The following is a 144,179-nucleotide window of genomic DNA, read 5'->3' as shown; positions in this document are numbered from 1 at the left end:
AAATAAACAACGCATTAAATAAGAGAAATTAAGTAAGAATTTATATTTGATGTGTTTCAACCATCTACTATTTCATACACGCTTCAACCATCCAATATTTGATATGTGTTAGAATTTCAACCATCCAATATTTGATATGTGTTAGAATTTCAACCATCTATTATTTGATATGCTTAGAGGCATGAAAATAAATATAGAGTTGAAGCTAGGTGCTGAAACAAATGTGATACATACATATATTAGACATAAATGAATAGCAGCACCAGGGACCAAGTTTTTAAGAGAGAAAGTAGTGACTTATAGGTGTCCCAAACAATTGTAGTACATAAAAATATCAAGAATCCATTAAGTGTTTCGAGCACCTAATGTTTGTATAAACATCTCTAGAATTAGCTATAAATGATTTTTAAATCAAAATATGCAATGTCAAAAATTAATATGGACAACCCATTGAAGGTGTTTCAAGCATTCAATATAAAACTTTTTGGTATAAATGTTAAAAGGCATTGATAAAAAGCAATTAATTACAAAGGAAAAAATGCAATAACAAGGAGATAAATGAAAACCCAAGACAAGTAAAAAGGTGCTTTGAGAACACCTGTTGACAAAATATTAAAGATAAACAAAAATGTATTGCAATAGAGAAATGTTTAAATCAGCCCTAAGAGGATCAAATTGAATTTTAGTTTATGTACATACATCATTTCATTGTTTTTGAATGAAATGTGTTGAATTTCACTGAAACACACACACATGTGCCAATGCCGCGGTGTGCATCTAAAGGTTAAAGTTGTGAAATTGCATTCTAAGTTACAAATTACATTTAGGCTAATTTTAAATTTACATTTGTAATTGAACTAAATTGTATACTTACACTACTGTCAATACTCCTCAGCTTGCTGTGCACATTGATCGTTTCATGTTCTTGTCTAGATAGATCTCAGACTCTAGAGATCTATAGATGAGATCTAGTACAATTTCTTGTGTCTGTCAGTGTAGTGTTCCAACTCCGACACAAGGGAAGATCTTAGCGAGTTTCATGGACCTTGAAATTGACTTGTGACAAATGATCCTATGCGTATCATGATTACTAGAATACGAACCTAAAGAATGTAAAGAAATGTTTTTTATCTTATGCTGCATTATCTGTAGCATTTTACGTCTCGAGAGACAATCTTTTCCCTTTGCAACTTCTTGTGTGACTAAAGAGGCCAATCCTTGATACACAGCTGCGATCGCAGGTTGAGCATATATAATCACCAGGCGCCATTGCATTTTCACCCTTCTTTCTGCTTCTGTTGTGTATGACATCTGCAATCTGTGACCCTTCCTTTATGCTCTCTCTCCATGTGGATCTGTCCAGTGCCACCTCTTCCCAGTTGCCAGTGTCAATTTTGAAGAGCTTCATATCGCGTTTGCATACATCCGTATAACGTAGAAGTGGGCGACCAGCGGCTCTCCTGCCTTCTATTAGATCTCCATACTGGCATTCTACGAACGTGGCCAAGCCAGCCAAGGCGTCTGCTGCTGATAACAGAGCGGATGTCCTGGCACCCTGCTCTTTGTAGCACTTCTTCTTTGGTTATCTTATCTTGCCACCTTATTTTAAAGATCCGCCTTAGACATCGGAGGTGGAAGACATTCAGCTTTTTTTCTTGCCATGAGTAGGTTGACCATGTTTCACTTCCGTACAGCAAGGTACTCAACACACAGGTCCGGTAGACTAGGGCTTTAGTACTGCTAGTCAGTAATATGTTGTCCCAGACTCTATTCTGCAGTCGTGACATGGTGGCCATTGCCTTGGCTATCCTGTTGTTTATGTCTTTATCCAGTAGAGTGTTGTTGGATATGATGGAGCCAAGGTAACAAAAGTGATCAACAATTTCTAGTGGTTGGCCATTAATGCTTACTTGAGGTGCAGTGTTTGTGTTTTGGACAAGTACCTTAGTCTTGCTTTATATTATCTTATCTTATATAATACAGACGTTACTTCAAAAAAGAAGATGATTACGTCCTACGCGTCATGCATTTAGTCATGCATATTAACCAATGACTTAAATTCTGCCAAGTCACTGGTTTTCCTGGCTAGCTCAGGCAACCCATTCCATGCTCTAATAGCACTAGGGAAGAAGGAGTATGTGTACAAATTTGTCCTAGCATATGGGACGAGGAATGTGCCTTTATCTTTGTGTCTTTCAGAGTATTTTATTAAATTTTGTTTTTGTATTTGAAGATTATGGTTCAGTGTTTTATGTATGATTGCTACTTTACTTTTGAGCCTTCTGTCCTGAAGGCTTTCTAAATTTAGTGATTTTACTAAAGGTGTTACTCTAGTCAAATGTGAATATTCGTTTGTTATGAATCGCACTGCTCTATTTTGTGTCTGTTCTAGTTTCTTAATGTTTTCTTGAGTTAAGGGGTCCCAGACGGAGGATGCATATTCTATTATTGGCCTAACCAAAGTTAAATAACATTTTAGTTTTATGTTCTTATTTGATTTATAGAAATTTCTTTTAATAAATCCTGATGCTTTGTTTGATTTTTTTGTAGTTTCATCAATATGTGGATTCCATGACAGTTTTTCATTTATTATAACACCTAGGTATTTTGCGTTTTTAGTCTGTGTTACTGGTTTGCCATGAATAAGATAAGTGGAATTAATTTGTTTTAGTTTTTTTGTTACTCTTAACAACTGACATTTTTCTGGGTGGAAAGACATGCTCCAATTCGATTCCCATTTCTGTAATTCATCTAATTCTCTTTGTAAAATATCTGTGTCTTGTGTTGTTTTTATTGTTCTATATATTATGCAATCGTCTGCAAATAATCTGACTTTTGTTCCTGAACTAATGCAATTTGGTAAATCATTTATGTAAATTAAAAATAGTAGTGGACCCAAGACTGTTCCTTGAGGTACACCTGAGTTTACTGTTATCGGTGTTGATTTAGAGCCATTTATTATTACAGTTTGTTCTCTCCCTATCAGAAAGTCCTTAATCCACTGATGCAGTGGACCATTAATGCCGAAATATTTTAATTTTTTAAGCAAACTATGGTGGTGAACTTTGTCAAAAGCCTTAGAAAAATCTAGTAAGATAGCATCTATTTGTTCACTATTATCTAAACCTTTTGAAAAATCATCAATTAGTCCTATTAGTTGTGTTTCACATGATCTATATTTCCTAAAGCCATGTTGGTATGGTGTGAGGACATTTTGTTTGTCTAAGTGGTTTATGATGTTGCTACATATTATGTGTTCTAGGATTTTACATGTGATGCTGGTAAGTGATACTGGTCTGTAGTTTCCTGGGTCAGATTTTTCTCCTTTTTTAAATAGGGGGGTGACATTAGCTTCTTTCCAGTCCTTTGGTACTCTGCCCTGGTTAAGTGAAGCCTGAAAGAGTATTTTGAACACTGGGGCTAACTCATTACTTAGTTCTTTGAGTAATCTAGCTGGAATACCATCAGGTCCAGAAGCTTTATTTGGTTTGGTGTTGGCTAATAGTTTTTGAATTCCATTTTCTTGTACTACTATATCTTCTATGTTGTCTACTTGGTTCAAATTCAGTAATATGTCTTTGTCTCCTGGGGCTGAGAATGCTGATGCAAAGTATTTGTTTAGGATGTTTGCTTTAGTTTCATTATCATTATGTATTATGTTATGTTCATCTTTTAATGGCGCTACGCCTGTTGTTTCCATTTTCTTAGACTTAATGTATGACCATAGGTTTTTGTTGTTATCTTTAGATATTACATTGTTTATGTATTCACTCTGCAGCTGTCTGCTTACTTTTTGGGTTAAGTGTTTAATTTTTATATACTTTTTGTAAACTCTTTCTGCATTAGTTTCTTTAAATTTTCTATATAGGTTTTCCTTCTGTTTACAAAGCTTCTTTAGTTTATTATTAAACCAGCATTTATTTATTTTGTTTGATGTGTATTTAGTTGGTATATGATTTTCTATAATGCTTTTAAGATGGTTTTTAATGAAATTCCAGAGGTCATCAACTGGTTGGTTAATGTCTTTTTCTAATAAGAATGTTTGTTGAAAGTTTAATGCAGCTTGGTGTAGTTGTGTTAGGTTACATTTATTCCAGAGTAAGATTTTTCTTTTGGGTTTTGTATTGGCTACTGCTTTTATCTGACTGTGTATTTTTATGATCTCATGGTCTGATAGACCAGGGATAATATCATAATCAACTACTAATCCAGGTCTGTTGGTTAAGAAGAGATCTAATGTGTTGTTTAATCTAGTTGGCTTTTTAATGATTTGATCTAAACTTAGGTTGTGTAAAGTTTCTATGAAAAGCTCATTTATGTCCTTAAGGTTTTGGTGTTTATCTATGGTTAGTGTTTTCCAATTTATATCAGGTAGGTTGAAATCACCCATAATCCAAAAAACTGCATTTTTATTTGTCTCTTTAAGTGTAGTAATCTGATTACATAGTTCCTGCATGTATTCTAAACTAGAATTTGGAGGTCTGTAAATGCTGCCTATTATTAGGGATGTTGAGGTGGTATTAATTTTACAAAATGTTGATTCTATATTTTTTGAGTTAGGTAAGGTAATTTCTTCTGCTATAAGAGTGTTTTTTATTGCTAAAAGAACTCCTCCATGATTATCAGCCCTATCTTTTCTAAAAATTTCATAATTACTATTGAAAATTTCTGCATTATAAATTTCAGGATGTAGCCAAGTTTCTGTGCCTGCAATTATGTCTGGTTTCTCACATTCTAATAAAATTTCTAAGTCTGCTGTTTTGTTCCTAATGCTTTGAAAATTTATTACTAAGGTTTTAAGGTATTTTGGTGTTACTTCTTTAGTAGGTTTGTTTAGTGAGGCTGTTGTATTAATTTTAGTAGATTTAGGTTTAACAGGAGTGGATCTAGCTAGTGGTTGGTGAGTTTGGTTTGGGATGGTGTTTAGGATGTTGTATGGGTTAGAAGTGTCTGCATCAAAGGAATCAAACAGTCCTGATGTAAACTGAGGTAACCCACACGGTACACAGTGCCATGATGCATCTTTGTTGCCTAAGGCATAATACACAGGTGTATTCATATTGTTACGTATTTCTGAATCTTCTGGCTAGATGTATTAGTTGGCACATAAATAAAAACACAGCAAAGAACTTGACGACTTAACTTTCAGTTTCATATAACTTTAATGACTATTAACTCTAACAATTCGTTACTTGAACATGAAGCGTAGAAGACTGTACAATATCTGTCAGTTTACAGTTAGCTATACTTCGTTGCAATACATCTCTTCACTTCGTTGCAATTCATCTCTTCTCAACTTTTCTCGAGCCGTATTCCACAGAACAGACCAACGACACACTTCCCAGTGTCGCTCCAGGTCTCCTAAAGCTGAACCAAGTCGTACTCAAGTCTACCGAATCAGAGCCGCACACGTCTTACATCGACTGTATCGACTGTAACGGCTCAAGTCCACTGTAGTTCGCTGTATAGATTTTAACGACAGTAGTCCACTCCAGTTAACTCTACCCTAGTTAACTTGCATCGAGTCGTACACATTTCTCTTCCACAGAGCCGCACACGTCTTACATAGTCTGTATCGACTGTAACGGCTCACTCACGACTCCATACGACTGACTTTCACATTAACTCTCTGGCTTATATAGAGTCCCTAATCGCTTGTCCAAAGTTGCACAAACACGGCTAGTATCCTCTGAAATAACACGTGAGGAAACGTCACATCCTGTCTTTATTTATACACGTAGATTCCAGAAAACACTCGATGCAGTGTCATCAAGTCGGGGTCACACGTAGTGACCTTTATCTGTCACTGTTCATTAGTAACTGTCCCCCTACTTAGATCTGTTCGTCCCCTGGAACAACACGTGTGGACACGTCACATCCTGTCTTTGTTTGTACATGTAGATTCCAGGGAACACTAGCTGCTGTGTCATCTCGCCGGGGTCATACGTTGACCTCTACCTATCACTGTTCATTTGTAACAATATGGAGACATGATGCATGGTACCATTCATCGCAGGTGTCACATTGAATGGCTCTCTGTTTCATGGTGCATACTTTTTTGCAGATGTTGCATCTATCTTTAGATCTAGGCCCTGGATTTGACTCTACATCTCCTGCTATTAATATTAACAGTGATAGGTATTTATTTCTGCTGTGTCTGATTGAGAACTTCCATTTGTGATGGGTAATCTTTTTTAGTGTTATGGATGTGTATGTTAGGTTATTTTTTAGGTTGCTTTGATCTAAAGTGTGATGATTGATTATGACTGTTGTTTCCTTTTTAAGTTTAGTGTTGACTAAGGTAGATCTGGTTCTGTGTTCAGCTAGTGTGTATTTAGTAATTATTAGGATAAATAGCCAGAGCAATTTCATGATGACTGTTGTTGATTTTAGTTTTTAAAGGGGTCTAGTCTAAATCTAGTTTAAGGTTTACAATGCCTAATTTATGTCTAAATCTAAGTTGAAAGCTAATTTACAATGACAATTAAATCAAATGAAATGGTTTATTAAATTCAAAATATGGACCTAGACGACTCTATGATGAACTCTATGCCCTATGCTGCATTATCATCATGATCATGATCATCCATGCCATGAATCATGATTAAAATTAATGTAAAAAAATATACTAGACTAGAAACCTGTTTCTGCATATCTAGTCAGGTAAACTAATTCCAAAGTTTATAACTAGACTAGATCTGCATTTTCTATTTGTGTACAAAAATGAAATAATAGATCTAGATTCTAGTAGATCTAGATCTAGAGACATAGACGGTAGACCTCGACTACTTTCAAAATTCGCTTTGCACGGACTTTTCAGTGATTTCGACAAGAGTTATGGAACTTTCATTTCGTTCTTACGTTATTTTTTTACTTCTCAAATTTACTTTCATATCAGAAGGGCATATAGACCTAGATCTTATCTTATATAATACAGACGTTACTTGAAAAAAAAGATGATTACGACTACGTCCTACGCGTCATGCATTCAGTTAGGGAGATTTATTCAATTAATCAGTTATGAATGAATAATAATAAATAAGTAGGCTAGTTAGGCCTACCTCATTGATACCGATAATGTCTACCTTCTTAATAAGCATAGGGTTTACTTAACGTCTATCGGAAATTTTTTCTTTATCTTGACTTCTAATATTTTACGACACAATTTTCTTGTTAATTTTTTTTTTAAATGCCTCGATGCAGAGAGCTGTAGCGCTCTGGGACCGTGAAAATGCAATAAGTTTGAGCTGCACGAGCATTTCGAGATCACGTGACCTGTTGTAAGATCTGCTCAGGTTGGCTATTTATATAGACATTATAACCAAAAAGATGTCTAGTAGTGTCAGTGTATCAGTACACATCAACATAGGCCTACACACTTACACACATTGGCGTATTTAATAAAAGAAAGCAATTTAAAAACTTCATGTAGATTGGATCGCCAGAAGGCTCTCTTGGACTTGCCCATCCTACTGGTTGGATGACCAATGACAGTTTTTTTTTCAAGTTATGCACCATTTTTTAAAATACTATACATACTTTACCCGCGGGTCTTTATTTGCGTATTACTGTCGATGTAGTCACTGAGAGTGACACATTTCAGCTCAACATTACCAAACACTGACACTCCTTTTGCTTCTGAAGCATCTCCACAAGGGGACACGTCAATTAATTTGTTAGTACTGACTAAAACGCCTGACAGTATCTTAAATTGCGACACAGTTTCAAAAGGGGACATATCAATTAATGTGTTAGTCCATACAGTATCTTCAGATGCAGCTTCACCTGAAATATATTTGCAGGCTATCCTAAATTAAGCTGATCCTCGCAAGCAAACCAACAGAGGGGAAAAAAAAGTGGACAATGTGTGATCGAGATATCATCACCAATGATGGAGGAAATAAAATCAAAGCATTGCGTTAAATCTAGGGAGAAATCTAATTTAAAAAAATAAACTATTTGACACTGACATGACTGATGATAGACAACAGTAGTGATGAAGGTATTGATGTCAGAATGGATGCTGTCAAAAGTGCGAATGTTAACGAGTAGGCCCCTATGTTATTTCTCCCCACTGGTGGTCCAGTTCTCCTCTTATTGGGATTGTAATTTTTATATATTTTTTTCTTTTTTTTAATTAGTCTTATGGTTTTAGAACCCATGGGCATTCTCTTTCCTTTTCTTTTTAAACTTCTGGATCGTCACCTTTGGCCGTTGGAGTTTTTTTTTTTTTATGAAGGGGGCGGCATTCAGGAGATTATAGACATTTAAAATTTCAGCCTCTACTGGGGAGGAGGGAATAAAGAAGAGGCCTATATTATATATGCCTATAGATGGTTATGCTTGCCCTGAATGTGGCAAAATATGTAGGTCAAAGCTGGGGCTGCGCATCCACGGGAAATACCTCATTCCTCACTAATCTTCGGACTCGAAGACAAGCCTTATTATTATTATATAGATCCATTGTGTGGACAACTCGATTGTCTGCATTAGATGTGTTAAAGCATGCAGATCGAAACTGGGTCAGCGTGGTCTAGTGAAGAACTGTACTCAGTCCTGAACTAATTGACATTCTCTGGCACTGACGGGACTCACGTCTGTCAGTTTGCTTGTTACAGTTGTTTAGCAGAGAAGATAGAAAAATCACGTATAGACCATATATATATATATATATATATATATATATATATATATATATATATATATATATATATATATATATATATATATATATATATATATATATATATATATATATATATATAGTGTACGGGTTTTTCCGATTTAATTACACATGTAATATAGGCTACTATAGACTGAAGGGCTATTGTAGGGCCAGATCTAGAGCTGCGTCTACACTGTATATAGAGACATATGATATAGGTCTATAAGTATATAGATTCTATATAGGCCTTTCAGGCCTATGTTCGTCTTTCTTACTGGGTTTTATCCGAAATTCATCTGGGCTCCTATCTGAGCCAAGGCTGACCTCTAAGGGCACCCTTTTGGGCCAACATTAATCCCTAAATGAGTCCCATAATATATGTGTTAGGCCCTTTAGACCCTTCAATGTTCGCCCCTCTTACTGGCCCCGCGTGGGTTTTATCTGGAATTCATCTGGGCCTACTATCTGAGCCCAGATTCTCTCTTAAGGACACCTGATGTTTGGGCCAATTTTCATTCCCCAAATAGAGCCCATGAGTTACAGCTCTTTCAGGTTTCTCTATCAAGGTCAGGCCCCCTATCTGAGCCCAAGCTCACCCCTAAGGGCACCTGTTTGGGTCAATGTTGGTTTCCCAGATGGGGCCCATGTGTTAAGCCCTTTCAGACGCCTCAATGATCACCTCTCTTGCTGGCCCCACATGGGTTTCATTAGGGGCCCTTAATTGAGCAAATGCTAACCCTTAAAAACCGAACGGGGCACATGTGTTTAGCCATGTCAGACAAAGCCAGCTTTGCCCCATACATACAGTAATGGATCTAGATGAAGACAAAAAGTAAAGATCTATCATCTAGTACCGGTATTTGATATAGACTTGGTTTAGATTTGTGTGTTTGTGACAGAAAAAAAAAACTGAATATAAATAGACCTTCATCTATATAGACTAAAGATTACATTTTAAATAGATCTAATTAGTAATTTTTTTATTACGATTTAAATGAAATAAAGTTGAGATCTAAAATGGCCTACTATAAGTCTTGTGAATGTGTATGCGTTTCGTGTGTGAATGTTCAAATGTTTCATCTATACTGTTATTGTACAGTAGGTACGCTGATGTTGTCTATTGTAGTCAAACTGAATTTATATTTGATTGGATCAATAAAATTATCTTATCTTATATCTGAACCTATAGATTGTTGTGCCAGTAACTGTTAGAGAAAAACAATTAACACAATAAGACAGAGCCATAACATTTTATTAAGACATATTAATTCTTAAGAGTAAAGACAACAAAAAAAATCATTACAAAAAATGTTAGATATAGAATTAAAATAATCTACATTTGCTCTATAATTAGCACTAGAGCTAGTAAATGTATGGATTGTTGAAATAAAATAGATCTACATTTTCAAACGCAATCGAACTTTTTCAGAACTATATTTTATAGTTGGCAACAAAAGAAAACTCATTTTCATTTTATTTTTTTTTTGGTTTGAGTGGTATATCTAATTTATCGGTAACCAACCAAGCCAATCTGGCAGCAGTTGCAGTTTGTAAATATTGACGCGCAATGCGGAAATCGCCCTTTTTTATCTCTAAGGAAAAAAAAAACAACAACAAACAAATTTATGATGAGCTTTTGCAAAAAAATAAACATTCATTATGCTTATGGTACCAGAAGTGACTGTTTTTTTATTTAGCAATTTAAAGCATGTTTTAAGCTCATATCTTATAGTTTTGTGCAGCAATTGTGCAAAAAAAATCTTTAATTTTGCTTTTAAAAAAGTAATTGTTCAAAATAGAACACTAATTTATTCTTATTTTAATTTTTTTTTCTGCCATATTTTAATCTGTATTTGAGGTTGGGCAATTTCAGCATAAACAAAAAATTCATAAAACCTAATTTAATCTGATTTACTAAAAAGAAAATATAAAACAAGTTTAAATATATGTATCTAAGTATGATTATTATAATCATTGTATTTTTTAATACATAATTATTTATATATATATAAATATAAACCAAATCAGCACTGGTAGTCAATTGACTAAACTTTTGTTACCAAAGTTTATCATCAAATACAAACACCATTAAAAAAAATTTGGTTTGACAGTAGAGTAATCATTAATGTCTATATCTTTATTGTTGCAATTGTGAATTAGTAAAAATTAAAAGCAATAAAACTTAAAAGGATAGTAACAATCTGTTTCAATGTTTACACCAGGAACACAAAATTCACCAAGTTACCAAATATACTCCAAAGGAAAATGAAAATAACAATTTCACACTTTTTTTAAATAAAAAAGAAAAGTATCTTATGCATATCAATTTTGTTTGTATTAGATATTTCTCAAAAAGATTGATTTTTATAGATTTGCCAATATGTATACACAATCTGAAGTATAGTGTACTAACTAATCAGGATAGTTTCTTCTTCTTTATAAAGTTTCCCTTTCAGACCTTGTGGTCTATAGGGCAGATGATGTAAAGGTCATCTGTGTCTGAGGCCTACGGATAATGAGGGTGTCATGTGGCCAGCACAAGGACCAACCGCCTTTACTTTTCCCCAACTAATGTTATGTAAGCATGAAATCTAGGTGGACTCACATGCACCTGAAGATCCTGAAATTAAAAATCCCAGTCTTCACCAGGATTTGAACCCCGGTTCAGAATGTCAAACACTTTACCACTCAGCCACCACGCCTCCTTTTCTTCTTTATGCAAGCGCTACCAAGACACTCTTAAGAGCTCCTTCAAGGAATGCGATATCCACATTCACAGCTGGGAAGCACTAGCTCTCAATCGCTCCTCATGGCGTGAAGCTGTGAGTCTCAAGATATGAAGGAAGAAGAGTGGCCAGGGTGAAAGAGCGCGAACCAACAAAAGCTGAGAGAAGAAGCAGGCCTATCTGCAACTGACCAAACCTACCCATGCCACGTATGCGGCCGGCTTTTTAAAGTGAGGACTGGACTTAACAGTCATCTTCGAGTCCATAGGAAATGACAAATGCGCTCATGTTCGACTACGAAGGAGGAGCTATATATACTTGAAAAAAGAAGATTGCACATAACTACCTTGATAAATGAAGTACTTGTATGTACAAAATGGACATCTAAAAAAGATAAGTTTGAGTAAAACAAATGTAGCACAATAAAACAAAGTTAGACTCATTTGATAGAATCCATTTTAAGCCAAATTAAATAGCATAAAGACATGTTGCACAATAAAACAGAAAAAGTTAAGGCTCATTAGATCTTTTTAAGCCAAATTAAATTGTATTCCTTTAACATCTTTGTCGTCTGCGTCTCCAAATGTCAGCACAACAGTTTCTCCATCCTCACTTTCTACTTCAAGTTTTAACTTTGTAGCATCCAACACCGTAACCTGACAAATGGGGCAACGCTCTAATGTTTTAATGCAGTCTCTGCAGGCACCCAAGTGACCGCAGGGTAGAATGATGTAGCTGGCCTCTACAGAGTAACATGAACAACAAATTGTCTTTTCTTTCAAATATGCATTCTCTCTCTTCAATAAGCTGTATACCACAGTTTTATCCAATTCATCCTTTCCTGCTGTTTATGATTAAAAAAATATATGTTCTATTAATTAACTAACCTAATAATGTAAAAGCTAACTAATAAAGAATTTAGATATCTATACATATTTCATCAACTTACAAAACAGGATTTCAGAGCATATATAATAGTGATTTAAAATCAGTGAACATTGATACTGACAATTGGGAAGACATAACCCTTGACTGCACTAGCTGGCGAGAGACGGTGACCAAGAAAGCTATGGACAGCTAGAAAACATGGGCCTCAGCTCTTGAAGAAAAGCATGCCATACGGAAAATGGTCAGCTTCTCTACAACCAGAGCGAAAGCCAACCTGACCTGCAATATATGTGGACGAGAGTGTCTCTCCAAATTAGGTCTCCACAGCCATAAGACAAAGTGTTCGAGATGAACCATAGTTGTTCTACGACTGAAGGAGGACAATATATATAATAGTGAATGTAGATAAATTAACTACTACATACCATTTTGCTCTTTATTCTTGGAGAGATGGTCTGCCTCTACTGGAGACAAGGTTATTTCATTTTTCAGATGAAGTTTTTCAACAACTGCCTCTACTTCACTGACAATATCATCAGCTTGATGGTCAATTAGGTAAAGATTTAATGAAAGGATATTTTGTAAACAAAATACTAGAAATATTCAAATACTAGAAATCAATATTAATACAAACAATAAGAATTATTTATAACCATTTTAGTAAGTTTGCATTAATGGATAGGAGGTATATTAAACACAGAGGTAGTATAGTTGTCGTTATTCCTCTTACAGATACGCTAATAAAATATTAGTAAACAGTAAGGGATAAAAATTCTAGGACCTTCTAATAGGTATACAATGAATATGTGAACTTTGCCTTGACTAGGCAAATGCACGATTAGTCAAAAGTAAATAATAATAATAATAATTTTATTTATAAAGCGCTGTTAACAAACAAAATGTAGGCTCAAGGCGCTGTAACAACATTACAAACATAAACACAATTGCTAGAATAACAGTTAATCTAAAAAAGTTTTAAACAAGTAGGTCTTAATGTTCTTCTTAAAAGTGGTATAGCATGTTGTCTGTCTGAGATCAATGGGGAGTGAGTTCCAAACCTTTGGTCCGTGAACTGAAAAAGCACGCAGACCGTAGCTTTTGAGGTAGAAACGTGGCACTACTAAAAGCGTTGAGTCCATTGAGCGCAGGGTTCTCTGGGGGACATATGGAGTAATCAGTTCGCTAAGGTACAAGGGCATCTCATTGTTATATATACACTGATGACAAAGTGTGGCGACCTTGTAATCGATTCTCGCTTTCACGGGAAGCCAATGGAGCGTGCGCAAGAGCGTAGTAGCAGAATCTTGTCTAGTTTTTTTAAGGACTATTCGAGCGGCGTTGTTCTGTATACGTTGCAGCTTGGCTATTTTGTCATCAGGTATACCTGCTAGCACGGCGTTGCAGTAGTCAAGGCGGGAGAGTATGAATGCCACAGCTAGCGTTTTTGTTGACTCCGTTGTTAAATATGGTCGGATCTGGCCTAATCTGCGCAGCTGCAGATAAAGACCTTTGCAGAGCTGATTTATGTGTGGGTCGAAAGATAGTGTTGAGTCGAAGAAAACTCCAAGATTCCGCACTACATGGACAAAAGGAACATGGCAGTTCGTGATAAAGAGAGAATCTGTGCTTTCAACTTTTGAGACATTGTTCCTAGTGCCAATCTTAATTATTTCTGTCTTGTCTTCGTTCATCTTGAGTTTATTTTCAACCATCCAATCGCTCACCCTTGCAACGGTACTACTGATTTTCTCTGCCAGATGCGACACCTCTGAGGGTACTGATGAATCGTATAACTGTGAGTCATCGGCAAAGAAATGGTATAAGATGCCGGTTGGCCGTATGACACCGCTGAGTGGATATGTGTACATAGTGAACAGTACTGGGCCTAGAACTGATCCTTGGGGTACTCCGTACTTCAAAAGTAAGCTTGTTGATTCCGTCCCGCTAACAACGACACTTTGGGTGCGTTCCGTCAGGTAGGATCCAAGCCACTTTAGGACGACTCCTGCTAAACCAAAAGTTGCAGAGAATCTGGCCATCATAATTTCATGGTCTAGCGTATCAAAGGCTGCGGACAAGTCCAGCATAGAAAGAATTGATATGTGGCCTTTGTCGGAATTGTGAAGTAAGTCGTTTAGTACCCTGACCACTGCTGTCTCTGTGCTACGGCACTTCCTATATGCAGATTGAAATTCTTCCAAGAGACAGTACTGTTCAAGATGAGAAAGAATTTGCACTAACACGATGCGCTCCAGAAGCTTTGACAGGAAGGGAAGATTTGAAACCGGGCGATAGTTTTTTAGACATTCCGGGTCAAGACTGGATTTCTTTAATAAGGGCCTGACAAGTGCATGCTTAAATTGCTGTGGTACAATGCCTGAAGTCAGTGAAGAGTTCACAATGTTGGTAATTGTAGGTACAAGCTCATCTAAACATTCAAGGAGCAAGGAGGTTGGAATGGGATCAAGGTCACATGACTTATTTGGCATCTTCAAAATAGTACTTTTGACATAATCTTCAGATACACGCTGAAACTCGCAAAAAGGAGTATTTTGAAAAATTGGAGAGTGGTCAAGCTGTGATGAGAGGGATGGCATGTCATTTCTAATCTGCTCAATCTTCCCAATGAAGAATCTATTGAAGGAATCAGGAAGTTCAGATAATGGGATAGATGACGGCAAACGTTCGTTATTTGCTCCCCCTAACATTTCAGCGGTGATCCTGAATAGCTCCTTTGAAGAATCAGAATTTTCGATTTTTTGTCGAATATGACTAGCTTTTGCGTCTCTAATCATACGGTTAACCTTGTTTTTTTCTCGTATGTATATTTGTCGATGTATCGTCAGACCTGTCTTTTGAAATGTACGTTCGGCACGTCGGCGAATAAGTTTGGCAGTCTTTATGTCTTCCGTCAACCAGGGTGCAGATGGCCTAACTGAGACTGTACGAGTGACAAGAGGTGCATGGCTGTCCAGCAACTTTTTCAAGCAAGAATTGTAATTGCTGAGAACGTCTGTGTTGCTCTGTTGCAACAGCAAAGAGGTCACGTCCATTTTGAAGGAGGCAATATCTATGGCTTTAAGTTTACGGGAAGTCACGTTTTTCTTTGGCCTTTTTGCTTTTGATAGGCGCATTTCAAAGTTTACGAGAAAATGATCTGACAAGCCGCGGTCTGAGACATTGAGTTTGGCTATAAGCTCACTTGCATTTGTAACAATCCAGTCAAGAGTATGGCCTTTGACGTGTGTCGGAACATTTATCAGTTGGTCTAAGTTGCGATCCTTTAGCGCATTTTTCAGCGACATCGCGTATGTCTCATTTTCACTGTCAAAATGCAAGTTCACATCGCCTATGACAAATAGATCTTTTGTTGATATGTGACTGTCAAGGAGGTCTTGAAATTCTTCGATGAAAACTTTTGTTGTCAATTTATTTCTCTTGCTTGGTGGTGGGCGGTACAGGAAAATAAAAGTCAGTGTTCTACTGTGGTGGGAAAGGCGAAACTCGCACATCTCAAAGGTGGTGTACGTTGAGCTTTCAGGTCTTATTGTTACATACTTGGCTAGACTATCTCTGTACAGTATTGCTAAGCCCCCTCCGCTGCCTGTTTTTCGAGGTAGACTCTTTAAAAGAAAGCCTGGTGGCGTTAGCTCAATGGTTCTTGGCTCATCACCAACTTCTTTAAACCATGTCTCACTAAGGAAAACGATGTCGTAGCTATCATCAGTGATGGTGTCTGCAAGCTCAAGAGCTTTGTTACTGCATGACTGGGCGTTGAGGTGCATTATTTTAAGCAGACTGGAGGATATAGTCACCAGAGGCGTAGCACATTTTGAAGACACCGGAGGAGTAATATCACGAATTATAGGTTTTTGATGGGGACATCTGACCTCTGTTGTGTGAGGAGCAATAGGGGTGGGGTGGTTAATAAAACAGTTTAGTAGGGAACTGCTGAACTCTGTCGTAGAAGAAATGACAGGGGTAGGGGTGGGGTTAACAACACAGTTAAGAGTCCTGGAAACTGTGTGACATGTATCTGTTGAGTTGGATTGCGGTAGGTTATACCATAGGCGTGTAAGACGCCCAGCCCTAGACCCACGAACTGTCGGCAGTTTACGCCCAATGCCAAGTCGACGAATATTTCGGAAAACCTCGCTATCTAGTCGTGATTTGAGTAACACACATGTGCGTTCTATGCGACGTAATAGATTAGCGTCCATGACTCCAGTACGGTGATTTGACACACTAGGACTGATGACACACAGGTTTGCGCTGCGACTGCTATGTAGTGGCCACGGTACACGATTTTACCAAGCACATCAATCCCTCGGGCTATGAGTATCACTCTGTTACTGTTTATATAGATGCTTGTTAAACTAAAGGATAGTAAATGAATACAAAAACTAATTAAATTTAATTAACTTGACTTAAATCTATCGAACTAAATACACCAATCTATAGACGAAATCAACACAAATCTAATGGTATAAGAAAGATCACTTAGCTCTAGAAAATAGCAACACAAAAATCTTCCAAAACAAGAGACGAAAAAACACGACTGCTGCCTGCTGGCGCAACAATATAATCAAAATAATCAGAATATAAAATTCTTGAAATTAGCTATGAGAATTTGAAATGATTACTTATGTGTTTTATCTGGTAATATGATTAATGTGCACAAGATTTGTTGGGAAAGAGAAAAACAGAAAAGGTAAGTTGTTTGATCTGCAGAAATTTCTCTTCCTTTAGTTTACATTGAAAAGAAGAACATAATTTAAATTGTCAAGAAACATTTCAGGTTATTACTATAGCTCTTCCTTATATAAATAAAATATAATCATTAGCTCAGAGAAGACCTGAGCTTTTCATTAAGATTTGACATTTTTATAAAAACAAAAAACTAATTTCATAACAAATATCACAAATGTTGTTTTAGTGCAAGTACTTCAATGAAGTCTATAGCAGCACTCTTATCAAAACAAAACAGTCGTTGACACAGAAGTCACACACACATAAATGAGGTGCTATCTCTTATTTGGTCTTCACCATGTTGGTGTCAGAACTCCACATTGATCTCCTCCTTGCCAATTGTATGAGACATAAAATAAATATATTATTTCTTCTTGCTGTTTACCAGTTCAGCTACTATTATGTACAGCCATTACATTTGTATGTTGGTTCTGTGTTACTGCCCTTGTTAGAGGTTAGAAACATTCCAAGTAGCACAAGTTATTGCTCTGTACAAGGGGGAGAACTGCAGAAAAACAACTATTTGCCCATACAATAGAGACTGACAGGGTGGAGCAGCATCAGGGAAGACGTCAAGGGGAGGTCATGCTAAGTGTACCTAGGGTCAGGTGTAGTTAGAATTAAAGCAGGAATTCCCAAGTCAGTCCCTGTTTTAGGTCCCATTAGAGCAAGCAGGGCCAGGGGTGTGATGTTCAAAATTATGTTTGAGTGATTTTCTTTAAGAAAAAACTTTTATATCTTTAGTCAAACTTATATGTTTTGGGTGCAATCTAGGTCCTCAAGTATGTTAAAATAAAATCCACAAGTGACAAGTCAGGTTTCTCACTAGTCAAACAGTATACATAGATTGATAGAAGAGTCAATCTTAACATTCTGAAATGTTAACATAGAATGGTGCAGAGTTTTATTTAACCTACCTGGTTGAAATGGGGCACAGATATGACTGTATTTTCTATGTTCCCTGAATGTCGATGCATTTAGTTCCCTGTAAGGCACATGAAGGCCACATCGGTAACAAAATAATTCTCCTCCTGCAGTATTGAAAAATTAAAAGAAGCAAAACAAACGATTCAATGTTTCACTATTTTCCATAAAATATTCTTAAGCTAGCCCATAGGTTTTCATACTTCCACTCCCTTCACAGCATGTATTATATACAAATGTAAATTACAATACTTATATCTTTTGTATTAGTAAATTCTAAATGAATAATGACTTTAAGAAAATATTTTTTCTTGAGAAATCTGGCCTACATGAAAATGTTCTTGAAAATAGGAAAACTAGATGTGCCTGATGTGGTGATAATTTTTTTTTTTTTTAAATTACTTTTGTACAGCACAACTTTTATGCTTAAAAGTGCTTTGGTGCAATCTCTGCTGTGGACCAGTGTAGAGAAGGAGGTATCTGGTAAAAGGTTTGCATGCTGTTTCAAGTTCTCAACAAACACAAATGTACTTGATTATTACATCCTATCTGGATTTTTTCATGGTGGTGATGGTATTCAGGTATTCATCAATACCTGCCAGAGCAAAATTCTTATGATCCGCTGGGCAGACAAGATCTTGAATGAGGAACTGTGGCAAAGAACAAAACAGCAGCCCACTGAAGTAGATATCCTACAGAGACGCTGGAGGTGGATAGGTCACACCCTTCGCAAGCCTGCATCCAACATAACAAGGCAAGCCCTAACCTGGAACCCCCAAGGAAAGAGGAAGAGGGGACAGCCCAGGAATACATGGCGCCGCGATCTCAAAGCAGATGGGCAAGACGTGGGGACAGTTGGAGAGACTCGCCCAGAACCGAGATGCCTAGAGGGAGCTGGTTGGTGACCTATGGGCAAGACGTGGGGACAGTTGGAGAGATTCGCCCAGAACCGAGATGCCTGGAGGGAGCTGGTTGGTGGCCTATGGGCAAGACGTGGGGACAGTTGGAAAGACTTGCCCAGAACTGAGATGCCTGGAGGGAGCTGGTTGGTGGCTTATGCCCCAGAAGGGACCACAGACAGAGATGAGATGATGAGATGATTATGTCCTATGCATATCCATGTGATAATCTAGTCAATAATTGGAGACTTAAACTCTGCTAAGTCATTGGTTTTCGGGGCTGATTTAAGCAACCTTTCCAAGCTCTAATATATATGTTATAAGGAAAGAAGGAGCACCTGCATGAATTTGTCCTAGCATATGGAATAAAAAAAAATTGCTGGTTAATTAGAACTATCTGTAAATCAAGGGGCTGTAATCAGGGGCTGCCATGAAGTGTTGAAACATATGAGGTAATTTGAGCTTGGATGATTTAACAAAATTTAACACAAGGCAGGTTTTAGAAGAGTAATGCTAAAATATAAAAAACTATGATGACAATTTAACTAGTGGCATCTCTTATATTTGCTAAGATAATTTCAATAACATCTGACAAAAACAAAGCATGCAAATAAAAAACTGTTTATAGGTTTTCGCACTATAAATAATTTGTTATTAAAAAAAAATTATTCTTCAATTGAATATTCTCCAGCAATATTATCAAATAATCTATAGTGTAAAATTTCAGACCCTAAAAAAAATCACCTTTATTATAAAATCCTGCAGTTGCAATGAGTGTGTGTGAAAATAAAGGATGGGCTTTCAAAGATGACAAGCTGTCAAGTCTCTGGTGTGGCTTTCTGAAAGTAGTGCTTGTAAGAAGACTATTTCTACTAGTTATCAATTCAGACATGTCTTCAAGTTTTCACTTTTCTTCTAAAAAAAAAAATTAAAAGAATACAAAAGAATAATTCAGAATGATTTATAAAATATAAGTTTATTAGACCCTATATGTATTTCAAAAATGTTAAAAATTCTGTTTTTCTTGAATCTAAATTTGACTTTCCGTTTTCATTGGATCTACAGTAAATATTTGTTTAATTATTTCTATTGAGATAATTTTAAATGTTATTTTTTGTTTAGAAGTATATTTATTCTGTGTATATTTACCTTCTCTGAAACATCAGTGAAATAAATGTAAAAAAAAATAAATAAATATATAAAATATAGCTATAAGTCAGAATTTTTTGTTGATCAATATAAAGATGTTCAATTTTATATTTAATAAACTTTTAAAAGCAGAAATAAATATACGATCAATAAAAAAAAAGTGTTTTGTAATAAATTTCAAAGTAAAAGGAAAGTCTATTAATATATTCCTTTTCAATAAAGTCCTGTTCGAAAAAAAAAAAAGAAAGAAAGAAAATGGAGCTGATATGATAGATGTAATAAGCATGTAGAGCATTTTTCATTCCATTTTTATTTTCACTTGTCCTCCGTTCTTGTTTTATGTGCTTGCTTAAACTTCACTACCTAATAAATGCATCCATTGATAAGTGTCTCAATAGCTTCCTTTGAAACCGTAAACCATATCCTCTTTGAATGCCCCTCCCTAATCCACCTTAGGCAGACCCTACTTCCACTACAGCCCAACATAACCAACACCCTGTATGGCAGTGCTGAACAACTGAAGAAAACAGCACACTTTTTTTCCTTGGCAGAGGCTGCATAAGAGCTCACAGCTCAGCAGCAATAAAGCTGGCTAGAAGAAGAAGAAGAAGAATCTCAATAGCTTCAAACAATCAGTCCAGCTCCTGGCCTTCATGTGTGCCTCAGATATTGGGTCTGTAGGAACTGTTATCACTGACAGGAAAAGGGGAAAAGGGAGTAACTGTCACCTAAACCAGTGGCAGGAGGGGCTTACTAACTTTAGGTTGGTGAGCCATCTAGGAAAAGGAAAACTCAGACCTCTGTTGCTTTGCAACTATACCTAAACATGAGGAAGGAGTCCATGTTGAAAAAAAATCAGGAGCCCTTATGTAGCTTGCAGCATAGTGCAAGCCGAGCTGCGACTTAGCTGATTCCAAACTGTATTAAATTGATATTCTTTTGGACACATCCACTGTATGGAGAGCTTCTTATCTTATAAAATACAGACCTTACTTCAAAAAAAGAAGATGATTACAGGTCCTACTAAAGTTCCTACGTCAATCTAGGTATGCATGTCTGCGATGGGGAACTGATGTGTGGTCATCATTCTGGCCAAAGTTAATGCCCAACATCAATGGGACACATGCATTCATCTCATTTCTTTGAAACAGAAGGCTAAAGTAAGGAGGCAGTTATGGCTTATATATATATTTATATTATAGATCTAGATCTATATTAGTAGGCCTATATTAATAGTGTATATATATATCATAAAGGTATCATTTTTGAATCAAGAATGATATAAAAATCTAGATCTATAGATCCGATCTACAAATAGTCTAGATTCTACTTATATTATATAATGACTAAATACTATTTTATAGACTACTACAATTAAGTTATTTATAATTATAGTTATAGTATATATTATAGCCTATATTGGCTATATAGTTTGAATAGTTAGACTATACTGACTATAGTACTATAGTCTATAGTCTATAGATCTAGTTATAGACTAGTGACTAGACTGTCACTAGACATACTCTAAACTTACTAAACTCGAAGACATTAAGGATTTAAGCCTATTATTAATTAAACTTTTACTTAAAGTATTATTATTATTAATTAATAATTTAGGCTTAGACTAGTTAGACTATATAGACTATATATAGTACTATACTTAATACTAGTTTAGCTGTTATACTAAGACTAAGTCGTCTAAGTTATAACTCATACTATTATTAGTATTATTTATTATTAATTATTATAGATCTAGATCTAGAGACTAGATCTAGATATACTTTTACTTATCTAGACTGTCACTCAGATGACTCTGTCTAGTCTCTAGTCTAGATCTAGTAAAATCTAGTATAAAATTAGAGCTACAGACCAGATCAAATCAATTCAAATCTAGCTAGATCTATTCTGCTCTAGATCTAGCCTATATAGACTCAGTCTATATTCTATATTATAGAGTCTAGAATACATTATATATTTATAAAATAGGACTATATCTATAACATACTTAGATCTAACATATTAGACTACTAGTCCCTACTACTCTTCTCTAGGCAGTCTAGGGCAGTGGTCGGCAACCTTTTAAGTCGAAAGAGCCAAAAATGACAATTTACAAAATTTCAACCTTTTAAAAGAGCCACAATTTTTTTCTTCCAAACAATAAATAGTACTCGCATAAGTAAAGTTTTTTGATTAAAAAAAAAACGAATCTATTCATTCATTAGAAATAAAAAATATATTTATCTAATTATAAATAGTGTTTTTGACAACAAATTATTATATATACATATATTTATTTATATGGTATTATTATTTAAGTAGAAAATTTAAACAATTCAACATTTACATACAACACTAACTTTTACTTCAATAACAAACAATTGTGCAATCTAATTCAACGGGAGTGATGGCTTTGCATGGTTTTAGAATGTTTGGATACATGTGGCTCATAACTTGTTTTTAGTTCCAATCACGACTCTAAATTTTCAATAGTTAGTTGGCTTCTTACTTTACTTTTAATTATATTCATGCAAGAGAACGCTTGCTTGCACGAATATGCCAATCCGACGATCGTCAGCCTTCCAAATGCCAACTTTTTCACCTGACTGTAGCAATATAAATGACTCATCTAAGGGCATTTCTTTTAAAGCTGTTCACTTTTGTTGCGTTACATACATTTCTGGACCATAAACTTTTCCAACTTGATATTTTACTTTGTACACTACATCTACATAAAGCTTTACTTTTTAAATTGTTTAATTGCATGTCTTGAGATCCAGTATCAATTCCAATGGCTCAATATGGGTTTTCTTTATATTTGTGTTGAGAGGATTTTTAAAAAATAAATGCTACAATCGTTTTGTTTGTTTTGAATTGCTCAAATCTGTCAACAAATTCATCTTTAATTATTTTTCTAATAGTGTTGAAGTAACTCATGTCAACAGTTTTACTGGTTTTATCGCAATATTGCTTTACAAATTGAAAATGAATTGACCGCTCTGAATATCTTCTGCAAAAAGAATTAATTTTTCTTCAAAAACAAACGAATTCTTCGACCAAAACATAGGCTGGGTATCCCTTTCCTTGCAGTTTTAGATTTAGCTCATTTAATTTCATTGTTATATCCACCATAAAGTAAATGCTTGCAACCATTTGTCGTTCTCTAATTCAGGGTGATTAATGCCTTTTTTTATATTTAGAAATGTATTTATCTCATTCAAGCACAAAGCTTAACTTTCAACATCTCATCTTTGGAAAGCTATCGTATTTTATTGTAAAGAAGGAGGTCGGAATCTCCATTTCGTTAATAATTCTTTAAACTGACGTCGGTAGAGTGCTTTTAACAAGATGCTTTTAAAAATCTTCATTACCAGATTCATGACTTCAACTATTTGGACACAAAGCTCTTGTCTGTGTGTTATGCAGTGAAACGTAAGAATTTCGTGGTTTATTTTGCGCCAAAGAATCGTAGTTGCCTCTTTATTTTTTCATGTCATACTTCTGACCCCATCAGTTGCCATTGATTTTATTTACATTGATTACATTGTCTTCAAGGTATTTTTACATGGCATTAGCTCTATCCTCTCCTCTAGTTTGTCACGAAAGTGGTAGCAATCCTAGTTCTTTTGGATCTTGATAAGACATATATGTGACAAAAAGGTTAACTTGTGCCGTGTCTTTTATGTCACAAAACTCATTTATATCAAGAGATAAGGCAGAAGAAAGTTAGAGATCTTCCAACTGCAAGTAGGTTATATTTCAGGTCAGAGGGGAGGGGTGCGCCGAAAAACGAGTACAAATGAGAGAATCGAATCCGAACGATTTTAAGTTGTTTTTTTTTCGATAAAATATTAAATATTTGCGTGGAACTTAAGAGCCGCAGCTTAACCTCCAAAGAGCCGCATGTGGCTCGCGAGCCGCAGGTTGCCGACCCCTGGTCTAGGGCGCAGTCTATCTCAGGTAATCTTTCATATGCTCATCAATCGGAAATTCCTGTTATTTTAGTTTAGCTTAAAATAACTTTATTCATTTCAGATGAAGGATTTGACTTGATTTGACCTAGATCTAGATCTATAAATAGAATTAATAAAGAAAACAGAAAGGCATAGGCCTACAATCATAACAATAATAATAAACAGATTTCTATTCTGAAGCGTAGCGGCCTCATGCAGGAACGAGCTAACAAGAGGGGTAGAAGGTAGGCCTAGATGTTGTAGATCTATATTTATTTTAAATGAATATTTGGCGCGCAAAAAAAAGCACTACACTGACGTAGTACCGTTTATGCACTAATAATCTATATTATATCTCTGTATAAATTTCTATCTATCTATCTCTATACTTATCAGAGGCGTAGCTAGAAATTTGCCATTATTTAGGGGCTGGAGGGAGGCTTGAGTTCTTTGGGGGCCCCTGCATTTGCGTTATAATTAATATTTTAAAACTCATTTAAGGGCCCCTCAAGAGGAGGCCCGGTGGGGTTTTCAAATTCCCCCCTCCTCCCCCACCCTAGACTGCATATTTTCCACCACTGATATCTATCTATCTATCTATCTATCTATCTATCTATCTATCTATCTATCTATCTATCTATCTATCTATCTATCTATCTATCTATCTATCTATCTATCTATCTATCTATCTATCTATCTATCTATCTATCTATCTATCTATCTATCTATCTATCTATCTATCTCTATCTATATCTATATACATTAGGTTATATCCTACAGCCAAACAAACAATGGTGTCTCTAAGAAATGCCGTTCACCAGAAAGGTTGACATTCTCAACTGGTGGACATCTAAAACAAAGTTAGCTGACTTCCCAACACTTGATCAAGTTGAGACGGGATTGGGAACAATCAAAAGACAAAGAGCGCCTGGCTGAGGAAAGTCTAACAGGCCTCAGACTTATTCTGAGACGCCACCATCACATCTCTGTTCAAAAATATCAACCATCTTGACTGTTCTAAGAACCATGGCATGACTTTAGATAATTAGAGGCCCTAGGCCCTAGGCGAAGTGAATTTGGTGGACCCTTATGAAAAAAAAAAATATAAAAAAAAACAGCAAAAGAATAAAATTACGCAATTGATTTAAAATCTGGCGTACTCCAAAAAAACAAAACCAACGAGCATTAGTTTCGCTATTTCTTCCCTAAAAGACTAGTTTGCCAATGTCTAAGGCCGGCCTGTCTTCCTATCGGCTCTTATTTATTACCGCCAGTACTTTAATTAGTTGCCGATTGGTTTTTAAGTAAATTGTAAGACATATGAAAGACTAACACTTCCTCCATATTGAAGTTATTCTGTGCTATGAACGGGAAAGCTTACAACATTTAATTCCTCAGTGCTAAAAAGTGAAAAAAAAAATTATAACAACTTTTAAAAAACAAAGCTTATTAACACGGCCTGTACACCGGATACACCAAGAAGCTGGCTATTTATAGTTTGTCTGCGATGTATAACAATAGCAACAGAACAAAAACATTTTTAAAATTCTTTAGTTCGGTATCGACACCATTCACCAGGTCATTTTTTTTTTAAATTTGAAATAATGTTGTATTTTTAAAAAGGTAATCTTTGAATAACGTTTTGGCCCCCTATCAGCAAAAAAGGGCAGCAAAGATTACGACTACTAAGAAAACTGTCCTCGTTTAATGTTAGCGAAAAGGCCTTGGCTATGTTTTATCACGCTCACATCTGCAATATTTTCAGTTTCAATATCACTGCCTGGTACGGCAATCTGAGCATTAAAAATAGGAATAAACTTTATAGAATCCTAAATGCTGCTGGTAAAATAATTGGCAAAAAACAAACCCCCCTTGGGCAGTTGTTTGAGACAAACATCTATAAAAAAAGCTAACAAGATTCTCGAAATAAAGAATCACCCTTTGGGTCAGGATTTTGTGATTTTACCATCACAAAAGAGATACAAGACACCGATGGCAAAGACAAACAGACACAAACACTCTTTTGTTCCCCTGGCAATCAAATCATTAAATAAGAACAATCTGATATAAACTTTGTCACATGTAAATTATGAGTGAGTCTGGTGTGAATGTACACTTTGGTTTCTTATAGTTATAATGTTTTTTGTTTGGTGTAATGCACAAATTGTAAGACAAATTTCCTTACGGATAATAAAGATTATTATTATTATTATTATTAATATTTGGCCGCCTGGCTATACTGTTTTGTAGTTTGGTTATGCATAATAGACCATCTCTGATACACATTTTCTCTAGGTTTTGAAAAATATTACTATTATTATCTGGTCCAGATAATTAAATAGGATCACAGCGCTTTGAAAATGTTAAATCATGAAAAAGCGCTAAACAAAAACAATTGGTACAAATATTTCAAATCACACAGATTTATTATTGTTGGTCTAGAATAGTCTAGATCTAAGCTGATACTAATTGATACAACTACGCTTTATATATGATTTTTTAAAAAGTATTTTAAAATATTTTTTTTTTCAATTTCAGTTTTTCTTATTGTATTAGATAATGATATTGTCATGCCAATGATGGTTACATTTTTTTTTTAATTTTGTCAATAAATCACAAAACTTGGCTATTAAAATCCATTGTTTTTCTTTCAGAATAGGTCTATCCCAGTCCAGTAAGTAATCGGCTGTCTCGAGAATCTCTTGTGGCGAGTATTTTAGCAGAGAGACATATGTTACGCAGTAAGATTGTGTCAAGCCCAGGTGTTGATATATTAGTTTTGCAAACTGGCTTATGGCGCCCTTAGTATAGGCAGATTTTGACAAAACTTACATACTTCTATGTGCTCAATTAACTCACCCAAGTTTCTGCACTTATTGTTATAGTTAAAAGTAAAGTTCCCCTTTCAAACCTTGCGATCTGTACGACAGATGATGTAAAGGTCATCTGGTTCTGTGGCCCACGGTTAACGAGAGTGTCATGTGGCCAGCACAACGACTAACCGCCTTTACTTTTCCCCCAACTTATGTCAGAACTGGGTCTGACTTAGAGGCGCCCAAAGATCTCGAAATTAAAAATCTCAGTCTTCAGCAGGATTCGAACCCAGAACCCAGGTTGGGAAGCCAAGCGCTTTACCGCTCAGCCACCGCGCCTCCATGTTATTGTTATGTAAAATGAGTTAATTCTCATTCTCTGCCATAATCAAACTTCGCTAAAGGGAAATAATTCATTCTAGTCCCCCTTAGCATTGTAAATTCCTACATTTTGACGATCTGGCAGGGCTGTAGCAATACCGCCCTCTGACTAGTAACGAGAACATGGGAGAGGTTTATTTATTTATTAGCAGGTCGAAATCGTGTTTGTGTCCTCATGTAAAACACTGCACTCATTCTTAACCTTCGGAATCAAAGACTTTGGCATTATTTATATTATTAGTAGTAGTATATATATTATTATTATGAATAGTTTTACTCCAATAGATTGCAATCTTTTATGCACTAACAGAGACTGAAATTCAATGTACATTTTTGTAAATATTTATATTGTCAACATTCGATAAACATATTTTAAGATTATAAACAAACAGTTAGGAAACAACCTATATCATCTATATAGACAGTACAGTTATCTATAAATACAATTAGTAAATGGAACATCGTCTTTTGTACATTTCATTCTTTCATCCTGTTTTATCGATGAATTAATTACATGATTCCAAGATCAACTTAATCATAATCATCATACATTTATTTCCAGACCATTTATTTCCTGCTGATGGTTGGCTCAAGTCTCAATAAGGGGACTAATTAAACTTATACTATCTATCAGATCTATCAAGTACGATTTCTTTCCCTTGTTCGACGACATATAAAGGGGGACCAATTCAGCTTATACCACTACTTCAGTCAAGTACTAATTCTTACATTTGTTTGAGATACCAAACAAAATAATTATTTACCAATTGTTTATTAAATAATGGATTAATTTATTTAATTGATTGTTGTTTAGTCAGGTAAAAAAAATTTCAACTTGATCCGAGATTGGGTTTGGGAGAAAACTTTTTTACCAGATAGGTAGACAGATTGAGTTGATATAAGCTTTGTAAAAATAAAGACTACAACCAACAAATTATGCTATGAGCTTAAGTAATAAGTCATAATAATAAAAACAACAACATATATATATATATATACAAACACACGCACACAGGCACAACTATCAACAATAGTCATCGCTCTGGTTTAAAACTGGCAAGGCTCCTGTTGATGCTCCACCTAATGTAGAAACATCATTGGCTCTGGCGCTCTCTTCACTTTCAAGCTCAAGGTTAGTCTGGTGATCTGTAAATACATTGATTAGATAGATCAATAGGTTAGATTTTGATCTGAACTTCCAATGTCTCTAGAAAGTACGCTTCAAGGCTACATAATTATTATGTGTTTTTTTTTCTTTGTTTTGGGGCGGGGGTATATAAAATAATAATTATACAATCATGCCCTGCGTATTAAACATATTTTTGAGAATTAAAATAATTTAAAAGTAACTTTAACCAAACGCAGCACTAGAAGACAGATTTACTATTACTTATGATAAAAATACTTACTTGAATTATCTATACCCTGAGAAATGTTATCTTGAATGCATTTGGAACATGCCAGGTTCTGTAAAAAATTTTCAAAGCCTTCGTCTTCTGGGCGTCTCCTTATTTCGCATTGATAACAGGCTACGATAGTCCCAAAACCTAAATATCAAAATATTTTTAAAAATACTTTAAAAAAAAAAAACACCTTTTATTAAGCATAGTTGTATCAATTAACTTGGATCAATCATGTCATTAAATTTGTAATAGAACTAGACTAGTAATAAAAAGGAAGTTATAAAAATGTAAAAGAAAAAGAAAACGACTAGAATTCAAACTTATGGCTCAAGCCAACACCGTAACCACTCTGCTAGTGAAGAGCCTATGAACATGGCCCATTGTATAGTTATCTCTTGTTTCTATAGTCTCCTTCTAATAGTGATGTAGTTAGTGTTCAATAAGACACAGACGAAGACCTATGAAGGGGACTAATTCAGCTTACGGATGGCTGCCTGGTCGTGCGGTTTGCGCGCTGGACTGTCGTTCGGATTTATCGACGGTCGAGGGTTCAAACGCTGCCCGCTCCCATCCCCCGTCGTCCTGCGGGAGGTTTGGACTAGGAAGTAAACTATCTTCAACTCTGAAGGAACATCCGAAACATGTAAAACATTTTACAAACACACCACCTCTTCAGTCAAGTGCAAATTTTTTCCCTTGTTTGAGATACCCAACAGAATAATAACCAATTAGTTAATTAATTTAGTTAGTAATTTTTTAAAAGTTTATTCTTGTATTGTAAGATAAAAGAAATAATTGTGCAAAATTTTAGCTTGATCTGAGATTGGGTGTGGGAGAAATAACGTGTACAAATTTTTGACCAGACAGACTAATTGAGTTGATATAAGCTTTGTAAAAATGTTACCAACATTTACTTATGCCTACTTCTTTTTTTTTTTAACTGTACAGAAGTAAGTAAATTTAAATCAAGGTTTTGAAGTTGAAAATTTTAACTATTTGGAGCTTACGGCCTATTGGAAAAAGCAAAATAGATTTTTTTTTTCATTGCAACCTTTCTTTTTTATTTAAAGGAGGGAGGTGCTGCGTCATTGGATTGAGAACCACAGATCTGGAATCTTAAACTGAAATTTCTTTTTTTAACAATACGGTTATTTCCAATTTTTAGACATTAGGCAACATAATAAAAACACTTAAGCACTTTCCCTTCACTGTTGTTAGACATGCATTTTACGGTCAATGTTCAGTGGAAAAGCCGTTTTTACGAAAAGTACAGAACAGGAGTGACCACAGGCTTTAACATGACGGTCTGAAGTGTACTGTGCTTTTCTAGTAGCTTTCGGAGGTTTTAAATTGCCAGGGAGTTCTAGGAAGTGGATTAGCAGAATAATTGTTGTATCTGTCAGATTGTTGCTCAGGTTTTTAAAGGATCGCTGTATCAGTCAGATCGGTGCTCAGTACTTTCAATAATTACATCTAATTAATGTACCCGTACAAGCAGTTATACTTGTTTATCTTTTAGCTATGATTCAACCAAAAAAAAAAATTCAAGCTAACATTGTTATAGATTTTCTTAGGTGATCTTTCTTTCTTGAGCTCACATGGCATTCAAATGAAAAAAATGAAAACAGATAAGTGGCTTACATTTTACTTTCCTATGCCGAACTGGGAGTCAAACACTTAGTGAGGTTGTGACAGGGCAATGCATGAGGTTTACGGGACATGTTCTACGACACAATGAACTACGCATACCAAGATTTGGCGATGACATGGAGTCCAATTCGAGGAAAGCGCTAACATGGACTTACTCGTATAGCTTGGCGCCATACTTTCACGAAGGACCTCAAGACAGTTGACACCAGGTGGGAGGAGGCTTCAGACATTGTCAGTGCCAGATCCTTGTGGAGACAGCTTGCCACCCAATGCACTGAGCAGCGTTGGAGAACCTAAGTCTAAGGAGGTCAACGTGGCTTACCAAGATATCACTCCAAATGTTAAGTACGTCTAAATGGGCGTGACATTCGGGTAGGCCTTATACGCATAATTATTACCAGTGTAATAGTATCCAGCAGAAGCAAGAAGCTTGGGAGGCAGCAGAAATTTTTCTGGCCATCCATCAAGGAAGCTGCAAAGGCGTTGAAACTCTGTTGAGTGATTCTGACTACGTGGGATAGAGAAAAGTCCTCTACCACTATCGTTTAAATTCTCATCTGAAAATAACAATAGTGAAATAATAGATTCTATATCTACACTTGAAGAAGAATCTTAAGTCGTAATAGAATAATTGATCAATGAAAGAAAAAAGGGTAGAATTAAGTCAATGGCTATATTACAAGGGCTAACAAAGACCAGGGAACAGTACCAGGAAAAAGAAGACGAGAAAGCGATGGGAAGACAACATAAACGAATTGATGGGTAATTGAGGGAGATTCTGTACAAGGTAAAAGGACAGAAAGGAATGGAGAAAGAAGGTCAATAGATCTTATGTGGTGCCCCAACGGTCCAACAGACTAAAGGATAGGTGAAAGTTTGAAGTCTATTTGGCGCAAAAAATACCATTATGCTGCAGCTCTGATTAAGAGGCTAATTAGCTAGTACTTATTTTTCTGAAAGATATTCATAAACTGTCGAATTACTTGAAAAATCTTTGAGCCGTTTTCGAGATCCGTATTCACCCACCCAAATTATTCCTTTTTTGTTTCTTAGAACCAATGAACGATGTAGAAATTGAAAGCTGATTAGAGGAATTGAAAAAAAAATATTGAAAGTCTATTAGAAGTTTATTAGAAGCATTGGAACGCAATGGAATATTTTTAATTGAAACAGGCTAGAGATTCGAATTGAATTGCTTACCTTGAAAAGGAGTTGTTTCTGAGATGTAACGACAACGTGCACATTGGAAATATTGAAGGAAATTTTGGGACATCTCTTCGTGCAGCTGAAGAATTGTTCCGCAAAGATAGCACTGAATAGTTTTACATGGCCCTGCAGTTTTATAGATTTCAAAAAAATAATTTAATTCATATTTTAAAAAAAAAATAAAAAAATTGCCAATTAAGTATTAAAATTTTAATTTGCTGGGTTAATTTAAAAAAATGTAGATTTTATTTAGGCATTTAGAGAGATCTTATATAATACAGACGTTACTTCAAAAAAGAAGATCATGTTGTTCGCAACATGCATCTAGTCATGCATGTTAACCAATGACATAAATTCTGCCAAGTCACTGGTTTACCTGGCTAGCTCAGGCAACCCATTCCATGCTCTAATAGCACTAGGGAAGAAGGAGCATTTGTACACATTGGTCCTAGCAAATGGAATGAGGAATGAGCCTTGATCTATGTAGAATAATGAAAACAACTTCGAACTTAAAATTAAAGTAAAAAACCTTTTTTAACTCTACCTACCAACAAAATAGAATCCATTTTCTGCTAGAATTGATGGTTCTGTACGTTCATCAGTAAATGGGTAATCCAAGAATGAATATAATCTTTGAAACAAGTTCGTATAGTCAGGTCCTTCTGTAAGTGTGAGAACAGAAGAACAAGTGTAAAAGCTAGAAGAGAAGATAAGATAAATAAATAGTCCACTAATAACATATAGTAAAAATATCTTGTTTTTTTTTTTGGCACAAAAGTAAATTGTGAACAAGGTAAATTAAAAAAAAAATCTACCTCGATTACATTGAGTGACATTAAGTTCAATTATTTTGACTGAATCATAACTATACACTACTGCGTAAATTTCGCGTCTATCTTAAATGTCAGCAAGAGTCCCATTCGTGTTTTTTTGTTGTTTCGGGCTTTACCATCGTTCAATGGCTGCAGTATCTCTCATTATTGCAACGCTTATCTCCTGTTAGCTTAGTACATTTTACATATTTAAAAAGTGCTTTAAAAAAATAACACAAATCCACGATTTGACATGGACTCTATTTTAGTCTTAAAATGCTCAAAAGAATTTTAAAAAATATTCCTTTTAAAAGAACATAGCTTGTATTAAGTGTAACTGTATCATTTAGTTTGGACCAGACTTTTAATTATATGTAGGTCTACTATGAGTTTAACAATAAATCTTTGAGATTACACATATTTTTACCAACTGTTTCTGTTTTTATTTGGATTTTAGCTTTCTCAATGCGCCATGATCTTATGATACTTATCACTTGTCTGGACCAGTTGGGTAAGGGGGATGAAAGAAGGGGGTTATCTTGGTGAATGTTTACATGATCGTTTTTTAAATGAATAAAAAAATTTACACTAAGGGTTCAAGAGTCCTCCAAGGAACTAATTCAACTTCATTGTCATACTGACCTGTGACGTGGCAACGAGCTATTGGTCTAAACTGCCCACAGGTTTACGACGTTGCAGGTCAGTGATCAGGCTTTCTATAACGATTGGTATCGGGGTAGCGCACTGAAGCGTGACAACTTCTATAGATTCACTAAATCAATCTAAAATATCAACTTGACACCAAGTTCAACAAGAATGTGATCGCCCCCTACTGCCTTCACCCCCCCCCCCCCCGGAGATCATCCAGTGTTTTAGACAAAGTCTCTTCTCTTGATTCAAGCCTGTTATTATATAAAAAGATTCAATTAACAATCATAGTAACAGTTGGAGCTCACCTTGAAAGTCGCCATCTATCTTTGATTGTTCCCATCCGACTAACTCAAATGAATCGTCTGCTTTCACAAAGGAACATCCGTCAGCATGATAGTAAGCGTTTGATAGAGATCGATTGACATCAGCGATTGGAATGTAATGACGACATTCACTACAAGTGGCGTTATTGCCTTGGTCTACTTCATATCTAAAACCGGCCTTTGAAAAATTAAAGTACGATATATGTCGTGACAGACTAGCTACGGGTCTAAAAGAGGCAAGTCTTTGAAACTCTTGGTTGTGTAAAAACATAGATTTTATAGGGGAAATAAACTAAAAAAACAAAACTGTCTGTGGTTAGTCTGCGCTACTATGTACTGTCAGGACTGAGTTCTGGTCAGCCTGGGTCTCCTGTTTACTGTAGAGGAGAAGGGGGGCAATCCAGGTTGTTGGTTTCAAAACTGTTATTGTTTTGGGTTGTTTTTATTTAGTGAGATGTTTTGAAAAACATAATGTAACTCATGATAAGGGGGTGTTTTTTGTTCCTAGTGCAGGACAGTTGGTTTTTGTGGATATATAGTGTAAAGGTGGACTCTAACTATTTTTGCTGTATGATAGTGAAAATAATGGAATTAAAGATCTTATATGTCGGTAAAGTGGCATTCTGAATCTTAATTTATCGTTGTATGTGTCATTATGATATTGTCCAGGACTTGGGTACATTTAGCATGAAAATGAGTCATTGACATTTTGGGGGCCTGTCCAAAACAACTACATGCGATGGATGCATCAATCTCCAGTGAAGTATCTGCTGTATCCAGACAGCATATATCTCTGAGTACTGCAACCTGAAGTATCTACTGCACCCAGACAACGCATATCTCTGAGTACTGCAACCTGAAGTATCTGCTGCACTCAGACAGCGCATATCTCTGAGTACAGTAACCTGATGTATCTGCCGCACCCAGACAGCGCATATCTGAATACAGTAACCTGAAGTATCTGCTGCACCCAGATAACGCATATCTCTGAGTACAGTAACCTGAAGTATCTGCTGCACCCAGACAGCGCATATCTGAGTACAGTAACCTGAAGTATCTGCTGCACCCAGATAACGCATATCTCTGAGTACAGTAACCTGAAGTATCTGCTGCACCCAGACAGCGCATATCTCCAAGTGTGTACTAATGAAAGAGTTCAAGTCCATAAGGAGCGGAAACTCGTCGTCTGTATTTTAGGCTGTTACTATCTAATAATAATGATTTAACATGCCGAATGTGTTCACTATTAGCAAGTAATAGTAGCACCCCTTCGTACGTCTAAACATAAGTGTATATGCAGGGCCAATTTCGTTCCTTATAATTGGATTACCAATACGCTCGTTCCTTAGATTATACTGAAGAAGCTGCTGCTGGATCTCATACTTATATGAATTTAACTTTTGTGGTACATTCTTTTTGGATTATACTGAAGAAGCTACTGCTGGATATAATACTTATATGAATTTAACTTTTGTGATACATTCCAAGTACCGATACCGCGCGTAGGTATAAAGCCATGTTGGGATTACCTGTTGGATTATCTACCTGAAATAGACTAAGAGAAATCACATTATTGGATAACCTTGGACAATTGTCTTTAACCTGTTGGAGTACCAGTTGAACAACATAAGTAGGAACAGAGGTATTAGTATTATTTTAATTTTGCTTTAATTGTTTTGTATGTATATCATTTTGTGAGGTAATATTGTAATAAAGGACACTGCTCTAGGAAAATGTCAGAGTTTATACCTCGTCCATTTGAGGAGATAGTAGCCCAGGCTCAGATGTTGGGGTTTAAGGGCAAAACGTTAAAGAAATTTATAGAGGCCCAACAGAAAATTGACTCAGATAGACTGACAAGGGAAGCGGAGGAGAGAAGACATATAAGAGAGATGGAGGACAAACAACTAGCAAGACAACATGAAATGGATAAGAAAGACATGACAGTTAACGACAACCCCCAACAGAGTAAACAGTTAGACAAAAACCTAAAATGCATGACAGACAACGAGGACTTGTTATTCTACTTAGAACTGTTCGAAACGACTGCTACTGCTAACGACATACCCAAGACAAGATGGCCACTTGTCCTCACTCACAAGTTAAATGAAAAACTAAAATTGTTTATGATACAAACAAAACTGATACATAACACTGACTATGATTTTGTTAAGGGGGAGCTCCTAAAACAAGCCCAACTCACAGAAGAAGCCTGTCGAACACTGTGGCATGAACTTTCCCCAAAGACGGACGATATGAAAGATTTTTATGTCCATTTGAAAAGGACATTTGACAACTGGCTTAAAACATCACAAACCCCAATGACAGTAGACGGTATAATTGACCTTATAATGAGAGACAGACTTTACAGTGTGCTATCTTCTGAGGCCCTGAAAGATATTTTGCTACGAAAGCCTACTTCAGCCCAAGAGGTCTTAGACTGTATTGATCAATTTAGAGATGCCACGAAAGGCTCCACACATATTGTAAAGGGAAGTAACTAGTAACGATATCCCATATGTAGCTTTTGGTGCCACTGGTCAATCTAACAGTCGTCGCCCGAATAATATAAACACAGAGGGTACACAAGTGATATGCTATAGATGTGGAAAGGGCGGACACATTGCTCGATGGTGTCGGGTAAAGATAAATGAGAATAGAGGGTCAACACAGCAATGACTAAGAGTATTACCAGAAAGGGGGCAACAAGTGGGATTATTTGCATGTCACACTGATACATATAATTTTCTAGATTATAAAGATAAATCAGTTGGTGGATTGAAAATAGTTGAGGGATTTTTAGGAGATCGAAGGGTATCTGTCCTACGAGATACAGGGGCGAGCATAATTGGGGTCCGAGAAAGTTTGATAGAAGAAAGTCAGAAGATAGATGGGTTTTTCACTTTAAAATTAATAGATGGACAAACTTTTCAGTATCCACTTGCTTGGATAGACATTGATACTCCATTTTTAAAAGGAGTCTTTGTAGCGGCCATGTTCAAGGACCCAATAGCAGATATTATTATTGGAAATGTTGATCAGGCTAAAGCATTTTATATGGGAATGCTGTTACTAGGGCAATGGCGAAAGCAGAAGACAATATGGTCAAATCGGAAGATAATGACAGGATTGGTCTAAGTAAGTGGATGGAATTGGACAGTGATTTTAGAGAGGATCAAAGAAATGATAGTTCGTTAGTTAGATTATGGGAAAAGGCGAAAGCAGGAACGGTCGAAGATAAGAAAAAAGGATTGGTATCATTTATAGTGGAAGAAGGTCTACTTTACAAAGAATTTGAGAGAAAAGATACCCCTGGGGTAATAGAACGACAACTTGTAATCCCCACGAATAGACGTGAACTAATATTAGAAATAGCACACTCTACACCTTTAGCTGGACATATGTCTATAAATAGAACCAGATATCGGGTATATTCGCATTTCTTTTGGCCTGGGGTAGATAAAGATATAAAAACATACATTAAATGTTGTGACCTTTGTCAAAGAGGTAGACACCCAGGAAAAGCTGGAAAGGTAGAACTAGGGCGCATGAATATTATTTCCACTCCATTTGCTAAAGTTGCTATTGATATCATAGGACCACTCCAAATGACAGATCGGAAGAATAGATTCATTTTAACGTTGGTTGATTTGGCAACAAGATGGCCGGAAGCTGTACCACTACCTAATACAACAACACCAGTAGTAATAGAAGCTCTAAGTGCTATTTTTACTAGAATAGGATTCCCGGAACAGATACTCTCTGACAATGGATCTCAATTCAGATCCGAATTATACAAAGAAATATGTCAGTTTTTTAAAATAAAGATTGTTAAATCAACACCATTTCACGCCATGTCAAATGGGGGCGTAGAACGCTTTAACGGGACTTTGAAGTGCATGCTGAGAAAGACGGCCGAAGCAGAACCTAAGAATTGGGATAGAGTTATAAATGCACTTCTGTTTGCGTACAGAGAGGTACCAAATGAGTCTACTAACATTTCCCCTTATGAAATGTTGTATGGAAGGAAAGTCAGGGGGCCTATGTCAATTCTAAAAGATCTTTTTACTAATCAACAGGTAGAACCAGAAATAAAGAATGTGTTTGACTATTTATTAGACCTAAAAAGTAGGCTGGCTGTGGCTTGTCAAATAGCTCAGAATAATAGCTCAAAACGTAAGGAAAATTATAAAAGGTATTATGATAGAAATAGCAAAGAAAAAGATATTCAAACAGGTGATTCTGTCCTTTTACTGAAACCACAGAGACAGAATAAGTTAGCCTTGCACTGGGAGGGGCCTTATAAAGTAGAAAAAAGAATTAACAAGTTTAATGTAAAAATAAAGAAAGGCAATCGAGTAAAAATCCTTCATGTTAACAGATTAGTAAAATATCATGAAAAAAACAACACGGAATGTACGGGTAAAGAAAATAGTGATCTACAACTCTCGGGAAGTGCGTCTCATGTCTTATATGGGGGTCAAGGGGAAGAATTATTACATGCGTGCATAGCGTCCCTTGTAACCGACCAGGAAGATGATAACCAAGAGGATGAAGTTACTGAGTTACCTACTCTTGAGAGTACAAATTCCAGGGAACATATTAGTATCAATACTGAATTAACCGAATCCCAAAGAGAACAGATTCAGACGCTAGTTGAGAAGTATAAAGATATAATTACTGATATACCGGGTAAAGCGAAGGTTAAATCATTCAACATTGAGCTCACAACAGAAAAGCCTATTACACTGAGGCCATACGCAGTTCCTATTCATATGAGAGATGTCTTAGACAAGGAGGTAGAGAACATGATTCAAATGGACATTATTGAAGAGTCTCAATCGCCCTATGCATTTCCTGTCGTTTTGGTTAAGAAAAAAGATTCAACAGTACGTACTTGCATAGATTTTCGGAAATTAAACGCGGTTACCAAATTTGACGCGGAGGCTATTCCAGACCAAGAAGATCTTTTCCTACAACTTAATAGTGCCAAATTTTTTACAAAGATAGATCTAACAAAAGGCTTCTGGCAAATACCAATAGAAGAGAATAGTAGGAAGTACACTGCATTCAGGGTACCAAGTGGTCACTTTCAATTTAAATATCTACCGTTTGGTCTGATTAATTCTCCTAGTTTTTTTAATCGGACTATTAGGACCATTCTTAAAGGACTGGAAAATGTTGTGTTTTATTTTGATGACATTTGTGTATTCGGGCATGACTGGTCATCACACTTAATAGCACTAGAGAAAGTGTTGTCCAGGCTAAAAGAATATGGGTTTACTATCAAGCCAAGCAAACTTGAAATCGCGTATCCTAAAATAACTTTCTTGGGTAATATTGTAGGTGAAGGAAACATATACCCAGAACCCAATAACAGAGACAAGGTATTAAATATAAAAGCACCAAAAACGAAAAAAGAGGTTCGATGTTTGCTAGGTATTGCTAATTTTTATAGCAGATTTATTCCAGCGTTCGCGGAAATAGTATTTCCAATTACTGGATTGTTAAAAAAAGGGACACCGACGAGGGTCAATTGGACTCCAGAATGTGACCGGGCATTAAGAAAAATTCAAATGTGCATGACACGGGATCCTATACTGAAATTACCAGACGTTAATAGACCATTTATTGTGCAAACAGACGCGTCGGACATAGCCATATCATGTTGCCTTTTGCAGGAAGTAAAAGGAATATTCCATCCTGTTAAGTTCTTGAGCAGAAAACTGTTGCCCAGAGAACAACGGTATTCGGTGATAGAGAGAGAATGCCTTGCCATTGTTTGGGGGGTGCAACGCTTGTCCAGATATTTATTTGGCGCTAAATTCACAATTCAGTGTGACCATAGACCACTGGCCTTTTTGAAGAGCGCAACATATGGGAATAATAGAATTTGTCGTTGGGCTCTATTATTACAATCATTTAACTTTAATGTAGAACATCTAAAGGGCAAACTAAATGTAATTGCTGACTTTCTATCTAGACTAACAGAATAGACCAACATGACATTGATTACAGATAACTGACATTCAATATTTATTCATTTCAAAGTTATTTGTTTGCTAGGATTGGGGATATGTAATTAACCGCCTTCTACAAAAGGTAGAATATATGTTTGCACAATATTTTTTGTTTACATGTTGATATGTGTATATATATATATATATATATATATATAAATATAATTATAATTGCTTAGTATGTTGTATATAACATTTACATTTCGGAAAATATGCTTGTTCACTGACTATTTTTTTGTTTACATGTTGATATATATGTATATATATATATACATATAATTATTATTGCCTAGCAGGTTGTGTATAGTATTGACATTTCATGTGGATACATCTTTTTTTTTTATTGTGGGTCTTTTTTTTTTTTTTTACAAACTGTAGGCTATGTTTTAGTACCAAGATTACTTTTATTTGCATGTTGATATATGTACGTTTGGAAAATCTCTTTATCGGAAGTTTGTCTGTTTTAAACGAACCCAGAAACAGACAAAAAATAGAGGGGGGAGAAATGTCAGGACTGAGTTCTGGTCAGCCTGGGTCTCCTGTTTACTGTAGAGGAGAAGGGGGGCAATCCAGGTTGTTGGTTTCAAAACTGTTATTGTTTTGGGTTGTTTTTATTTAGTGAGATGTTTTGAAAAACATAATGTAACTCATGATAAGGGGGTGTTTTTTGTTCCTAGTGCAGGACAGTTGGTTTTTGTGGATATATAGTGTAAAGGTGGACTCTAACTATTTTTGCTGTATGATAGTGAAAATAATGGAATTAAAGATCTTATATGTCGGTAAAGTGGCATTCTGAATCTTAATTTATCGTTGTATGTGTCATTATGATATTGTCCAGGACTTGGGTACATTTAGCATGAAAATGAGTCATTGACATGTACTAACATTGGATTCACTACGTTGATGTGCACGATTCAAGAGCAGACTTGAAGTTTAGTTCAACACAAATTAAGATTCGTGTTATGAAGACTCTAGCACACATTGAATGAAATGGTAGTTTCCTAATATAAAGGTTAGTCAAATTAAATTGTTCTGTTAATTTTTCCGGTCCACCAATGCAGGAAATCATGATCCAAACACACACCAAGAAATAAAACTGTTCATTATGACAATCTGAAACAAACTATACAAGAAACAAAAATTTATATGAGGAAAAACAGTCATAGCTTAAGGTGCAGTGACAAAACATAGAGTATACTTCATTGGTGCTATTACTCTTATTAAAAAGTCATTTTGGCTCATATTTCTCACGTCTAAGGTCAAATTTTGACTAAAGGTGCCCCCTCTGCGGGGATTAAGAAACCGAGACTCATATTCTTTTTGACTCCCCCAGACTTGTTGATCTCCGTCTCGACAGGTCTGGGATACCAAAAATCCTCGACCTGTATGGTGACATGTATGTACTACGCAAAAAAGCAGGGTTTCTGTCCAGGGCTTTTACAAGAGAGAATTTGAGGCCCTCAAGCCCTCACTCAAATAAAGTTTAATGATGATGATGATTAAAAAGACATAGCCTACATTTCATGAAGTTAATTATGTCTATCCATAGACTTTCGTATGTCGAAACATGATCCACATCACACATATGGTCTTGTTAGAAAATCGCATGCTATTAACTTATATTCCTTTTACCTCTGCTCAAGCTGGAGCCGGGTGGAGAGGTCGGTCTTAAAAGCAGACAATCGGGCTCCTTCTTCGTGATCGAAGATGAGCACATTTCTCATAACTTATGGACACGAAGATGACTGTAAAGTCCAATCCTCGCTTTAAAAAGCCGGCCACTTACGTGGCATGAGTAGGTTTGATCAGTTGCAGATAGGCCTGCTTCTTCTCTCAGCTTTTTGTTGGTTCGGCGCTGAAAAATGGGAAAGCATTGGTTGCGTTGGTGGGGATTGAAGAGCTGAAAGAACCATGTCGCAATCCACGCACCGTTCCTCAAGAGACCGTGTTATCCATATGGCTGATGTAGTACAGAAAGGAATATAGGGAAGTTTCCCTGTGTTCTCCACCTTTTGCATCTTACCCTAGCGCAGGGGTTCTCAACCTGTCAATCGCGACCCCTTTTGGGGTCGATTGACCATTTGCCAGGGGTCGCCTAAGACCATCGAAAATATGGATTGTTATTGTCTACCCTACAATTCTGTATTTGTGTATGGGAGGGGGGGGTCGCGGCAGAGTGGGGGATTGTAAAAAGGGGTCGCCGAGCTTAAAAGGTTGAGAACCGCTGCCCTAGCGTCTTATCTTATATCTTATATAATACAGACGTACTTCAAAAAAGAAGATGATTACGTCCTACGCGTCATGCATTTAACCAATGACTTAAATTGGTCTTAGATTAGAGGCATTGGTAACAGGGATGTAACAAATTTACATCTGCCTGGATCCTTCTTAGATAAAAAAAAGTTTTTTCAGACATGCCGATGGAGGGAAGCTTTTATGGTCCTAGAGTTTTCATAAACTTCGGCAACTCTTTCGACAGTTACAAAGATAATTTCCCTTTTTTTAAACATTACCTTGAGTAAAATGCTTACTTCTGTTTTAGTTGTTTACGACACAAGGTCAAATAAATAATAATTTACTGTTTTATAAGTATTATTTTATATGTAAGAAAAATAAATAACTGGTCAAAATAAAAAAAAAAAACAATTGTAGGATTGTAGAAAAAAAGTATAATGCTGGAAAAACAATATCCTTCATAAATCAAGGTAAAAAAAATATAGGCCTATAGATCTGAACAGTCGATAAAGGCCATCACAAAACGTAGTGGTTTAAATTGATATTAAAATGATTCTGTGAACATTCTTAGAACAATTAGCTTAGAATAAGAATATATATTTTTATACTTCCTACTGAAATGGGAACACAAAGTACGCAATCCAGAAATCAAACAAAGCATCAGGGCTTATTAAAAGAAATGTGTATAAATCAAATAATAACATAAAACTAAAATGTTATTTAACCTTGGTTAGGCCAATAATAGAATATGCATCCTCTGTTTGGGACCCCTCAACTCAAGAAAACATTAAGAAACTGAAACAGACACAAAATAGAGCAGTGAGATTCATAACAAACGAATATTCACATTTGACTAGAGTAACACCTTTAGTAAAATCACTAAATTTAGAAAGCCTTCAGGAGAGAAGACTCAAAAGTAAAATAGAAATAATACATAAAACACAGGACCGTAATTCAATAACAAATTCTAATAAAATACTCATAAAGACACAAAGATAAAGGCACATTCCTCGTTCCATATGCTAGGACAAATGTGTACAAATGCTCCACTTTCCTGGTGCTATAAAAGCATGAAATGGGTTGCCTGAGCTAGCCAGGAAAACCAATGATTTGGCAGAATTTAAGTCATTGCTTAACATGCCTAAATATCTTCTATCTTCTGTATTTATAAGATATAAAGATACGCTAAAATTTTGTTATTTTTTTTTATAAATACAACTAACCTTTTATTTAGTGTGTCATTGTTCTTTATACAATTTCCCTGAGGATGGAGGACTGGCTCTCTAATGATGAAATTACTAGGAGCAAAAGAAAGCCTTTGGTGATTTCAAATGTACACATAATCACAACCGTCAAAGTTAGAACAATTAGTGGTCTTTCAATCCACAATATTCTCCCTGGGGGACAGTATAATCACATGAGACATAAAAAGCCTTAGAGTTAGTTTCCATGATCTGCATTTAGTAATATATGTTTTTATTTAATGCATTTATTGTTACATAATTGTGTGAGTACTAGCTGGAGTTAGCTACATTCTGTAAGGCGGAGAAAGGCTGATATAAAATGTTTGTTTTGTAAAATGTTTTACATGTTTCGGATGTTCCTTCAGAGTTGAAGATAATTACTTCCTAGTCCAAACCTCCCGCAGGACGACGGGGGATGGGAGCGGGCAGGGTTTGAACCCTGGACCATCGACAAATCTGAACGACAGTCCAGCGCGCAAACCGCACGACCAGGCAGCCATATAGACAAGTATACATATGCAATCTAGGCTAGTAAGCTAATGCCTCTTCCATAATGTAAACTAAATACAAAGTGACTCAGACGCTCTGCTGACACAGAAGCCAAACCTGTATGGAATGACAAAAGAATAACTTTTATTACAAAATTAAATAAACAAGCAAAACATTATAGGCCTATGTAGAGGCCTACTTAAAAACCAACAACAAAGAACCACAGTAATCTAGAGTATTCTAGAGACTAGATCTACTTTTACTTATCTAGACTGTCACTCTGTCTAGTCAGTCTAGTCTCTAGTAGTCTAGTGACTAGTCTAGTATAAAATTATTATAGCTACAGACCAGATCAAATCAATTCAAATCTAGATCTATTCTGCTCTAGATCTAGCCTATATAGACTCAGTTTATATTCTATATTACAGAGTCTAGAATACATTATATATTTTACTTATCTAGACTGTCACTCTGATGACTCTGTCTAGTCTCTAGTCTAGATCTAGTATAAAATTATAAAATTAGAGCTACAGACCAGATCAAATCAATTCAAATCTAGCTAGATCTATTCTGCTCTAGATCTAGCCTATATAGACTCAGTCTATATTCTATATTATAATAATAATAATAATAATAATAATAATAATCTTTATTATCCGTAAGGAAATTTATAGAGTCTAGAATAAATTATATATTTATAAAATAAGACTATATCTATAACATACTTAGATCTAACATATTAGACTACTACTCTTCTCTAGGGCGCAGTCTATCTAAGGTAATCTTTCATGTGCTCATCAATCGGAAATTCCTGTTATTTTAGTTTAGCTTAAAATAACTTTATTCATTTCAGATGAAGGATTTGACTTGATTTGACGTAGATCTAGATCTATAAATAGAATTAATAAAGATAACAGAAAAGCATACAATCATTACAATAATAAAAATAATAAGCAGATTTCTTTTCTGAAGCGTAGCGGCCTCATGCAGGAACGAGCTAACAAGAGGGGTAGAAGGTAGGCCTAGATGTTGTAGATCTATATTTATTTTAAATGAATATTTGGCGCGCAAAAAAAAGCACTACACTGACGTAGTACCGTTTATGCCCTAATAATCTATATTATATCTCTATATAAATTTCTATCTATCTATCTCTATACTTATCAGAGGCGTAGCTAGAAATTTGCCATTATTTAGGGGCTGGAAGGAGGCTTGAGTTCTTTGGGGGCCCCTGCATTTGCGTTATAATTAATATTTTAAAACTCATTTAAGGGCCCCCTCAAGAGGAGGCACGGTGGGATTTTCAAATTCCCCCCTCCTCCCCCACCCTAGACTGCATATTTTCCACCACTGATATCTATCTATCTATCTATCTCTAACTATATACATGTAAAATGTACATGTATGTACATGTTAGGTTATATCCTACAGCCAAACAAACAATGGTGTCTATAAGAAATGCCGTTCACCAGAAAGGTTGACATTCTCAACTGGTGGACATCTAAAACAAAGTTAGCTGACTTCCCAACACTTGATCAAGTTGAGACGGGATTGGGAACAATCAAAAGACAAAGAGCGCCTGGCTGAGAAAAGTCTAACAGGCCTCAGACTTATTCTGAGACGCCACCATCACATCTCTGTTCAAAAATATCAACCATCTTGACTGTTCTAAGAACCATGGCATGACTTTAGATAATTAGAGGCCCTAGGCGAAGTGAATTTGGTGGCCCCTTATGAAAAAAAAGGTAATTCTGCAGGATTTCAAGGGGCAGCAATCTTTGTTACTATTTTGTTATTGTTTATGTTACAAAGAAATCCCAAGATAGTGTCTGAAAAAATACCAAGAATTAACATTACTTCTGTGTTTTCAAAGCAATGCTATTTTTTCTTTTAATTTTGACTAGTGTCAATACAATACGTTTCTTATTGTTCTGTCTTCTTTTTAATTGTTAAAATCTAAATATTGTCTATATCTATTCTGAATTATTCTGATATAGAGAATCTAAATTTAACTAGGCCTACAATAAATATCAGCACAGTTTATTACCAAAAATTAATTGACAATTATTGCCTTTAATTTAAGAACCTTGTCATATTAATATAGTAATTAGTCTAGTTCTAGCAGTTAGATTCTGAGTCTAATTAATAGACTTATTAGGACTAGATCATGATACCAGTATAGCTAGATCTAGCATATTATTTAGCTTCAAAAATAAAAACAAACAAAAACCCAAATCAGAGAGAAAACCCAAGATACAAGATTACAGTCTAAACAATAACAAAGATGGCTGCCCCTTGAAATCAACTTTTAAAAAACAAAGTTTATTAACACGGCCTGTACACCGGAGACACCAAGAAGCTGTCTATTTATAGTTTGTCTGCCATGTATAACAATAGCAACAGAACAAAAACATTTTTAAAATTCTTTAGTTCGGTATCGACACCATTCACCAAGTCATTTTTTTTTTTTAAATTTGAAATAATGTATTTTTAAAAATGTAATCTTTGAATAACGTTTTGGCCCCCCTCCAATATTTGGCCGCCTGGCTATACTGTTTTGTAGTTTGGTTATGCATAATAGACCATCTCTGATACACATTTTCTCTAGGTTTTGAAAGATTTTACTATTATTATCTGGTCCAGATAATTAAATAGGATCACAGCGCTTTGAAAATGTTAAATCATGAAAAAGCGCTAAACAAAAACAATTGGTACAAATATTTCAAATCACACAGATTTATTATTGTTGGTCTAGAATAGTCTAGATCTAAGCTGATACTAATTAATACAACTACGCTTTATATATGATTTTTTTAAAAAGTATTTTAAAATATTTTTTTGTTTCTTTTTTCAATTTCAGTTTTTCTTATTGTATTAGATAATGATATTGTCATGCCAATGATGGTTACATTTTTTTTTTAAATTTTGTCAATAAACCACAAAACTTGGCTATTAAAATCCATTGTTTTTCTTTCAGAATAGGTCTATCCCAGTCCAGTAAGTAATCAGCTGTCTCGAGAATCTCTTGTGGCGAGTATTTTAGCAGAGAGACATATGTTACGCAGTAAGATTGTGTCAAGCCCAGGTGTTGATATATTAGTTTTGCAACTTGCTTATGGCGCCCTTGGTATTGGCAGATTTTGACAAAACTTACAACATACTTCTATGTGTTCAATTAACTCACCCAAGTTTCTGCACTTATTATTGTAGTTAAAAGTAAAGTTCCCCCTTTCAGACCTTGCGATCTGTACGACAGATGATGTAAAGGTCATCTGGTTCTGTGGCCCACGGTTAACGAGGGTGTCTTGTGGCCAGCACAACGACTAGCCGCCTTTTCCTTTCCCCAACTAATGTCAGGTACCCATTGCACCTGGGTCTGACTCAGAGGCGCCCAAAGATCTCGAAATTAAAAAATCTGTCTTCAGCAGGATTGGAACCCAGAACCCAGGTTAGGAAGCCAAGAGCTTTATCGCTCAGCCACCGCGTCTCCCTTTTATTGTTATGGAAAAGAGTTAATTTATTTTCATTTTCTGGCTCTGCCATAATCAAGCTTCGCTAAAGGGAAATAATTCATTGCAGTCCCCTTAACATTGTAATTTCAGAAATTTTGACGATCTGACAGGTCTGCAGCAATACCGCCCTGTGATAGGTCTGCAGCAATACCGCCCCCTGACAGGTAACGAGTAACCTGGTAGAGTTGTTTCCTATTACCTGGGAGAGGTTTATTTATTTATAAGCAGGTCACAATCGCAGACTCTTTGGCCCACCAGAGAGGGCAAATTCCACCCATTGAACAGGCTGTAAGCTTTCATCAAGCCCTGGCTATGATACAAAAAACAGAAATGGAAAAGTGGTTTGAGTGCTGGGAAAGGTCCCAAATAGCCTGTGGAGTCTGGGAGCGCATGAGGCGCCCTGACCGCACTTCCCCGTGGTGGAGGCTGTCCAGGCCTGAGCAAGCTATTATAGCACAGTGCAGGACAGGCCATTGTCCTGTTGGCTCATACTTCTCGCGGCTATGGCCAAATTTTGATTCACGGTGCCCCCGCTGCGGGGAAAGAAGAGGAAACCGTGCCTCATATTCTGTTTGACTGCCCCAGACTTGCTGATCTCCGCATCGACAGGTCTGGGAAACCAAAAATTCTCGCCCTGTATGGCGACATTTATGCACTACGCAAGACAGCAGGGTTTCTGTCCAGGTCTTTTGCAAGAGAGGATTTGAGCCTCTCAAGCCCTCACTCAAATGGAGTTTGATGATGATGATGATGACACGTAACGAGAAACCTGGAAGAGTTGTTTCCTATTACCTGTAAGAGGTTTATTTATGTATTAGCATGTCGCAATCGTGTTTGTGTTGTCATGTAAAATACTGCACTCATTCTTAACCTTCGGAATCAAAGACTTTGGCATTATTTGTATTATTAGTAGTAGTATTTATATTATTATTATAAATAGTTTTACTCCAATAGATGCAATTGTTTATGCACTAACAGACTGAAATTCAATGTACTTTTTGAAAATATTTATATTGTCAACATTCGATAAACATATTTTAAAATTATAAACATAAACAGGAAACAACCTATAAGCTTCTATATAGACAGTACAGTCATCTATAAATACAATTAGTAAAATGAACATTGTCTTTTGTATATTTCATTCTTTCATCCTGTTTTACCGCTGAATCAATTACATGATTCCAAGATCGATAGAAATTAATGAATGAAAGTGAAAATAATCCGTATAATGTAGAAATATCCCCTGTTGATAAACAATTATTTTTTTTAAGTAGGCCGAAAATCATGTGTAAAACTTAAATATTAAAGCTTATATACCTAAGAATGCTTTGTAAATGCACCGATAGTAATCGATACCATAGTAGCCTGATTAGATTAATTGTTGGATAAATATAATCGATTACGCTTTTTATAGCAGGACAAATGTTTAAGAGATTAATAAGAAAAACATAAAAATACCTTAAAAAAATTATTTAAAAAAAAAGCTTATATGAAGTGTAATTCTATCAATTAGGATTATTCATGTAATCAAATTTGTAATAGATTTAAACAAACAATTATAACTCTGTGAGATTAGAAATTTTTGTACAAATCTGTCTCTCTGTCGGGTCAAAATTTGTGTCACGTTTTTTTCTCCGACACCTAATCTCGGATGAAGCTGAAATTTTGCACAATTACTTCTTTTACTTGGCAACACAATAATCAATAACCAAAATTAATCAATTATTTAATTAATTAATAAATTACTTTGTTTGGTATATCGAACAAGGGAAAGAAATTATACTTGACCGAAGTTGTGGTACAAGCTGAATTAGTCCCCTTTATAGTTCGTCGTCTGAGGCTAAGTGAACACAAACCTGAAACAATAGATAACATCACAATCTTCCATGTTCATATACTTTTCACCAGCATAGTGGTTAACGCGTTGGCTTGAAAGCTTGAGAAGGTCCTTCTCCCCTTTTAAAAAAAAAAACAACTTTAAAAAAAGCTATCACCCAGATACCCCGTTCTTTCTCCCCCTACCCCTCAGGGCTCAAGTCTCAACAAGGGGACTAATTAACCTTAAACTACCAGATCTATCAAGTATGATTTCTTTCCATTGTTCGACGACATATAAAGGGGGACCAATTCAGCTTATACCACTACTTCAGTCAAGTACTAATTCTTACATTTGTTTGAGATACCAAACAAAATAATTATTTACCAATTGTTTATTAAATAATGGATTAATTTATTTAATTGATTGTTGTTTAGTCAGGTAAAAAAAATTTCAACTTGATCCGAGATTGGGTTTGGGAGAAAACGTTTTTACCAGATAGGTAGATAGATTGAGTTGATATAAACTTTGTAAAAATAAAGACTACAACCAACAAATTATGCTATGAGCTTAAGTAATAAGTCATAATAATAAAAACAACAACACATATATATATATATATATACAAACACACGCACACAGGCACAACTATCAACAATAGTCATCGCTTTGGTTTAAAACTGGCAAGGCTCCTGTTGATGCTCCACCTAATGTAGAAACATCATTGGCTCTGGCGCTCTCTTCACTTTCAAGGTCAAGGTTAGTCTGGTGATCTGTAAATACATCGATTAGATAGATCAATAGGTTAGATTTTGATCTGAACTTACAATGTCTCTAGAAAGTACGCTACAAGGCTACATAATTATTATGTGTTTTTTTTTTCTTTGTTTTGGGGCGGGGGTATATAAAATAATAATTATACAATCATGCCCTGCGTATTAAACATATTTTTGAGAATCAAAATAATTTAAAAGCAACTTTAACCAAACGCAGCACTAGAAGACAGATTTACTATTACTTATGATAAAAATACTTACTTGAATTATCTATACCCTGAGAAATGTTATCTTGAATGCATTTGGAACATGCCAGGTTCTGTAAAAAATTTTCAAAGCCTTCGTCTTCTGGGCGTCTCCTTATTTCGCATTGATAACAGGCTACGATAGTCCCAAAACCTAAATATCAAAATATTTTTAAAAATACTTTAAAAAAAAAAACACCTTTTATTAAGCATAGTTGTATCAATTAGCTTGGATCAATCATGTCATTAAATTTGTAATAGAACTAGACTAGTAATAAAAAGGAATTTATAAAAATGTAAAAGAAAAAAAAAAACGACTAGAATTCAAACTTATGGCTCAAGCCAACACCGTAACCACTCTGCTAGTGAAGAGCCTATGAACATGGCCCATTGTATAGTTATCTCTTGTTTCTATAGTCTCCTTCTAATAGTGATGTAGTTAGTGTTCAATAAGACACAGACGAAGACCTATGAAGGGGACTAATTCAGCTTACGGATGGCTGCCTGGTCGTGCGGTTTGCGCGCTGGACTGTCGTTCGGATTTATCGACGGTCGAGGGTTCAAACCCTGCCCGCTCCCATCCCCCGTCGTCCTGCGGGAGGTTTGGACTAGGAAGTAAACTATCTTCAACTCTGAAGGAACATCCGAAACATGTAAAACATTTTACAAACACACCACCTCTTCAGTTAAGTGCAAATTCTTTCCCTTGTTTGAGATACCCAACAGAATAATAACCAATTAGTTAATTAATTTAGTTAGTAATTTTTAAAAAGTTTATTCTTGTATTGTAAGATAAAAGAAATAATTGTGCAAAATTTTAGCTTGATCTGAGATTGGGTGTGGGAGAAATAACGTGTACAAATTTTTGACCAGACAGACAGATTGAGTTGATATAAGCTTTGTAAAAATGTTACCAACATTTACTTATGCCTACTTCTTTTTTTTTTAACTGTACAGAAGTAAGTAAATTTAAATCAAGGTTTTGAAGTTGAAAATTTTAACTATTTGGAGCTTACGGCCTATTGGAAAAAGCAAAATAGATTTTTTTTTTCATTGCAACCTTTCTTTTTTATTTAAAGGAGGGAGGTGCTGCGTCATTGGATTGAGAACCACAGGTCTGGAATCTTAAACTGAAATTTCTTTTTTTAACAATACGGTTATTTCCAATTTTTAGACATTAGGCAACATAATAAAAACACTTAAGCACTTTCCCTTCACTGTTGTTAGACATGCATTTTACGGTCAATGTTCAGTGGAAAAGCCGTTTTTACGAAAAGTACAGAACAGGAGTGACCACAGGCTTTAACATGACGGTCTGAAGTGTACTGTGCTTTTCTAGTAGCTTTCGGAGGTTTTAAATTGCCAGGGAGTTCTAGGAAGTGGATTAGCAGAATAATTGTTGTATCTGTCAGATTGTTGTTCAGGTTTTTAAAGGATCGCTGTATCAGTCGGATCGGTGCTCAGTACTTTCAATAATTACATCTAATTAATGTACCCGTACAAGCAGTTATACTTGTTTATCTTTTAGCTATGTTTCAACAAAAACAAATTCTAGCTAACATTGTTATAGATTTTCTCAGGTGATCTTTCTTTCTAGAGCTCACATGGCATTCAAATGAAAACAGATAAGTGGCTTACATTTTACTTTCCTATGCCGAACTGGGAGTCAAACACTTAGTGAGGTTGTGACAGGGCAATGCATGAGGTTTACGGGACATGTTCTACGACACAATGAACTACGCATACCAAGAGTTGGCGATGACATGGAGTCCAATTCGAGGAAAGCGCAAACATGGACTTACTCGTATAGCTTGGCGCCATACTTTCACGAAGGACCTCAAGATAGTGGACACCAGGTGGGAGGAGGCTTCAGACATTGTCAGTGCCAGATCTTTGTGGAGACAGCTTGCCACCCAATGCACTGAGCAGCGTTGGAGAACCTAAGTCTAAGGAAGTCAGCGTGGCTTACCAAGATATCACTCCAAATGTTAAGTACGTCTAAATGGGCGTGACATTCGGGTAGGCCTTATACGCATAATTATTACCAGTGTAATAGTATCCAGCAGAAGCAAGAAGCTTGGGAGGCAGCAGAAATTTTTCTGGCCATCCATCAAGGAAGCTGCAAAGGCGTTGAAACTCTGTTGAGTGATTCTGACTACGTGGGATAGAGAAAAGTCCTCTACCACTATCGTTTAAATTCTCATCTGAAAATAACAATAGTGAAATAATAGATTCTATATCTACACTTGAAGAAGAATCTTAAGTCGTAATAGAATAATTGATCAATGAAAGAAAAAAGGGTAGAATTAAGTCAATGGCTATATTACAAGGGCTCACAAAGACCTTCCTTCAGGGAACAGTACCAGGAAAAAGAAGACGAGGCAGAGAAAGCGATGGGAAGACAACATAAACGAATTGATGGGTAATTGAGGGAGATTCTGTACAAGGTAAAAGGACAGAAAGGAATGGAGAAAGAAGGTCAATAGATCTTATGTGGTGCCCCAACGGTCCAACAGACTAAAGGATAGGTGAAAGTTTGAAGTCTATTTGGCGCAAAAAATACCATTATGCTGCAGCTCTGATTAAGAGGCTAATTAGCTAGTACTTATTTTTCTGAAAGATATTCATAAACTGTCGAATTACTTGAAAAATCTTTGAGCCGTTTTCGAGATCTGTATTCACCCACCCAAATTATTCCTTTTTTGTTTCTTAGAACCAATGAACGATGTAGAAATTGAAAGCTGATTAGAGGAATTGAAAAAAAAATATTGAAAGTCTATTAGAAGTTTATTAGAAGCATTGGAACGCAATGGAATATTTTTAATTGAAACAGGCTAGAGATTCGAATTGAATTGCTTACCTTGAAAAGGAGTTGTTTCTGAGATGTAACAACAACGTGCACATTGGAAATATTGAAGGAAATTTTGGGACATCTCTTCGTGCAGCTGAAGAATTGTTCCGCAAAGATAGCACTGAATAGTTTTACATGGCCCTGCAGTTTTATAGATTTCAAAAAAATAATTTAATTCATATTTAAAAAAAAAATAAAAAAAATTGTCAATTAAGTATTAAAATTTTAATTTGCTGGGTTAATTTAAAAAAATGTAGATTTTATTTAGGCATTTAGAGAGATCTTATATAATACAGACGTTACTTCAAAAAAGAAGATCATGTTGTTCGCAACATGCATCTAGTCATGCATGTTAACCAATGACATAAATTCTGCCAAGTCACTAGTTTTCCTGGCTAGCTCAGGCAACCCATTCCATTCTCTAATAGCACTAGGGAAGAAGGAGCATTTGTACAAATTGGTCCTAGCAAATGGAATGAGGAATGAGCCTTGATCTATGTAGAATAATAAAAACAACTTCGAACTTAAAATTAAAGTAACAAACCTTTTTTAACTCTACCTACCAACAAAATAGAATCCATTTTCTGCTAGAATTGATGGTTCTGTACGTTCATCCGGAAATGGGTAATCCAAGAATGAATATAATCTTTGAAACAAGTTCGTATTGTCAGGTCCTTCTGTAAGTGTGAGAACAGAAGAACAAGTGTAAAAGCTAGAAGAGAAAGTAAGATAAATAAATAGTAAACTAATAACATATAGTAAAAAAATCTTGTTTTTTTTTTGGCACAAAAGTAAATTGTGAACAAGGTAAATTAAAAAAAATATCTACCTCGATTACATTGAGTGACATTAAGCTCAATTATTTTGACTGAATCATAACTATACACTACTGCGTAAATTTCGCGTCTATCTTAAATGTCAGCAATAGTCCCATTCGTGTTTTGTTGTTGTTCTGGGGTTACCATCGTTCAATGGCTGCAGTATCTCTCATTATTGCTGTTTCTGTTTTTATTTGGCTTTTAGATTTCTCGATGCGCTATGATCTTATGATACTTATCACTTGTCTGGACGAGTCGGGTAAGGGGAAGGAAAGAAGGGGTTCTCTTAGTGAATGTTTACATGATCGTTTTTTACTTACTTAGACTTAGGTCCTCCCGCGCCGTTCGGCGCATTGGGCGGCAAGCTGTCTCCATAATGATCTGTCACTGGCAATGTCTGAAGCCTCTTCCCATCTGGTGTCCACTGTTCTGAGGTCCTCCATGAAGGTGTGTCGCCAGGTAATACGAGGACGTCCCTGTTTGCGCTTTCCTCGTTTTGGCTTCCATGTTATCGCAACTCTTGGTGTGCGTAATTCATTTTGACGTAGAACATGTCCCGCAAACCTCATGCGACGCTCAGTCACAACCTCACTAAGTGTTCGACTCCCAGTTCGGCAAAGGATTTCCTTGTTTGAGATCCGGTCTGTGTAACTGACTCCCAAAATCCGTCTCAGCCATCTCTGTTGAGCCACATTTAGTCTTTTCTCAATTTTGACAGATGACTTCCACGTCTCACATGCATATGTAGCAGTTGGAATGACGATTGTGTTGAGAAGGTGTATTTTTGTCTCGAGTCCAATGGCTTGGCTAGTCCAAATAGGCTGCAGCCTTTGGAAAATGCTCCCTGCCTTTCCTATTCGGCACGCTACATCATGGTAAGCATCTCCATCATTTGTTATGATGCTGCCAAGGTACGTGAACTTGTCCAGCTCTTCAAGCTTTGACTCGCCAAGTCTGACGGGGACACCCTCTGCCTTATATTCCACTCGCATAATTTTAGTCTTATCCAAGTTTATGCGGAGGCCAATTTTGGGTGCCTCTCTGTCTAGGCTCTCCGTCATTTCTTGAATGCATTTATTTGTAGCCCCGAGTAGTGCAACATCATCAGCAAAGTCCAAGTCCGTCAATCGGAGTTGTTCATGCCATGGAATACCAAAGGCAGTCTGGTTCATTGCTCTCCTCATTATGTAGTCGATGGCTAGGAGGAAAAGGAAGGGAGATAAGATGCACCCCTGTCTCACACCTGTCTCGATTGTAAAAAACTCTGTTGTTCCCTCTTCTGTTTTAATGCAGCAACTAGACTGACTGTAAAGGTGTCGTAGGATCTGGACGAATTTTTCTGGTATACCGTATTCTCTAACTATTTTCCATAGTGATTCTCGGTGGACACTATCAAACGCTTTTTTGAAGTCCACGAAACTGATCGTTAGCCGTTGTTGGTACTCAAAACTTTGTTCTATGATATTTCGTAAAACGAAAATCTGCTCTGTACATGATCTGCCGCTTCGGAAACCTGCTTGTTCTTCTCTGAGCCTTTCATCTACAGACTGTTGAACAAAACAGTGCTGAGAACTTTGCCTGGGACAGAGAGGAGAGTAATGCCCCTCCAGTTGTTACAGTCTGCCAAGTTGCCCTTTTTTGGAAGCTTTACAATCACTCCCTTTTGCCAGTCCTCTGGGACTTTTGAAGTTCGCCAACAGAGATTTAAGAGATCAGTCATTCTGTTAACAATGCACTGTCCCCCATATTTTAGCATTTCTGCTGATATCATGTCTAGTCCTGGTGCTTTGTTATTCTTTAGCACTGCAATGGCCATGGTAACCTCCTCAGCAGTTATTGGGTCTGTCTTGACCTTGAGATCATTGTCTGGAGAGGGGTCCTTGAATATGTAAGTTATGTCTGGCGACAGTTGGTTAAGGGTCTCTTTAAAGCGCTCTACCCATCTTGCATCCTGTTCTTCTTTCGTTAACAAAGTTTTGCCTTGCTTGTCTTTTATTGGTGCCCCATGTCCACTCTTTGCTCCAGTGAGATCTCGGACAATACGATGGAGGGTTTTTGTGTCATTTCTGCTTGCAGCTGCTTGTGCCTCTTGTCCCTTCTGCTCAATCCAGTCCCGTTTATCTTGCCGACAGCTTCTCTTTACTTTCAGATCTGCTTCCCTATAGGCTTCTTCCGCTAGGCTGCGATCCTGTGTTTCATTTTTCTGATCTCGTCTACGTTTGGCCTCTTTCCTCTCATCTATCAATTTCCATTTCTGTCTTGTATCCACCGTTCCTTGTATGAACCTCGCCTCCTTCCGATAACTTCTTCTGCGCACCCAATAGTGGTATCTTTGAAGTTGGCCCACTCTTCTTCGAGGGTCAATATATCTGCAAGAGCCTCAAAGCGGTTCGTTAGTTTCAATTGGAACTGTGCTGCAGTATTGCCGTCTTTAAGCTTCTCTACATTAAATGGGCGGGGTCGTGTGGCTCGTTTTGGTTGGCGTTTCAATCGGAGCTTACATTTGCCACTGACAAGGTAGTGGTCTGAGCCGATATCAGCTCCTCTGCGGGTCCGCACGTCTAACAGAGATGACCTCCATCGTTTGGAGATGCAAATGTAATCTATCTCGTTGAAGGTTTCCCCATTTGGTGATCGCCATGTTTTTTTGTGTATTTGTTTGTGCTTAAAATATGTGTTTCCAATTGAAAGGCTGTTGGATGCGCAGAGAGAAATCAAACGCTCGCCATTATCACTGATGTTTTGTGCAGCGCCATATGGTCCCAATACATATTCAAAGCCAGTTCGGTTGGGATTGATTTTGGCGTTAAAATCTCCCATCAGTAGAATTAGGTCGTGAGTAGGTGTTTCATCAAGAGTGGTTTGTAGTTGATTATAGAACTGATCTTTGATGGTATCTTCTGCATCCTCTGTAGGGGCATAAGCTTGGATGGTAGTGACTTTAATTTGCTTTGTTTGGAGTCGAGCTGTAATGATGCGGTCACTGATCGGCTTCCAAGCAATTAGCGCTGAAGCTGCTATTTTAGACATGATGATTCCTACACCACCAATGTGCTCCTTGTCATGTCCTGAATATATTATTGTCTTGCCATCATTGATAATTTTTCCACTTGACGTCCACCGCATCTCGCAGATCCCAAGGTCCAGCCGATAAGAGTCAAACTCTCTTAAAAGTTGGGCCAGTTTACCGCATTGATTCAGGGTTCTTACATTCCACGTGCCTATAAGAGTCGGTTTCCTTGCGTTGAAAGGCTTGCCATGTATCGGGTATTGGACTTCCAGTTGGCTTTGATCCAACACCGTCAACAGGGTTTGGCCGCCCTCGCCGCATGTATAGTTTTCATTATGTGTCGAGTTTGCCGTTTCTGTAGCAATAGTGGTTTTACAGGGTGGGGTCGCTAGCCCCACGCCAAACCCTCCTCCTTTCTCACCCGGGCTTGGGACCGGCATACGGCGGAGTTTTTTAAATGCATAAAAAACAATTGCACTATGGGTTTCTTAAATGCATAAAAAACAATTGCACTATGGGTTCAAGAGTCCTCAAAGGAACTAATTTAACTTCATTGTCATACAGACCTGTGACGTGGCAAGGAGCTATTGGTCTAAACTGCCCACAGGTTTGCGACGTTGCAGGTCAGTAATCAGGCCTTCTATAACGTTTGGTATCGGGGTAGCGCACTGAAGCGTGACAACTTCTATAGATTCACTAAATCAATCTAAAATATCAACTTGACACCAAGTTCAACAAGAATGTGATCGCCCCCTACTGCCTTCCCCCCCCCCCCCGGAGATCATCCAGTGTTTTAGACAAAGTCTCTTCTCTTGATTCAAGCCTGTTATTATATTAAAAAATTCAATTAACAAATTAACAATCATAGTAACAGTTGGAGCTCACCTTGAAAGTCGCCATCTATCTTTGATTGTTCCCACCCGACTAACTCAAATGAATCGTCTGCTTTCACAAAGGAACATCCGTCAGCATGATAGTAAGCGTTTGATAGAGATCGATTGACATCAGCTATTGGAATGTAATAACGGCATTCACTACAAGTTGCGTTATTGCCTTGGTCTGCGTCATATCTAAAACCGGCCTTTGAGAAATTAAAGTACGATATATGTCGTGGCAGACTGGCTACGGGTCTAAAAGAGGCAAGTCTTTGAAACTCTTGGTTGTATAAAAACATAGGTTTTATAGGGGAAATAAACTAAAAAAACAAAACTGTCTGTGGTTAATCTGAGCTACTATGTAATAACATTGGATTCACTACGTTGATGTGCACGATTCAAGAGCAGACTTGAAGTTTAGTTCAACACAAATTAAGATTCGTGTTATGAAGACTCTAGCACACATTGAATGAAATGGTAGTTTCCTAATATAAAGGTAAGTCAAATTAAATTGTTCTGTTAATTTTTCCGGTCAAACACCAAGAAATAAAACTGTTCATTATGACAATCTGAAACAAAATATACAAGAAACAAAAATTATATGAGGAAAAATAGTCATAGCTTAAGGTGCAGTGACAAAACATAGAGTATACTTCATTGGTGCTATTACTCTTATTAAAAAGTCATTTTGGCTCATATTTCTCACGTCTAAGGTCAAATTTTGACTAAAGGTGCCCCCTCTGCGGGGATTAAGAAACCGAGACTCATATTCTTTTTGACTCCCCCAGACTTGTTGATCTCCGTCTCGACAGGTCTGGGATACCAAAAATCCTCGACCTGTATGGTGACATGTATGTACTACGCAAAACAGCAGGGTTTCTGTCCAGGGCTTTTGCAAGAGAGGATTTGAGGCCCTCAAGCCCTCACTCAAATACAGTTTAATGATGATGATGATTAAAAAGACATAGCCTACATTTCATGAAGTTAATTATGTCTATCCATAGACTTTCGTTTGTCAAAACATGATCCACATCACACATATGGTCTTGTTAGAAAATCGCATGCTATTAACTTATATTCCTTTTACCTCTGCTCTAGCTGGAGCCGGGTGGAGAGGTCGGTCTTAAAAGCAGACAATCGGGCTCCTTCTTCGTGATCGAAGATGAGCACATTTCTCATAACTTATGGACACGAAGATGACTGTAAAGTCCAATCCTCGCTTTAAAAAGCCGGCCACTTACGTGGCATGAGTAGGTTTGATCAGTTGCAGATAGGCCTGCTTCTTCTCTCAGCTTTTTGTTGGTTCGGCGCTGACAAATGGGAAAGCATTGGTTGCGTTGGTGGGGATTGAAGAGCTGAAAGAACCATGTCGCAATCCACGCACCGTTCCTCAAGAGACCGTGTTATCCATATGGCTGATGTAGTACAGAAAGGAATATAGGGAAGTTTTCCTGTGTTCTTCACCTTTTGCCTCTTACCCTAGCGTCTTAGATTAGAGGCATTGGTAACAGGGATGTAACAAATTTACATCTGCCTGGATCCTTCCTAGATAAGCATGAAATGGGTTGTCTGAGCCAGCCACGAAAACCAATGATTTGACAGAATTTAAGTCATTGCTTAACATGCCTAAATATCTTCTATTTTTGAAGTAACGTCTGTATTTATAAGATATAAAGATACGCTAAAATTTTGTTATTTTTTTTAAAATACAACTAACCTTTTATTTAGTGTGTCATTGTTCTTTATACAATTTCCCTGAGGATGGAGGACTGGCTCACTAATGATGAAATTACTAAGAACAAAAGAAAGCCTTTGGTGATTTCAAATGTACACATAGTCACAACCGTGAAAGTTACGAACAATCAGTGGTCTTTCAAGCCACAATATTCTCCCTAAGGGGACAGTATAATCACATGAGACATAAAATGCCTTAGAGTTAGTTTCCATGATCTGCATTTAGTAATATATGTTTTTATTTAATGAATTTATTGTTACATAATTGTGTGAGTACTAGCTGGAGTTAGCTACATTCTGTAAGGTGGAGAAAGGCTGATATAGACAAGTATACATATGCAATCTAGGCTAGTAAGCTAATGTCTCTTCCATAATGTAAACTATAAAACTGACTCAGACGCTCTACTGACACAGAAGCCAAACCTGTATGGAATGACAAAAGAATAACTTTTATTACAAAATTAAATAAACAAGCAAAACATTATATGTAGAGGCCTACTTAAAAACCAACAACAACAAAGAACCACAGTATTACCGGCACAACATCTCTCAATATTGCATTGTTTATTTTCCCTTTTTCTATACAAAAAATCAATTACGACTGATTGTTTTATTTATTGTTTATTTTTTTGATTATTCAAGTATCGTCACTGATTACGAATAATTGTGTAAAATTTCAGCTCGATCCGAGATTTGGCGTCAGAGAAATAAATATCTAGTCCTATTATTATTGGTTTTATAAAGAGAATAAAACTAATCGATGAAATTCAAGTTAAGATGTTTTCAATTTAAAATCCATCATCATTAACGCTATAGTTATAGTAATAATATTGTATAGTACTATAGTAGTATTGATAATAAGTTCGACCTTTAGATTTAGATGGTAGTTTTTAATTTTAGCGACAAATCTGGAGCAAGTAGGATATAGAACGAGGGTGACTTTTTTTTTTTCTAAATCAAACTTAATCACAAGCTTATCTTAAAACTTCAAAGGACAGACTACAATATTAATATAGATTCTCGCAAGATTTAGATTTGTTAAGGCCCAACGCTACTTGAGATATTGGTCCCTTTGTAATCGTCTGCTCTTTCTTCAAAATGAAAAAACAAGTGGGCGCCTTAAGATATAGTTTGTGTTGCCTTTAAGTAAATCTTGCACTGTATTCTACTAAATTAATTATTAAATTAATATGGAAATCTAGATTATATAATCTGAGAGTAGATTAGAATCTAAAATAGCGATCTAAATAAGCATTTCTTAATATATTATATTTGTAACGTATTGGAACTAATTGAACTTTGATAAGGAAAGAGTGCAAATCATTTTTATATTACAAAATTCAATATTTTTCTAGGAAAGATTCTAATTATTTTCTATGACATGAGTCGATCGACAAAATAATGTCTAGAATCCAGGCAATGTTATTATTATTTTTTTATGGTTTGTGTAAAATAGATATGGAATGACTCAAAATAAATTAAAGAAAACATTGTTTTAAATCTTGTAATTACGAACTTACATTGACAAAATTAAATTGGGATAAATCAAAAACTAAATCTAGATCTAGTTCTAATACAAATAGACCTGACCTAGTCCCGCTGTAATAGAAAAAGAAAATTCTTACGGGTATGTCCGTAATTATATATATATATAAACATATAATATATTTAGTCAGTTACTAAAAATAATCTTTGACCTATTTGTTGTAATATAAAAAAAAAATAAAGGAAACAGGAGCAAACAATTATTTAACAACAAAAATATCTCAATTCACGTACATTCTTTAAATGTATTCACATTACAGCGGCCTACTGATGGGGAAAAGAAGCTGTGATTTTGTGGAGTGTGTACGTCAGTCTGTCACGTTTAGATTTCCAACTTATAGAGCGATTGTTTTTCTCTTAATAACTTTTGATTTATGAATGTTAGATTAAAAAACAATGGAACATTTTTTTTACCCCGCCCATTCCCCTTCTGGCCGAGAAATAATCCTGGTTTTAGCGAATGTATAGATACTTATTATAATTATAATATTCTAATGATAGGTTATTGAATCATTAGAATCTAGATGTCAAAACATTTCCTCCACATTAAAAAATGTTAAAATACTCAAAATGATGTATAGTCTGTATTTTCCTATAAATGCCTTCGGGTAGTTCCTATTTAATTATTATAGTGTTTGATAAATTTATAAGTAACATTTTGCGCACCGTTTTCTGGTGTAGATCTAAAGGTCTATCATTAGAATATTATATATTTCCATGTATTTTTTAAAAATAATATTTATTCGAAGTTTCTTAAAATTGTCTTTAAAAATATTTGTATTACTATTAACTTAAGTGTGTTCTGTTGTATATGCTACTTAAATTTTTAAATAAAATGTTTACTTCTTGTTTTCAAAATATATTTAATATGTAGCCTATATAAATCAAAATTAATTTAAAACATCATTTAATAAGCTGTGTTCACAGATTAAACAAATTAGAAACATGCACTGTAGAAATGTAATTCCCTGAGGCCTTGAATGAACACTGTAGAAAACAATCATTTAGTTTTAAATAATCATTCAATAACATCAGAAAGAGAGATTTACATTCAACTATATTTTTTCATTCATCAGTTCATTAAATACAAATGAATATTAACAATGTAATAATAATACCATTAATATACTCTCGAATCTCCATATTATGTGGTATCATGGGGGGGCGTTTTTTTTCCAAACCCTAACCCTAACGCCCAGTAAACCCTAACCCTAAGCATAAATGCGCGTACAGCATATGCATATATATATATATATATATATATATATAAAATGCATATATGCATATGCTGTACGCGCATTTATGCTTATATATATGGCTTGTCTTCGAATCCGAAGATTAATGAGGAATACAGTATTTCCCGTGGCTGCGCAGCCCCAGCTGTGACCTGCATATTTTGCCACATCCAGGGCAAGCATAACCATTGTCCGCAGGTGATCGATTTAGATTTTCTTTTCGTCGTCTGCGTTTGTCCTCGGCAGCAGATTTTCTTTTGGTCTCAAATGTGTATCCCGCGGCCTTCGTGATTGACCTCCAGCTGTCTTGTTCCGACGCCGAATGCAGCCAGTTGCTCTCTTCTATGTCAGTCAAAGAAAGTTGACGCCTAAGCTGGTCTTTGAAGCGTTTTTGTGGGGCGCCTCTGTTACGTCGACCACCTTTTAGCTCACCAAAAAAGACTGCCTTTGGCATACGTTCGTCTCCCATACGGGATACGTGCCCTGCCCAGCGTAGATGTCGGACCATAAGAAGTCACTCTATACTGTCCATACCGGCGTTCGCAAGCACATCGCTGTTTGTAGTGCGGTCCTGCCACCGTATGTCCATGATGGAGCGCAAGCATTATTGGTGAAAGCGCTCAAGAAGTCTTAGTTTTTTTTTTATATAGTGTCCATGTCTCAGAGCCATATAGAAGGGTTGAGAGAACCACCGCCTGGTAGACATTGATTTTGTAGGCAGGCGGAGCGATTTGTTCCTCCAGACTCTCGCCTGAAGGCGTCCAAAAGCGTTACTAGTCTTGGCCAGACGGTTATCAACTTCCCTTGAAAGTGAAGCGTCATTTGACACTATACTACCTAGATATGTGAAGTGGTCTACCACGTTAAGGGGCTGTCCGTTTACTGTGATCCTTGGGGCTGAATTATTTCATGAAGGCATCTACATCCGGTTTCGTTTATGTGTTCAATCTCCGGCGTCTACTATCCCATACAAAAACAAAGGAGATGGTCATAACGGAGCTTCTCTATGCCGATGATTGCGCCCTGCTAGCTCACAATGAACATTACCTCCAGAACGCGGTCAACGAATTTGCATACGCTGCCGCCTCTTTCGGTCTATCTATAAACCTCGGGAAAACAGAAGTCATGTTCCAGAAGTCACCCAATGAAATATATATATATATATATTTATATATATATATATATATATATATATATATATATATATATATATATATATATATATATATATATATATATATTAGATTTTAAAAAAAGCAGTGTTTCTCAACCTTTGGCGGAAACGCATTCTCCTGATACCCCACATATTTAGATTAGGACTTTGAGGATCACCGCCGAAAAAAAAGATATTGGAAAAATAATATTTAAAAAAAAAAGCTTATTTGTAAGTGATACATTTTGTTCAATAGGTATGTTTGTAACTTTGTTTTGTTACTGAACTATAATTCAAAAATGTAAACAAAAAATTTCGGAAGTGAGAGGAGAAATTAATTAGATTAGATTAGATTCTACTCTAAACTTTTTGCATTTTTAGGATTCAAGAATATATTGTGAGTTATAGTCACAATTTTTTTATACAATAGAAAAATATCAGTATGAGTAAAGGTTGGGAAAAGGTGTTACTCTTATAATGAAACATTTCGTATGAATTTTAAATTTTCCAAAACAAAGTCTTTCTTAAAATAACTAAGATTAATTCGTGTGCAAACACATAAACTATTCTGTTTTAAAAAGTCATGTTTTCGTTTGGAAAGGGGAGAGGGCGGTAGAGTAAAAACGTTATAGCTTTACAGTTACGCTAGGCAGAACATATATTCTGCTTTAGGAACGACCTTGCGCAAGGGTAATTACTTTGGCAGGCTGTCTCGTTCTGAGGCCGCATGCAACCAGGTGCTCTCTTCTATGTCAGCCAAGGCAAGTTGGAACCTAAGCTGGTCTTTGAAGCTGGAGGAAATGCTACCGTTGCCTCAGCGTGACACCTCCGTGGAAACGTCCGCCCGTGGAAGAGGATAGGCCAAGTACGAGAGCAAACATGGCTCCCAGTAAGCTACCACCGTATATGAAAACGCCAAAAAGTCAAAACGTGCCTTTCTGTCTATTTAAGTCAATGTTCTTGCAGACTAAACGATAACGGAAAGTTAAATTGCCATCTGGTGAGACTATTACTAATTACTGTGAAAAGAAAATTCATGATTAAAGAGAACACTTAAAAAAATTGTCATTATTTCTCAATCACATGACATCATGGACATAAAATATATTGTCCTTATGTTTGAGTCGTTGATGTCCTGTTTCATTTCAAGTGCAAACAAGAAAGAGTTTTATGATGCCAACGTTCTTCTAGTCGCATTTGACCCAGATGACATTAACTTAGAATTGTGTTAAAAGATGCAGTCCTTCAAAGAAGCTTTTCCTAATGACAAGTCAAGTTTGTGTTTAATACGAGATTTGGCTGCGGTTTTCTTTTTATGACAGACAGCTACATGAGATTTGGCTTTTTTTAAATAATTGACAACTACATTTTACAAAGTTTTGCAAACAATTTCAAAGCATGTATCTCGCTTTGTCCTTATCAGTTTGTTCAGCATAGCTAACAGTGTTCATAAATTCTAATTAGTCTATAGGTCATATAGAAATAATAAATTAAAATTATAAATTTCAAAATAAAAATGTTAACAATGACAGAATTAATAAGTTTTTTTTCTTAAATCTCCCCTCTCGTACTGTTTACAAAATAGTGTAACAAACCAGATTTGTACGAACGATCATACTTTAAAAGACTGAAACTTGTAAAAGAAAAATTTGTGGCGCATCTGAATTAGAAGTTAACAAAATTGGCGCACGGATGCAAAAGGTTGGCCACCCCTGGTGTATTGGTTTGAGGATACTTAAGCTGCTAGTTCGAATCCAAGTCATTGAACTTATAACATACGTGAATATGTCTAATCGCACAGATTTTTTTATTGTTAGTCTAGAACTATTACCAATTTAATTGCATGCCTGATCCAAACTAATTCATACAATCGCAATTAATAAAAGCTTTGTTTTTTTTTCGTAAGTATTTTTGTATTCTTATTGTGTTTCATTTTGCCTGGACCCATTTGAATAGTTTTCATTGGTACAGGCCATGTCCACCAAGTTCATCGACCCTTGAATTATAATAGGCTATCCCTCACCTCAACCCTTAACCAAAAAATAGTCCTACATACATTTTCTTTTTTTTTTTTTGTATTACAGCCCTTCCCCGCCCCCTTTTATCAAGCTGTTCATATTTTGGTGGTGAAAAAAAACTATCTATTTATTCCAGTCCAGTGTCTAGTTAATCTATAGTGCTTAAAAAGGAAGGATCATTTAGTGCTATGAAACATATGTATTTAGACTTAATATATATTTTTTATTAAAAAAAAATAGACCTACTGCGGCCAGTTTGAGCAGTTAATACAAATGGTAATAAATAGAAGTCTCTCTTGTTTTTCTCGAATTTCCGCGTGGGTTGTGACTATATCAGAAGCGTTTCTTATTCAGCGCCTACGATGTAACAGGAGGCTGTGAACTACATTTTGTACACATCAGTATGGGAATAGAAGTCATTTCGTCGCGATCAATCAATAAGCTATTGATTCTGTGTATATGTAGTCCTGAAAATATTGATTTAGTTATGAAGGATATTTGTTTTTAATTAGTTGCCAACAATGAAAAAAAATGTTTGAAAGCGCTTGTAGACACGTGAAACTGGTCAGAAAACCAGTGACTTGGCAGAATTTAAGTCATTGGTTAATATGCATGACTAAATGCATGACGCGTAGGACGTAATTATCTTCTTTGTTTTTGAAGTAACGTCTGTATTATATACCTTTACCTTTACCTATCCCTTAGTCTGTTGGACCGTTGGGGCACCAGGCAAGATTTGTTGACCGTCTTTCTCCATTCCTCCCTTTTTTTTGCCTTGATCAGAACCTCTCTCAATGGCAGGCCTGTCCATTCTTTAATGTTGTCCTCCCATCGCTTTTTCTGTCTGCCTCTTCTTCTTTTTCCTGGCACTGTTCCCTGAAGAAAGGTCTTTGCGAGCCCCGTAGATCTTGTAATGTGGCCAAAGGTTTTAAGCTTTCGTTTTTTCACAATAGTAAGCAGGTCGTCATGAGCTCCGATCGCTACAGTAACCCTTTCTCTGATTTCTTGGTTTGTGATGCGGTCTTTGAATGTGATGCCTAGGATCCTTCTGTAGCATCTCAATTCCATTGCTAGGATCCTCCTCTCAAGCTCTGCATTCAACGTCCACGACTCGCAAGCATATAAAAATGTGGCCATGACCAGAGAGCGCATCAGTCTAATTTTGGTGCCGAGGGCTAAGCCCTTATCTTTCCATATTATTTTAAGTTTTGAAAGGGCTGCTGTGGACTGTGCTATTCGAGCCAATAATTCGGGTTTTGTTCCCTCATCTGAGACAATAGCTCCGAGGTATTTGAAGCTGTTAACACTAGTTAGCTTTTCACCTCCAATACTGATGCCTCTTTTAAAGCCCTGTATTATATAAGACAAGAAGATAAGATTCAATGGTTTGATTTGATTTTGATTTTAGGCACATCGGCACAATTTAGGCCATGTCGTGCCTGTAAGATTCAATGGTCCAAAGAACTTTAGGTTTTCCCGATGACTAAAAATAAAAAATAGTTGAAAAAAGTAACAAGAAAAAAAAAGGTTTTATTTAAAATATTTTAGTTTGTTCCTTCTTATTGTGAAGATGATTACAACCTCCCGTAGGATGGTAATAGATGGCGGTGGGAACGGGCTCAAAACTTCAAACCGGGGAACATTGAGAAGAACATGGAACTACAGCCCAGAAAGTTGTCCTCACGCGCATTAATCATAAACTACGAAGTTACAAATTACTGCGTTCTACGTGGATAAAAACTGCCGAGTAAGTGCAGCATGAATAGTCCAATCTTTAATTACTTTACTACGCAGTAAGCCCATATCGAAAATAATTCTTGCGTCAACACTCAACACTAAACCATACTAGAATAGTTATTTTTTGTTTGTTTTTAAAACGTATATTATAATAATAGTCACGTTTTATAAAATTAGAAGCAGGCCTATACATTAACAATATCCAATTGTGCATGTTTATATCCTTGTATCCAATGCAGACCCCAGCGTCAAAGATCCAGATGGATGTAACAATAATTTAAAAAGCCTTTAAAAAAAAAAGAGGGAAAAATATATGCAACTTAAACATGTTTAGTTTAATAGTCGTTTGTTCAGAAAATCACCATAGTATTGCACTTCAATATTTTTAAAAATTTATTCTAAATATATAAATGTAGAATAGTTTAAAAAACGCAGCTATATAAGATGTGAAAACCTAATTACATCATAGTAGCTTCATTCATTCAAAGCCTAATTGTATGGTAACTATTTTTCAATACATATAAACAGTACATATAAACTGAAAAAATAATTATATAAAATAGGGAGTATCCATATACTGGCACTAACATAGAAACAAATAAATGAGTTCTGTTTGTATTTAATGAATAAAAAATTCAACTTCAAAACAGACTATGCCGAGAAAATGTTCATAATAAATGTATTTTGTGACGTTAGACATTTTTCAGTAATTTCTTAGTTGATAGCTCTGGTTCAAATCAAATATCAATCCCTGGTCGTGTGGTAAAGTTCTGGACTGTCGTCTTAATGGTTCCTGGTGCGATCCTCTCTATCCCTCTCGTTTTCCCCGTAGGATGTCTGAGCCACATCTAATGGTCCCTCCATTTTACAGGAGCACCCAAACATGTAATGGAAAAAAACACTATAACTCTTAAGAAGTCTTAATTTAAAGGTGTTACAATATAGCCTCCCTTTATTTCTTTTATATATATATATATATATATATATATATATATATATATATATATATATATATATATATATATATATATTTACTAAATGCGATTTCTTAGTATTTCTACATTAAAAAAACATTCAATATATTTGAGTAGTAGACATTGTAAGACTTGTTAATGTCATTTGTCTTTGTTATAGTTGTTATAACTGCATACATATTTTGAAGATAAAACATTCCTGGGGTGTACAAATATGATCAGCGATTCACAAGCGTAAACATGTAAGCCCACAAGCCACTCAAGTCTGAGTTGCAATTCAAAATGCGTGAGCCTTTCGACTATTGTGAGAAGAGGCATGGTTTGCTTTAAAAAAAATGTGAACTAAAAATATAATTCCAGTCATACATTTCATATATTATTGGTGCAATTTTTAGGTGACTGAATAACTAAGCATAAGGACTAAGGACACAAACAGTTAAATAAATACATTTTTAAAATACTAAACAAAATTGTTAAAGGATGAACCTTCATCGTCTCCTCTAAAAACCCATATTTAGATCTATATTTAAACAAGATTTTACCGTTTCAGAAATAGAGTTTTAAACAGAACACAGTATTTAAAAAAATAATATATCACTTCCAGCAAGCAAAAGTAGCAGACTTGATATATAAGAAATAATGCGCAATTCCAAGTTATAAAACATCAATCTACACTAGTTTAAAAAACTTCTTTGATTGCCAGAACAGCAACCAGTGTTAGAAACTAGAAACATCAACTATCAAAATATCAACTCTGTAGATAAATGTGGGAAGAAGGGTGAAAATGCAACGGCGCCTAGTGATTACATATGCCCGACCTGTGACCGCAGCTGTGTATCAAGGATTGGCCTCTTTATTCACACAAAAAGTTGCAAAGTGAAAAGATAGACTCTCGAGATGTAAAATGCCACAGAATCAGAATAGTTGAATGTAATAAATACACTATCTAACGGATAGTTAATATTTCCAGAGATAGAAGTTCACATCTGAAGCTTACAAAGAAGGGTAAGTTAAACAAAATTATAATTTAACTTTTTTTTTTTTTAGAAGGAATCTATCGTTGAAAAGTCTGTCAGGTAATGTAGCTTCAGGATAGAAGACTCAAAAGTAAAGTAGCAATCATAATCCACACTGAACAATAATCTTCAAATACAAAAACAAAACCTTAATAAAATACTCAGAAAGACACAAAGGCACATTCCTTTTTCCATATGATAATAATATTAATAATAATAATAATAATCTTTATTATCCGTAAGGAAATTTGTCTTACAATTTGTGCATTACACCAAACAAAAACATTTGTACAAACACTCCTTCTTCCCTAGTGCTATTAGAGCATGGAATGGGTTGCCTGAGCTAGCCAGGAAAACCAGTGACTTGGCAGAATTTAGGTCATTGGTTAACATGCATGACTGGATTAACAAAGGAACACGCTTAGGACGTAATCATGTTTTTGTAAAGTAAGGGCTGTATTTTATAATAAGATAAGAAAAGAAATATTTAAACCAAATTATAAAAAAGATACATACAAATATTCAACAATAAACGCATTATACTAATTTTCCAATACATATAACTCTATAAAAATGTGTATAAAATGTGAAAGACGCAGATCTACATGTATAAATTACATTATAATCTGATACACAAATAACATTACAAAAATGGCATAAAATGAATGCCGGTTATGGATTGTAATAAAAAAGGATCATACATAAGTATTACGAGTATGTGTTGATGTTAACAAAATCTAAATTATTTAATTATATTTGATACAAAATAAGAATTCTTGAAAAGATCAATAATGTCTGTTCCATGTATACGTTTTTCATATAAAAATATATATAACAGAGAAATATATTAATTGTTAGTTTAGCCGAAAAAATTCGACGGCTAACATTTTATTGTAGATAAAAGAAGCGCTTACACACTTACTCTACAAAATATCTTGTAAATCTAAAATTATAAACAATAATTTACACTTAGTGTTCTGCAAAACATAACAAAACTAATATAGTACACCATCCCAACTAATGCCAGCAGATATAAATCTTCTATATATTACTTTTAAATAATGCCAAAAATCGACTTTCGACATTTATTTAAAAAGAATAAAAAATACTTATGAAATTATTATTATTATTGATTGTTGAACTTATTCTTTCTTTTATCTTTTCAATCTCTTTCCACCCAGACCCTTTCTGTCTCATTCTAAAGTCTCTGTCTCTAGCGTGCTATACTAACATTAACATTAAGTGGTATCATATAGACGCGGGGAGAGTTCCAAACTATTGAGCAACAAGCCCTAATTAATGGGAACTGATCTGGATTGCGAAGCTAACGGTGACAAGGAAATCTACAATCGTGGGGCTCCCCTAAGGCGCGGGGCCTGGGGCGGTTGCCCCACTTGCAACCCTCTAGGGCCGCTACTGATTACATAACAACATATCCAATATCACTCGGCTATTTCAAAACAGTTTAACCGTGTTAGTGACCTGTTTTCTAAATTGTTATAATTGATATATTATTAACAATGAGATATCTTAAGCAAAATAAACATTAACAGTTCCCAGAATTCTCTTCCCACAAGCTGGACATTGTGAAAATTTATTAGAACATTGCTTACAAGTGGACATATGTCCACAAGGTACAAATAAATCTTGGACATCGGCTGTCTGGCAGGATTTACATTTCATCTGCTGTTTTAGGGTTTCATTTTCTCGTTGTAATAATTTCCTAGAAACATCGGTCACTGATCTCATGTCTCTTTGCACACTAGACGCTTGTGATGCTAGAAAAGATAAGATAGAATGAAGATAAAACTTAAAAAATACTTTATTTAGGTTTTTTATATATAAATATATCACAAGCATGCCAGAAAACTACGCTGTCTCGGTCATGTCACTCGCATGCCAGATGAAATAATCCCTAAAGACCCACTATAAGCTGAGCCTGCAGATGGAATCAGACACAAAGGCCGCCCAAGACTAACCTACAGAGATGTCTGCAAGCGAAACATCAGAACCACGGGCGTCGAACAAAGTATTATCGAGGAGATAGCCCAAGACAGGACAGTATGGAGACAGAATGTACGTGCTGGTACGAACTTCGTCGAGTGCAAAAGAAACGAAACTTCACCAGTCAAGAGAAAGAAGAAGAAAGCTGCCCTGTCTATTAGCCGTAAGTCAGATGCACATACATGCACGAACTGTGGCAAACTCTGCCGCTCCAAAATCGACTTGATCAGTCACACCAGATTATGTCCTGTCTCAAGACGAAATCAAAACCATTGACTTACCTGGGTGCATCCATTGTCTTCCGAGACACAAGGATCCATATATGCCAGATGAAAGAATTCCTAAGGATATCCTCTTAGCAGAGCTTAGCAGAATCAGACAAATAGACGCCAAGACTAACTGACAGAGATCTGTGAACTAGAGGCATCAATGAAAGAGGCATCAATGAAAGAAGGTGTGAGAAAATCGTCAGCATACAGCCCTATACAGCCCTAAAACAAGTGCATTCACTTGCATGAACAGTGGCAAACTTTACGACTCAACAATCGGATTGTTTAATCAAACCAGATTCTGTCCGGCCTCGAGAACAATATTATCTGGGCGCATTCATTACCTTTCAAGACTGAATTTGAATTTTAATAAACGTACAAACAACAATCTATAAATCATCGAATTTCTAGTTAAATGATTTGTTATTGAACTTTTTATTTTTTATTTTAAACTTGATATTACCTGAAGCCACTGGCTGACCATTTCTTACAGGGGCAGGTGGTAGGTCATGTATAATGGATAATGGACTTGTTACATTCTGTGCAGGTACCTGTTCTTCAGTGGTAGTAATACTAATTGAGTCTCTTATTGCTGGGTCTGGTGTAGGAGCGTCTCCATTCGCTGAGTGGAAAAATTGTGAAACAGATATACACAGAGACAAAGAAAGAAAGGAAGAGAAGGACATTAAATCAGCAGATAATAATAGGAGCAATGAATTACGGAAACAAATACATTGTTTAGCTCTGAGTCTTAATAATAGGCAACCTAGCTATTGTAAATTTAGGGATACAAAAAATATCTATATAATGAAAATCACTTTTCACTTCGGTATAGCTTCATGCAAACTGGGGGAGAGAGAATGCAAAGATTGCGTATTTAGTGCCAACGCTTGATAAAACTCAAATAAAGCTTGTCATAAAACTCAATTAAAGCTTGTCATTAACTGGGAAAATCTTATATAATAAAAACTATCTCACTCTAAATCATAAGATCAACGTACTACAGTGTTATGGAGTGGGCATGTGTTTCCTAGGGGATTATGAAGAGTTGAGGTATTCATTGTTAGCTGTAGAGATAGAGAACATTACTTTAATGTTAGTCTTGTAGTATGATGCCAGATAAGTGGCGATGTCGTCAGCTGTGTTTACTACGCCAGACGACTCCTGGATGCCAGCGTGTTAGGACGTGTGTTTTTAGTGAGTTAGATTTGTTTAAAGTATAATTATATTTCATTTTATCTCAAGTTAAATCTGTCTATGTTGTAATAAAAGTTCTATTTAGTTTTTACAAAGGAGTTATTCATTTAATTTCAAGTTTTATAAGTTAAAATATAATATGAATATAGTGTTGTCTAAATGCAGTTTAGTGCTATAAGTCAACGTCCGTCAACAGAAAACGACTCATCACACACATAATGGAGGTACAGCAGTAGCAAATAGTAGGGGAAAAAGAAGAAAAAAACAAGAATGATACAGAACAGTTCTTATTAGGAACAGATATTTAGAAATAAAAACAAACCTAATGGTCTTGCTGAAACTGATGGATCATTGCTAGCTACATTGCTTGCAATATTGATTGCTACATTGCTAGCTACATTGCTAGCTACATTGTTTCTTTGTTTGAGCTGAAGAAGTGAACAAGATGGCCGAAATCTTTTGTGCTCAACGTCAACATCATCGCCAGGCTTCCAGGATCTCAGGCCAAGCCCACAGCTGTAACAACGAACACAATCTGAATAACCTGTGGAAAGTCAGACACACAAGATTTAACTATACAGCAAATAAAGCGTTGATAGTTTAATATATGAGTCGAGTGGTTCTAAGCTCGAATATAGAATACATAGATTTCGAGATGTGGTATCGTTCTATTATGAGATGTTTCAGCTCTTTGACGTTTTGAGGTATAAAAGACACTTGGAACTTCTGATATAGAAACAGGAAATAGAATGATTAAAATTGACTTTTAGTTCAGTCAAGTCAGTCAAGTGGTATCCTTTGGACCGGGCAGTCAAGTAGTATCTTTTGGACCGGGACGGACAGTAGCGACTTAGAAAGTCGAGTAGTAATTTCAGTTAAGTAGTAACTTTTGGGCAGTTGACGCCAGTGGTCTTTTTAAGACATATATTTTTACTAGTTTTTCTGTATTATTCTGTACAGTGTTACCCGCTGAGATGCGGACGTGATTTGTAATCTACTCTGGAGAGTTAAACGTATTGGATATATTTGATACCGCTGTTATGCGGATAGGATTGTTTCTTGACTTGTGTAACCGACAAGGAGTGCAGCATTACTATTTTTGTATCAAATAAACTTTATATTTTGTCTGCTGAAACGGACTTAAGTCAAACTGTAGTGTCTATGTTTGTCACGTGTCAAGAGTACTCCAGGAAGCCCGAACCCAGCAATCTACGCCTTCGCGACACAGTAGTAGTGACCAGTCCCTCATGTGTGTAATAGTACTACACGTCACACAATAAAACGAGCGGGAAAATCTTGAGGATTAACCGGAACGCATTACACACGATTAGGCAATCACAGCGCAATCTTTACACTTTAATCACAATATACTTTATCTGTATACTATGGTCCACAAAATTTATCAAATGCTATTTAATGTGCTTATACTTTATTACTAAATGAATACTGTCTTTAATTTTATCCTTTTAAATAAATAGCATAACACACCGGCTATTTATAGTTTATTTTACGGTGCGTCACTCCCATTTTTTTCTTTAGCAATATAACAGACCCCCTTTTTTTCCCTTATATACAACAATAAAATGGGTCCCTTTCTTTTTTCAATACTTAAAACAATATAATGGGCTCCTTCTATGTTCATCACTTAAAACAATATAATTGACCCCTTCTATGTTCATCACTTATAACAATATAATTGGCCCCTTCTTTGTTCATCACTTATAACAATATAATTGGCCCCTTTTTTGTTCATCACTTATAACAATATAATTTGCCCCTTCCTGTTCATCACTTATAACAATATAATTGGCCCCTTCTTTGTTCATCACTTATAACAATATAATTGGCCCCTTCTTTGTTCATCACTTATAACAATATAATTGGCCCCTTCCTGTTCATCACTTATAACAATATAATTGGCCCCTTCTTTGTTCATCACTTATAACAATATAATTGGCCCCTTCTTTGTTCATCACTTATAGCAATGTATTTGGCCCCTTCTTTGTTCATCACTTATAACAATATAATTGGCCCCTTCTTTGTTCATCACTTATAGCAATATAATTGGCCCCTTCTTTGTTCATCACTTATAACAATATAATTGGCCCCTTCTTTGTTCATCACTTATAACAATATAATTGGCCCCTTCCTGTTCATCACTTATAACAATATAATTGGCCCCTTCTTTGTTCATCACTTATAACAATATAATTGGCCCCTTCTTTGTTCATCACTTATAACAATATAATTGGCCCCTTCTTTGTTCATCACTTATAGCAATGTATTTGGCCCCTTCTTTGTTCATCACTTATAACAATATAATTGGCCCCTTCTTTGTTCATCACTTATAACAATATAATTGGCCCCTTCTTTGTTCATCACTTATAACAATATAATTGGCCCCTTCCTGTTCATCACTTATAACAATATAATTGGCCCCTTCTTTGTTCATGACTTATAACAATATAATTGGCCCCTTCTTTGTTCATCACTTATAACAATATAATTGGCCCCTTCTTTGTTCATCACTTATAACAATATAATTGGCCCCTTTTTTGTTCAGAATGTCAACCCATATGTGTTACATCATGAATTTGTAGCATAGGAAGATTTCATTTCGTTCAGAATATGGAAGAAATTACATATACAATGTTACAAGTATTAATTCCTAGTAACACGTAACACAAGCAATTTACACTCTTCACTCCTAGTTCTTATCTTCACCTTTGATGACACTCCACTATTATCTAGCTGTTCAACTGCTTCAGACGTATAACTCTTGTAAATCGGGATGACTGATTTGCTGGACTTCATAACCGAGTTGTCTGACATGCTTATGCAGCATTTGGAATATTTAATGTTTATTTTCGAATGGCCAATGCAATGAATAATGACACCCCTTAATCTTAATTAACTATGCATAGGTAAAAAATACAATCCGTCATCAAATATACAATTAAAGAAGAGATGTCTAAAACCTAATTCAAAAGATGTATACCATCACTAATAACTATCCACTATTGTGACGCCCGCAACTTAATCCTAGGGATGTGAACTTTTCTAGTGGACCTTTTCTAGACTAGATATCAGGATGTGTTACCTGCAAAGAAGAATCCAGCATTGACGAGAACACTGATCGATAAAAAATGATTTGCAGGCCAGGTGGCGAACGATTGCAATCGTTTCACAGCATCACTATAGACAGGGTAGACTGAATTGGTGGGGGGTCGTGGCAGGTGAGACGGTGGTTCATTTGAGATTTGACTTGCTGTTAAAGGAACTTGGTCAAGTTGATCCGAATTTACTGGACTGCGGTCAGCTTTAAGGTAATAATAAAAAAAAAATATTATTAATGATCTGTCAATATATAACATTTGTTTGTATTTAGTGATGATAATAGTGATTTTCATATTAGAAAACTGTCCCCACCGCAAAGCTGGTGCCCTACAGTAAATACCCTATTTTGATACTATGAATGTAGATTACAATTCATCGTGTATCTCAAGGTAAACACTTTTAACCTTGAGCTATCTAGTGACTTGATAGCAGTCAGGAAGAGAAGCCAGGAAAGGGTAGTCATTGAATGTAGTCACTTGAGAAAGTTATTGTAAAGAGTCACTATAAAAGTCATCATACAAAAATTGAGATTTGTTCTTGTCGAGATGTTTGTACCGTCGTCCTGTATTTCTATAAAGGATTATTACTAATTATTCAAGGATTGTGTGTGTCGTATCATCTATGTAGTGTTATTATTATTATTATTTTTATTAGACGTATTATTTGTGTCAGCTATGTCAAAAATTATTTCCTCATTTACGAGAGAGAGTCAGAGAGAAAGAGAGGTATGAACGTAAAAGAATGCAACCTGACAACGCCTACATGTAATATCATAATATAAACCCAATACCCCTAATGACCATCTAAAATGACATGGTGACAAAAACAGTTGATACTTTAAAGAAAAAAAGCCACACTATCGGATCTGAGATTATAGATTCCAGAGTTGAATTCTGTCTCAGGATATCTACTTTATCTTCCAGCTATATGAACATAATCTGCCCTGATCATGTGGTCTAAAAAGGAAACCGTTTTTTGTTTGTACTTTAATGAGTGAAAGTTCATATCTCCTCACCCAGCCTCCGATCTCTCTATTTTAACAAAGCTTATAAGAAGTCTGTCTGTCTGGTAAAATGTTTGCATACGTTATTTCCCAAAACCCAATCTCGGATCCAGCTGAAATTCAATTTTTAAAAAATCCATTAGCTAATTAACTGATGCTAATGAATTATGTTGTTTTGGGATCAAGGGAAAGAAATCGTACTTCATTGATAGGAAAACCAGTGACTTGGCAGAATGTAAGTCATTGGTTAATATGCATGACTAAATGCATGACGCATAGGACGTAATCATCTTCTTTTTTGAAGTAACGTCTGTATTATATAAGATAAGATGTAGTGGTATAAGTTGAATTAGTCCCCTTTATTAGTCTCCGCTTTAAAGCTTAAAACTAACAATAGATAACTACAAAACTTTCTATTTCTATAAGCATTACACTAACACAGTGGATATCCCCAAAGAGTAGACGTTTTGATTTCTGAGTTCGAATTCAGGTCCGATTTAAAAAGCGCTTACTGTTAAATTCACCTAGATACCCCCTTCTTTCTACCTCAACCACTTTCCCAACTGGTCCGGACTATTCATAGGGTAATAGCGTATTAACTCTTTCTCTCCGTAATTATTTACCACATTCTGTTGGAATCTATGTTGGTATCGTCAGTTAGGAGAGAAAGAGTTTAGAAAGCTAAAATCACAAGATAGCGCTAATCAAAAACAATTGGTAAAAAAAATATTTTCTAATAGTGAGATTTATAATTGTTAGTGTAGATCAATTTCAAATGTAATTAAATGACTGATCCAAACTAATTGATGCAATTGAGTATAATATAAGCTTTGTTTTTTTAAAAAAGTATTTAAACATGTTTTTCTTGTTTAATATATATTTCTCACTTTCGCCCATATAGCGGAAAGTATAAACACTTATTCATACATTTGTGATATATATATATATATATATATATATATATATATATATATGCGTGTGGTGTATGTATATGTATGTACGTATAAAAATGGTTACTGAAATATAATGCTTAGGTGATGCCATAATAAATTTCAATGTCAGGATATGTCGACCATTATCACTGAGTTCAGGTTTAAAAATAACACTTGACCTTAGTTAGATAAACTTAAAGGAACTCTATAACATACAAACTAAATACATAAATATAGGATATAGTAAGAAATGTTATACTTGGAGCACACCCATATCCTTTATCAGTAAATGCACAATACATTTTAGACAAAATTTAAAGATGTAGGTGTCAAAAAAAAATAAAAATCAGATTAATAATTAGCACCTACCCTTATAGTTAAAGCATTAAATGTTGAATTTCAGAGCTGAAAGTAGTTTAAAACTTGCTATTTAGCTATTGAACAGCAAAATACTTACTGCTTTGATAGAGAGAGTCTGTCCTGTGACTTGAAGAGGCCGAGACGTCTTGTGTTGACGGGGGTCTAACGCTGATATCGTGTGAATTTTCTCTTGATTCAGTTTGGATAAACCTACAAGCAGGCTTGTGATAGGTTTCACTTGATGGTTCATTCTCGAATCTATTTATCTCTACCAAGTTATCGCAACCTATACATTTGACGTACAATCCATTTCCAGGATAAAAGAAACCACCAGATGAGAGTTTTGTAAAAGAGACAAAGTCAGGTAACTCTGAGTTCAAAAGTGGACGAAAAGACGCCAGACGTTTTCCAGACGATATAGGAAATGTCATATAGTGTCTCTTCAGGTAATCTTGGGTGGGTATATAGTTTATAAAATGTTGATTTTTCATGAAGTTTTTCAATATGTTTTCATCGTTGTCAATATGTTCATTTTTATCAAATTTAGCATCATACTTAGTAACAGTTCTATGATTGTTCGATACATTTAGATATTTTATTTGTAAACTAAAGTCTTTATTGCACTGAAATAAATTACTAAAGGCTAAAAAACATATAACAAAAGCAAAAGTCTTTATAACTGAAAAACATACTCCCCTATACGATTTATTTTGAAATATAGATTTTGCTGTATGCAATTGTAACTTTCTAGAAGTTAGTAGGAGCTTATGGTTTGTACCAAACGTATATTTCGGCAAATTTACACATAAAGTTAGAAAGGACACGCAACAAACAGCTTGATCTGTTTGTAAAGTTTGTATTAAACAACATATGCTTATGTTTAATGACGTTAAGCCTAATACACTAAACGCATCTGCATATTTCAAAACGTTTGCGCTTAAAAAACAAAGACCCAGATATGATATATGTTGGTATGTTATCTGTGGTTCTTTTTTAATTCTTGTAGACACGTCTTTGTTCGTGGCAATCAAGATAAAAATCTTTCCTAAATTATTTCCGATGTCCTTTAAAAAATGAACTTTGTCATGTTTTGATATCTCAGGTAAAAAGCTCAAATCTTTACTTTGATTCTCTGTATTTTCTTTTGAAAAAAATAGAAACAACGAAACTACAGTAATAGAATCACGAAACATTTTGTTTTGTAATCTAAAGAATTGTGTTTACATTCCAAGAGTAAGAAACATCTAGAGCTGTAGTTCTGAAAGCAAAAAGAAGAAAGACAATTAAAATTAGAACATCTTCAATCTTGCTAGATAATAACATCATTAACGTCTATTTACATTTCCTCTTATATCGAAACTATTCATGTAACAAAGAAAAATCTGAAATGAAAAGTACTGATGCCCCTAGAGATCTATAAAATACTAAATACAATTTATATATTTTATATAAAATATATATTTTTCGACACGTTACCAGCTTATTAAATACTGGCCGTCTTTGTTCCTAGGCTTTATATTGTAAATTATGGTCGAAACACCCTCTTTTTTTAAAAAGAATTTTAATAAATGGGCCACATTTAAACAATCGACCTAACATACATTTTTAGCCCGTGAATGAATGTATCTGTGTTGCAATGAAACTTTCTCTCTTTCTCGATAGCTGGAATCTCCATTTTTTTTTTACGCGCATCGTAATTTCTACCAAATAGACTTGATTTGGAAAGACCCACCTCATAATGTGCCCTCTACACATAGGCCTACACGTACTAATATTTTGGGTCCAATAATTTGAGTAAAACTTTTACTTATCCCCCCTCCAACGCCAACAACAAAAAGCTAGTCCTTCGTACACATTCCCGTTCCCTTTCTACATCTATCTTGGTAGTTTGTTCTCTTAACTCTTTCTCTCCTAACCGACGATACAAACGTTTATTCCATCAGAATGTGGTAAATAATTACGGAGAGAAAGAGTTAATAAAAGAGAAAGAGATGTCAATTTGGTTGAAGAAATGTGTTATTTGTTTTGTGTCAGTGCACCTCTTGATTCTTCCTTCATATTTACGTACCAGTTTTATGCACAGCGGCCTTCCCTTACCGCCTCCTCCATTATGCACAGCGGCCTTCCCTTACCGCCTCCTCCATTATGCACAGCGGCCTTCCCTTACCGCCTCCCCCATTATGCTCAGCGGCCTTCCCTTACCGCCTCCTCCATTATGCTCAGCGGCCTTCCCTTACCGCCTCCTCCATTATGCACAGCGGCCTTCCCTTACCGCCTCCTCCATTATGCTCAGCGGCCTTCCCTTACCACCTCCCCCATTATGCTCAGCGGCCTTCCCTTACCGCCTCCTCCATTATGCTCAGCGGCCTTCCCTTACCGCCTCCTCCATTATGCTCAGCGGCCTTCCCTTACCGCCTCCTCCATTATGCACAGCGGCCTTCCCTTACCGCCTCCTCCATTATGCTCAGCGGCCTTCCCTTACCGCCTCCCCCATTATGCTCAGCGGACTCCTTATCGCCTCCTCCATTAAGCTCAGCGCACCCCTTACCGCCTCCCCCAATATGCTCAGCGCAACCCTTACCGCCTCCCCCATTAAGCTAAGCGGACTCCTTATCGCCTCCCCCATTAAGCTAAGCGCACTCCTTATCGCCTCCCCCATTAAGCTAAGCGGACTCCTTACCGCCTCCCCCATTAAGCTAAGCGGACTCCTTATCGCCTCCCCCATTAAGCTAAGCGCACTCCTTACCGCCTCTCACATTATGCTAAGCGCACTCCTTACCGCCTCCCACATTATGCTAAGCGCACTCCTTACCGCCTCCCCCAATATGCTAAGCGCAACCCTTACCGCCTCCCCCATTATGCTCAGCGCATTCCTTACCGCCTCCCACATTATGCCCGGCGACCCCTTACCGCCTCCCCCAATATGCCCGGCGACCCCTTACCGCCTCCCCCAATATGCCCGGCGACCCCTTACCGCCTCCCCCAATATGCTAAGCGCACCCCTTACCGCCTCCCCCATTATGCTAAGCGCACCCCTTACCGCCTCCCCCATTATGCTCAGCGCACTCCTTACCGCCTCCCCCATTATGCTCAGCGCACTCCTAACCGCCTCCCACATTATGCCCGGCGACCCCTTACCGCCTCCCCCAATATGCCCGGCGACCCCCTACCGCCTCCCCCAATATGCCCGGCGACCCCTTACCGCCTCCCCCAATATGCTAAGCGCACCCCTTACCGCCTCCCCCATTATGCTAAGCGCACCCCTTACCGCCTCCCCCATTATGCTCAGCGCACTCCTTACCGCCTCCCCCATTATGCTCAGCGCACTCCTTACCGCCTCCCACATTATGCCCGGCGACCCCTTACCGCCTCCCCCAATATGCCCGGCGACCCCTTACCGCCTCCCCCAATATGCCCGGCGACCCCTTACCGCCTCCCCAAATATGCTTAGCGCACCCCTTACCGCCTCCCCCATTATGCTCAGCGCACCCCTTACCGCCTCCCCCATTATGCTCAGGGCACTCCTTACCGCCTCCCCCAATATGCCCGGCGACCCCTTACCGCCTCCCCCATTATGCTCAGCGCACTCCTTACCGCCTCCCCCAATATGCCCGGCGACCCCTTACCGCCTCCCCCAATATGCTAAGCGCACCCCTTACCGCCTCCCCCAATATGCCCGGCGACCCCTTACCGCCTCCCCCATTATGCTCAGCGCACTCCTTACCGCCTCCCACATTATGCTCAGCGCACTCCTTACCGCCTCCCCCATTATGCCTGGCGACCCCTTACCACCTCCCCCAATATGCCCGGCGACCCCTTACCGCCTCCCCCAATATGCCCGGCGACCCTTTACCGCCTCCCCCAATATGCCCGGCGACCCCTTACCGCCTCCCCCAATATGCCCGGCGACCCCTTACCGCCTCCCCCAATATGCCCGGCGACCCCTTACCGCCTCCCCCATTATGCTCACGCACCCCTTACCGCCTTCCCCATTATGCTCAGCGCACTCCTTACCGTCTCCCCCAATATGCCCGGCGACCCCTTACCGCCTCCCCCAATATGCTAAGCGCACCCCTTACCGCCTCCCCCAATATGCCCGGCGACCCCTTACCGCCTCCCCCAATATGCCCGGCGACCCCTTACCGCCTCCCCCATTATGCTCAGCGCACCCCTTACCGCCTTCCCCATTATGCTCAGCGCACTCCTTACCGCCTCCCCCATTATGCCCGGCGACCCCTTACCGCCTCCCCCAATATGCCGGGCGACCCCTTACCGCCTCCCCCAATATGCCCGACGACCCCTTACCGCCTCCCGCAATATGCTAAGCGCAGCCCTTACCGCCTCCCCCAATATGCCCGGCGACCCCTTACCGCCTCCCCAAATATGCCCGGCGACCCCTTACCGCCTCCCCCAATATGCCCGGCGACCCTCTACCGCCCATTTGGATCCCATCACCCCCCTCCCTCCATTTTCATGAAATTTACTAACTAAACAATTTTTTAGTAAGCAATTCGTTAGCGGTAAAAAACAAACCTTTCTTCAAAATGTACAATTTGGCACTTAACTTTGGTACACCAAAACGCACCAAATTACATCTAAGTTAAAAAATAATTTGCTTATATTAAAGGTGTACAATAAAACAGACTTAGGTGCTATCCTTCTGTGACAACTAGTAAGCAAATCGAGTAGAGAACTTTCAACATTCAGAACAGGTAAAACATAAACCAAACGTTTCCAAACAAACATCTTATACTTAGTGAAAGTTCATCGATGGTTTCGAAACAATCAGGTCATTTTTAAAACAGATCTTGATTAACAATAATACATTTGGGCGACTGGAATTTATTTTTACTGTTTTTTGATTATTGTAGATTTCATGCTTATAGCAAGCTCTGTGACCTTTTCAGTTTTGTGGACCAGTATTTGGCAAATAAAATACAAAATAAAATGACAACAGATGTATGAGTATTTGTTTACCAATAGGTTATTAAGGAATGAATGCATTTCTATTTTGTGCTTGAAAATAGAGCGGTAAGCATGTTTACTTAAAAATAATAATAATAAAAAAACTCCTTTGAACGGAGTAAATTTAACAGATTTATTAATTTAACAAACATAATATAGGCAAACACCATTTGATAACAACACCAGGATATAAAATTAAACGACAAATAGCTCATGTAGTTAGATGATAAGCATTAACTACTTGACCTAACGTAAAAAATGCAGCGTCATTAATAATATCACACTATTCACACTTACATACAAGCATCACTTCTTACCTTCACTGTAGAAAAAAATACGCGAAATTAAAGCCATACATATATATATATATATATATATATATATATGCTGAGCCATTATGGGGAAATCCGGTTAATGTCTGTATAGCCTATATATCAACTGCGTAGTTTCATTATTTATAGCGATTCATCATTATAACCCTAACCCTAATCCTAAATGTGCAATGATGAAATGTCTTGTATGATGAGATGTCTGGTCACCATATAGCCTATACATATTTTGAATCATCTGGGCGCATCCATTTTCTTCCGAGACAGATGGAGTCATATACATATGTTACATAATATATACACATATATCAGCAGTTGGTATTTGAGTTGGATACATAATATCCGACGTTTTCTATACAAGAAGGTAAATAATAGACGGTGTTGATTTCGAATACGTAGATTTTAAAGCTGCATCGATTCTCTCCATATTCTGTGTTAGATTAGGAGTATTATTTTAGTACTCTTAGTGTGATAAGTTCGTGTTTAGAAGATTTCAATTTGTAGAATGGAATAATAATTACCTTATTAAGATGAGGAGATAGTTGAGAGTGTAGAAAACAGATCGTAACAGAAGACAATTGTCTCTGGATCTTATCTAGTCATCTATGATGAGTAATATTTTTTTTTCTGTTATACTTCCTTTTTTTAAATTATATAGCATGGTATATAATGTTTATTCTAATGGAATATCTGCTTTATATGTTTTAAGTGTAATTTTATTTTGGTAATCACCTTTTTTTTGACAAAACTATTTTTCTTTTAAAAAACAAAATCATATCATAATGAATGTGAATACATGAATTACACAATGGACCTCATTCACCAATCGTAAACAAACAACATTTTCTCTATATCTTCTATAAAAATTACGCGATCCATAAGGCTGTCATGTGATACGTAATTTTCATTGTTTTATCAATATTATGACGTGGCTAAATGTGTTTATTTACTATTGGTGAATCAGGTCCATTGTGTAATTCATTTATCCAAAGTAAAATGGTAGCATATATTGAAAGTCTATACCAGTTATATTTATATTTAGGTATAGTTTCATTACAGACGTATTTCTATTTAATAGATCTTTACTTTAATATTGTAACCTTTTTATTGGTCTGTTTGTATCTGTCGAACCATATTAGATTAATTCGTTTTGAAGTTGGCTTTCCCCAAGAATTCTCAACATAGTTGAACGATTACCCCATTGAGGAGTGGAGTATTTCTAATAAAAAAAAACAGTTCAAAGTACGAAACGCCTTTTGTTTTCTTCGTTCTTGAAGATCAAAGTATATGCTTCAGTTTGCTCCCTTTGTACTATTGTTTTTCCTGTCCAGTAATTTAAATGTCGGTCTTATCTTATCTTATAAATCTAGTTGCTTTATATAATTAAAGAAATTGAATTTTTTAATTATTAGAGTCAGAACTAGAGAACTAGGAAATGTTAATCTTGAAAGGACTCTACCTCTTCGGGTATTTCCGCATGTAGGCGCTATTCAGTCTCATTCAAGAATTTAATAAATTAATGATCTGGAATATTTTGCGTATTCTAAATGATCAGAACTTCATGGAGGTTGGGTAGGTAGGTGGGCGGAACTTAAACGCTGATATCAAAAACAGCTTTAACCATATTTCTAGAAATTTATTTGTTGATGTATATCCTGAGAAAAGGATTACTAGCTCGTTAGTCACACGGGGAAAAGTTTAACCGTTAAATTTTTTCAAATTAAAAAATAATCAAAATAAATTTAAATTTGGCTATAAATTTTAGTTAAAAAAAGAACATTAAAAGAAAAAACGGGGTAGTCAGCTGTAGTGTATTAATGATTAAATTAAAGTTACTTAAAGTGTATTGATAGATTATCTCAGTGTTGACACTCAGCGCTGGGAAACACTACCTCTCGATTGCTCCTCAAAGAGTGAAGCCATGAGTGTCGGAGTCACGAGATGCGAGGCACGGAGAGCTGCAAGCATGAAAGAACGCAGAACAAATAAGCAGACCTATCTGCGACTGAACAAACCTACCAATGCCACGTTTTTTTAAAGCTAGGATGGGATTGTACATTCATCTTCGTGTTCAAAGGAAATTAGAAATGTGCTCATCTTCAACCATGAAGGAGAAGCTATTTATATATGTTTACGTAAATCTAATATACATTACATCTAGATTCTAGATCAAGAAATAGATCTGGATCTAGGTTTAGATCTTAAGTATAGAGTTCTAAATCAGTAGTGCAGTTCTTGTTCTAGACATCTATTTAATGAAAGTATCAATAAATAATGACTCTATTATACAATGCCCACTGGCCTAATGGGTAGCATCGTTTGTACAACAAGCTGATTGTGTCAAAATCACGAGTACGATACCGAATACGAATACGTACGAATTTGCAATCATTTACATATACAATTAATTAAAACAGTCTTCTAGTTGACCGTCTTAAGGAACGGAACTAAAAAAAATCTATTGTAAAAAGGTTAAAAATATGGTATAGTACACCACTGGCGGATCCAGGGGGGGGGGCGGTAGGGGCGATCGCCCCCCCCCCCCCACACTAGGCCGACTCGGGGGGGGGGGCGGACGAATTTTAGTATAGAATTCACACAATTTGTATACGAAGTTATTACTTATGTTAATAATATATACTAATTATTTATATTTAAACCTATTTTTATATTATTTCGCCCCCCCTCTCTCAAGTATGTTGGTCGATATGGTGGGGTCGGGAGGGGGCGATTACATCAATTCCGCCCCCCCCCCCCCATAAACTTTCGAGGGGGGGGGCGGTCCAATTTATATGTAGAAATCACAGCTTGCTAACAGAATCAATTGAATATCTATAGGGTTAAAACTTGTTATTGGTATTTTAACCGATCTTTATATTATGTCGTTCCCTTGTTGGCCGATGGGGTAGGGATCGAATACATCTACTGCCCTTCCCACCTAAAACCTTTGAGTGTGTGTGGGGGTGGCGGTCCTACTTTTTATATTATGTCGCTCTCCTTCAGGTATTTTTGCCGATTCGGTGGGGTAAGGGGGGCGATCGCATGTACTGCCCTCTTCACTCTAGCCCTCTGAGAAAGGGGGGGGGCGGTCCTATTTTTATGGAGAAATCATTGTATGTGAACATAATTAGTCGAATATCTATATAATATAAACTACGTGAACCCATTGTATATTATGTCGTACCACACTCTAATCTCAAATTTTAACATTAGTTAATATAAAATGAAAAAGGGTTGTACCAGGGGGGAGGGGAGATACATGCGATCACCTTACCCCCATCGGACAAACCAATACTTTTAATTTTTGTATTATGGTTAAGAAATTACATAATTAAAAAAATCTGTCACTAATATAATTTATACATGCTATAAAATTAAATTCTTATATCGAGTCGCCCCAACCCAATTCTTTAATGCCAAATGCAATCATTAGCAGAAATTATAAAAAGGAGTGAGGATTAATCATTTGCACTCTATCGCCTCCTCCCCTTTCCAGACAGAGTTTATGTAATTTCACATGAATTTATCTTAATTATTTTAAGAAAGACTTTGCTTTGGAAAAGTTTTAATTCAAACAAAATTTTTCAGTATAAGAGTCACGATTGAGATGAGCTCTAAACCCAGATAATCTTTTTCTAGTCGCCTTTTTACAACCTTTACTCAATCTGATATTTTTCTTATTAAATAAGTTTTGGATTATAACTCACAAATTATGCTTGAATTGTATTGAATATTATTTATCGAAAATTTTTTTTTTCGGCGGCGATCCTCAAAGCCTTATTCTAAAGATGTGGGGTAACTTATCTTTTCAAGGAACAAATCGGTTTTATTTGCAAATGTATAAAGGGCCTAAAAATTTACATTAGAATATTTTTCAACATATTTATAATAGGATGAATAATGAGCTTTAGGTCAGGAGAATGCGTTTCTTCAGTGAAGAATGCAAGAAAACGCTTTTTGTGATTGGGGCTTCGACCCGAACCCCACTAAAAAATAATGAGCTATAAATGTCAGGAGAATGTGTTTATGCAGTGAAGAATGCAGGAAAATGCTTTTTGCGTCGGGGCTTCGACCCGAACCCCACTGATAAATAATGAGCTATAGATGTCAGGAGAAGGCGTTTCTTCAGTGAAGAATGCAAGAAATCGCTTTTGGCGTCGGGGATTCGCCCCAAACCCCACTAATAAATAATGAGCTGTAGATGTAGGTAGAATGTGTTTATGCAGTGAAGAATGCAAGGAAATGCTTTTTACGTCGGGGCTTCGCCCCGAACCCCACTGATAAATAATGAGCTGTAGTTGTCAGAAGGATGCGTTTCTGCAGTGAAAAATGCGAGAAAACGCTTTTTGCGTGGGGGCTTCGCCCCGAGCCCACTGGGGAATCTTACAGCGCTCCCCAGACCCCCAAGCTTGCAAGAGAAAGGCCTCAACATTACATTTTTATTTTTTCGCCGAAGGTTGAGAAACACTGCTATTTTATTCTCAAATAAATAAATACATAAATACATAAATATATATATATATATATATTGTTAAGACCTCTGCGCGGTGTTGATTCTTGACAATCTGTCTAGTGTAGATCTGATTGTAGGTAACGCTGAATTCAACACTTCAGTAACACCGGCGAAAGGCCGAAACAATCAAATATGTAGTCGACGCTGATATGTTGTTCTAACAATATGTTTAATACTCAAAAGGGAATCGTCCGATGTCAATAATGTCGTACTCAAGTCTACTACTTTACAATAAGCGTCCTCCTTCTAGCGTCGTTTAGAGCGTTCTTATTTTTAAAGATCTGTCACGTCACTTGTCGCTAATTAAAACTTTACCCTATTCCCGAAACAAATAACTAATTCCTAACTACTTCCTAATCATGTCATAACAACTCCTCCCCCTCCCGCTAAAAAAAATTGCCTGTCAATTTTTTAATCTACTGTCTTAGTCTTACAATGTGCAAGGGCCAAAATGTAGGGAAACATAAAAGACAACACAACTTGAGTCTTGATTGCGATTTCAACTTCTCTTTCTGTGTCCACAATCAAGTTCCTCTGAACACCTATTTCCCTCAAGTGTCACTAACTGATACTGTCCAATGTGGTGTGCCATAGGTGACCGCCGACATAGTTCGTTTGCGCTGACACTATAGGTGTGTCTATCTATACATCATCACATCACGTTCCGGAGATTACCGCTTTCCCTCACACGTCAGGACAGACAATTTACCTAATATGACAAATTGATATTTATCAATGCTCGTTCTCCCACTATACACCTAACGTTCTTTCGGGCATTTACAAGTGTATTTTATTTCCTCTCTCCACTTACTTGTCCCCACACGACCTAACTCTTTACTGATGTATGATCATGATCAAATACAAAGAATAAATTATAAAACTTACTTTTCCTTGATATCACTACATCGTCGCCTTATAAATGCCCTTTCTATTCATACAAACTTACATACAATTCATACATACTACCCGAAATAAATAATTAACATGAGTCAATCTAATGATAACGCAATAGCATTTATATTATAACATAAATATCATATTCAAAAATACCTTAACACAACCTAATACCCGTCTAGTTATGACTACTAGTTAGGTCAATTAATGAAGAATAAACAATTTAAATAAAATCCAACTTATTTACACACTACGGTCTCATAGTGCTATGTTTCACAGGCTATCTACACGACTCATACATTTGTTCTCTCCAACTGGAGTTAACATCTCTTCTTACACCACTATAGCCCGCGTGTGGCCTTCTACCTCTGTATGACTTGTGATTACCGCTACCACAGTCATCTCTTCTATCATCATTATCGGCTATAGACCTGCGCCACCTATCCGAACTCGCAATCTTCTGCTCAGACTGTTCTGCCCTACTCCAACAGTCTTTAGCGATGTGCCCATGTTTATGGCAGTTAAAACAAATTCTGTCATTTCTAGGTTTATTTCGCCTCCTGTTGCCATACCTGCTTTTCCAACTTCTAACCTGTTTGTCAGAAGCGGCGCTGACACCTGCTACATTTCCAAGTAAAACATCTCTAGATAACCTTGGCATGGCTACCCCTTCGCAATACCCTGTGTACAATGGAGATCGAAGGAACACTTTGCATGCTTCGAATCTCTTAACTGCGCCGTCTGCCAACCTGACTGATTTGGTATAGCCTAAATAATCCTTAGATTTCACTAATCCCCCTCGAACTGCGAGTGTACTGCTAGCTGTGTCCCGGATCACATTTACCTGTTTATTATTTATCATGCCTGGATATAATTTAAATCTATCTTCCCCACAATCAACGTAATTAATTTCTTCATCTGGTTCACTATGTCCACTATCACGATCCCTGTCTTGGATGCTCCTTACAAAATTAACCCTATCTGGTGGCCGATTATCCCTCTCTTGTCTACGGTTTCCTTGATTACCTCTCCTATCCCTAGTGCCACTATTATCCTGTGTATTCCCATTGCCAGCTCCATTCCCTCTATGTTTCCTACACTGGTATGCCATGTGTCCCTTTTCCTGACAGTTAAAACATGTAACATCCCTAAGGTTTCTATCACCCGCTTTAGGTCTATCTATTCTCCTATCATAACTTTCCCTGCCATTGTTTTCATTTTCCCAAGGTCTATCATTTATGCCCTCATAAATATCCCGACCATTGTTCCCACGTTCCCTGGACCTATCATTTCTCCTACCATAATCCCTATCATTACCATCATTTTTCTTTACATAATTTACTAGGTCAATAACTTTTTTATGGTCGCTAACTGAAAGTGGGTTGTTTGGGTAAGCATTCTTAAAGATCCTAATAATTTCTACCAAGTCTTCAATTACCTTAGGGTTTCTTTCTTTTACAAAGGACTGTAGCTGAGGGTCGCACTTATTTATAAAGTTATCAATCAAGATAAAGTTCTTCAACCCCTCGTAGGTGTTCTCTACATTCTCGAATCCGAGCCATTTAGTGAAAAAGTCCTTCTCTGAGTTGATGGTTGTTTGTGGGTCAACTTGGCTGGATGGGGTGTTTTCGTAATACTTCTTTCGGAATGTTGCCGCGTTGTGCCCGTATGCGTTTAGCAGTTCCTTCTTTAGCACCTGATAGCTGTTTTGCATGGCGTGGTCATGGTTTTGGCAAATCGTGAGGGCTTTCCCATGTACGAAGTCCAACAAGATTTCGGACCACTCCTTCTCCTGGACATTAAACTTTGCAAGTTTAATTTCAAAGCGTTTCAGATAGTCGCCGATGTCGTCCTTGTCTTCCGCAAAAGGTTGGATTTTCTTCTTCATCCATGCGGCGCTACTATGGCTTTCTATGTTGGCGCTATTGTTGCTGTTTCCTTCGGTGGGCACGCTTATACCAGCCTCTATCCTCATCTGTTCTACTTGAATTCTCACTTTTCTGTCCGCCTCTTCTTTTTTCTCCCTCTCGATGCGTTCCACCTCTTCTTTTTTCTCCCTCTCTACCCGTTCCGCCTCTCTAACCTTTTCCCTTTCCAATTTTTCTGCCTCTCTAACCTTTTCCCGCTCTATGCGATCTGCTTCTGCCGCCACCATCTGCTGCACATAGGCGGCCAGTTCTTTGCCGCGTAGTTCCAGTTCTGTCTTGGCCTCTTGGATTAGCTTTTTCCTAAACTCTTCTAGGTCGTACCCTGGAGCAGTTGCCATATTACCTTTATGTTACTTTAAATCAAATTACCGTTTGAGCGTAACCTCGCTCCGCGGCTTCCTAATATCTCTTGATTCCAATGAATTAAATTCGTCACTCTACCCTCAGCGTCTAGACTACCAACTCCGACTTTTAATAACTTCTGTACTTTCCAAGATACACTTAGTATCCTTGGTACCAGTGTGTAGGCTACACTCTGACCCGACTGAATACGCTGTGCGACACACGCACACTCAACGACTACGTGTTACTCACACGAGTCGCCGGTAAATAGACCAACCTGTCTATTTACAACTACTAAAATTTACAAATGGGCAATCAGGCTTCACCTCGATTGTTCCCCAGATCTAGTCTAGATTACGCTAGATCTTAGTTACTTCTTACCTGCTTTCACAGCCAGGAGTGTATATAACTTACTCATACAAATAAACTATGAAATTAAACCTAAATACGTTAAACACCAAACTATAGATCTAGTTCTAATGAATGAGACTTTCGTCTGACAGTAAGACTTAAGACAGGAGTATTGCAAACAATTAATACATGACGTTACTAAAAATGATTAACTAAATGATTCACATTCACACACAGAACGAATTAACAGCTAAACGTATATCTGGACCTCTTGCTAGATTACACCTAATTTTAAGGATATCCCCAATCCACCACGATTTAACCTGGTAGTGATAATCTAGCGAGTGGTCACTTCCCTACAGACTCTAATTATTCTAAGGAGAAAGTAGTTAAATAACACTTGACTTATCTGTCTAAGAAGCGGCGATGCGATAACTCCACAGTCAGTCTCGGGTCCACTCTTCCTACGCTAATGTCTGTCCCGGCGGCAAGGCTCACGGCGATGTCTTCCCTAGCGGTGAGATAACGACAGCGAACGTTTCGGCTCTCCAAGGTCCTTTGGTACTGGTCTGCAACGGCTCCGGTTCTTCGGTGGTACGGCGTCTGGTTCTGGTTCACGGTGATCTGTCGTCTGGCTCCGGTTCGTCGGTGACGTAGAGTCTGGTTCCGGTTGCTGGTTCCAAGGCAGGTACGGTGGTTCCAGGTGGTCGTCTGTCCAACGTGAAACTGGAACGGTCCAACAGTTGACCCAGCGACAAAGTCAAAGTCCAGTGCTAAAATACCGGCTATCTGGCTATCTAACGTGTAGCACAGATTCAGCCGAGACGTAGATCAGATTAGCACTACTGTACTTAAGTGCCGTAGGCAGTAAGATGGTTCCTACGTCACAAGTTCTTTGGCGTGACCTCAACGGTCGATCTTGGCCTTGCAGAGGTGATCTTCACGTTCGTTCTCAAGATGCCGGGCAGGCGATATCTCTTCAGTACGGCTTCGACAGGACGGTTTTCTTCCCTTCAACAAACTGTAGCCTTCTCGATACCGAACTACAGGCTTCAATACGATGCCCCAACGTATGGGCGTTTACAAATTACAAATGTAGATCTAGATCTATATTTCGTTACCTCCTAGGTCTCCGAGTCCAGGATCTCACTGGCTTTCCTTCGCCGACGTGGCTGTATAATCAGGGTCTAGCTGCAGACTAGGCCGATGACGTTAACTTCTGCCTCCTCCTAACAGAGGGCTTCTATCCTTCTGAACGTTGATGCCAGTGAGCTCCGAGTCTGGGGTCGCCACGTTGTTAAGACCTCTGCGCGGTGTTGATTCTTGACAATCTGTCTAGTGTAGATCTGACTGTAGGTAACGCTGAATTCAACACTTCAGTAACACCGGCGAAAGGCCGAAACAATCAAATATGTAGTCGACGCTGATATGTTGTTCTAACAATATGTTTAATACTCAAAAGGGAATCGTCCGATGTCAATAATGTCGTACTCAAGTCTACTACTTTACAATAAGCGTCCTCCTTCTAGCGTCGTTTAGAGCGTTCTTATTTTTAAAGATCTGTCACGTCACTTGTCGCTAATTAAAACTTTACCCTATTCCCGAAACAAATAACTAATTCCTAACTACTTCCTAATCATGTCATAACAATATATATATATATATATATATATATATATATATGCTGTACGCACGTTTATGCATAAGGTTAGGGTTTACTCGGCGTTAGGGTTTGGAAAAAAATCGCCCCCCCCCCCACATTCAAAGTTCTGGATCCGCTAGTGTAGTACACGATAAGTACGATAATTAATATTTAGTTTATATTATAGTTATTCTTAAAAATATCCTAATTTCGGTACCTGGTTTAAGCGGTCTTTTGAATTGTCGTGACTCCAGTTACTTCATCTTTTGATAATAGTAAAACTGAAAGTTGACTGAATAAATGTGTTCCTCCAAATTGTCAGAGGAAAACTCCGAATCAGGTAATGCGTTGTATTTTATCATTTGTATTATGTAGATTTATATATTTCTTTTTTTAACAGAAACATTATACGACCTTTAACCTTCAAGACAAAAGGGGGAGAGTGCAGACATCACGTGCATGGAGGAATAGAGTGTCACGCGGTACCACGTGGCTAAGTGCGCTTGAACTTTGCTTGTCTTGGCTACATAGGAAGGGTGCTCGAGGCTCGACACCCGACAGTAATATACCTTACATTTGCTACGAAGTGACAGTCAGGAGTTGAAAAAAATAACCAATACTATTTATCCCCATCACTAACACCCACACATTGAGAGAACCTGGGAATGACACAAATTACAAAAGACAATGAAGGACCAAGGGGAGGCAACCCCACAATAATTTCACTCTTATGTAGTTCTCGCTTACGTCCTTGCCTCGCATCTAAATAGCTTAAGAAAACTTAAGCCCCACTCTGAGGCGTATTGAGCTAAATATGCGCCCGGGGCAAGAAACCTTACTGGCGCGCCCCCCTCCCCCCGAACACATTTTTCTTGAACATCACATAGAAATAAAGGCTTATAAATGAAAAGTATTTAATAATACTATAATACAAATAACAGAATGTATTACCTAAAATATCGGTAATTTTTTTTGGCGCCTCTCTGCATTTGTAGCCCCCCATGAGGGCGGAGCCCGAGGCATCGTCCCTCCTTGCCCCCCTTTCGTTACGCCTCTGACCCTACATTGTTATAAGAATTAAGAGAGTTAATTATTAATTTACGTATGCTTTACTGTAACCAGGGGAAAAGATTTAAAACTTCAATGGTCAACAGTTGAAGGGACCAAGCTTTTTGTCCTTTAAGTCTGAAGCCTCGGTGTTCTGGAGTCTGCGACCGTGTTTTTTGATGTAACTATGAGAAAATAAGATGGACGTTTTGGTTTGTGTAGTCTGAAATGTTTCTGATGAGACCACAAAGTAGTGTGTTGTAATTCAAATTACTAAAGAATTGGTATGGAAGTTGAAGTGAGGAGACTGGCAAGAGGCTTACAACAGAAAAGAATTGCAGTTTTAGTGAGATGTTACTTGTTTAAATTATCATTTCAGTTGTGTTTCTACAAGCATCTACTTTCAAATTAACTCTTTGTAAATATATAAATAAAAAGTAAACTCAGTTTTCTATAACAAAAAGTTTGGGTTTAATTGAAGTTCTAAATTGAGAATCTAAAACGTCTACAAGGATTTAGATAAAGTTCTTTGTTGTGATAATATCCAGGTCAAAACGTAAATACTGATTGTTTATTGGAAGTTTTAATATATTCTAAGATAAAAGATTAGGTCGTCTCACAAATATGCAATTATTAGTACATCTACACTACTACCACTACTATATGGAAGCGGTGGGGAGCGTGGTCGAGAGGCTAAGTGCGCTTAAACTTGGCTTGAGGTTCGACACCCGACTTGGGCAGAGTTGAGTTTACTGAGCGCCTAAAGGCAGCACGGAAAATCAACTCCTAGATACCCCCTCCCCCCACTGGTCAACAAATGAGATTGGACCAAAGCGCTCTGAGCATGCTATAAGCATGAAAGTAGCGCTATATAAAAAAGCTATAATAATATTACTAGCACTATGATTAATAATAATAATAATAACGGATCTCTACCCTGGCAGTACCAAATAATTAATATTTGTACGTTTCTAAAAGGAAAATAAAAACCGCTGCAGTTATTGACATCGCCGTACCACTGTCTCATAATTAGTCATAATATAAGAAATGGAAAAACAAAGAAAATATGGGAACCTAGGTTTGGAGATTAAGCTTTTATGGAAGTTATCTAAAACAACAATATACCCCATTGTTATATCAACCGAGGGATAATAACAACTGACCTCACAAATACCTTCAAGGCCCTTGGCATTCCTAGGAACATTCTCGTTGCCTGTCAGACGGCGGTACTGCTGTAGACCCACCACACCACCAGAAAATTCCTCAGTGGAAACTGATTATAAATTGTGTTTCCCTTAAACGAAACTCGACCCTGGCAGCGCGAGAGAATGAATACTCGTTCGTTTCTAACATAATAATAATAATAATAGAATAAAATAAACTGTTTTAAGTCTACTTTTATTTTTTTTAACATAATATTTTTATTTAATTGATCTACGATTCTACATACCCTTCATTTCTCTCCAAAAGTAAAAATACATTTAGCCAACAGTGGCTCACGTGCTTTGACTAGAAGGAAACAAGGAGCTTAACACAAAACGACAGACAATAATGATTACCATCAACGATACTGTATTTTATCATCGTTGAAAAAAACATAAACATGTTTTTCTTTTATTTAACAAAGTAAACATTAGGACTCTAAGCAGGATTTCACCGAGTTTATTTATACCGTCAAATATATTTGTTCCTTTGATATTTAAAAACAATATAGTGCATAGAAGAGTATTTACATTTATCTCTATTGGTAAATACACTTTTAGTGTCAATACACTGTAGCAGGTATTATACGCACTTTAAGAATGTACAGTGCTGTTTGTAAACATCCAATTTTTATATGAAATCATAATATAACAGTAATCAGAACGATAGGGTTTGCGAACGGAAATCTCCGATATATTATTATTACATAGACCTATATTTATCAATCTATCTCTATGTAAATATATTGTAGTCGATAATATGTCAATAAATGTTTTTCTACGTCCTCTTATTTTAAAAGATTGCTGACCACCACCCAGAAACTTTTATTTGGAAAAGGAAGCGGTTTGAAACTCAGCCCTGCCGTCTACGCTGTCGTAATTTCGTAATTGTAATTTTTCTTAGTCTTTTTGGTGGAGTGTGTGGGGGTGTGTGACGATGTCTGGAGCTCTGGATTAGGTCACTTTAGTGTGCTTTGGCTGTTATGCTATTGCTTGAATCCTCGTGGATTTTTAATCACTTTAAAGCCCAGACTTGTGTAGAAAAGTAATTCAATAATTTTTTTTTTAATCTCTGAAATGGAGGGTGTCTTTCTCAAGATTTATCTAAAAGTGATCAAAATGAAGCTGTCCCATTAGCCATGATTGGAACCTTGTAGACCACATAGCAGTTTTCCCTGCACGTGCAGCTTTTGGTTGCAGCGACAATAAACCCTTATTAAATACTTTGGGAGCAGCGGTGTCGAAGTTTCTACCAGATTGTAGCACTTTTGGTCCCACGGGTCAACAGCTCTTAATTTTTACAAAGCTCATATCAACATACTCTGTCAGGGGGGGATGGAGAAAGACGGTCGACGAGTCTTGCTTGGTGTCCCAACGGTCCAACAGACTAAAGGATAGGTAAAGGTAAAAAACTCTGTCTATCTGTCTGTCTGTTTGTCTGGCCAAAAGTTTGTACACGCTATTTCTCCGAAACCCAATCTCGGATCAAGCTGAAATTTTGCACAACTGTTTATTTTACCAAAAATCAATAGAAAAAAGTTAAGCAATTGGTGAATCAACTACTGGTTATAAATAACTTTGTTTGGTATTGAACAAGGGAAAGAAGCTTTACTTAATTGAAGTGGTGGTATAAGCCGAGTTAGTGTCCTTCATTTTGGCTGCTGTCTTGGCTTAGTGAACACAAAAATGAAATGGAAACAATAGATAACTTTACAATCTCTCATGTTCATAAAATCTTCACTCTTGTCCAAGTTGTGTAGCCAAGCAAAGCTTACGAGATTCACCTACCACCTGAATAATATAATTCTAAGCACTAAATTGGCTTAAAAAGTATAATAATTATTTTAGTTAATTATAGCTCAGATGATTAAACATAAATATTTCTGAAAGTATTTACCTTTAATTATTTTACATTATTTTATATAAACAATTTATATTTCATTTTTCATTTCAATTCCAGATATCACAAATAATGTTGAGCCAAACGTACGGAAGACAATTTAATCACATTTCTGTTGAAGGCAACTGTGGTGCAGACAAAATCTTGTTGCCCTATGGACCCCTTAGAATGTGTACAACAAGCTCCCAGATCTAGAAATGTCTGTGAAGTTCATTATATATAAATGATTGGCTGTATGAACATTACAAATTAATAATAAAAACGACAAAAATGGAGAATCGAAGACAATAGTAATTAGGTCATATGCAAAAATATATAAAGAAAATATTATCATGGTCATATTCAAGGCGACATTGAAAAAACAACATTTTTTTTCGTGCTATAAAAAGGTTGGAAACTGACCACATGGTTGCCTGCGTTGCGGTCCTGGCTTCATACCCTGCCCGCTGTCTTCCCCTCTAGTTTAACACGGAAGTAACATCACAAACATGTCAAACATTTTAGAAACATTTTAAAAGTGTAAAGTGAGACAAACAATGAGATTGTCTTATAAATCACGAACATATTTTTCACATTTTTACAAAAGAATATTTCTGCTTCCAATGACATGTTGTTAACTGCTGCACGACTTGAAACAGACTCAGGAGTTACCCAATAAAGTTCGCACAGAATCACTTGTTCCTTGGACACTTCTTTTTCCAGGATATAGGATTAATTACATCCTATTTTGATTTTACGGTCTAAATATTTAATGGAATATCCAATTGAACTTGTTACAAGTGTATGATAATGGAAACATTTTATATCAAGCTGAAACATAACATTTTTTGACCAGTGGCATTAACTCTCACCAGTTTAAAAAAAACGATCTCATTAAGTGTCATTTTAAGTCGACAGTCTTCTTAAAATAACACGCCTTCTATAACATATGCATCATCCGCAAGTGTGTGTAAAGCTGTGCCAGTGACTTGATCAAGATGCATCCTTATTCCGTCATCATTTTTTCTGACTATTGCTTGTGTACCGGGTAGTAACAGCTACTTGTAAATTATTTTTACAGATTCCCGTATAAACAAAATTAAGCATCCTGTAATTATGACCTTCAATTAATTTCACATTTATAAAAGTTTTCTCATTTCAAACGTAACAGTTTATTTTACAGATATCGTGACGCTTTTAGATATCTGTAAACCATGGTTCTGAAGGCTGGCAAACAAAGCAAGCTTCAACTTTCACTTCCTGATTTAATATGTCAGCCTGCTTGAAGCAAAAGAACTCTTGTCAAATTTAGATGTTAAAGAAGGCCAGTATATGGTCAATCAACAAAGGACTGACTTTTTTAGCATGTCCGCGGTGCAAACTGCAAACTTACTTGATGAATCGTGCACTCTCGCGAGTGTACGATCCATAGCCGACACCCGATTGTTGGCACTTTGGTACGGTAGTTGGGATGCTTTCGATAAAGGCCGTGAGCTTCATTGGCAGTTAAGTAGATCAGTCCGAACTTTTATAGTTACCAGCCACCTGGAAGACAAGCACACGATAGGGCATCATGGCTCTCGCAATTAAAACTGCCGCACAAAGTGCAGAGGACAAGAGAACAGCGCGGGCAAAAGAAAAGCGTCAGAGAAAAAAAAGCAAGGCCAATGACATCTGGAAGAACCTGTCCAGCGTGAAGCCAAACATTCCAGGCTCACAAAGGTCTCACCAGCTTCATGGGGAGTCTCAAAACCCCTGTGCAAAGCCCTTAGTCCCCTGGACGACACAAGTGGTCATCATTGAACCACGATGGACGAACTATAAAAAAGATTTTAGAAAATGCCAGTATTTACCAGGATTCAAACTTGTCAAACTTCCATCGAAAACCGACTTTCTTAGCACTACATCACGAACATACATTATAAATTATACGCAACTGTGGGAATTCTTATATAACTTTCTCAACAAAAAAGCTCAAATGTGTCGTCACCCAGAAGTACATAGAAGCCTACTTTATAAAGCGCACATGTGTGTATGCATATATGAGTGTGTGTGTGTGTGATTTATTTTACCAATGCTATTGTTCGTTTTCGTATCTATGTTGCTATTGTTATTGTTGTATTGATGAGGTAAAGGACTGTAGTCAAACTGAAGGTCTATTTGTTTGGACCAATTAAAGTATCCTATCTATCCCCTTAGCTTAAAAGGTGTTCGTCGAAATCCTTCTTAACTCTTATTGTAAATTTTCATAAATGGCGGAAACACTATAAATAGATATCAATTTGGTATATCCGGTGTACAAATCAAAGGTAGTGGCGATAAGCTGGGTTTTTAATAAATGTATGTGATCATTCCTGTGCACTTGATAGATAAATTTAGGTTCAAATAAGTTAAGTTTCTATTACAAAGCAATCTCACATTTATTTGATATACAAGTGACAGCAGGTCCCATGCAACCGTTTGCCATTGAAAAAGAAGCAACAAGTTAGGAGGCGTGGCTGCTGGACTTTTAAAGCTCTTGTCTTCAGAATCGAGCTGTCTTGTGTTCGAATCTCGGTGAAGTCTGCGATTTTGAATTTCAGAATTATTAGGTTGCCCTTGACCTGAGCCCACCAAATTCTTACCTGACTGTAAAGAACACCTAAAGGGTGTTAGTTCTATATTCTATATAGCTCGTGTAGGGGTATACTTCAATCAGTGGGGTGTAAGATTAATGAATGAATGTTACCTATATGTATCATTTTATAGTACTCTAGTATGAACAACGTGGATACTACAAAGAAACAATCAGTAATAATAAGTCATAGAATTTATTTACAAATCCATCATGTGCCATATAAATTATTCTCAATAATTAATGTTAATAGATTTAAGATTCACCCAAACATAAAGCTAGATAACATACACATTTAATATCATAAGTAATTAGTCCACGAAAGCTGAGACATTGCCGTAATATAATACATGAGAATAAATCCCCTTAAAAAACAGCTGTGACCAAGATCAGATCAGCACACCAACTGACTAGACTGACCGCTAGATTCATTATTAACCCCCATTGAAAACCTATTGCTAAAATCACAACATATAGAATAAACAAACACATCACACATCACACATCACAAGGGAAAACTTTCCCGATGCACCAGGCTGTGCACTTGATTTTTCGAAAGTCATACACATGAAAGCATAAGTGTAAAGACGTAAGAACCATAACATTTTGACGTCCACAAATGAAATGGTTCAATGGCATGACGTCAATGCTCTCTTTCATGTAAACATATTTATAAAAAAAAAGAAAGCTATAAAATTTTATTTAAAAAAAAAATCAGTTCTCCTCAGAAAACAAGGATGGATAACCTTGTCATCTAAGACAACGCACTTGTAAACAGAGAAGTAAACACATTATACGCTTGGGGGATTAATATAGTCAAGGACTTTTCATTTCTTAAAAAACGACTAACAGTGATGAATGTGTTAACATTGAAAGTTTTGTTATCCATTAAAAAAGTAGACCTTGCGATCTATGGGGCAGATGATGTTAAGGTTATATGCTTATGTGGCACACGGTTAACCTGAGTGTCATTTGGCCAGCACAACGACAAACCACCTTTACTTTCTCCCAACTAATGTCAGGTACCCATTAGAGCTACGTGGACTCAAAGAAGCACTAAAGATCCCGGAAGTAAAAAATCCCAGTTTTTACCAGGATTCGAACTCAGGTCCTACTAAAGTTCGGAAGCCAAGCTTTACCACTCAGCCACGGCATCTCCAGTTTATTAGTAATACTTTTTTTTGTATACGTGCAAGCGTGGCTTAATAACACTGGCGATCTCTAGAGTTCCGAAGATTAAAGATCCTAAAGCGTTGCTACATCTCCAAGAAACCAATCCGAATGGCTTGATTTTAGAACGTTGGTAAGTGTCCATTTATGAAAACGCACATTGTGAGATTAAAATTAATGTTAGCAATGTTTCCCCGTCTCATTAGTTGATCAATATTGATCATTGTTATTGTACGTTATGTTTCATCAGATGATAGTCTCTGAATTGAACTTTGTCTAGCTTTGCTAGAGATGGGGACCTTCACGGAGAAATGTATAACACAGCGAAACTAGAAATGTGTGCAAAATAGATTTTAGGTTTTAGATTTCATGTCTGCGAGGTGGCTGAGCGGAAAAGCGCTTGTCTTCTGAACCGTAGACTTGAGTTCAAACACTGATGAAGACTGGGATTTTTAATTTAGCGATGTTTTGATGCCTCTGAGTCCACCCAGCTCTAATAGGTACCTGTTATTAGTTGGGTAAAAAGTAAAGGCAGTTGGACTTTGCGTTGGCCACATGACACCCTCGTTAACAGTAAGCCTAAGAAACAGATGAACTTTACATCATCTGTCCTATAAATAAAAAACAAGGCTATGCGGTAAAAATGCTGAAGATTAGCAAGTATGCTAGATATATTCCATGTGCTTATTAAATAATTAATTTCTTTGTCATTTATATCACAGTAAATTACGCATTCAAAGTAAAATGCCAAAAATGGAAGTATAATCTTGTACTTTTGAAAATTTCGGCTATTTTAAAAAACTTGTTGGGTCGAAATAGAGAATAAAGAATCGTATATGGTAAATTGAATCGATGGGTTTCGATCATGAGAATATCTTAATGAAAATATCTTAATGAAAATATCTTAATGAAAACATCTTTATTGTCCCAGATCCAAGGTAAAGGACAAAGTGTTAAATGTATTTTTCGTCCACGGCAAGTAGCAGAAGTAGTGAGAGGTCAATCAGAGCCTTTATAAATATAATTAAAATCCGCTGCCGAGGACAGACGCAGACGGCGAAAAGAAAATCTAAATCGACCACCTGTTGACTGTGACGATCACACTTGCCGGGGATTATATTATCAAACTTGACAATTCAATGAAATGAAGAAAGAAACATCTCTCTGTATTTTCTTAAAACTTCTTTAATAATACTTCTTCAACTTTCACATCAAATTAACTTCTCCATTCAATAACAACTTGACTTAATACTTCATAAATAAAACTTAAAGATACATAAAACTTCACTTAGTTTAACTTCAACATCAAATACTAAAACTTTACTTAATGGACCCACTAATATCACAAAACTTATTAATAATCGAGGACTGAGCGAGGACCATCGCTCTACAAGAACTACTACTATGCGAGGACCCCGTCTTACTGACTTTCCCTTAATTTATACCTTTCTTAATCGTACATTCCAGAATCATGGAAACTTCTCCCCTAATTATTTTAGTAACTTTGACCTTCTAGAAGCTGATGTATGCTATTTTTTCCCTTAACCTCTTTCTTTGATTGGATACCTAAAATTAACTTGTTTACGCTGGACACTTGCACTGGTTTGAACTCGAGCTTCTAGAAACTGGTCGAAATAGGTCACAGACTCGACTCGTGACAGTGACAATGGTCATGCTTGCCCTGGTGTGGCAAAATATGTGGGTCACAGTTTGGGCTGCTCAGCCACGGGAAATACTGCATTCCTCAGTGATCTTCGGACTTGAAGACAAGACTTATTATAGATTTGTAACAATGAACCAATCATTTGAGTCAAAAGTTTTACGTACTCCACCAGTGATTCCCAAACTTTTTCCGTAACGGAACACTTCGCACTTTCTGAGTATTTAGCGGAACATTTCACTTATTTTTTTGTTAGAGAGATTAGTTCACGTGCTGGCTTTCTACTTAATTGTTCCAGTAGTTCGTGGAACACCTATTCAGGCCTCGCGGAACACCAGAGTTCCGCTGACCACAGTTTGGGAAACACTGTACAATACCAATGATTTGATTAAAAAGTTTAAATAATCCCTAAGCAGATGTAACGAACGAGTAGAATAAGTAAATAAGAAAAGAAGTAAATAAGTAACAATAAAGTTATTTAAGTTACAAGCCTTTAATCCAATAACAAACAACGAGGATATAAATCATGTTACATTCCATGCTAGACATTTCATTATTACACTCTTGTTACATTCAACTATGGTAACATTCTGGGATATTGTTACCTTCAAATGTTAGTGTGTTAAAGTTAAATACTGAGAGAATTCATTAATAAATTTAATGGGCTTAATTTTTTTTGCATAAAATTTTTGTATACACGTATTCAGACAATTAAGTTTGAACAAGTCATTTTATCTAGAAAAATATAATTATTAGTATTATTTCATACTTTATATTTCTTTCAGTTTTATGCGAAATAAACATTAACAGTTCCCAGAATTCTCTTCCCACAAGCTGGACATTGTGAAAATTTATTAGAACATTGCTTACAAGTGGACATATGTCCACAAGGTAGAAATAAATCTTGGACATCGGCAGTCTGGCAGGATTTACATTTCATCTGCTGTTTCAAGGCTTCATTCTCTCTTTGAAGTAGTTTCTGGGATATCGCTTCTTGAGATTTGATGCATCCTGACAAAAATCATTAGTTAGTCCCAAAAGAAACAAAATTATTGATTGGACGATATAATGGTAATAGATAGTAATTAACCATAGCAGGAGTGGTACAGAACTTATAATATCAATTTTCTTTCCTAAGGGTTTATTCAGAGTGAACAAGAATGTCAAAGAGGAAAACTGCTTAACAATTCGATTAAGTTGTGGATTTAAGGTTATACTTCTTACTCCCAAAGAAATACATTTCAAAAATACATTCTAATCAAGTTAATTTTTTCTTTCACCTTAGCAGATCTATGGAACTATCAATTTTAAAAGTTCCTTTTCTGCACGCCAAATTTGATTTGAACACTAGTATGGGTTCTCTTTTAACTTAAGAAATAACATGATGAGCGAAAGTTTACTAGTTGGTAAATAGAACGCAAAAAAAGGTCAATAAAAAAAATAGTTTCCTTAAACTTTGTCTCGTATTAAAAATGACATAGGACCCTAAAGGCAGTATAGTTTAACAAAAACGTCACCTTAAATCAAGGTATTTCAGATTTCAATATCCCAATACACCGAAATCATTACTTTATGTTTGAGAGATTAGTAAGTATGTAAGATTTGTATCTCTAAAAGTTTAAAATATCATCATCATCATAAAACTTCAATGAAATGAGGACTAGAGAACCTCAAATCCTCTTTTGCAAAAGCCCTGAACAAAAAAACCTGCTATTTTGTGTAGTGCATACATGTCAACATACAAAGTTGAGAAAATGTAGGGCCTAAGCTTGTAATTTTTTTTTCTTTAAAAAAATATTTAGCAGCAATTACAAACATTTAAAAAAAAATGAATTGGTCAGTTACAAGAAGAGCAGCCCAGATTTTTACCACATAGTAAAGTCTACATCAACATTTTGTGCATCGAGTTTCTTTTTGTTCAAATACAGAAAAATGTTTAAAAGTGGATCCTTGTTATTTTCCACAAGTTTATTTTTTTTAAGTACCTTCTGTAGTTTTCTCTTCTGATGCAGCAGCTATTTGTATTTCTTCAATCTGCTGTTGCTGTACAGCTATATGAGCTAGATCTTCTGTGTTTTCATTGTCTTTCGTTTTATCCGTCCCACAAGTAGCGGACGAAGCCATCGTACTTTGCACTTTAGGAAAAGAATATCCTCATGTTTAAACACCATTGCATGAATTGGAATGATTACTTTAGGCTTCATATTACCTTTCTAATAGTTTGCATTGTAGTAATAGTTTATATTTGTTCTTTTTAATAATTTACATTTTCTAATAATTTACTTTGAAATTTTAACTTACGTACTAATTGTCAACTACATATACTTTTATTTTTTTTTTATTTTTATCTAAAATCTGAATAAATGTATACAACATATGCATTTCTAAGAAACAATAAGCTAACCTCTTGACATCTGAGATTGCTCGTTATGTATATTAGATCGTGGCTTATGACTAATTTGAGTTTTTAGAAATGCACAAGATGGTCTAAATCTCTCGTGCTCGGTGCGGATGCTGTCTCCTGGTCTCCATGACTTCAGACCTAAACCGCACTGAAAACATCGAACGCAGTCAGAGTAACCTGAAAGTGTAGACAATAAACTTCTATTATTAGTTTCAATTAACAATGCTAATCACACAAAAAAGGGAAACATCTTCTAAATAAATATTTAGACATGTAAAGATGTGTTGATTTAAAGCCAACACAATTCTTTGAAATCTCAAGACACAGTTTTAAAACTAACTATAAGATGGTGTAGGTATAAATACTGTTATATTAACTATAAGAAACTGTGAGGATTACCTAGCCTAGAGTCTTGTTCTCGAGGTGTTAAGAAAGAAACTCAATTCTTTGCCTCTAGCATTCTCTAGTAGGAACAGAACAAAATAGAACATTAAGGGAAGAGAGGGACCATCCGAAGTTCATTTGTTGCTATTAATAACTAAGACTACTTGAACGCTTTCACCAAAGATGCTTGTGCTCCATCATGGACATACGGCGGCTAAACCGCACTACAAACAGCTATGTCCTTGCGAACGCAGGTGTGAACTGTAGAGAGGGAATTTTTATGGTCCGACAGTTTCGCTGGGCAGGGCACGTATGGGGGACGGAGGTATGCCTAAAGCAGTGTTGTTTTTTTTTGGTGAGCTGAACGGTGGTCGACGTAACAAAGGTGCACCACGGAAACGCTTCAAAGACCAGCTTAGGATCCAACTTGCTTTAGCTGACATAGGCGAAAGCACCTGGTTACATGCGGCTTCAGAACGAGACAGCTGGATACATATTTGAGACCAAAAGAAAATCAGCTGCCGAGGACAGACGCAGCTGGCGAAAAGAAAATCTAAATCCACCACCGGCGGACAATGGTTATGCCTGCCATAGTTGTGTCAAAATATGTAGGCCGCAGCTAGGGCTGCGTAGCCACGAGAAATACTGAATGTTGTATTACTATTCGGACTTGAAGACAAGCATTATTATTAATATATATTTCTAGTTTCTCTAAACAAGTCTGTTTTGTATGAATTCAATATTGCAATTCAAATTTCTGTGATTATTCTTGATGGATTTATTCAACGGAAGTACTTGAATTACAACTTGTGGATATATCTTATATGTACCACTCGTTACGGACTGTGCTTCGTTTGAGCCAGGTAAACTATATCATCGCTAATGAAGATCTACTCAATCAAGGAAATCACAACATAACTGGCATTTATGATGGACGTTTTGTAAACTTGTACTTGCCTGCGTAAAAAAATCCTTCATTGACCAGGTCATTTATCGAATGAACGTGATCAGTTGACCAGTTAACAAAAGACTCCAATCTCTTCTTGCTGTCCCTATATACTGGATAAGCTGGACTTTGTAATACTGAACTTGTTTCACTGAAAGACTGACTTGCTTCAAGGCTGGTGTGTTCTATACCTCTTGAAGCTTCAGAACTTAGGGTGCCTTTGAAAAGTAAAGATATTATTTGTTAAAAGTAATATATTTTTACAAAGATATATCAACTCAATGTGTCTGTCTGGTAAAATGTTTGTACACGTTATTTCTCTGACACCCTACTGAAATATTGCACAATTATTTCTTTTACACGACATCACACAAAAAAAAAATCATTAAAAAGAACATGTCATCTTTAACTATTGTTGTTTTGTTTGGTATCTCGAACAACAAAAAGAAGTTGTACTACTGAAGTGGTTGTGTAAGTTGAACCAGTCCCCTTTATAGGTTGTTGTGTGAGTCTTAGTAAATACAAATATGAAATAGGACGAGGCTATAAAACTATAAGACCATAAGCTCTTCACTAGCAGAGTGGTTTCTGTGTTGGCTTAAGAAGCCCGAGAAAGCTTTAGCCCACGATTTTGAGTTCATGTCTTTCCCCCTCCTCTTTAAAAAAAAAATGTATAAATGCTTTTTTATTGTTAGTCTAGCTCTTTAACCACTTTGAATTACATGACTGATCTAAACGTATTGGTACAACTATGCGTAATATAAGCATTTAATAAAAACTATTTTTTTAGTAGTTGACTTTGAGTGCTGTAGTCATAGACATGAATAAATATAGACTGGCCGAAGGAAGTAACTTCATGTAACTTGAAAACATGTATATCTATTGTATTCGGATTTCCGATTATGAAAATTGCATGATCTTCATTCTTAGAGATTAAACAAAACCACACTACCTCCTTATTACAATATATATATAGGTGTGTGGCCGAAATAGATATGAATACTTATCTTTTATACTGCTCATAAATGCTGTATAATAAAGTACACAAAATTGCAAGTCACAAATTTTCGTTTCATAAAACAATTAATCGGCCAGTCTATATTTATCTATGTCTATGGCTGTAGTGCAAAGGGAGGTAACATTAAATTCACGTTTCTAAGTTTATTATTAAATGGCCACCTTCAGTCGCAGTTATTGCTCTTCTTATAGAACGGAGACATTAGCTATAACCTGAACGATGTAGACAAAACAGCAGTTCCCGCCTCTCAACGCAGCTGATGTATTTAAACTAAAGAAAGAGAAAAGACCAATACAGTTTGTGTCACAGTCTTAGTTGACATTGCATGATCTAAAGTTCACGTCATGTGAAGAGTTTAAAAGACACGTGGAATTCCTGATGTAGAAAACAGGAAGTAGAATGAATAAAGTTAGACTTAGAGGTCAGTCAGTCAAGTCAAGCAGACAAGTGAAGTCAAGTTAGTTAAGTCAAGTGGTATTCTTTGGACCGAGTGGTCAAGTATATTTTGGTCCGGGATGGACAGTAGCGACTTAGAAAAGTCGGTAGTAATTTCAGTTAGAAAGTAACTTGTGGGCAGTTGTTGCCAGTGGTCTTTTGAGACATGTATTAGTTAATCTATATTTCTGCACAGTGTTACCCGCTGAGATGCGGACGTGATTTGTAACTAACATACATGGGGATACTTTTGATACCGCTGTTATGCGGATAGGATTGTTTATTATTTCTTGACTTGTAGCACTAACAAGGAGTGCAGTATTATTATTATTGTGTTGTAAATAAACTTCATGTTTGTCTGCTGAAACGGACTTCAGTCAGTTTATACTATTTGTCTTGTCACGTGTCTAGAGTACTTCAGGAAGCAAGAACCCAGCATTACACGACATTCGCATTCTGCAACCTTACACCATTCAACGTTCATTTACAATTTGGTATCAGAGGCGTCGCATGCTCTCTCAGGGCTTAGCTGTTTGTGCTGCAATGTCGCCGGCCCCTGCTTTTTCTCTAAGATTGACACTCGAAACCTTTCTGATGTTTGGGTTTAGCTTCAAATCTTATCTTAAGGGGAAGAACTCCGCCCTTAAAACTGTATATATCAATAATGTACAAGTTATTTCGATTCTTCGATATCTAACAAAATATTCAATTACCAATAATTAATTGACTAATTGTTGTTGTTATTTTTTTTTAATTGATTGATTGTTTTGTTAGGTTTAAAGTATCAACTTGATCGGGGAATGTGTTAGGGGAAAATAGCGTTAACAATTATTTAAGGGGACTAAACCCAACAAATTTAGCCACACCTGTGAATAGTGAAGGAATATTTTCCCTTGTAGGTATCAAATAAAATAATTAAATCCCAGTAATTAATTGTCTGTTTAGTTACTTTTTTTTTTATTGATTCATGTCTTTAGACCAGTGATGCCCGAAATACGGTCCGCGGGCCAGATCCGGTCTGCGACGTGGTTCCATCCGGCCCGCCAATTCATGTCTGTTCCAATGAATAATTTTGCTTAGTTTCAACTTGATCCGAGAATGGGTGAAGGAGAAGTATCGTGAACACAATTTTTACCAGACAGACAGATAGACAGACAGACAGATTGAGTTGATATAAGCTTTGTAAAAAATTATAACATTAATACATAGAAAATCTTCACCGTTAATAAAACTAATGAAAAAGAGATTTTTCTTAAATTTCATTTGATCCTGAAATATTATACATGATATTTACTAATCTGCAGCGTTTAAACTATAGTTACTCCGGTGTCGCTTTTTAAACCATTTATAATCTTGAAAGAAGTATTTTACAGCTTGAATAAACAAAAAGGTTTTTAAAAATGAATAATAATGAAAGTTTATATATTTCAATTACATTTGTGTTATATAAAAGAACAAATTAAAATAAGATAGAAAGAGGTACAGGAGAAGAAGATAACAAACCTTATCTATTAAACATATACATGTATATTGATTTGTAACTATATTCATTATATACTTACTTTCTGATTGAGTGCCTCCTCTGGAGTGAGTACTAGCTGTTTCAATGGTGCCAACTTTAACGAATTGACATCCAGGTTTATGATATATTGCACAAGATGGGTCTGATGTGAAAAGCGATAAATCGACAGAGTTCTCACAACCTACACACAAAACTGATGAACCAGTACCAGGGTAACGAAAACCATGGGCAGATAATTGCACGAAAAAGACGGAATTCGGTAACTCCATGTACATTAGAGGACGATAGGACGCTAGAAGACTAACAGCAGATGCTGGGTAAACTACTAACTTGGAACTGTCAGGAATAGCAGTTGGAAATGTTAAACATCGCGAAATTTTTGTATGCTCTGTATTTACAAAATCACTTTCATTAAAACTTGTCAAAACATCTTCTAGAGAATGTTTGAAATTTGGAGTCACTCTCAAAGAAATCCTCTCCATCTTACTTTGTTTCATTTTCAAGTTGACAGTAATTTCACATTGACGTAGACAGAATACAAGACAAAGAAATGTTGCAATTAAACCAACGTCAATGGAAGACTTTTCCGTACTTTTAAAAGTCCGTTGCTCTTCTTCAAAACCAATGATCTCTGCGTTGTTTTCAAGGGAAGTTAATGTCTCTATTGTTTCATTAACCATCTGTGGTTTTATGCTGCATAGAAATAACATTTGTCCAGGAATGCATTTTATGAGTATTTTTGTATCCCATGGATAGCTTTTTTCTTTATGTTGTGATGTTTCATGCACACAAATAGGGTTCAATTTATCACTGAGTGGATCAACCCTTGCCCAAAAAGATGTTAACCCTTCTTTAGCTTTCTTGAAAAGTAGGTTTTCTATAATGGGGTTTATTTTTGTGAGGCTTGCCGTGAATCTTACAACACTACGTATTATTTGGTGAAAATTAGGTGAACATCGGGGTACAGTCTTGGTGCAGGTGAGATCCTCCACGTGTTTTCTTAGGATTTTGGTCTCATTTTCATCGTCAAGACTTGAAATAACCATGCAAATGATGACGACAAGAGGATATACGATTGCCATCTTCACGAGCTCAGCAAGACCTATAAATACAAAGAAAGATATACACAAATAATTTAATCCAGTTAAAAACATCGTCTAGAAATTAACATTGGTAAATTGTATTCGACTTTCAGTCAAATTCATGGGATGTGAAATATATTATTTTGTATGTCCCTTTGAAAGAAAGAACTTATTCGAAGAAAATAAGTAATGTACTTCTTATTACTAAATTTAACATTTATTGTCTAACCACAACAATAACAAACTTTCCTTTTATAGCTTACTTTTAAAAATTACAAAAATGAGTATACTTGTATCTATACTCCCATGTCCCATTTTCGGATGAAGTTAAAAAAATTAAATAATTATTTAATAAATTGTTATTGGTCAAATATTTTGTTCCATTTTGAAATAAGGGAAATAAATGCTACTTAATAGGAATGTAAATAACCCTTCATCCCCTTATTACGCTTTGACACGTTTTTTCTCCCACTTCCCATTCTCAGATCAAAGTTGAAATTTTGCTTCATTATTTATAGTCGATAACAATACATGAATCAATACAGAAATTGACCCAGTCAGTACCTCATTTTGTAATAGTTCATTAATTTTGTTTTATATATTACAGAAAATTAGAGGGTAAACCCTCTAATTTTCTGACAAATGACAGTAATCAGCTGTTAGTTACCCTTAGATAAGCTTTGGTTTTAAAAGTATTATTTTTTTCTAGTGCTTGTTTAAAATCCTGTTTTCTTCACACGAAATCACGACATCGTGCTACTGTTTTACAGATGTTGTGATTGATTACAATGAAACAGGATTATCCTGGGTGCTTCTAGATTAAAGCTGATACAAGTGGCATTGCATTTCCCCGCGATGGCCTCTATCGATATAAGCTGTCACGAAAAAAAAAATCTATGTTGATTATAGATTATCAGCATTAAAAATACAGGTATTCCGACTTCAAGCCCTTAGAAAAAGAAAAAAAAAAGAAGTTTAAGCTTTAACTCTTCCTTTTCAACAGTACACTTTGTATCAGAGGCGGCCTTAGCAGAGTGCAGGGCCTCGGTCGAGTGTCATATGTCATATATACCTATACATACCGTACCACATCACGCTAACAAGCTCGTCCACCTCTGACAGTATAGGCCTTTTTTTTTGTCCACCAGACATAGTTCCTTACGTAGGTTCTTTACTATTGACCTTTCACTAAATACATAATCAAATAAAAAGTTCCCCTTTCAGACCTTGTTGTCTATAGGGCAGATGGTGTAAAGGTCATCTGTTTCTGTGGCCTACGGTTTACGAGGGTGTCATGTGGCAAGCACAACGACCAACCGCCTTTACTTTTCCCCAACTTTATTGGTTTTATAAAGCAGTAGCGGCCCTAGGGGGTGGCAAGTGGGGCTACCGCCCTAGGCCCAGGGCCTGAAGTGGCCCTGTGATCGTAGATTTTCTTGTCACCTGCAGCTTCGCAATCCAGATCAGTTCTCATTAACTAGGACTTGTTACTTAATATTTTGGAAGCCTTCCGGTGATCTATATATGATACCTATCACCATAATAGTTTTTAACATGACAATTTTTAAAATTTCAAATACTTTCATTTTCGGTAAAGACAGCATTTTATGACTTGTCTATTCTATGAGGCTATATTGTTTAACAGTTCCCCTTGGCATCAATACAAAGAAGTAACCGAAAGCGACGAATTAACATTGTATACTCATGAATTATTTCGTAAATAAACGACATTTAAATACTTGAATAGGAAATCGCATAGTGATCAACTTTGAACCAGTAGCAATGTTATAGTTATTTCTACATTATCATTTCTATTGCTGTAACATAAATGTAAAATAAAATGTTTTCTTGACTTTCGAGGGAGGATACGTTATGAGAAATTAAAATTGCCATTAATTTCATATAATTACACTATTTTTTGGATACAAACATCTCTTAACACTTTAATCTCCTAAACAAAAATTTCCCATTCTCTTAATAATGTTTACACGCCAACTGTTTCTGACTTCACGAGCTTTAACAGGTTGCATATCGAAGGTCAGTGTCGAGACCTACTGAAACGATTGAACCAATAAATGTGCTATACGGCTATTTCAGCCAATCAGCATTCATAACGTTTGGCTACAAAGTATTCATTTTTTGGCCAATTTTTCCCAATCGGCTACTCTAGATATACATCGGCTGGCTGTGGGAAAAATCTTTTTAAAAGAAAAAAAATGCGGGAGTATTTTTTTCATTATTTATTTAGAAAAACCCGTTGTATAGCCCTTTTGCGATAGTCGGATCTGCGACAAGGACACCTGTAGCTCCTATCACACAATAAAGAGATTATCTCTACGATTATGCAATATTTTAAAGCTTTCAATAAAATTTCAAACTTTCGATTTTGTTATCAGACCTTCTAATTTGACAATGAAAAGTAAAAAAAAAAAAGAAGTTCCCCTTTCAGACCTTGTGATCTATAGGGCTGATGATGTTAAGATCATCTGTTAGTGTGACCCACGGTTGACGATGTTGTCATGTGGCCAGCACAACGACCAGCCACCTTTACGTTTTCCCTACTAATGTCAGGTACCCATTAAAGCTCAGTAGATTTAAGCAAGTACTCGAACCCCGGACACTCGATTTATAAGTCAAGCGCTTTACCTCTCAGCTATCGCGCCATCTAATTTTCTAATTATTTTCCCTTTAATTTTACGACTCAACTTTTCTTTTTTTTTTTTACTCTTATTTATAAACTACACATTTAGTTATTACACTTATTTAATAAAACATTTCTGTTTCGTTTTTCTTTCATCTATTTTCTTTTCTAACTATCGAAAACATGGCGGTCTATACGCTTTACAATTGACATCGATGAAACAAACATGTGAATAGTACTTCTATTATATAGGCACTGCATTTATGTGCTTATGGTGTATTTTAAATATTATTAACTTATGTTACGAGCTTACGAATTATGTTGAAATATTAATAATAACTAACATTAGTGCATCTATTTCAATGTGAGACATGTCCATTCTATCAATGGATAAAAGGGTAGAGAGAGGAATTGAAAAATAAGGCCAAAAGATCACACGTGGCGCCCCAACAGTGAAACAGACTAAAGGCTAGGCCAAGGTAAATTGTAGTGACCTTTCCCGTGGTCTAAATATTGATTTAAGTCAATTTAAAATCTCCATTTTCCGAAGTTTCCTTTTGGAGATTAAAAAAAAGTTCAAGTTTCTAAGAAATTGCATTTTTTTTTCCCTCGTAAATGTAAAGTGCCACGTAATTTTGTTTCAAATTATCTCATTTCAATTAAAAGATAAAAGTAATATTTTATTCTATTGTCCATACACACACCGTGAAGTCTAGCGTTTCTCAAACTATGGGAGCGGTTGAGTTGGAGGTGGCGACTTGCTGACGATCAATTTATTTTTGAAGGGGAAAAAGAAATAGAACAGTAGTCATAACCATAATTTAAAATATTAACCAAATAAAAATGATGCCCAATGTTTAAACAGTTGCCAATGATTCAAAAATAGTCAAACTTACCTCTGTTTTCTTTTGTTAGGACTCCCTAGAACAGTGGTTCTCAACCTTTTAAGTTCGGCGACCCCTTTTAACAATCCCCCACTCTGCCGCGACCCACACACACACACATACATACAGCAATAGAAGAGTAGACAATAATAATCCATATTTTCGATAGTCTTAGGTGACCCCTGGCAAATGGTCAATCGACCCCCAAAGGGGTCGCGAATCACAGGCTGAGAACCCCTGCCCTAGATGGTATTTTTTTAAAGACAGAGACGTTTACAATAAAATCATTTTTTTTCCCCTTTAAAATATACACTAAAATTAAAACAAAGCATTTAATACGTTTTCTCTAACGCGATTCTAATCCACTTTATCACAGCTAAAAGTTTTCATTTTATCCGAATGCCTCACATCGTTATGTCGACAACTTTCCGTGGACAAAACAAAAAGTACATCCCACGCCTTGTTATTTTAGCTTCACATAACCTGCTGTAAGAGAAAGTGATCTGTAGACACCAGGATAAATTTGTCTCAATGTCTGTATGCAGAAAAAACGCTATGAATTCCCCTCTCCTTTATCCCTTATTTGCTAAAGGGGGGTCCGTAATCATTCTTCTACCAACTCTATAAAGAGTCCTTTCTAGTGTAAAAAAAGGTCCAGGTCATTTCATCCCCGGTCACTTCATCCTCAGTCACTCCACCCACGGTCATTTCATCTTTGGTCACTTATTCCCCTGTCACTTCATCCCCGATCATTTCATCCCCTGGCCATTTCATCCTTTTATCCAAAAAATAATAATTCTAAAAAGTAAGGATTTTTCATAAACATATTTTTTTTTCATGACAAAAAAGTGTGACACATTAAATACAAATAGAATTTAATGTTATCAAAACAATATAACAATTTATTATCTATACATATAGAGCTAATTGAAAATAATTTTTTTTTGCGTGTTAATCAAAATCAATAAGATAGACAGTCTATTGGTAATAGTTAGAAGACGATCCATTGTAAATAAACATAGTTATTTATTAGCCAACGCCCTATCAGTACAATTACACAGTGACTAAGAAAAAAGTATTTCATTGAGGCTGAAGTGACCAGGGAGGAAGTGACCGGGGATGAAATGACCGTCCACCTTTAAAATATGAATGAAATACTACTTCCGGAGAAAGTCGGTCCCCGATAAAAGTTTGAAAAACACTGGTATTGTCAAAATAAGTAAAACACCGCTAAACAAAATTAGCATTTAGCATGTAGTCATGTAGCCTAACATTGTTATATTCGTTTATTTTAAACTGCAGTAGAATAGAAGATAGTAGAAAATGCCTGGTACAACGACGAATGCATTTACATTGTATAATTTATTTCAGTTTGATGACAAGAGATACAGATTTCTTTAGTATACAACTCTAAGAAACAAAAAGCTATCATACCTGTGCTAGGAGTTCCAAGCAATAACAGCCAAACCGAAAGTGTTTCCTTTTTTTTATTTAATAAAAGGGAATTTCCCATTACGTGTATATAAAAAACCCACATTCTGACGACATAATGATGGTTCTGTCCTCATTCTCTCTCTATCTTCTCTCTCTCTTTCTCTATCTATCTATCTATCTCTCTACCTATAGCTATCTCTCTCTCTCTCTATCTATCTATCTATCTATCTATCTATCTATCTATCTATCTATCTATCTACATACCTATAGCTATCTCTCTCTCTCTCTCTCTCTCTATATATATATATATATATATATATATATATATATATATATATATATATATATATCATGGGCGTGACCGGGGGGGGGGGTTGGGGTTCAAAAAAGGGGGGGGTGGGATCGGAAATTAGTGACTGATTTTTTCCTTTGATTCTGTTTATTTTAGGTGAGATTTTAATACTAAACCATCACTTGCCTCAATGAAGCCAAAGGGGTTTTTATGGGGTTTTGCAGTCAAATCCCCCTCTTCTATAAATCAAAACCGAAAAAAAAAATGCGAACAAGAATCCCCAATTTCCAAGAGCATAGCAAAGGAAAATTTTGATTTTAAACCCCCCTCCGATATTTACGATAAAACCCCCTCTTCAATATAAGACTATCCATACATCAGTCACCAGATTCTAATAGCGTAGCCTAGAGGGGTTTGAGTTTAACCCCCCCACCCTTTCAGCAAGTTTTAAGCTAAAAACATACCCCTTTAATTAAAAAAAAAAGCGAATTGCACACTAAAAAATCTATGAGCGTAGCCAAAGTTGTTTTGAGTTTAAACTCCTCTTCAGCGGGATATAAAACTAAAATATAGATAAAAATATCTCTAATATAAAAAAAAGCAAATTACACACTCGAAATGCTATGATCGTAGCCATAGGGGGTTTTGAGTTTAACCCCCCCCCCGCCACTTCAGCGGGGTTTGAAGCTAAAAATAGGCTACCTCTTCTATTTAAACAAAAGCAAATTGCACACTAAAAATTTTATGAGCGTAGCCAAAGGGCGTTTTGAGTTTAAACTCCCTTCAGTGGCGTTTGAAGCTAATAAAATACCTCGTCAATATAAAAAAAAAGCGAATTGCTAACTCAAAATTCTATGAGCGTCGCCAAGCCAAAGGGGGGTTAAATTTAAACCCGCTCCTCCAGAGGGCTTTTAAAACCCCACCTGAAGGTTTTGAGTTTAAATACTCCCATACAGAGAGTTTTGATGTTGAAAACCTCTCTCAATTTTATTCTAAAGCAAATACAGTCAACAAATTCTATTACCGTAGCTAATGGGGTTTTAAATTAAAAAAAAACAACTCCAGAAATTTTGTTGTTGTTCCCCTGCCCCCAAGGATTTTGAGGACTAAACTTCCCTTTTTTTATATAAAATCTAAAGCAAACTACAGTCACCTAATTCCAAGCGCGTAGCCATAGAGGTTACAAATTTCTACCAGTGGCTGGGCTCCATTAAAAAAGTGCGGTGAATTGCCATCAAACGAAATTGAAAAAGTCTAAATGTGGCTCAACAAAGTCTGAAGTGAGTTATAGAGATCGGGTCTCAATGAAGGAAATCCCATGCCTAACTGGAAGTAGACCCCTTAGTAAGGTTGTGACAGAGCGTGGCATGAGATTTGCGGGACATGTTCTGCGACAAAAGGAATTAGGCATAATAAGAGCTGCGAAGACATGGAGGCCATTACGAGGAAAGCGCAATCAGGAACATCCTAGTACAACTCGGCGCTACACTTTCATGGAGGTCCTCAGAGCAGGTGGAAAGAAGCTGCAGACATTGCCGCCCAATACGCCGAACGACGCAGGAAGTTCTAAGTCAGTAAGAAAAGCACATACGGTTTTTGAAATAAAACGTTTTAATAGCAGGATAATGCACTGTAGATACCTCTGAATATGTATTTTGTTGCCTTTTAATACTGGAAATAGTGCTTGGCGGCGTGGCTTCGCCCCGCGCTGGGAGAACTCACAGCTGTGAGCTCCCCCAGACCCCCTTGCTGGCAATGGCGGGGAGTCTACAATTTTTCTACTAACTTCAGGAAGAACCTATTCTAGGGTACAATAAACGTCTTCCGAGAGAATGAAGGGATTAATTATGTACACACACACACTCACGCACACACGCATGAATTTTTTTGTGGGGGGAGGAGGAAAAAATCCCCCTGAACCCCCCTCCCCAAAAAAATCCTGGCTACTCCCATTTGTGTGTGTGTGAGTGTGTGTAAATCTGTTTATGTGTCTATCTATTTGTCTATCCATATATATATATCTATAGTATTGATAAGAGCTTTACTTCACAGGCCATTTCAAGTCTCAAGTAATAACTTGTAAGGTCTATCCAACGTCCTATGTCAGTCAATGTACTAGTTGTAGATCCATTAGAAGATATACGACTGCAATTCAGAGAGAGAGGGAGAGTGTTAGAGAGAGAGAGAGGGAGAGAGAGAGAGAGGGAGAGTGTTAGAGAGAGAGAGAGAGAGAGAGAGAGTAAAATAAAGAGAGAGACAGAAAGAGAGAAGAAGAGAAAGAGAGAGCGGTTGCTTTCTATCGTACTATCAGGCTCTACATTGTTTTTAATTATTTTCTTTTTTTTTTCTCTACATACTTCTTAGCCCGTAAATTAATGTATATGTTAACTAATTTCCCGCCCCGCTCATATTTCCATCTCCCTCTATCCCTTTCTCTATCTCTCTCTATCTCTTTCTCTATCTCTCTCTATCTCTCTCTATCTCTCTCTAACTCTCTCTATCTCTCTCTATCTCTCTTTAACTCTCTCTTTCGCTCTCTAGAACCCCACCTGCGCATCGAAATTTCTCCGACATAGACTTTTGATTTGTCTTGTAAGACCTGCTTCATAACACACACACACACCACGATGACACTTACACGCAAACATGCTTTTGTATCTCTTTTACTTATTTGCTCCCCCTCCAACCCCGCCCACAACAGAAAAGTTTGTCCTTCGTACGCTCTATGACTTTTCTTCGGCTTTTTAATTCAATCTCTATTATATTTTCACCGTGACTCCTCCCACATTCCATGACATGCTTTAAACTTACCGACCCATTTTTTATTACAATTACCACTTCTCACTTTCTAATCTGGTGTGACTGATCAAACCGATTCTGAAGCGGCAGAGTTTGCCACAGTTCGTGCATGTATATGCATCTGATTTAGGGCTAGCTGAATGGGCAGCTTTCTTCTTCTTTCTCTTGACTGGTGAAGTTTCGTTTCTTTTGCGCTCGGCGAAGTTCGTACCAGCACGTACAGTCTCCATGCTGTTCGGTCTTGGGCTATCTCCTCCCACTTACTTTGATGCCCGTGGTTCTCATGTCTCGCTTACAGACAACCCTGTAAGTGAATCTTGGGCGGCCCTTGGGTCTGACTCCCTCTGCAAGCTCAGCGTATAGGATGTCTTTAGGGATTCTTCCATCTGGCATGCGAGTGACATGACCGAGCCAGCGTAGTCTTCTCTGTGTGAGAAGAGCATAGATGCTGAGCATATTGGCCTGCTTCAGAACGTCCTGGTTGGAGACATGATACCTCCAGGAGATGCACTTTATGCGTCGGCAGGCTTTGTAAGTGGAAGCTATTTTTATCTGTGTTCTTGACGCATGTAAGTTGCCCGACTCTAAATAAAAAGAAATATGAATTTGTTTTTATAATTTATACCCCCCCCCTTTTTTTTACCCCTTTTGAATGTATCGAATTGACTAGGTAAGATTATTCTGTTTTTGATGATATTAGGATTGATATTATTATTTTTTTATTTTATTTGCTCATCGTCTAAAAGAAAGCGGAAGTGACGTTACTAAGTTAAACCAATAGTTCACTTAGGGGAAAAGAGTTAATTTACAGCAAATTCTATTTTTGTGCTACTTCCTTTTATAGTTTATATATAGAGTGTTGCATTTTGGGGAAATACCGAAAATAAAATCATGGTGGTCAGATAGCGAATCTGTCAAAACCGGTCTTATTAAGCGCCTTGGGGGTAAAAGGAACCTGTGTACGAAATTTCATTCGACTCCGTACGACAGTTTAAAGAGATCCCTTGGTCAATGTGATAGCTTGTAATTATATAGTAGATTTAGTTGATCTGACGAAATTTTTGACATGATCATCATAAAGGGCCTTTTCATTGTATATAAACAAGATGCCCTTCTTCGAAACCAATGAAGCTTAATAAATTATACGATATTTAGTATTTTTCTAGGTAAATAATCGTATGTTTTTAAGATTAATTGAGCCATGAAGTTGAATTACCCCCATTCAGTATATAAATATCTTTTGTGGTCAACACCGGTGTCCAACATGGATAGCTGTTAACATCTAAACTTTTTGGCATATGGCTTTTGTGCCTAATAAAGTTGTGTAATTTCTTACAAGTTCCCTTAGAAATCTCTTCAGTGTATTCAGATTAAGGGCTGAAAACTGACTATGTTAAAATAAATAATGTAAAACCCAACTAATTCGTGATGTCACTAAATGTCGCGTTCAAAGTCCATGGATTATGGTGCTTGTGTTTACAAACTAATAATACTAAGGGTCTAACATTAGGTAACAGTTCTAAGTTAATTATACATCTAGGGTTCCTTAATCTGCTAACTTGATATTGTAGTTGACTGTCTGCTGCATTCCAATACTCTGGCTAAAGCATAAGGCGAAACAATAGCATTAACCAAACATTGCAACTAATGGACAAAGTAAAAAAGTAGTTGATGATTTCTGCGACCTCGGCAACATTATTTCCAAATGTGCGCTAATTAAATGAACAATAATTACAGAATAGCTAAAGCAATGGTTACAAAATCACTGCACAGCCTGGGAAAGCGTTCGCTGATGTAGTAGACTATTCATACTAAAGCCTTTATTTATCGAGCCTGTGTACTAAGGCAATTAGACATGGTCCACCTACTCTAGGAAGGGCAAGAGACAAAACCTCCGTTGTTTAAGACATTGGTTCTCAAGCTGTGATACGCGGATGCCTAGGGGTCCGCGAGACGACTGTTGAAGGTCAATAAAAAGATGAAAATTGTATACATTAAAATAACTTCTTCGCTAAAATCCAGTTGTTGTTTTTTTAAACGTTTATTTTTATTTTTATTCATACTTTAAAGTAAAATATTTCTAATATTTAGCTAATGCGTCCCGGGCATGCTACCCTGCCTCATAGTGGCGCCCCGGTGGAAACGATCGTAAGAGGAAACGATTAGGCTTAAGGGTAGCAAAACAAGACTCCTGTGGGGGTGCCTAAGGGGTGCGAGAGTATCCTCATTGCACTGCGCGGATTGTAAAAAAGCTCCCACAACCTTGTCACAATCCAGGCGCTGTTCCTCAAGGGACCGTTACATAAATGGCGTGTCCCGCACGGTTGGCCTGGTAAAGGAAAGGAAAATGGCGGCGGGTCTTAGTGTACGCGGCTTCTTGCCGCGAGTCTGACCCACTCGCCAGACAAAACAGTGTACACTGTTTTCATACAGGCCGGTGAGAGAGAGCTCTTGTTCACTTTTGTTGGCCTAGAATTCCAAGAGCCGAAGGCTCAACTCTACCTGACAGTTTCAAGAAGAAGACGAAGAAGCTAATGCGTTTTTTATGACCCACAAACGATTTTCGGAATAGGTTTTTTTTACTTGTTTTTTTTTTTAAAGAAAGTATTCATTTTGTATTTATATAATTTAAATATTTTAAAAAATGACATTTCATAAGCAACAATCCGTATCTTTATCGCTAGCTTTACATATATATAAACAGGACACTCAGGATAACTACCTTGATTATCATGGGCACTCCTCAGATAATCCCAAAGTGCGATTGAACCCGGTACTTAGAATGAATAGAAAATTCTTTTCTCCATTGCTTCTGCTATCAGCATAGACAATCCCGAAATAATCCAAATATTGACTGAGAGTTTTAAGAAACGGAGCGGGTCAACAGGAAGAATGCAGGTTTTCATCTGTTCTATATTTTTAATAGCCCTAGCTCGCTCACTGACTAATCACCAATTCTGCAATTTGGGATGGACTAAACTTTGTAAAGAAATGATTACTTACATTGTACCTTGATCGACTAAGCTATTTTCACGATCGAATAAGTTGTTTTTTATTCGTAGTGTCGCCTTAATATTGTTATAAACTTGGTGGTGGCACAGATGGGGGTAGTGGTGTGAGTGTAGTCAGCCGACGCAATTCGCCCCAGGCCAGCGCTAGACGAGCGGTCAACCGTGACGAGCTACGACGGTCAACCGAGTCGAGTATCAACAGGACGGTTCGGGAAGGATCGCCGTCGTGAACAGAGCTCATGAGCGTCACGAGAGTTGTAGTCATCTGACCACCTAGAAACGTCGAGCGGCGTTCTGTCCGGTTCGAGAAGGCCAGTAGGGACCCTATATAAAGAGCGGAGGTGTCGCAGTCAACACAGTCGAGAAAAGGGGCTCAATACAGCAAGGTTCAAAGCAAGGGTTCAGAGCCCGGTTCACTACAGTCCGGTCGACTACAGCACAGTTCAGCGGTGTGGTTCTGTACGGAGCATTACGACGGTTCAGTGCGGAGTACTGTCAAGTACAGTTGAGACGACTGGCGTCTTGATCTTGGTCTGTGATCGAGTCCGACACAACGAGCCTAGTGTGTGAAGTCAGTCCTGAACTGTTGAACCCAGTGCAAGCCCGGAACGAGACGGAGAGGCCAGTGCAAGAGTTGATACGGCGGAACGGTGTTATCGGAGAGATATTTGTACAGTGTACGTGTTGCCAATTGTACAGTATTGGCTGTTATTTATCAACTATTAAAGTGTTACGTTACTTTGGAGCCCTGAGTTGTCAAGTTCTTTAAGTTGGTGGTGTATGGTGCAGTTTGGAGAGAGCCTGGATAGTGAGATTCGTAACAATATGATTTTATACAGCCGACGTGTTAAGTAAAGTTCCCCTTTCAGACCTTGCGATCTATAGGGCAGATGATGTAAAGGTCATCTATTTCTGAAGCCCACGGTTAACAAAGGTTTTATGTTTCCAGCACAACGACCAACCGCCTTCATTTGACCACAACAAATGTCAGGTACCCTTTAGGGCTTGGTAAACTCATAGGCGCCCTAAGGATCCTAAAATAAAAAATTCCGGGACCCTACTCAGTCACCGCGCCTCCGAGGTGTAAAGTATGAAGCCACTATCTTATATTTCCTTTTATTAAGCCTTCGTTAACATTCGTTTTCGGTGCTTAACTTAATCTGCATCAAGGTTTATCTTCCATTCATTATTTATTTCTTACCATTTTTTCATCCCTTTTTTAGGAAGTAAATCTAGATCTAGACACTGTAGAAAGAAACAAAAAGAACTAATTAAAGTGAACCAATTGTTCGATATTTTCAATAAAAACGATAATTTATGTGTAGCCTACCCTAGATCTAGCTATTTTTTGTTTCAAATCCATTTTTTTGTGTTTTTCTTTTAATTCCATGTTTTTGGTGTTTAATAAAAAAAAAGTTTTAATTACGTCCTAATCATAGACATAAATAAATATAGACTGGCCGAAGGAAGTAACTTCATGTAACTTGAAAACATGTACATCTATTGTTGTCGGATTTCCGAATTATAAGAAATTGCATGATCTTCATTCTTAGAGATTAAACAAAACTCATAGACATAAATAAATATAGACTGGCCAAGTAAAGAGTTTTATGAAACGAAAATTTGTGACTTGCAATTTTGTGTACTTTATTATAAAGCATTTATGAGCAGTATAAAAGTTAAGTATTCATATCTATACACACCTATATATATTGTAAATAAGGAGGTAGTGTAGTTTTGTTTAATCTCTAAGAATGAAGATCATGCAACTTTTCATATTTCGGAAATCCGAATACAATAGATATACATGTTTTCAAGTTACATGAAGTTACTTCCTTTTTCCAGTCTATATTTATTTATGTCTATGACAAAACTACACTACCTCCTTATTTACAATATATATATATAGGTGTGTAGCTGAAATAGATATGAATACTTAACTTTTATACTGCTCATAAATGCTGTTTAATAAAGTAGCCTACACAAAATTGTTAGTCACAAATTTTTGTTTCATAAAACTCTTTAATCGGCCAGTCTATATTTATTTATGTCTGTGGTCCTAATGTGTTCCCATTTCCACAGACATTTTTTTAGATACGGTCGAAAGAAGCAATAAGCCTAATATTAGCAAATAGTTAGATCTTTTTGTCAATACGAAGGACTATCTATGCCTACGATCTTTCCACAGAAAAATCATAGGAATCACATTCGAAGACCGCATCACAAACGAAGAACTAGAAACAAAGTTGTACAGCGATTAGACCCAAGCGATGAACTGCTAGCTACTGTCAAAAAAAAAAAGCAATCTAGAACTCTATGACCATATTTCCTTCAGGGCACAGTACCAGGAAGAAGAAGAAGAGGCAGCCAGTAAAAGCGATGGGAAGACAACATATAGGCCGGCCTGCCATTAAAAGAGGTTCTATCCAAGGCTAAAGAAAGAGAAAGAGAGGAAAAGAAGAAGACGGTCGCCTAATCTTATGTTGTGCCCCAAAGGCCTAACAAACTAAGGTGAAGGTGATGATAAATTACTCTCTACGACCGCGCACTGTGTGTAGACAAGATCACTTTATTCTGACAATGTGGAGCTTGGTCTTCAATCTAGTTCTAGAAACTATTATCTTCTCCAGATCTAAAATTAAAATCCAAATTTCTTTCACTTTTCAGAATTTCCAAATTTCAGCTTATATTAAACAATATTAAATAAATCATATATAAACAATTATATTTTTTTAAATTTCTTCTAAGGAAATTAAAAAAAAAATTAACAACACAATTTAATAAATCACAATTTGAATCACGTCAAACTATAACGATTAAATAAAAAATATTTGGGTATAGCCTGAAAGCGACAGATGTATGGATCTAAATCTCATTTTTTTTTTCTAGATGAGTAACAAGCCAAGACTAACGATCCCTTAGCGCTCGAAAGTTTCTGTTACATTTATTATTAAATGTAAAAAAAAAACAAAGAAATGATAATCGATTTTCGTAGGGACAAGAAGGAAAATGATATTGTTTCTGTAGCTGGAGAGACTATTGAAATTGTGCAAACCTTTAAATACCTTGGTACTATCTTATACATCCATAGCAGATCCGATGGAAGGCTCTTTAACCTGGCACGTCTTAAAGCCAAAACGAAAAGGTGTCGTATCTTGATAAGGGAGCTGCTGTTTGCCGATGACGCGGCACTAGTATCTCACTCACAAGGAGGTCTACAGAAGCTAGTGAACGCCTTAGCAGCTGCTTGTCAAGAGTTTAGCCTTACTATAAGTCTCTCCAAGACCGAAATCCTGGCACAAGACGTCGCAGAAATACCTATAATACAAATTGGTAACCACACCCTTTCAGTGGTGCAGGAATTTACCTACTTGGGTTCAACAATTGTCAGTAACCTAGACTTAGACATCGAGCTGACAAAAAGGATAGGAAAAGCTACCACAGCATTGGCAAAACTCTCCAAACGCGTCTGGGAAACTGGTAAATTGACCACAGCGACCAAAATCCTAGTCTACAACGCCTGTGTTGTGAGCAGTCTCCTTTATGGCAGTGAAAGCTGGTCAACATACATGTACCAAGAGCAAAGATTGAATAGTTTCCACTTGCGCTGCCTGAGACGCATAATGGGCATCTCTTGGAGGGACCATGTCTCCAATCAGGAAGTTTTGAGATTGGCCAATATGAACAGCATGTATGCTCTCCTGACACAAAGAAGATTACGCTGGCTCGGACATGTCACCCGCATGCCAGATGTGGAAGGAGTCAGACCCAAGGGCCGCCCAAGACTAACATATAGAGATGTCTGCAAGCGAGACATGAGAGCCTCAGGCATCAGCGAAAGTATGTGGGAAAACATAGCCAAAGACCGGAGTGCATGGAGACAGACTGTGCGTGCTGGGACAACCCTTGCTGAGAACAAAAGAATTGAAGCGGCTTTAATCAAGAGGGAAAAAAAGAAAGCTGCCCTGTCTGCTAGCCCTATATCAGAGGCATACACATGTACGAATTGTGGCAAAGTCTGCCGTTCTAGAATTGGCTTGATTAGCCACACCAGATTCTGCCCCGTCTCAAGATTAAGCCAAAACCAGTGACTCATTTGGGCGCATCCATTGCCTTTCGAGACAAAAGGAGCCATATATATATCTTAGACAATAAACTAAATTTTACTGCAAATACTGATTATATCAGCAAAAAAGGGCAGCAAAGATTACGACTACTAAGAAAACTTTCATCGTTTAATGTTAGCGAAAATCAAATCATTAAATAAGAACAATCTGGTATAAACTTTGTCACATGTAAATTATGAGTGAGTCTGGTGTGAATGTACACTTTGGTTTCTTATAGTTATAATGTTTTTTGTTTGGTGTAATGCACAAATTGTAAGACAAATTTCCTTACGGATAATAAAGATTATTATTATTATTATTATTATTATTATATGTACTGATGCAATAAAATGACTAGCGACAGTTTAAAAAAAAATCCCTGGATAAACTTTTATTATTTCTGTAAACCTTTTGTTTCATTGAATGTAAACATTTTAGAATCGATTTCTTATTTTACTTTTATTTGTCTCGCTGGCCACGTGCACATGTGGACTAGTCAACACGATGACCTGATATAATTGTTTGTTTTCGTCTGGTATTGGACATACGAGTTGAGTTGGAGAAATTTTTGTCAAGAAAAGTAGAGATATAGAGACTGGACTTGTATGTGATTCAGAGGATTATTGTTTTTCAGTCAAATATTTCACTGGATTATAATTTAATCATCTGGGATTATGCATCACGTGAAGTCGGGTGTATTCATTGCGGCGACCGGAACATCGGCGAGTTCATTAGAACCCAGTAAGTAGCATTCTTATTTAAATTGCGTTGTCCAGTGTTGTCCATCATAACGGTCAAGTTAAAAAAACAACAACATGCTCAGTTGAGTCGGATAACCCTCCCTCCTCTCAATTTTTTTTTCAGTCATTGGGTGTTTAGACAATTTAAATTTAAAGTTGTGTGAATCTTGTCATTGTCGACAAAAGAGCTAACAGATTAGCATCTGGAAGACCTGAATTGACATGAATAGTCGACTCAAGAAATGTCTTCCTTAGCACTATATATTACACAGAAGATTCCTTTCTTTACACACCTGATTATATTTAAATGGAACCAATTACATAACGCACCGTAAAAAAAAACAAAACCGACAGCCGGATATAAAAAGTTTTATTGTAAAGTACTTCCTGGAAAGAGGTTTTTTTTTTTTTTTTTTTCCGGGATGTACTTTCCGTTCCGTAATCGAATTTCATAGTGTGCTGTTACATATAATAGAATTGGGATATACTGTGGGGATTTACGTTTAAACAAATCCGTAAGTTCAAAAGATTATACACATTTTCTTCAAAATATTTTTTTTGTTACAGACTGTCCTCTTTCTATCGTTTTTTTTTTTTATCTTTATACCCCTATGTTTTTCTTATCTTATCTTATCTTATATAATACAGACGTTATTTGTGTTAATATGGTTCTGTCTTTGATTCATTCTTCTTACTTTGTTTTTTTTTTATATTTCATTTATATCTGTATTTCTTTGTTTATGTCTTTTTACCTTTTTCTTTCTTTCCTTTTTTTCGTTCTCTATTCCTTACATGCTTTTGTTTCTTTTTTTCTTTTTGTTTATTTTTTGTTGTCTGCCCTTGTTTCTTTCTTTATCTTTTCTGATGTTTTCTTTGTTTTTTTTTTACCTTTCACTAAATGATAGAAATCCCCCCTTCGACTCACTAGCACACAAACAGTTTGACGATTTCTTAGTGAATTTTGTTTTTGTTTCCAATATCATTTACTATAATATAACCATCTAGAAATAATTTATCATTAGTCTGCAGGCGCATTGGCTGAGCGGTAAAGCGCTTGGCTACCGAACCGGGGTCCGGGGTTCGAATCCTGGTGAAGACTGGGATTTTTAACTTCAGGATCTTCGGGCCCTTCTGAGTCCACCCAGCTCTAATGGGTACGTGACGTTAGTTGGGGATAAGTAAAGCCGGTTGGTCGTTGTGCTGGTCACATGACACCCTCGTTAACCGTAGGCCACAGAAACAGATGACCTTTACATCATCTGCCCTATAGACCACAAGGTCTGAAAGGGGAACTTTATTTTTTTTTTTAGTCTGCAGTCAGACATGATCACTCAACTGATCAGAATCTTTTTATAACCTTTTCCTAGTCTCCTTGCACATAAGATCTATGCTGAGGCTTCATATCCTGCTGTATCTGGAAGTGTTCCTCAGTGAATTTATTTCTTCATGCAAGGCGAGAGCACCACTAGTTGCAATAGTTCCATAGTTTTTATGATCTCCCATATTTTCGAAAGCTGACATGTTCTGCTGGTGTTAGAGATGATATCTAGTATGTCTTGCTTTGTACTGTAATTATTGAGATAATGTACTTAATAAATGTATAATATATAACTCAGGTGACTCCCAAAGAGTAACCTCGCCTGAAAGAGTTGAATCTGTGTAAAATACATGCAACAGGGGCACTAACTTATCATGAATAGCATGATTTCAAGGCAGGGGCTTTATATTTAATATTTAATGTAAAGAAAAAATTTCGGACACTCGTTTGACCCCCACCCCGCACTCATGTGGGGGCCGGGATAACTTTTGAATTTGGACCCCTTCCTCCCACCCTAGTACGCCACTGGATCATGTCCGTCTTAACAGAACCACTGTTATCAATTGGTTCGGTTTTTTAGCGGCCCCCGAAAAACCGCTATTTGTGTGGCACATATATGTCCGTCTGTTCGTCCGTCCCGTTTATATCTCAGAAACTAGAAGAGAAAATGAAAATCGCACATCATGATATTTTAGAACATTCAAACTTCTGATGCAATGGCTACGTTTTATTTTCTGAAAGCGAAAAATCTAATTTTTTAAATCAATTATGCAAGCATTATTTTTCATAAAATTACACCATTTTTATAACTCTTCACTATTAATAGTAACAAATACTTGAGGCTATTTAGTAAGGGACACGATAATATAACATTTTATTATTTTAACCTGTTTATGCAAATAGTTTTAGATTTTTTATAAAAAAAAATTATTACTTTCAGTTGTATTGCTAAGTTATGTAAGTTCTGTCATACTAAATACTACTTTTATAAAAAAAAAAAGTTTCATTTTTTTTAAGAGAAAAAATCTATTTACTATGTAAATATGTTGGACATAATTTAAAACAACATTTAATAAGTAGGTTTTCATATTATCCCGTGAAGTGCGTGCTCTTAACATAGAGTGATACACAAAACTAAAGGAATTTTTTTTTCCGAGGATTTGAATAAGAGATTGACCCTTTACAAAACAATTAGATACTCATTATAATACATCAGTTAGGCCAGGTTCACATTGAACTGCAAATTCACTTTTACCGATCCCTTGGTCTGCTGGACCTTTGGGGCACCACACAGAAACTGTCAACCTTCTTTCTCCATTCTTCTCTGTCATTTGCCTTTGATAGAATTTCATTATGAAAGTCTTTCTGAAAATATTTAAATCTGCCTTTATACCTGCCTGGGTGGACCACTTCGGGGGCCGATTTTGAGTTTGTGTTTCCACACAAACTGTCTTTGTAAACCTTGTTATTATTTTTTTTAGATACTTACAGATTTTAAGGCCAGACCTTCATTGATCTCTATTGTACTAATTAGACTTGTACCACTCACAGGTATTCAGATCTCTGCGCCCTCAGACGATAAACGGTTCCCTTCCTAGCCTTTGGTACCATTAAAAGCGTTCTTAGAATCACCCAAAGGTCGGCTCTTTTGTTTCCTCTAACATCACAATCATAGAACAAAGTCTCGATTACCAACCACTGCTAATGATTAGTTTCGTAGACCTTTTTTTTTTGGTCACAAGAATCACAAGGAAAATAGTTGGAGAATATGGCATCCATGAAAAATTCATCCTGATCCTATAAGACTGTGTTACATAAAGATGTATGCTTCTCAAGAAAATTAACCATGTTATTAACAAATGTGATCTATTATGGTGACCTAGTAATGTGTATAGCTAAAAATAGACAATGAGATATACTGTCACAAATTTATTGACCTCTTATTAATAACGAGTTCTCACGTGACCAGATAGCTAGAATTAGGTTTTCAATTAGTACGTCCAGTGGTAAATTGGCCACTACTTATATTTCCTATATTACTAAATATAACCTCTAGGTCTGTTTACGGGAATTTTCGTTGTGTTTTCTCTTAGAAACGAGATATTAAGTCCTCCGGAAGTTTTTAGGAATAACTCTGTTTAAAAGAAAATAACGGACTGCTTCTAGCACAATTTCTTTGAAATATGAAGGCGCTGACTATCCTGAAAACCTGAAGCAAATGCGGAAGAAGAGAAGTAGTACCTTGGAGAAAGAGGGAAAGTCTCAATAAATTTAGCTCATAGCTCCTGATTGAATTAAGAGTACACTAGTTCGCCGGTGTTATTGTTAAAGATATCAAAATGTGATATTTATTTTTAAAATCAATTATCTCCTTAATTTCGTCAAATTCAGTTGGAAACGTCCATCCATAAAATATTGGGCCCGCCATGGGGTGTTGAGTGGGAGAGCTGAGGCATTTAGGAAAAATAAATTCGGTTCATCTTCAAGTCCGATTTAAAATGTTGGCGTGAATCTGTGGGAAGCGTGGTCGAGAGGCTAAGTGCGCTTGGCTTGTCTTGGCTACCTAGAAGGGGGCTCGAGGTTCGACACCCGACTCGGGCAGAGTTGCGTTTACTGAGCGCCTAAATGCAGCACGGAAAACCAACTCCTAGATACCCCCTCACCCCACTTGTCCCTCAAATGAGATAGGACCAAAGCGCTCTGAGCATGCTATAAGTATGAAAGTAGCGCTATATAAAAGCTATAATAATAATAATAATCTGTTACCAATTTTTTTGTTACAATACCTCTATTCAAGTCAGAATCAACATCAATATACACGCCATTCAGAAACTTTGATCCTGGACCCTAGACCGCTGATATCAAAAACTATGCTGATGATTTTCCTAGAAATTTAACAGTTGAAGTAAAAAAAAAATTAAATGTAAATTTGGCTAGAGACTAAATCTAGGTCTAGATGTAACATCGGTTTTGAAGGGACTATCGAGTTCTAGAAAGGAATATTGCGTTCGGGCATTTCAGAGTGTAATGCATCCTTGATTCGGGTGTATAATAAATTACAGGAAAATTTTGCATATGATATAGTTCGTCTAGATTTAAAGCCCTATCATTGAATTAATTCAATATTTTAAGTAAATCTTCTATATATTACATCTAGGTTCTAGATCTCGAAATAGATCTCGACTATATCTTAAGACTTCTGAACCAAAACTTTAAATCTACCGTTAGATCTAGATGTCATATAGCAGGGGCTCTCAACCTGTGGGTCGCGATTGACGATTTGCCAGGGGTCGCCAAAGACCATCGAAAAAGTTTATTGTTTTTGTCTATTCCTCTATTGCTGTGAGTGTGTGCGGGGGGGGGGGGGGGTCGCGGCAGAGTGGGGGATTGTAAAAATGGGTCGCCGAGCTTAATAGGTTAAGAACCGCTGTCATATAGCAAACATACCAATAAATAATAGTATAAGTATGTCTCGCCCGCCGTTCCATACCCGAATAAATCAAATATTAAAAAAAAAAATTCAATATATTTTATTATAAGTCCAATAATGGAGGTATTGCATTTTTAAAAATATATATTTAAATATTTTTCTTCTTCATCGTGTGCTTTTGTTTTTAAAAATTTAGTTTCCATTTTTTTTTTTACATTTTACTGAGTTTATCTTGATCTGCATCTTTGATGTGTTTATATCCTTCCGTTGTAAAGTAATGCTTGAAAACACTTGACCCACAGGTTCCACTATGGATTAAAAATTTAGCAGAAACTCAATTGGTTACATAGTATTTATTTTGTTGCTGATAACGTACTGTTTTTTTTTTAAGGAAATTTGATAAAAGTAGGTCATACATTAAAAAAAAATTAAATATAGTTTCTCAAGAAAAAAAAAGCTTGCACAATAAATACACTCGTGTGTTAGAGCGTGACCTTGATTTCAACTGGAAATGTGGTGATTCAAATAAAATCTCTTTAAAATTTTGAAATTTATTGTTCAATTAGTAGTTGAGAAGAGTATGTGGTACTAAATGAATGTCGATGATAAACTGAAATGTTTTGTAAAATGTTTTGACATGTTTTAAATATTCCTTCAGAGTTGAAGATAATCCACATCTAGTCCAAACATTCCGCAAGACAAGACGACTTGAGGGATAGGGCAGCGGGCAGGGTATGAACCCAGGACCATCGAGACGATCCAACGACAGTTTAGCGAGCCAACCGAACGACCAGGCATCCTAATGAACGGAAAAGATTTAATTTAAATGGGGCACGTTTTTTTTAAAGAGTCACTGTCAAGGGTCAAGGCCAGCAGACTACGGTGTTAAGACAAGAACGATTACACATATTTAGACAAATACAAAAACAAAATTTAATAAAATACTCTGAAAGACACAAAGATAAAGGCACATTCCTCGTCCCTTATGCTAGGACAAATTTGTACAAATACTACTTCTTCTTTAGTGCTATTAGAGCATGGAATGGGTTGCCTGAGCTAGCCAGGAAAACCAGTGACTTGGCAGAATTTAAGTTATTGGTTAATATGCATGACTAAATGCATGACGCGTAGGACGTAATCATTTTCTTTTTTGAAGTAACGTCTGTATTATATAAGATAAGATAAGAAGCAGGAACAAGACAGAAAAGATCATGGCGTACTCCAATATCATCATTGTTTTGGTCTCATTTGAACACTGTAATCGGTGTACATTTTTTATCCACAATAAATGCTTTAGAAAATACAGGGATATGAATTATCTTATCTTATAAAATACAGACGTTACTTCAAAAAAAGAATATGATAACGTTCTACTCGTCATGTATGTTAACCAATGACTTAAATTCTGGCTGACTCAGGCAACCCATTCAATAGCACTAGGGAAGAAGGAGTCTTTGTACAAATTTGTCCTAGCATATGGGACGAGGAATGTGCCTTTATCTTTGTGTCTTTCAGAGTATTTTATTAAATTTTGTTTTTGTATTTGAAGATTATGGTTCAGTGTTTTATGTATTATTGCTACTTTACTTTTGAGCCTTCTGTCCTGAAGGCTTTCTAAATTTAGTGATTTTACTAAAGGTGTTACTCTAGTCAAATGTGAATATTCGTTTGTAATGAACCCCACTGCTCTATTTTGTTTCTGTTCCAGTTTCTTAATGTTTTCATGAGTTGAGGGGTCCCAGACGGAGGATGCATATACGACTTACCTTTCGCGTCAAAATGTCATGTTGTGTGTATTAGATTCATTTCATAGTAGCAAAGTACTCTTTATGGCCTAAAAAAAAGTCTTCATTATTTTGCTTACTTATGAAAAGTGGCAATTTATATTTACATTACTCATTGTTTTAAAAAGTTATTTAATTACATCAGAAATAATGAAAAACTAAAGATGTCTATAGTTATGAATTTATTAAAGGGTGATTTTAATTTTAAATGTAAAAGGTTTGAAATGCATATTTTTTAGAAAGAGTACATTAACATATACAGAAGACATTGGTTAATAAATTGTATAAGTGTACTAATATTATTTTGACAATAAATATAATAATGCACATACACAATTTATAACATGTGTAAATGATCGAAAGGTTAAATTAATTATATTTCTGTACAAATAATAATTAACATTATCCACATTGTCTTAGCATACGTAGTAGAAACAATTAAAGAGCCTTGTGCAATCCAAAGTTAATAATAATAATAATAATAATAATAATAATCTTTATTATCCGTAAGGAAATTTGTCTTACAATTTGTGCATTACACCAAACAAAAAACATTATAACTATAAGAAACTAAAGTGTACATTCACACCAGACTCACTCATAATTTACATGTGACAAAGTTTATACCAGATTGTTCTTATTTAATGATTTGATTGCCAGGGGAACAAAAGAGTGTTTGTGTCTGTTTGTCTTTGCTATCGGTGTCTTGTATCTCTTTTGTGATGGTAAAATCACAAAATCCTGACACAAAGGGTGATTCTTTATTTCGAGGATCTTGTTAGCTTTTTTATAGATGTTTGTCTCAAACAACTGCCCAAATGGGGTTTGTTTTTTGCCAATGATTTTGCCAGCAGCATTTAGGATTCTATTAAGTTTATTTTTATTTTTAATGCTCAGATTGCCATACCAGGCAGTGATATTGAAACTTAAAATATTGCAGATGTGAGCGTGATAAAACATAGCCAAGGCCTTTTCGCTAACATTAAACGAGGACAGTTTTCTTAGTAGTCGTAATCTTTGCTGCCCTTTTTTGCTGATATAATCAGTATTTGCAGTAAAATTTAGTTTATTGTCTAGGATAGTACCAAGGTATTTAAAGGTTTGCACAATTTCAATAGTCTCTCCAGCTACAGAAACAATATCATTTTCCTTCTTGTCCCTACGAAAATCGATTATCATTTCTTTGGGTTTTTTTACATTTAATAATAAAAAATTATCTTTACAGTATTCTTCAATGTGTTCTAATTCTTTGAAATGGAAGATGGGTCACTTGAATATTAGTAAAAAACAAATGAAGGAATGAGCGAGGCTGCGTGTGTCAGACTATTGTGGCTCAATTGATTTATTAGATTCAAATCAAGTAATCAAAAAATAAAGTTCACCTTTCAGACCTTGCGATCTTTAGGTCATATAATGTAAAAGGTCATTAACGAGGGTAGCATGTGGCCAGCACAACGACCAACCGCCTCTACTTTTCCCCAGCTAATGTCAGGTACACATTAGAGCAGGGTGGGCTCAGAGGCCCCCACCGATCCCGAGATTAAAACTTCCACTCCACATCAAGTGATTTTGATTTTATTTTATTAAATTTATATAGGGCATCATCATATAGTATCCACAGAGCGCTATGTTCCAGTCTCTTGTGGACCAGTGGGGAAAGGAGGGGTATCCGTGCAAATGTTTCCATGCTACCTTTAGGCGCTCATCAATCATCTCATCTAAGTCCTATCCAGTTGACCGATGTCACGATTAGGTTTGGAGTGAAAAAAGGGAGGGGGAGGGGAGAGAAAAACATCCTGACAACTTTGTTATATAAACAGGTATTAATTAACAAGTGAAGTTTAAATAATTAAATACATATTTAGAAACTATATTATACATATATTATGCTGATGCTATGATTATATTGTAATACGACATTTAAAAAAGCAAGAAATGGAATGGAATCACATTGAAAACAATAGCAATATAGTTTTGATTGATTAATATTCTGGTTGTAAACACTTTCAAAGTGAAACAATTTTCTTCTAAACTTCGTTGCTCCTACTTGGTTATTTATTTCGCCATCTCTAAACTCTCATTTAATGATATACTTAATTGTAATGCTAACGGCGAAATGTCATTTTCAAATTAAAACGGATACAATATTACTTAAGATGAATGATGTTCCAAGAAAAAGCTCTCAGCGCTAACGATGACAGTAGTCATTGGAGTCGATCATGCGGGACACCAAGAACGCTTGGACAGTGTGATTGGAAAGTCTACATGGGGCTCTATATGGAGGATATTAAATATACAAAAATACAATAATTAATAAGCTTCTTGAGCGCTTGAATTCACTCTTATAATATTAGGTCTGTATATTATAATAGCATCTAGACTCTAGATCTAGATCTAAATATATATATATATATATATATATATATATATATATATATATATATATATATATATATATATATATATATAGGCTTAAAAGCAAATGCTTGTATTTTTCAAAAACAGGATTTAGGTCGATTAGCTATTTTGATGGCTCCATTCATACAGTTTTTACATTCACGCATTCGCTTTCTTATAACATTATTATTTAGTTTAATATTTTCCAAAACACTCTCAGTGACCGGATTGACAGTACGATGCGTAATATATGGCTAATAAGAAATATTTGCAGTGATTCAATGAAACGGAACTTCAGAGAGGTGGACATTGATGTTGGCTTCTGGGAAAACATTTGAAGACCTCACTACGTGGAGAAGAATAAGTGAAGAGTATGACATCAGCTCTGGAAAACCAAAAAAAAAAAAGAGAAGCGAGCCAAGCGAAAAATGGCTGGTTTCTCTATTACCAAACTAGATGCTACCTCAACTTCATTTATATGTTGGCAAGAATGTCTCTCGAGAATACAGCTCAACAGTCAATAACAAGTGCCATACGAGATGAAACATAGTCGTTCTATGGCTGCTGAAGGAGTCTACATAATTAATTACATAAAATACTAAGAAACTCTAAAATATAAATAAATGTGTTTAAAAAAATTTCGAAGCAAAGAAAAAAGAGCAGAGTTTCAGAATTTCGCACTAATCGGTCACTATTCTAGTGGACATTGGGGCTGAACTTTATCTCTTAACAAGAGTCCCGCGACTTTGTTCGTAAGTGGATGGGCACGACCAGGCCTAAATTGTGCCGTTATGCCGAAAAATCCAAAATATCAACAACAACAAAATATCATAAGCGAAATATACGGTTTTGTTAAAGATCAGCCTGCCTTCTTTGAACTATATTTTTGATAAATTGACGGTATAGTGTAAATAATTGGATTTAGAGCTGAATTTATAGGCATGACAAATACAGCGATCCAAGCGTAAACTTCACGGTCAAAGATGTGACCTTTTAATGAAAGAAATCCAAGTATTCCAACAGGAAACCAGCACATGAAATCTGTCAGGGCAACAAAAGCCAATTTTCTGGCTATGCTCATATCCTCTTTCCTTTTTTTTATATTTTTACTAAGGTTCCGAATACTTCTCCTGATACTTTTATGGTTTGACAAAATACAGATTTGACCAAAGGCTATGAATAGAAACAATATAAAATTAAAAACTACAAAAACAATAAAAGAAAAAACCCAGCCATTATTTTCAGTGGATCCCAGAGGCAGAGCCAAACACAAACCATTAGAAGAATAAATATTCCATTTAGTAGCTATGATAGGAATTAAAGCCAACATGAAACCAAAAAACCAAACCAATGTAAAAGAAAATATTTTACCTGTTTTAGAAAATTTGTGTTGACCAAAAGGATATGTAATTTTCAAGAAACGATCTATTGTTATCAAACAAATAAAAAATTTAGAAGTTTCACTTGAGATTGTTGACAGAAATCCTGCAAACTGACACAAAACACTGTGTCTCCATTTGACATCTTCTAATACATAAATATTTTTATATTGAATATCTACTGTAGCTATGAGAATTAAATATACTCCCATTATAAAATCTGAAACAGCCAGACCAGATATAAACAGTCCATAAGCTTTTTTAAATATCTCTCTGTTCCAACCAATTCTATAAACCAACACAATGCCATTTCCAACTAAAGTTACAACACCTACTATCCAGATGGTAATTCTTTTTAGAATGTCACCAACAAGATGTTTACATGAAGAGATGGCATCTAAAGGTGCATGACATTTGTCTACTGAAATATTTGGATTTAATATTTGTGGACAACAAAGTTTATAATCACTAGCTCGTAACTCAGACTTTATAGTAAGACCTCGGAAAAATTTTTTTTCAATATTTGTAATAGTAACATTCTCTATGTATAAAGTTTCTAGTGTAAAGTATTCCGGTATTCCCATATCTTGAAACCTAGAAATAAAAGTATTACTTAATTTTAAAACTTTCAGCTGACTCACGTTTTCAAAGACATTTAATTTTAATGATGAAGTTTTTGTATAAGATAAATCAATAATTTCTAGAGATCTAGGAAAGAAAAAATCTTTTCCGACTGTTAAATTTGTATTGTGGGAAATGTTCAATACTTTTAATTGACTTAAGTTACTTATACTTTTCATTTCATTACTGCTAGTCATCTCATTATAACTAAGGTCTAAGACAATGAGATCTAAAAGTTTCCAATATTGAAATCCATAGTCAAAGTTTTGTATTCTACAATTTGGACCGTAAAATTCAACCACTTGAAGCAAAGGGAAATTAACTAAATACATCCTGGTCTGAAACATCAAATTAAAAAGGGAAAACATGTTAAAAGTTCTCTTCCTTGTGTATTTAATGTATTTTTTACCCGTAACTCCATCTTCTATGTGCAATGCAGTAGAAACACATACGAAATCCTTGGGACACGGTGGATTACATTCAAACGTTATATTTTCACTAAATGGTAATATCCAATTGTTATTTACCCAATTGAATACATCAATACAAACTCCTCGTGATTTCAATGTAAAATCTGCGGCACACGAATAATTCTCTAATTTAAGTTCATCTTCTCCATATGGGCAATCTTTCACTCTATCCCCAATGTATGTATTAGAGATGCAATAGGACTTAGGACACTTTATGAAATCTTTAGGACATGTAAAATTCTCACAATTCTGTAAATGTGAATTATCTTTGCAATACACATAATATCTATTTCTTATACATCTGTAATCTGAAATGTTTTGTTGAAATTCACACTGAAATGATGATGGCGATGTAGAGTTCAGCTTGAGGATCTTTGATTCACAACTAAAATCGCTGTTGTCAATAACATTTAGCATATTAGTGTCATTACTGTAATTAGTATTATTATTATAGATACACAACAATTGAATATCATGTATTGGTATATAGAGAGGTCGTTCTGTTACTGTATATGCAATTCTATTTCTTATATTTTGTTGACATTCGCGGTAGTTCTCACAATCCGAAATGTTTATACTTTCAAGGACATAATATCTTTCATCAATTTCTCTTACATATGAAATAGAACTAATCTCTTGTTTTTGATATTGTGACCTGCACACGTACATTTGTAAATAGTCACTCTTGTTTCCCAGGTTTTGGCATAGAATTGTTTGGAATTTATCACTTCTTTTATATTTCACTTTATGATACTTTTCAGAAAGAACAGCTTGCAGTAATAAGAAATAATGACGTGTACTTATTTTGTTCACATCGCTAGATACTGCATAAAGTAATTTACGAGTAAAATGTTCATTTCTATGAACCTCGTGGCACTCACACAGTACTAACGTTGGAAGTTGTACATCGGTGCAATCAGAGTATAATTCATTGTATAAAAATCTATAATCTACTTCTGCCAAAGATAAATCTATTTCGCTAATTGAAATGTTTAGAAAAAAACATTTTTTTGAAGATAACTCGAATAGGCGATTTACCGAAACAAAAGGATTGCCCGAAAACCATAAGAAATAATAATAGCCATCTTTAATGCCAACTGACAAACGAAAATGATTAATTTTTTGATAATCAAATCTTTTTTTTATAAGTTGTAATACAAAAATAATTTCTTGAGACGACTCTAATGAAACCAAATAGCTGTTGACCTTTCCTGCACAATACTGGACACTTTGATCATAACTCATATTCAAAACATCAGCTATATGGTAATAGGACGTGGTGTAGTCACTGCTAAAATTTGCCATATTATCTTCGCATCTTATTTCACAAACTTTGGGAAACACGTTTTCAATTTTTAACTCTAAATAAGAGTTGTGGTAGTAAATGGAGTCTGAAGAAGGCAAAGTCTTTTCCATTGCTGTGTGGATTATAAAGAATCTGTTCACACGAGTGTCTTTGCTTTGTTCCTTTAAAATATTGTGAATAAAAGTTGCTCGTTTTTCTAGGGATTCTTGTAAGACGGAGACTAAAAAGAATGCCGGGAGAGATCTATTCCTTGAAGAGAACCACACTTTAGATGCGTGAAATATTTTATCAATATGATATACTTCACTGCAATTTGAGACTGCATTCCTATAATCTTCTAAATGTATATCACTTATACCATTATAGGAGATAAACATTACCGAGTAATTAGCGATAAGCCAATGTTTAGCTTCAGTAAGATGCCTCAGTGTTTTATTTATAAATTCTATTTGGTTGCGTGTGCTATCACGACAGTCAATTACAAAGAGAATGTCTTTATCTCTTGCATTGCAATCTCTTAGGGGAAATAACAAAACATCACCTGAGGAAAAAAATAGTAGCATAATAGTTAATGTTAAAACCAATGAATTTTTTCTTTATTAAAATTAGTTATATCAATGTTACAGCTGCAATACTAACAATATTATAAATATGTATAAGTAAAGTCGGTATTGAAATGAAGCCCACGTATATGTTTCGTTTCAAAAAGCTTAATAATGAATTAAGTCAAGAACACAGATGTTTTTTCTTCAGTGTGTTGACAAGCTATGTATATAAATCTCCGGGAAGATGATTCTGTTTGTGACATTGTTAATTTAAGAAGAAATATCAGGCAATAAACAAACAGAAATCATCACATCTAGATCCAAAAATGTTATTGCATGGGGAATGTTTCTTCTCCACTCAATCAATTTGATCATAAGTTACAATGAAACGGAAACACATTTTTTTTTCGATTCTAGAAGTTATATAATTCAACAAATAACTCAAGATATTTTGTTATCCAAACAATTAACAAAAAGTATTATAACAAAAAATGTTTTTACAAATATCTTTGTAATAATATTAAAATATATATTTCAAAAAGAAAACATAACAAAACAACAGTGCATTTAACATAAAGAGAGATTAGTATTGGCTCTCCTCTTACCAAAAGACAAGAGCACCAGAAAGCTTAGAAGTGGCATTGTATTCCGTTAGTGCTACATTAACAGAGCCCAGAACCCGATAGAACTAGATGGCACAGAATGGAATGTTCTCAATATTTTAGACGCACATTTTTGGTTCCGTCACGGAATTCATGCATCAATTATTGAACAAATGACAATGCCCTAGACAGGGTGGGGACGTACTGAACAACGAGGCAATAGCGAGGGTAGCAAAGGTCTCATCAAGTACACAGCTTTGGGGTAAATGTTAAAATAATAATAATATGAATAGTATATTATCGTGGAAAAATAAAAGAATATTAAACATTGGAGTTTTAACCCATTGTATTAGGCCCACTACGAACTACTTGAGATCTGTAGCAATATTCTCACGGAGATGAGTAGAAAAAAATGGGCTTGGGAACGATGTCTCCAACACAGCACTCCCGCCCTCTCCAATAAGCTTATCTATTGAAAGAAACTGTGCCTCTGCCGATACAGTTTGGGATCCGCGGTATTGCAGATTGTCAGATTGAAGAACTATATGCTGCAAAGATGTCTAGCTATTGCCGGTTACTGATTTCTCAACAAGGTTAACTCTCCAAGCCTTTCCAATGTTTGGTATAGCTGCTAGGTAGCAAAGGTTTGAATTCAGAGTATTTCTTCGTCAAGTCTAACAAGCCCCTCCTGATCTAAGCTCTTTGAAAACAAGTTTAACCCCTGGCCATTACATGTGGCTCAGATATATTATTTCCCGGTGAACTGTGAGTCTAGTTCGCTTGAAGTTTTCTATCTTGTCGTGTAGTCGTGTTTTGAAGTGTATGAGCTAGTTTGCATTGGGCGTGTTTTGTTGTCAAGAATAGTGTGTGTGTTTTACGTCAAGCTTAATTTACTGAATTGTTCTTTTAGAGGAGAGGGCGTTCTGGCCAGTGGCGTAGCTAGAGCCTTGGGGGGCCCTGGGGGCTTGATCTTTTTAGGGGGCCCTGCATTTTGACATTCGACATTATGACACGAGATAATGTACTTATTAAATATTTAAGTCTAAATTCCTATTGGTACTGTTTATAAGAAACATAAACAAAAAATAATCATTAAGACTCTTTGAATGAATAATAGCGTTGTATATTTTCGAGTTAATCCACAAGTGACAAATCTCAATTTATATCGCCTCACAATTTTGCTTTCTGTGCAAAAAAAACATCTATAACATCATCTAGAATATAGTAATGTTTTATACTCCACCTAAATAGCAAGATTGCATGGCAGTGGCGTAATATTTAATGTAAAAAAAATCTTGGACATTCATTCGGGGAAACCCTTCAAGGAGACTTTCGAATTATGACCCCTCTCTTTTTGCGCTACAGTTTTCGGTGTTTTCACGTTTCAACGTGACGTAAGCTAGTTAAGTACATAAATGTAGTAATCAGGTTAATATTTCGGTACGGGTTTCATTAATGAAAGTTCTATGATTTTACTGCATCGCTAGATCTAATGTATTCTTTATTTCAGGGTGTTAGGCTTGGGGCTAAGATGGAGTGCATAGTTTTAAGCTCACCCTTTGGAGCCGTGACTGACCCTTGAATAGTTTAAGTCTTGTGTCTCAGTGTTGTAGTATTTGGAGATACCGGACAGAGTGGTCGGAACTGAATGTGCTTGCGTGAGGTGTGTTCAATTCATTATGCATTAACTTATTATCACATGATTTGTAGATATAAACTTTTATCTCTCTCTAAAGTAAAAAGTGGTACTAAATGTACTTATACCACCTCAATAGTATAAGTACAATTTCTTTAACTTGTTCGAATGCCAAAGAAAGTAATTAGTTATCAATAGCTAATTAACTTACTGATTCATGTTTTGAACTCTCTCTACTCTCTATTATCAATCCAGGAGAACATACTCCCATATTCCATATTCCATCTTTCTTTGTCCACATCCTGATTCATCCACTTTTATTTAGACATAAGGAGAGAGAAAGAGAGAGAGAGGGGGTGGACACACACAGAGAAAAGAGAGACAAAAAACAGGGAGAAGAGAGAGACACACTGAGAGAAAAGAGAGACGGAGATGGAAGAGAAACTGAAAAATAAGAGAATGGGATGAATAGAGAGAGAAGGAGAGAGAAAAAACAAAAAGAAAGAGAAGAGAGATGGAGTTATAAGAAAAAGAAAAGGACAGAGGCGAAGAGAGAATAGAAAGAGAAGAGAGAAAAGGGGAGACAACAAGAGAACAATGTCCGAAACAGATTGATCTAAAGCACGAGAAATGACGAGTGGTTTTTACAAAGCTTATATCAACTCTTTCTGTCTGTCTGTCTGTCTGTCAGAAAGAAAAAGAGAGAGAAGGGGAGAAAGAAGAACAGAAGGAGGGAGAATAATGAAGACAGAACAGAACGAGAAGGAGAGGAAGAGAAGATATAAGAGGAAGAAGTAGAGAGAGACGGAGAGAAAGAAAGATGGGTGAAGAGAGGTGAAAGAGAAAGCTTATATCGAGACAAAGATGACATGAACTCAGCTCGTGATTACGACATTTTAAGGGTGCCACTCTTGCTAAGAGTCAGTCTGAAGTGCACATTGGTCATGGTCACGTTGTTTTATGCTTGCGAATCTTGGACGCTAATTCTAGAACTGGAGATGAGGATCCTTGCAATGGAATTGAGTTGCTTTAGAAGGATACTTTGTATGACCGCATCTTAAATATGGAGATTCGGAAAAGGATCACAATGGCTATTGTGCCCTGCTGACCACTGCCAAAAAAAAAAACGCAAACTAAAACTTTATGGCCAAATCACGGAGTCCTATGGGCTCGCACCTTCCTTCAAGAAACAGAAACAGGGAAAAAAAGGCATACCAGGGAAGCGATTGTAATACATCCGAGAATGGACATGCCTGTCACTGGAAGAGATTCTTCCTAAGGAAAAAGACAGGAATGAAGGAAGACGATCGACAGATTATGTGTGGTGCCTCAACGGCTCAACAGACTAAGGTATGGGTGAAGCTGAGGAGAATTGACCATCTCTGTCCATTTCATCGAGGTCCAGATGTTGCTTTCGTGTCTTACTTTTCATGTGTGTAATAATAATAATAACCTTTCACTTGGTCTTGCAATTGTGCATTAAACTTAGCCATTCATTTTAAGCACACAAAATATTCGTTTCTACCACATTTTCACAAAAATGTTACATTTGGAGTTTATATCAGATAGTTAGATCTTATTCAACTTTCTTATTTACCAAGGCAATAAAGGAGTTCTTAATTTTTGGTCATCGTAACATAGATGATGTTTTTTTATTTTTAAAACCTTATGCATGCTACAAAAAATTACTGTAGGTTTTATGAGATCATATGCAAGTGAAATAATCAATGTTCTAACCACAGAAAAGATTTTGACAAAGTCTCCACTTACCCAAACACAAAAACATCAGAAAGCTAAAAAACAGCATTGTATTGTTAACCCGAACCCAAAATGAACTAGGTGGCAACAAATATAATGTTTCTATTATTTTACACTCACAATTTGGTATTAGCTTGAATTCTATACATCAATTATTGACAAATGGCAATGAGCTGGACTGGGTGGGAACGGACATAAAGCCATGTGATAAATGTTAGGCTCCATGACAACTATATTAGTGTAAAATATAAGGAATAAGTAATCCTAGGATAAATAACACATTGTATTTGGCGTACCTTGAAAGATAACTAATTAACATTTTAAAGAATATTAGATTACCAGTTTTTAAACAATAATTTCTGTGAGAAATAAGGTTCAGTAATTTGAAACAGGTGAGGTATGCCATACAGTAAATGTCTACAGTAAAGGTGTTTAAGTGGAAATATAACATAAATGAATTATTTTGCATAAATATTTATAAGTTAAATTGATTTGTAATCTTATCCTAAATGACCCTACAAAAACAATATCTGTAACGGATCTTTCTGAAACACGAAACATGATGAGAAATGCATTATCGATAACCCCTTCACTGTGTCTCAAAGTGTTGAGTTTGTTGAGTTTGTTCAGGGGAGGTAACTAATTCCAGCTAACCAACTGAACATAAGTTGAAAGGCCAGCAAAAGGGAAACCGACTCTACTACGTAGTCGATGTCGCTAAACCAAATAACGAAGTTTTAAAATGTCTTGATTTACAAAGCTTAACTGTCCCCAAAGATTTCAATCATTAGAGCCATCCTTAAAATACGTGTCCAAGCTGCTGTCCTCATGAAGAATATAGCTAGCTAATTAGAGGCATTGTAAATATAGAATTATTTATTAGAAACGATTTAAACACTATTTTTTCAAACACAACGGAACTATCGCCTACGATGCTGTATTATCTGATAAAGTATATCGAAACAAATTCAACAATTTATTTTCATCCTAAAGAGGTTCTGGTTCTGTACATTTTAACAACAGAAGTGATCTTTAGCTTCTAATCTGCGCCTGCACAACTAATTTCATTCATGCAGACAATAACCTCAATAAAAGTGGATAGCATTTTTTAGCAAGCCAACTGACATGTGTTTTCAAAACAATAAATAGAAGACATCAAGAATAGTGGGAAGCGTGGTCGAGATGCCTGGTACTGTGCTTGGCTTGACAACCTATGAAGGGGACTATCGACAGCCGACTCGAGCAGAGTTATGTTTACCGAGCGCCCAAAGGTAGCATGGAAACCTCTCCCAGATACCCCCTTCCGGTCCACAAATGAGATC

The 144,179-nt window shown here is 36.3% G+C and overlaps 6 protein-coding genes and 2 long non-coding RNA genes across 12 annotated transcripts; 1 reads left to right on the top strand and 7 right to left on the bottom strand.

Annotated features, from left to right (window-relative positions):
- Positions 1–9,899: 9,899 nt before the first annotated feature.
- LOC106062756 (death-associated inhibitor of apoptosis 2-like) lies at positions 9,900–22,143 on the bottom strand. 4 transcript variants are annotated; one of them, XM_013221062.2, is made up of 5 exons: positions 22,006–22,143; positions 19,596–19,766; positions 17,946–18,059; positions 12,705–12,818; positions 9,900–12,235 (listed from the first exon to the last, which is right to left on the bottom strand). In XM_013221062.2, the coding sequence occupies exons 2-5, from the start codon at positions 19,741–19,743 to the stop codon at positions 11,922–11,924; spliced, it is 690 nt and encodes a 229-aa protein (XP_013076516.2). In that variant the 5' UTR covers positions 19,744–19,766; positions 22,006–22,143; the 3' UTR covers positions 9,900–11,921. The 4 variants fall into 4 exon arrangements, with proteins under 4 accessions (XP_013076516.2, XP_055887971.1, XP_055887970.1 ...); XM_056031996.1 differs by having other exon boundaries at positions 9,900–12,232; positions 19,596–19,763; positions 22,006–22,061; XM_056031995.1 differs by having other exon boundaries at positions 19,596–19,763; positions 22,006–22,054.
- Positions 22,144–27,273: 5,130 nt separating this feature from the next.
- Positions 27,274–34,221, bottom strand: LOC106053588 (uncharacterized). The gene is made up of 6 exons (XM_056031994.1): positions 33,172–34,221; positions 31,952–32,065; positions 31,398–31,529; positions 30,596–30,754; positions 28,554–28,691; positions 27,274–28,290 (listed from the first exon to the last, which is right to left on the bottom strand). The coding sequence occupies exons 1-6, from the start codon at positions 33,458–33,460 to the stop codon at positions 28,169–28,171; spliced, it is 954 nt and encodes a 317-aa protein (XP_055887969.1). The 5' UTR covers positions 33,461–34,221; the 3' UTR covers positions 27,274–28,168.
- A 14,844-nt stretch (positions 34,222–49,065) lies between these two features.
- Positions 49,066–82,672, bottom strand: LOC106063335 (baculoviral IAP repeat-containing protein 7-B-like). Its single transcript, XM_056031993.1, has 14 exons — positions 82,660–82,672; positions 78,602–78,635; positions 77,475–78,020; positions 75,066–75,284; positions 72,288–72,509; positions 71,232–71,390; positions 68,753–70,273; positions 58,801–59,240; positions 57,094–57,652; positions 52,944–53,057; positions 52,390–52,521; positions 51,575–51,733; positions 49,546–49,683; positions 49,066–49,281 (listed from the first exon to the last, which is right to left on the bottom strand). Exons 3-7 carry the CDS (start codon positions 77,866–77,868, stop codon positions 70,026–70,028), a joined length of 1,242 nt encoding a protein of 413 aa, XP_055887968.1. The 5' UTR covers positions 77,869–78,020; positions 78,602–78,635; positions 82,660–82,672; the 3' UTR covers positions 49,066–49,281; positions 49,546–49,683; positions 51,575–51,733; positions 52,390–52,521; positions 52,944–53,057; positions 57,094–57,652; positions 58,801–59,240; positions 68,753–70,025.
- A 384-nt stretch (positions 82,673–83,056) lies between these two features.
- LOC129926645 (uncharacterized) lies at positions 83,057–98,667 on the top strand. The gene is made up of 2 exons (XR_008778357.1): positions 83,057–83,283; positions 96,551–98,667. It is a non-coding gene; the product is annotated as an uncharacterized LOC129926645 (long non-coding RNA).
- On the bottom strand, positions 87,335–92,497 carry LOC129926642 (uncharacterized). Its single transcript, XM_056031991.1, has 2 exons — positions 92,004–92,497; positions 87,335–91,147 (listed from the first exon to the last, which is right to left on the bottom strand). Exon 2 carries the CDS (start codon positions 90,342–90,344, stop codon positions 88,359–88,361), a length of 1,986 nt encoding a protein of 661 aa, XP_055887966.1. The 5' UTR covers positions 90,345–91,147; positions 92,004–92,497; the 3' UTR covers positions 87,335–88,358.
- On the bottom strand, positions 87,335–92,916 carry LOC129926644 (uncharacterized). The gene is made up of 2 exons (XR_008778356.1): positions 92,559–92,916; positions 87,335–87,893 (listed from the first exon to the last, which is right to left on the bottom strand). It is a non-coding gene; the product is annotated as an uncharacterized LOC129926644 (long non-coding RNA).
- A 2,753-nt stretch (positions 98,668–101,420) lies between the features above and the next one.
- LOC129926643 (baculoviral IAP repeat-containing protein 3-like) lies at positions 101,421–114,799 on the bottom strand. Its single transcript, XM_056031992.1, has 6 exons — positions 114,664–114,799; positions 108,663–109,724; positions 105,659–105,865; positions 104,318–104,494; positions 103,899–104,048; positions 101,421–102,924 (listed from the first exon to the last, which is right to left on the bottom strand). The coding sequence occupies exons 1-6, from the start codon at positions 114,764–114,766 to the stop codon at positions 102,701–102,703; spliced, it is 1,923 nt and encodes a 640-aa protein (XP_055887967.1). The 5' UTR covers positions 114,767–114,799; the 3' UTR covers positions 101,421–102,700.
- A 17,567-nt stretch (positions 114,800–132,366) lies between these two features.
- On the bottom strand, positions 132,367–142,313 carry LOC106063334 (G-protein coupled receptor GRL101-like). Of its 2 annotated transcripts, none has more exons than XM_056032393.1 (2): positions 141,311–142,313; positions 132,367–138,857 (listed from the first exon to the last, which is right to left on the bottom strand). In XM_056032393.1, the coding sequence occupies exon 2, from the start codon at positions 138,691–138,693 to the stop codon at positions 135,400–135,402; it is 3,294 nt and encodes a 1,097-aa protein (XP_055888368.1). In that variant the 5' UTR covers positions 138,694–138,857; positions 141,311–142,313; the 3' UTR covers positions 132,367–135,399. The 2 variants fall into 2 exon arrangements, with proteins under 2 accessions (XP_055888368.1, XP_055888367.1); XM_056032392.1 differs by lacking the exon at positions 141,311–142,313 and adding an exon at positions 139,467–139,687.
- Between the last annotated feature and the right edge of the window lie 1,866 nt (positions 142,314–144,179).

This window comes from Biomphalaria glabrata, chromosome 6, assembly GCF_947242115.1.
Source record: "Biomphalaria glabrata chromosome 6, xgBioGlab47.1, whole genome shotgun sequence".
NCBI classification, from domain to species: domain Eukaryota; kingdom Metazoa; phylum Mollusca; class Gastropoda; family Planorbidae; genus Biomphalaria; species Biomphalaria glabrata.
Note: the sequence above shows the minus strand (reverse complement) of the source record. Positions and strands in the feature narration are given on the sequence as shown.

Excerpts from the sequence above, each read along its gene's own strand:
- LOC106062756 (XM_013221062.2), bottom strand. The coding sequence starts at position 19,743 with ATGTCTGAATTGATAACTAGTAGAAATAGTCTTCTTACAAGCACTACT. Across the intron at positions 18,060-19,595 it reads TGCAGGATTTTATAATAAAG|GAGGAGAATTATTTTGTTAC; the intron begins GTGATTTTTTTT and ends TCAATACTGCAG. Across the intron at positions 12,819-17,945 it reads CTGTGCCCCATTTCAACCAG|CTGATGATATTGTCAGTGAA; the intron begins GTAGGTTAAATA and ends TTGACCATCAAG.
- LOC106053588 (XM_056031994.1), bottom strand. The coding sequence starts at position 33,460 with ATGTTTTTACACAACCAAGAGTTTCAAAGACTTGCCTCTTTTAGACCC. Across the intron at positions 32,066-33,171 it reads GATAGATGGCGACTTTCAAG|AAGGACCTGACTATACGAAC; the intron begins GTGAGCTCCAAC and ends TCACACTTACAG. Across the intron at positions 28,291-28,553 it reads TCAGGGTATAGATAATTCAA|ATCACCAGACTAACCTTGAG; the intron begins GTAAGTATTTTT and ends ATGTATTTACAG.
- LOC106063335 (XM_056031993.1), bottom strand. The coding sequence starts at position 77,868 with ATGAAAAATCAACATTTTATAAACTATATACCCACCCAAGATTACCTG. Across the intron at positions 72,510-75,065 it reads TGCTGGATTCTTCTTTGCAG|GTTATTCAGATTGTGTTCGT; the intron begins GTAACACATCCT and ends GACTTTCCACAG. Across the intron at positions 70,274-71,231 it reads TGGTCAGCCAGTGGCTTCAG|CATCACAAGCGTCTAGTGTG; the intron begins GTAATATCAAGT and ends TATCTTTTCTAG.
- LOC129926642 (XM_056031991.1), bottom strand. The coding sequence starts at position 90,344 with ATGGCAACTGCTCCAGGGTACGACCTAGAAGAGTTTAGGAAAAAGCTA.
- LOC129926643 (XM_056031992.1), bottom strand. The coding sequence starts at position 114,766 with ATGTGGGTTTTTTATATACACGTAATGGGAAATTCCCTTTTATTAAAT. Across the intron at positions 105,866-108,662 it reads AGGAGGCACTCAATCAGAAA|GCACCCTAAGTTCTGAAGCT; the intron begins GTAAGTATATAA and ends TACTTTTCAAAG. Across the intron at positions 104,495-105,658 it reads TGAAGGATTTTTTTACGCAG|GTTACTCTGACTGCGTTCGA; the intron begins GCAAGTACAAGT and ends CTACACTTTCAG.
- LOC106063334 (XM_056032392.1), bottom strand. The coding sequence starts at position 139,503 with ATGCCACTTCTAAGCTTTCTGGTGCTCTTGTCTTTTG. Across the intron at positions 138,858-139,466 it reads TCTGGTGCTCTTGTCTTTTG|GTGATGTTTTGTTATTTCCC; the intron begins GTAAGAGGAGAG and ends TTTTTTCCTCAG.